The following is a 144179-nucleotide window of genomic DNA, read 5'->3' on the forward strand; positions in this document are numbered from 1 at the left end:
CCCGTATCTTGTCTCATCTCTTTCAGCGCGCTGTATCACGTCGAGCAACGCCGCACGCGCCATTCGCGAGGTCGCGGATGTGGAGACGACGTCGTCTCAGTTGGATCGCAGTGGAGGCTACAGGCCTCCGGATCAATCGTGTGCGCCATGAACGCGAGGCGGCGAAGCGCTCTTAGTGCACTCCATGGTTATCCAGGCTGACAAATAGAGGATCGAACGCGTCGTTTAAAAGGATCTCCGATCCTGCGATACCTATCGGTGAACCAGCCAGGACGTCGACAATTTACGAGGCTGTACGCGGATACGAGTCTCGAATGCGGTTTATCTTGACTGGAAGGGGATACGTCTTTTTATCCCCGAACTTGACGGTCGAGACAAGTCGGCCGTCTTTACTGCCTAGTGCCTGGGAGCATAGCTGAGCCATTCAACATCAACGAACGCGTACGTTACACGATGAATCTTTTCCCTCCTTCTTAATGTTTGAGGAAAAAAAAGAGGAGAGGGAAGTGCTAAGCTAATGGCATCTGGGTCGTCCTAGGGTGCCTCAATGTCCTTCTGTTTAGGGTGATGCTACCCTTTGTAGTACCCGATGCTGACAGCACGCGCTTACGGGTAAAATACAAAAAAATCGCCGAAAACAGAAGGTCGCCCATAGCACTGTCAGCGCCACAAACGCGTGCAGGGACACGCTCTTTCACGCGCTTCTGAAAAAAAAAAAAAAAAATAAATGTGTGGGACGAAATGGCCAGATGTCTCCACCCTAAGCAAAGCGCACATGAAGGCACCCTAGGTCGTCCATCGGAGGGCCAAAGGTTAATGTCGACCATTGGACAATCGACGCAGTGCACGAGACGGTTTGTAGTGTCTCGTGTTCTGCACGGGCAGAGCTTCGGCGAGGTTGTCGCACGCGCAGAAAGACTGAAATTCCCTTGATGCATTGCGGCAGGGTGGTGTAGCCAAACTGGCTGCTACCATGGGCCTATTAGATGAATGAAACACCAGCGTAAGCTTTCGTTAGAATGAGAGAACTTCAGAGGGAAACTTCGTTTCACCATAACTTTGCAAAGAGCGAACGCTAGGGTCGCTTCGGGACAATCGGAGCGACGGAGAGAAGTGAGGGACGTCTGTCTGCACGAGGAGAGCGCTCCAACGATACATTGTCACGCGAGTTTCTTTGCCGCACTGACCGGGTCACGGGGGTCATGACTTTCTCAGTTTGCAAAGTTAGGGCGAAACGGATCGTGGAACCAGCCATCTGAAGCTCGTTTGTGGACCTTTTTGTTTTGGGGGCAGAGGGACGACTTACGATGTCTAATGGGTCACGAGTAGATTTAAATATTTTCTTATAATTGAAGAGTAGGCTTTTCTACATAACATATCAAAACAAGTCGTCGTTTGCTTGTTTTTTTTTAGCTGCACTACCCCAGGCTAGAGTAAGCTTACCTCCAGCAGATGTTTTACAAAAAAACAAAAACAAAAATAAAATTGTCAGCAGTCTTCTTTATTGACTTGGCGTGAGAGCAGTCCTGGGGCTCTAAACTCGTCAAACACAAAGTTGGGGCCGAACTTCACGGAGCTCACCTATTGGACTATTACGACGATGACTTCGCAGTTTTTGTTGCCCGCGTCCAACCGTTGTGCTCCGCGAACTTTGGCCTCCAACTTTGTGTATTACGAGTTTAAAGCACCAGATATCTGAAGATAATTCTTGTTGGGATCGGATCGCGTGTCGTTGCGTTGTGGCGCGCATTCACGTGATAACGCGACAGGCTTCACACAGAGATATCAAGCGATGTTCGTCTCGCCATTCGATTCTAAGTATTGCTGTGGCATCTACAATGTGACAGCTTGAACAACGCACGGGGGGGGAGGGGGGGTATTAGTGATTATGTTCGTCATTCTAGCTTCGTAATTCGTTCTTGGGCGTTCATGTCGGCTAATGAAATAATAGCATTGGTTCCGGAGCAATAATAAGAGGTAGGAGACTTGCTATGCCCCGAGCTTTTATTTTTATAAATCTGAAAGTGACTATTAGCCCCGAGAAGTTCGCGTGGCGCCCCCTTACGGCAAACCGGGGTGACGTCACGGCGAGGAGAGAAATTTTCCCCGACTCGCCCCGCCCGCCCTGTAGAGGCTGTGACGACGCTAGCTGTCGGTGCGCTCGTTTATATTTAATCTTTTTTTGCGTGTTTTTCGTAGGAAGTGTAAATTTTTATATGTGCCTTTATTGAGGTATGGCCTGTAGCTACGGGCGAAACTTCAACCAACATTTCATGCATGGTTGACAGGGCAGGCAACACATGAATCACAGCTGGTATATGGAAATAAAGAAATATGGCCACAATTGCAGCAGCACCACTATAGATTTACATCTCGTACAATCAATGCTGCTGATGGTCTGAAAGAATTGGAAGGTTATGTATACTATTTTTTTTTTTTTGTATAGCTGTTTTTAAACAATATCGCCGAAGCAGAAAAGCTGCATGCTGCTCGAGCAACATGCTAAATACAGTCTGGGCCATGGGGAGAGAATCACAAGTAAGACAGCCCAAGTGCAGGAGCAAAGTAAAAAAAAAAAAGGAACATTTAATATATACAATGCTCGCATTTGACCTTCACTTGATTTGGATAGTATTTCAATGGACTACACAAGTGGTATCTGTGAACTTGTTTAAATCAACCCTCAAGTAATGTATAACAAACGTAAGCGAAGGTGTCTAGCTCGTTATTAGTCCCAGTTAAGCCCTAAAATTGAGATTTTACTTAAATCAAATTGTCCTGAAGCTAAAACACCAGAAGCTTTTCTCACGCAGACTGTCGCCCTTCACAGGTTCCACATTTTCTGCTACTAGTAATGCATCGATGCATCTAGTGATGCATCGATGCATCAAGTTGTAGTTCTACAACTGAACAGACGTTCGAATGCTTGCTTTTACTCCTGTTTTCCTCTGTAGTCAGAGAGTCCAGCTGTAGGGAGTTTGGAGGCTGAGGTAGCTTTTGGGGACCTGCAGCAGTGTCTCTTTTAATTGGAAATGAAAATTCAGACTAAACGGTGTATTTTCCCAATACCCAAGGCTGAAATAAAGAATGTCAGGAAAAAGTATAAACATTCTAAATTACGGCACTATTGCTGTACATATTTTGGGCAGTTTAATACATATCATACAGGCAACTGGGGGCAATTCGGCCGTCTTTGAATGCTACCATACAAACTAATTTCCAGTAATTGTGCGTCTTCTAAGAAATATGCCTGCATACGTGTATAAACTATGTAATTAATTCACGAAGAAGCTACATTTATGTAAAACAACCCTGTTCCACGAGCACTTCCAAGATCATCAGACGCAGGGCCTTTAAAACATTTACGAACCAGCGCATGCAGAGTGGCAGCTCAGAGTCGGGGTCGAGAGCTAATTTGCCGACCGATTAAAGGCCCATGATATAAATGCCACTTCAAATGCCTTGAAATCGGGATGCAAATATCGTCCTAAATCATGAACATGCAAGGAACAGAATTCCAGCGTCTCAAACACTTGCGCCACCGCTTCACCGACCCCTCGCAAGATTGCCTTGAGTCGTGAGGACGGACGGGGAGGTTCATCGGCGGAATTGACTCCACCGATAGCTTTCGGGATTTGTAACCCAATTTTAAAAATAAAAGGGACAAGCAGGTTTATAAGATGTACGGAAGCACGTCAATATCGGCCTAACTCAACGTCTTGTACACCGGGTAAACAAAGTCCAGCTCCTCGAAGAGCTTGCGGCACACAACGCCAAACCAGGAAACCGGTGCGAGATCGCCGAGCGGAGTCCTCTCCCTGACGTCACGGTACACCTCACCCAATCAGGGCGCGGCGACCGCAGCGACGCTTGTGTTCGCTCTCGTGGCTAATAGGGCGAGCAAGTGTTCCAAAACGCATATTTGGCGCATCGGAAAGAAAGGAGGAGCACGACAATCAAAGGCATAGAAAACGCATTGGAAATGCGTGATAACAGAGAAGCCAAGCGCGTGCTGCGTCATTGGTTGAGGTCGGGGGGGGGGGGGGGGGGGGGGCCAAAGCACGTAAACGCGTTTGGGGGATAAACAAACAATAGCCCCTGCTAGCGTCCCAACCATGGGGTAGGAAGCTTCTGAAGACGACATGACGCCACCAGAGGTTAGGCCAGAAGTGTGGAGATACGCGCCGCCAACGAAACTAAGAGAGGCTATTGGACGAAAAGGAGAGCTGACTGATCAGCTGTTTTGGTCACCTTTGGGGCCCCAGGGCATCGAGGGTGACCAAAACGGTTCTTGAGTGCAGACGAGAGGATGCGCGATCCTGCCTCGTCATTGCGTTCAAGAACAGGAGGACACCTGCCTCTTCATTGCAGTGATTGTCCATGCCAGCCCAACTTTCAAAATACCACGGTCGAGGTACTTTGCTAGAAGCGTATGCTATAAAGAAAGAGGGCACTGAACGCTGCGTCAGCCAGCCGTCAATTTTTCTGCATCAAAAAGAGATTGATTTTATTGACACGTGGTGATGGGTTATGCCATTGGGTACATCAGCGTTTTTTTTTTTTTTTTTATAGGGGTGGTTGTTTGCTTGAGCTTGGGTTGCCAAAGGCATGGTAGCGCTTTTTTGGACGAGGACAAAAGCCAACCAGCCCAGCATTCAGCTTTGATAAGTCTCATTTCTAGTACATCGGGCCCTTTTAAATGTTCACCCAAGACCAACACCAACTAGCCCAGCATTCAGCTTTAATGTTTGCTTGAGCTTTTTTTTTTTAAATAAATGTTCACTTGAGAGTAAGCATTCGTCCTGTTCGTCTTCTTTTTTTTTTCCCTGGGTATTCTAAGCGCTTTTACTTTCATGAGTCATAAACCAACTCGCCGGCTTCGCCACTATAGCTCCGTCTTTGCAAGCCCATCGTGTTTCCTTATGTGACCAGCACTAGAAAGGGTAAATGCTACACGAACAACAAAATTAGTGATTTGGCGAGGCCCTTCGGCAGTACTATTTAGCGTCTGGGAGGAGAGAAGCCGGTTTGCAAATATATTCCGAACATTCAAACAGATCTCAAACTTCTTTTTTTTTTTTTTTTGCGTTTACTTTTAGAATTGGCGGTTAAGTGTTTCATCGACGTTTCAAGTAGGTGTGGTGGGTTTTGTGCCTTCTTTTTATGAACCAGAGGTTCGCTCGGACGTCAAAGACTAGAGCGCCACCTGGTGACGTTTACAAGAATAACGATTTGGCAAAGAAAAGAGTCTATAAGAGGGCTAGACTTGTCCTTCCTTCATTACACAGAGTTCTACTTATTATGCTTACGGTTCTTGCTTTGCAATTCGCTTTTCGGCGGCTGCTTATCCGCAATATCAGTTACTGGGGAACAATAATAAGATGATGAGCACTCACCTCACCCTGTGCTTTTTTGAGCTGTGAGCGACTATTGGGTTCATATATACTCATCTTTACACAGGTTTTCCCCATCAGTTTCCTCTTGCAGACCATGCTCAGAAATGCCTGTTCTTTTCTTGTGTTATATAGCCATCTTTATCACAATACTAACGCACCTTTTGATTTTATGTGCGCATGGGAAGACGCGTTGATATTTCAGAGATTCGCTCTATTTGGGATCTCGGTGAAACGAAAATTCTTTTTTTGCAATCCTCCAGTAACTGGGAGACCATATTGTTTCCTTACCGTCTGAGGCTAACTTCTGATCGGTGACGTTCGCGATTGGGTTGGCAAATCACGACCAGGGCGACGCGTTTGGTCGCGCATGTCGCTATAATAGTGATTGGGAGAAAAGCAAACCACGTTCTCACATTCTCATGACACATCAACGCATCACTAAATACCTATTAGTTTCCCAAATGTAGCGATAGCAGTTGGAACCACATGGCAGATTGTCGAAACTTTCCGTCATTTAATTCAAAGGCTATAAACAATTCCCTAAAATATTGTTGGAGTAAATGTGAATTCCGTAGTCGGAAGCAGGCGCCATTCATTTCCACGCTCCCGCAGGACTTTTTAAATGATTTCATCCTTGGAAGATTTCCGAAAATCGCTTGTGATTTTAGAATCAGAATCAAATAATTGATATTTTTGAAACTTTGACATTGGCTACATGCATTTGGACGGCAACTAAGCGTTCAGAAACGCGTAATTCATATAGGAAGTGACGTAAGTAGTTTTTGTTTTTAAAAACACCTGATTTCTATCAAAGTGGCTCTGGGGCGAACCATTTGGATATACGTATTTAACTTAAAACGTTTTACGTCTCTTTTTTTTCAAGCTGCAGAAAATTTAAGAAACGAAGACCGTCCGCAACAAACCTATGAACTCACCCAATATGGTCACGAATGACAGACGATGAGGAAGGAGAAAAAGGAATGAAATAAAGAATTATTGGGGCCGAACTTGTGCCAGAAACAAGAAAAAGAAGAGTACACGAGAAATCAGCAGCGTGCGTCGACGGCGGAAGCAGCAAGCGACGATGTGTCGGCGTAACAGCAGGCTATCGCGCCGAATCAAGTGAATGATTCGGCGCAAAGGCGCATGGCTCTTCATCTACTATGCTGGTCATCTCGAATATTTGATCTAGCGATTTAGAATGTTGGGGAAACATCTAGGGCAGTACTCATTCTGGCCTCCTAATCTTTTATGGTCGGGGGAAGAGTATACGCGAATCTTTTAGATGAACGGAGAAGCTATCTTCTCAATCATGCACGCGGCAATATGACCAGACCAGTAAAATATTTGTTTATAAGGCAGGAGCAAGGAATTGGTTAGACGTTCCGCGCGTTCCTGTTGCTTAAGATGAGATCTGGCTTCTTTCACACCTGAAAGAACCGTACCCCCTAAATTGTCAAGCCATGATAAAACAATGTGTTACTGCGTGTTTTGCGTCTTGACGGAACGTTAATCCGCCATCGTGTTGGACAGTTTTGCAGCGCGTACCTTAGCACTGCTAGAAAAAAAAAACGGAGTTTGTAAAAGTCGCACGAAAAAACGCATTGACATAGTGGTTGGTGTAAAGTAGGTAAACTAACGCTTCTAAGGTAATTTAGAAGGCCCGAAAAAATCGGTTTGTCAGGCTATTGCGCTGCAATTTACTAAAGAGGTGCAAGCAGATGAAAAAAGTTTACAGTGAAAAAGAAAAAAAAAACTTACCTTGCTCAAAAAATGTTCTCTGCAATTTACACCGCCATTGCGCAGACGACACACGCGTAGGGAGAAGTGCTGCCGACATACGGCGTACGCCGCGTCGAGGGAGCGTCGGCCGGTTCAGTTTTTACAGCGGAGCCATTAAGGGTTAGTTTTCCCAGTTTCGTGTCCATAGACAAATAAATCTCGACACAACCCTCTGGACAGCTACCGCCGTGTGTGAGCGACGGCGGCAACTAGACAACCGGATTTCCGTTTGTCTGGTTGCCGCCGTCGCTCTTAGATGGCGGCGCATAGTACAGCTCCGCTGCTCTCCCTTTTTCACCAGAATGGAAAGGCTGAAAGTTTTTGTTTGTTTTTTTGCGAGATCGTCTGCTATTAGCTCAAGTCAGGCGTACGCCATGTGTCGGCAGCATTTTTTTCTAGGCGTGCATCGTCTGCGAAATGGCGGCGAACATTTCCCAGAAGTTTTTTTAACAGAGTAATTTTTTTCTTTGATTTTCCCTGTAAAATTAGACTGCCTGCTTCCACCTCCGTAGAAAATTGCAGCACGATAAGTTGAGATAATGATCTTTTCGTGCTGCCTAAAGTGCCTTAGAAGCGTTTGTTTTATATGCTGTAGGAGAACGAAATGGCGTGAAGCATGGTGTCAATAAAAAACATACTCTGCACTGTCGAGCTGAACTAGAGAATGTTTACAACTCTGACTAGGAAAGACTAAAACAGCCATTCATCCCATGCGTGCAAGTACGAGTAATATTGTCGCGAATTAAAACATAACCTTGACTAATAAAATTTAAAGTGAACATTTAATGCTGCGAACTTGTGCCGAGAAACATAAAGTAAGAAAGACATCCTTTGACGGCGACAGAAGGACGACTGCCATGCGAAGCCATGTGAAGCTGCTTTTGTAAGCGCGTGGATATCCAGCGAAGTTTACGAGCTCGAACAAACATCAAGATTCTCGAGTCATCTGGAACATTCCAGTTGTGGAAACAAAAGAAAGATAAAAAGGACAAGCGCTAGCCAGGATCAAACCCCTACCAGTGGTATGGGAGTCGAGCATGCTGTTGACTCAGCTATTCGCACGCGGCAATATGCCGGGAAATTAACTTTTGCAAGATTTAATGGCGCTTGCTCGCTTGTATGGGCTGATCGCTGGTTTCTTTTTGAACAATGTATATCTCCACAGTCTGCTATGAAGAAGAGTAATTTAGTTTTTCTTATTGTTTCAATGTACTATCTGACAATTGTCTCGATCGTGCTGGCATGGCTATGCAATGCTTTGAAAACGTGTTTTATGCTGGGCGGAGTTTCCATTTCTTTTTTTATTATTATAGACTGCACTAAAAAGGCAGAAAATGTAAAATTCTCCCTGTAATTCTGGGCTAAGTTCCAGTAGGCCCGAACGTACACTGCCGAGCCAGAGTAAGAACAGCAGCCGCTTGGTGACCTATGGAATCTTCTGCGGTTCTGCTTCTTGGAGTTATAGGGTTGCCAGTATGGTATGGCTATGAAGCCGGGAAAATTATATGGCATATCTGGCAGGCGCATGAAAGCAGCGCGTTTCGTCGGCTCAAGAATTGGGTGTTACTCACATGTTAGTTGGTTGTCGTCTGAAGATTAGACATCTTCAACACTTTTCTGCCACGAAAACTCGCAAGATTTTATGCGCATCTTGAAATTTATTCAAGGATATCTAGCTTTTTAACACGAAAAGGTGTTTTGATTTACACTAATAGAAAAAGACAACTCGGAACAATGTGTTGCGGTGGCTAGGTCAGCTGAGTTTATTGTACCCAGCACATACATGTATGGTCACGCAAAATGTTGAAAACAAAAGAACATTCTCTCTCTAGAATAGAATATGGCGTTGAGGGGACCTGAAGAAAGTCGCCCTCAAAATGAAAGTTAGTTCGTATTAAACACCAGTCAAACCTATGCACCTTCGACACCTTATGAACAGACATACATCAAGGCACTCTGGAGACAGATAACTGCCGCTTTGCAGCACTTCTAAGCCTTTCCAACATCACAGGTTGGTGGCGAAGAAAAATTAGTGAACGCAATAGCAGTTACGTTCAACTAACACACATTTCTTGACTAGCTCTCTGTTGCCTCGGAGTAGTACTGCGCGACACTGATTTATAACGAGAGACGAGAAAGGGAAACATCACCTGAGACATCGAACGTGAAATCAACAAAACGCGGATTATCTATCTACTTGTAACGTATCACTTACAAATACAAATTGCTATAATTGATCGATAACCAACTGTTTTGTGTAAACGTAGACTCACCTCTTATTGCTTGTAGACATGTGTTCAAGCAGTGATTTGTATGTCTTTCAGCTTGAAGGCTGCCGCTACTAAAGGGCTGGAGTTTTATCGACGCGAAATTGTCTTCAGTGACCATAGATTGTCGCACGCGTTTTCAGTGGGAGAACCAGACCAAATAAAAACATGTTTGAATGTATCACCATTTAGCTGTCATTGTGGTGCTATGAAGCAGTGGTTGTACTCGGAAAAGTTGAAAGAAAATCGCGATCTAATAATCGACGTTCAAGGAGGCGAAGACAATGGAGGCTGCATTGTCTTAACAGTGTTAAGGCTACCGGCCTGAGCTGCTTGCTCCTGTTGCGGAAAGAAGAGTGCAGCATAAGCTGTGAGCTCATTCGGGTAGCCTGCTCAGAAGTCATGTTAAGACAAAACACAAAGTAAGAGGCACAGAGGAGTCACGCTACCGCTCCGAAGTATTATTCGGGACACGAACCTGAAACTTGAGAAGCAATTCAATCAACTTTTCCACAGCTAGGCGTGACTTATAGCAAAGTGTGGCTTGTGAAACCAGTTGTTAAGGCCAGATTAATCACGAAGGTTCAATGCATAAAAACTCAGTAATGCGCGACATGTGCAGCAATAAATGCCAACGGAAGACCAGATATAGATTTTTTACGCCTTTACACAATTTTGGCTTTTACAATTTAGCATGGTGAAAGTGACATGATGCACGTGGCGTGCCAGAGTATTTTCTTCTCCAGAATACATCCGGTACTGCGTTTTTGTTTTCCTTCCACGACGCGCAGGGGTTATGAAAGACGATGTGTCTTTAAGAAACTATTAATTGGAATACGTTCGTGAGATGTTTCGAAGGTTCTTATCGACATTTTTAAAAACAATTGAAAAAAAACTAAAAATGTAAACCTGAAATTACTCGAAGCTCCGTCATCGTGATAGAGGGGTAAGGGGGCAGTGATTTTTTTTTTTTCAATAAAGAAAGCCTTGTACTTAACATGATTTTGTTGAATTTCGGGTAATGAGAGCTACACTTGCACGTGTCACTGCCTTTCCCGCGTTAAAATTCGGTTCTAAATATGACCTTTCTTATGTAAACACATAGTTAAGGGAGAGTAAAAAAAAATATCAGCGAATCTATATTGCGGTAAAAAAAGTAAGATCATAATGTAGAGAGAGAGAGGGACAAAAAATAATTTGATAGAATCGAAAAAAAAAAACAAAAAAAACATTACGCCTTTTGAGGACGAGTTGTTGCATGAACATTTTTTCCTCCTCATTTCTTTTTGTTTGACTGTTGATGGGACCGGTCTTTACAAAATCACTTCGGAAGACCACATTTCCTTTTCAACGAGATGACGTCGGTCGTGACCAGGACCTACGAAGACGCAAGTCTTGGCGGAAGACTGAAGAACGAAACAGGAGTGATGTGGAAGCAACAAGAAAATATGACCCTACGTTCGAACAAGTCGTTCAGGGGCGCTGCCAGGAATGTCATGGTTTCAAGGTTCACTTGAATATAGATCCCCACATGGCATGATCGAGCCAAGATCCCAATTCGTCCTGTTGCAAGTTTTGGCTTATTGGTACACGACGCTCGGCCGGGACCCACGATGACAGGTCCGTGTCAGGAAGGTCCTTGCACAGCATCAGCGGATTCCTGCGGAAAATACAACCTAATATGTTGGTACGCTCGAAGAATGTAACTACGCGTTTCTGGCAAACTTTCACTAACCAGAAAGAATTTCGTTATAATTTGAGTGTTATTTTGATTCTCTAGGATCAAGTCCATGAATGCGTGACAGGTAAGGTAATTAGACTGGCACTTCTGGGGAGTGGTATATGATATTTTGTTTACGTGCGGCAATTCGTTCCTGTGCCTAACTTCCAGATGTATTTTCAGATTGAGGCGCCAGGCGTTGCACACGTTGGAGACTGCCACTTCACACCAATTGTATGGTGGTGGTCCAGTCAACAGTGACTGGACCACCACAGTGTTCCGATGGGTGCATAAGGCAGGTGTCGAACAGTCCTCGTTTAATCGGGGCAGTGTATCATATTTTAGCGAGATAGCGTTAAGGGGTTCGTGTCGCCGAAAATTGGTCGTGTGGCAGAAAAGGCGTGGCGTGACGAAAAAATCCTGATTGTTCGATAGGGCCACGACGTCACAGCCTCGTGTGCTCGCACGGGAATTTCAAACAACCCAAAACGCTCACGGGAAATGTGACGTCACTCGTTGAATGGAAGTTTTGAGAAAAACATGACATGTAATGCGAAGTAAAAACCACCGCATGTAGCAAATGATTTCACTTTGCACAAAATTTAACTTTCCTTGAAAAATAAAAAAAATAAACATCTGAAGATTTTTAGGCGGGATTCGAACCCACGACCTTTTGGTTGCGAGCCAGACCAACACCACCTAGACAGAAGACTTCCGCATGGTCTCCTCTCTCTCTATGAAACATCATGAGGGTCGGATCGTGCTAACTCGGCTATTGGACCCGAGCCCGTCCTTCGACGCGCTGATTGGACAGGAGCCCCAGCCGAACACTGACACAACACTCGTGTCCAATCGCACGCTTCAATCGATCTGACTGTGATGACGCGTGCAGAGGCCTTCTGTCTAGGTGGTGTTGGCCAGACTAAAGTCCCTTGATACTTATTTTACAAGTAATGACAACCAATACAAAGGACAAAGCACATTCCGCTGGAAAAAAATGGCAGCATTCAGTTCAAACTTCTCCTGTACGCCGCCACTCGTTTCCTAAAAACTGAACCGTCATGCAGTTGGCGCTTTAAAGAATGTCGCTACTCGTAGGAAACTCTTATGTAGAGACCTTAGGCCAGACAAGCTCATGGCCACGTCCGCCGCACTTCCTGCTCCCTGGCAGGAAGAGCACGTGAACCGAATGAGAAGGCGATGCGAACGGGGCCCGATAACACTATCACGTTCCACTTTTAAAAAAGAAGCTTAAGCGTCCTCTAAGCTTTTATCAGAAAATCTAAGTTATAATGTCTACCAGACATGTTTATGAAAATTATTAAGAATTTCTTTTCGCCGTAAACACATTTGCACAGGGCTGTTACACAATCACCTATTATGATGAAGGCCTGCGAACAACCACATCTTCCTCCATGAAATGTCATCACATTCGAATGCCGTCAACTCAGCAATTTTACCCGCGAGAACGATGCGGACCGTCCCTCGACAAGTTCATCCGACGCGATGACCGGTCGACATCTGGACGCAGCTCCCGTCTCCAATTTGCGTCTTCTATCGATTTCAGTGAGATGGTGTCAAAATTGTAGTGCACATATTTTGATTACGGTATTCTATGATAGTGTTCGGTGTGGACCGGGAGGTGGGGCGTCATATATTCCGGAGAATCTATAGCTCTTCAGCCACTCATAAAGCGTTCCCAGCCCTTTCGACGAGGACGTCGGCCCACACAAATAAGATTGTGGGATTGGTTTATATGTGGTTAAAGTTAATACAGCGACTTTCTCGCTTGTAGTTGTTTCCCACTACCTCTTGCATCACCGCACGCTGAATGGACATCGGCGCGGTTCAGCAAAAACCTCCACCCTTGAAGCACTTCATCGCTTCCCCAGCATATTAGAACAGCCCCGGATATGCTAAATGGGTCAATGCATCGAGAAAACATTTAAGCAAGAATGTTTACGCGTGTCAAGAGTCCCCTTACAATCTTGATTAATAATGCATTATAGCTTAAACACTATCAGTTACACGGAAGGAAAACAATCCGTTTCGATATATATTCCGTATGCTTTCATAACCGGTCGTTCTTGCCTTAGTGCTTTTTATGAAAATTTTATTTCATTTTAACTTTGTTATTCTATCCGTTATATCCGTTTTTAAGAACGACGAATCCGTAAACTATGGTTATAGTCCTATAGGCAACCTAATATAACTTACACATACGGCTAAAAAAAAAATTGTTTTATCTGAGTGTGCACTTTTTGTTTCTGAGGTTTTGTAAACTTTTACGATCAAGTATCTGTTTCCACGACAGTCGCCTTCCCTTTGATTTTTTAACCCGGACAAACCTGGTTGACACAGTCGCACAATCTTACATATATTAGAAAATTCAAAATACAATTTCAAAAAGTCCTTCCCATTTTTTGAACCCGTGAGGACGAGTGAACCTTTGGAAATTCGCAAGTGTGATCCATCATTAATCCGCTTTGACAACTGCTGTCGCAAGACACTGCACCCGGAGTCGAATCGCCCACTTATAAATATCGGCTTATGAAAACTTAAATTTTTGGTGACAACGGTCATTTCTATGTTGTGGAAGCACTATATTATTTCAGAAACTATGACACATAATCTCTTGTTTGATTTTCACCAAACTATTTTATTTATGTTTTTGTTTTACCCCATTGTGCAGAAAATCACTTTAATTGAATCCTAGTGAAGCAAAGCTCTTGAAGTTCGTTCTGAAGGTATCTTCAGTGCCAGTGAAACACGGGAATTAAATTGGCTATCGACAAATATTCTTTCAGTGTGTCGCGGCCACTACTTGCTAGAAAGTACTCCAGATTTTGCTTTTGGGCGTCACGAATGCCAAAAACCTAGCCAAAGAACGGTTCATGGTAATATAATAATGTATTTCCCCAAAACCTCCGTTATTTTAGACCAAACCGGTACAAAGCCGACACCGGAACCGAACGCTTCGTATTGAACCCGAACCGGAACGAAACCTTAATCTGATGTGGCGGTTACCGGTTCAACGAAAGCGGTTCAGGGCCAATTGTGCAAATAATTGGTCTTAATGGGAAAAGTAGCGTGCTTATTTTTCTTACATAGCCAAGACTAATCTACATGCTGTCAGATATTTTTACATTTCGTTTTTATTGCAAATGTAATAAAAAAATGCATCATAATCAAAAGCAGAGACACAAAGAGACCGCGTGGTCAGCGAGCTCACTCAGTTCCCTCCTCTACTCAGGCATCTGGAGAGCTTCAACTTTACTTTGTTTCTCCGATTGACCCTGGCTGCGCGGTAGCGATGGCTGCGATCTCAAAGCACCGTTTGGCCGCTTGGCTTCGAAATGCCCAAGTGTCGGAGCGGATTGCGCCATTCTAGGCACGGAAGCCTACGCGTCTACGAATGTTTGACCGCAAGATTGACCGCAGTTGCAGGTGATGAGCCATTCAGCCAATCGAGCACCGAGAGTAGACCACGTGACCTTCCGCTTCAGTGCAGCGACACGAAGAAGGAAGGTAGGACCGCGCTGCATCGCCAGTATAGTTTGTAGGGTCAACTGTGGTCCATTTCAACGAAATCTATCTTTTTTTCAACGTGTTCAGAGTGTCACATTGCAGAAAAAATAAAATTAAAAGTATGGGCCGTCGGAGGCAACGTTATTCGGCGATGATTCGAGGCCGGGGGGAGGACGGGGGGGGGGGGGGGGGGGGGGGGGGGAGAGGGGGGGAGGGAGCGATAGCCTTTTTTTTATTGTTTTTGTAGGTTCGCCAGACTAGCAAGGCCAGCATGTCGCGTGTTCAACCATTTTCTCATTTTGTTCGAATTCCTCTTTCATCGTCTTCAACTGAGCATTCGAGAAACGTCGTTCGCTGTGGTGCAATAACCGGAACTTTGTTCGGTGGCTGACAGTTTCAAATGTGAGTACTGTTAAAAATATCACGGATTAAACGTTAACAATTCATGCTACGCAATTGGTTCTGAATCCCTCAGAACGGGACATTTGCAGAGAGCGTTGTTTTGCGGTAAAACGCCAAAGTGACAAGACAAAGCATCGCCACGAGATCTTTAGAACAGCGTTTTTCCGCCGTAACCCAAAGCGCTGTCAAGATGTGGTCACATTTTATTATACATACGCGCTCACGTGCCCGGTCATTGACAGATCGGCTCCTCTGGGTGATGTATACACGACTACAGCTTAGCGAGATTCGGTAAACTACCCCAACTTCGCACTGGACGTACCTGTTTCTGGGTCTTACAGCACATTTGTTTCCTTTCGTTCCCCTGTGAGCCACTCTGGGGCATAGCTGCGACATCTTACTGGATGTCGAAAACAGATAGCAGTTCTAAAAAAAAAGCACGTGTGTGCAGAGCAAAACAAACAAAAACATATGCAGGTCAAGTAATTCAGCTAGAGATGTTTTTATTGTTCACAAAATCACAGCCCAGCGTGCGATCTTCATAGCCCAGCACATGCGTGTTCGTCGCTTCGAAAAGCGAGAAAAGCACGCGCTATATACGTTTGCAAGAAAGGCTCCTGTGCGCTGCCATTTTGAGCGATGCTGGCGCCTCGTACCGTTTCCGCCATGCTGGGGTGCGCCAGGGGCACGTCATTGGGGTGCGCGATGACAAGATGGTGCCGTCTGCTGCATCGCCGATGGCTTACGTTAGCGGCACACTTACTGTCTCGGAACGCAGGAGGATCGAGGTATCCACACAGAATCGTAGCGTCACATATTGTAGGACGGGGCATCTTTCAGGGTTGGAGCTGACTTTATAACGATCGCAGGCTCTGTTCCTGCATGTTGTGGAAGCCAGAGCTGCCGCGAGCGCAGCCATCGTTGATGCAAAGGCCATGCGACTTTTGGCGCATTCTGTAGAGAGCACCTTGAGACTTTAGATCTCTTTTAAAATTTTCGATTTGTTACCGCTTTAGGCATTTTATTTAATTGTCCTTGCTATTTCGCTGTCAAAGACGACACGTGTACGTTTTATAATTATTTTTTTTTTAATTTCTTTCTGCGCTCAGTGGTGTACGCTTCGGCGAGAGACGCTTGGCAACACTGTACGACAACCAGCGAACGTCCTGGCTGGAAAGTAGGTCCGCCTCACCTTGGCGCGCGGTTCGAGGTTAAGCTGGGATCCCACTTGCAAAGGTGTATACGTAGGAACACTAAGATGGCACCGGCCACAAGCTGTTTTCTTAAAAGGTCTATTGGCGGCAAGATATTTTGGTGGCGCCCTCCTATGGCTACCTTTCGTGACGTCATTACCTTGTCAATAAGAAGTTCGATGATGTTTGTAAAGAGCATGGTGCAAGCTTGAAATCATATCACTTTCTAACTAATTGAAATCCTCACATTACTCTTATTTCTGTCGATGGGAGATCCTTTGCTGACGTCATAGTCAGCATTCGGCCTATCGGGGAAGGACGATAACAACGGCGCTGTCGATCGCTCACGTCACCAATAGACCCTCCCACAAACTACGCCTTCTTCTCGCAGATTTTGAAATACTGCACAGCTGCGTGTGTAAAAGACACCATAGAAATGAAAAGCCGATCGCTTATATATAGTGAGTGAGAAACCGTATTTATTAAAGGAATGGGATACATCACGATTTCTTGATAAAGTCATCCAATCGTGACGGGGGAAGGGGATCATGGGAAGGGTAGGGGGAGGAGGCTAAATGTTAACAGGCGATCCCCGTTCACTTACGAACAGTATTATACAAGTAGTAGCCTTGCCACATTAATGGTGTCTTTTGCGCACATCACATGTAGTGAAGGGTTTTCAGATCTGCCTGAAGAAGGAGTCGTTTTGGAATGGGTCTATTGCAAGTATCTCGTGCACACAAAAGGCTGGAGGAAGTGCTCTTTCAATATTCAAAGGTCGAGATAGGAACCGGTTCGAACCGGTTCGCACTTAATAAAACCGGTACCCGGAGTGATATTATACCCGTGCCACACGGGCAACTCAAATGTCATTTACAATGAATGATATTTGAACGATCGGCCAATCAGCGCGCGACACTCCGAGCGTGGGGCGTTCCACGCGCGACAGATCGCGAGCCGATTCGTTGATCACATGAATGTCATTCGTTGTAAATGGCATTCGAGTTGCCCGTGTGGCACGGGTATTATTTGCGCTACCCTAAACCGAAACCAAACCGGAACAAAATACAGTTCTACTGAACCCGAACCCGAACCGAACCGAACTAATTACCGGTTCGACACCCTGCTTTTGGGGGCATTAATGCAGAGAGCGCACATTAAAAAGAACAAACAAACAATTGGGAACACATGGAAGGCTCAAACATTTGGTAAAGTGTGTTGTGTGTTTGTTTATACAGACGGCAGTTGATCAGCCTCAATATGCATCTGGCGTCGCAGCTGTAGATCTTACGAGATTTCTTGTAAAAGCTTGGTCTGCTGGGCAAGTTGGTAGTGGACATTCATATTAAAAATAGCGCAAAAGAGACGGGACAAAAAGACGAAGAAGCACACAGGACAAACGCTAACTGGCAACAAGATTTCTTGCTGTTTGCTAAAATAAAAATGCATTGCCCAAAATTGTATTTCTTGTGAATTTTAGAGTGGCAACATTTGCGGTTGAGCGGGCGGATTAAGTTTAAGCAACAACCATGGTCTTCCTTTTTAAAAAGAACATTACCTTTATTTGCACATGCGAGACAATCTAAACACGTCATTAGAACTTTCCACGTGCATATGCCACAACCCCGTGTTCTAATGTGCGCATAAGAGAAAAAAAAAAATAAGCGGAGCCACTCAAACAAAAGGTTCGTACATTTGCTCGCCTTCAGAAATTGCAGGAAACTATTAACTGCAAAAGGCGACAGCATGACAGCCAATGACAAGGCAAAGAATAAAATTACATACTTGAAAAGTGTGCATTTTAATCCCTTTTCTGAGATGTAATAACCTTATCCTTTGCTTCGTCAATCACATGCATTATTTTATGGTTCTCAGGGATTGCTACCGGCTTGTCGTGCAGGAAGCTAAAGGACCAGGTTGTTATTTAATATTATTTATTTATTATTTATTTGATTAGTATTAAAAGGCGTATGGCAAATTGCTAGGCAGTTGTGTTCTCGCATCATAAGCGTTTATATAATTGTTTAGCAGCACGTCTTGCGGGTTCAGTCAGATGCCTACGTTCACGGCGATCTTCATCAGATAATTTAATGCGTGACATGTGTGCACTTCAAACAATAAACCTGGTGAACTTCAAAAACCTTCTAACCCACTCCTCCTCCCGCCATCGCCTCCTCGCAGACCTCTCCTCCTCACTCCACCCCTGGTCACGTGGCCTCCCTTTTAAGCAAACAGCCGCGAGTACCTCGCTCCCCCTCTCCCACCTGTCGACCAATTAGTGTCGAGCCTCGCGTCCACGCTTTTATCCAGGCTTCATTTTCCGGCTTCACGGAATGCCGAATACCTTGTCAAAGAACGTTTCAGGTTAATGTAATAATATAATGCCCCCCAAACTACAGCGCACTTTTGGGGGACATTGTAAAAGGTACACAATATAGAAAAAAAAAAAAAACAGAAATATATAAAACACTAAAAACATTAGGTAAAAAGTGCTGTGTGCATGTTTATACAGACGGAAGTTGGTCAGCCTCAATAGGCATCTGGTGTGTCAGCTGTAGATGAGCAATTTAGCTATCGCAGTACAGCCTGGGGTCTTTACATTGCACCATAAAGTAGTGGTACACGAACCCACGTCGGTACGATGTTCATCCCGATCGAAACGGGCAGGGGTAAAGATGCAACCCAAGATCCCTGAATTCTGCAGCTCGAGCATTCCCTCCAGGCGCCCCGAGCTGGTGAGCGCTGACCCACTCGACCACCGACCCCCGGAAACATTACGAGACGATCCGAAGTCAACAAGAAACCATTTTTTTTGTATAGTGTCATAAAAACATTTATGTGAAGAAAACGGCCACCGACTTTCCGTGTTACCTCCGTTGAGCTTTTTACGCGTCTACATAAAAAGAAAGCAGCGCAGTGCTATTGCAATCTCTGCTTGAACCGGCTGTGCCTCGAAAAACCTGAATCCTTTTAGATTCGGAATAGAGCTCCTGTTGTACAGTGTTCTAGCGATCTGACGATTGTCCCGATTCGACAGAGTCAGCGAGCGACGTCGCCACAGGCATGACCTTCAGGGATATTGTTGATGCAAGGGCAACGAACGCCTTGTCGTAAATCTAATGAGGATCTAAGACCAGACCCTTACTTTCCCGAGTAACGAAGGTGGCTGCAAGTTATTTTGCTTTTGTTATTTTATTTACTGCGATCGCCATCAGGAAAAAAATAACAGTGACACACAATTAGCTCCTGTTAACGAATCATATACAAGGCGTGTGGCCAACATGCAACAGGGACTACAAGGGTGTGATCAGCATCGCAAATTACTCGACTTTGACTGTCGAACCGTGAGAAAGATAAGCATGCCCGTGGATTATAACTTAATTGCGATGCCAGTAAGGCTACCTCTTTATCTCTAATATAGAATATTTTTATATGTTTTAAGTAAATTTTCACGATAACAACGAAGCTGTTGCTTTTATGTTAGAAGATATCACAGTTATTAGAAGGGGCGCAGTTTTACGCTAGATAAAAATCTGATTGGTAATTACTATTGGCCCGCATAGTTTTTTATACTATGAAACTAAGGCTGTCATCGACGCGAATATTTCTTGTCTATTGTCACTGACATCATGAGGAAAGGGAGGGCGTGGCTTTATGCTTCGGATTGGTTCTTCGGGATTGTTATCGGCCAATGCTGCAATCTCATAGGCTGCTGAGTGACAGTGAGATGCTCAGGTGTTTTATTAACAATTAAAGTGTTTTAAGACATTTCGAAGTGAAGAAGAAGAAGAAATTTCCGACCTTATGAACCACGAAGGAAGAGAGGTGTCTAGACACGGCCAGCCAAGGCTGCAAAACTTAGCTCGGGTTCTTCACGCATCTCCTGCAGGACCACTGTCGTTCGGGACTTTTGCGCGGGTACGGTCATGCCGCCGCGTGGTCTTGTAACCGTTCACGCAAATAAGAAAGGCTCCTGGATTAGCTCTCATGAGACCCTTGCGTGCAGCGCCATCTCACGGTGCTTGTCAGAAATGCGAGTGAACCCTCGCCATACAATTTCTTCGTGGCGAGGCGTCGCCCGTTCCGACCCATTTCTCTCTCTCTCTCTCTCTTCCACCGTGGTCTGAGCGGCACCGCCGCGGCACGGAACGAGAGCGGCGAAGGTTTGCGCGCATTCCTGACGAACCCCGCGAAGTGGTGCAACACGTCTGCGGTAGTACAGGGCCGATGAAAGCCACTTAAAGAACCATACATTCCTATTCGCTCCCAAGTTTACAAGGCCCTACAACCCGCGCGGCGCGCGTTGCCTACTACGAAGGCTCCTGAAACGAAAGTGGCCTTGCAGAAAGATGCGCGAAGCCCGAGCTATTTTCTGCCGCCTTGGCTAGCCTTGTTTAGATACCTTTCTTCTTCGACAGTGTTATGAACGCATCTTGCTTGCTTTCAAATCAAGATATTTCTAAAATTCTAGCAACTCGCTCCTACCTTTTTTTTTTTTTTTTTAAACTGTAATTGTTAGTGTTTTTTTGTTTTTTTTTTTCTGAAATCCGGCAACGCTTGCACGCAAAAACCCACGAGATCGTGGACAGAGACAGAGTGGTACTACCGCCGGGCAGCGGTGCAAGCACTCTCTCTTCATTGTCGTCACCCCTCGCACAACAACGATATCTATGGGAAGAGGCGCTAACCAACAGCGCCTATAAGACAAGGCCGCAGTTCTCCTCCGGTGACGCTTTCAGGCGTTGGCTGATGGTCACCGTGGTACTGTCTGGAAGTTAGCGAATCGCGCGTGCCTTTGCAGTCGTACGAAAGAGTTCTAGTGGACAAAAACGCGTCCAGTGAGCTAAAAGTCAATCTATAAACAACATTTCGGCTCGGAAACATATATTATCGCGCAGAAGGCGATGGAACGCATTGTGGTACGGCGATAAAAATTACTTCTAGCGTGGAAAAACCCTCGTACGAACGACGTAGGTTTGATAGTCAAAACGTGTTTTATTACATAAAATGCCAGTTATAAACAATTACTGAAATACCAAATAGGCTTAGAGGCACGCAGTACTATTACTTGGCAAGATTATTGTCATCGTGCATAATTTTAAAAAAAAGCAAGACAAATACGAGGACATCGTGACTTCTCGAGATAGGTAGGGGTGGTTTGTTTAAGCCGTAATATGGTGTTATTATCGCTGCAAATTGTGGACTTAGTTTATTACGACATTGACCCGAAACTGTAGCAGGAGGAAAATACATTTACAGTGGTTGAAAAAATTAAACGTGGACAAACACGTCCCGATCAGCTAAATGATTTCATTGAACCACCTTCTTTACATACAGATCCACTGCGCCACAGAAATTATAAATGGTAGGGATAAACTTCCGCCATCTCGCCTGCGCACTGTATGTACATTCGTAGACTTTGTGTCTACTGACAGTAGTATTCAGATGCGCACTCGGGTCTTGAGCTGTTCCAGTAGGAAAAAAAAAAACGTATTTCAACAGAACTCATGCTCTCTAAAGCAAATGGTGCCAAGAAGCGTAAAAATAAGTTGGTGCTGAGAAGATCAAAAATGTTTTCAGAAAATGTTCTACTAAATGATAAAGTCGGACACCAGATAAAAGTAGATACTAATAATAATAATTGGGGTTGTGTGGATATTTATACAGCCTGTTGTTGGCCAGCCATTTCAAAGTTGCGAGGAGTCACTCGCTGTAGATGAGCAATTTAGCCAGTGCAGTACAACCGCTAGCCTGGGGTACAGTAGTAGATTCTAAAAACTCCATTTCGCCGCAGCTGCGAAACTGCTTTAGGAGTTTTATTGTTCCTGACATCGTAAGAGCCTCGGGGGGGCTTTTTACCTTCAGGCTTCTTGCTTTATAGTTAGTTCTCGGGCGTTCTGATTGCTTAATTCCGCGCTCTGCCTGCCTACGGAACGATAATAGATTCTGCAAACTAGCCACACCCTGTGTTGGCATCTATATACGGAACACTGGAGAGGAGAGGGGGAACCTTCCTCCTCTCTCCATCGTTCCCTCTACTTCCTCCTCCCCGGCCTTCCTTTTCCTCGTCCTACCTTCTTGAGTTGCAACGGACTATAGACTCCTTGATTTCGAAATTATGTTCTAGTCATGCAACAAGAAACTTCCATTGAGAATATCTTGTTTCCCGGTTTATTTCTTGCTTACGTTTTCCTTTTTTTTTTTCATTTTGACCTCTAGAAGATTTTTATTTATAGTCGTCCGGAACCTCTTACCCTCCAAGCAGGCGCTCAATGCCACCCGTCGTGTTTTGGCTGCGCACGCTCACGAGACGTCGAAGGATTATCGAATGTAGAGAGTTTAACCTGGAGACTTCCACTTCAGTCTTAACCTATCACCGGCTAGAGCCGGGGTTGCCAAACCGTGGCTCCTCGCGGGCCCTGCTGGGGTTCCCAGCTCTATGGTAAGAACACCCCCCCCCCCTTCTCTCCCCCGGCAAGATCACATGGAATGAAATAGAGAATAGAAGACATCTTGCGTTTTGGCAGCCTTGTGCCACCATGGCTTCGCGCTCAGACACCTTTGTCGATAATCGGATAAACAAATGATTGCGAGGCACCCTTCTCAAGAATGTAGGCGGTGAAATCAAAACGGCACTTGACCCCGGTGGAGAATTACTTAGCTGAGCTTCTCAGAACTGCAAGAACGTCGTTCGAGATTAACCTCAAGGTGCGTGTTTACCGAATAAATACGGGCAATAAAGAAACATATAAAGCGTTCGCTTTATGAGCAGAATTCGCTGTGGCCCCCAGCTAAGATGAAATTAAAAAAAACTGTAGTGCCCCTCGTAATTGCGATTCTTTTTTTAAAATGGTTATTGTTTGTGGTAGTTTGCATGCATCCGTCTGGCCAGTTCTGGACTAAAACATTGAACACCCTGACAACGACACGACAGACGACGGTTTATGGCTTGGTCGGATTGGGTACGGCAGGCAACCCTAGGCCTGACGAGACTGAATGATTAGAAAAACTCTCTGTCGCGGCGTTTCTAATTAAATCTGGGTACTTGTTTTATTTTTTCCCAATCTATGCCTGCTTAGATTGGAAACGTTAATTAAGCCTATCTGGAGCCGTCAGTGGGCAGTCCTTTATCTTGACTTCTTTCCTTTTTGAAGCTGAATAAATCTGTAGAGCGGAGTCTACCACATCTAGCCAAAAATATTTATCGGTTTGACTATATTATTTAGATTCTACCTTTCTTATATATTATTATCGCGGGTTATTTCCGTATCCCTGTCGAACCAATGCCATCAATATGATTTTTTTTGCACAATTGGTTTACAATTTTATGAGTTGGCGAAATAACATATTATCCGGGGCTTGCTGGTTTTTTTCATCGTCAGTTTTTTTATATATTTTTTTAGATATGAAGGTTAGACCTTGTCATTCCCGCTAGATTACTAGGAACAAGATCCAATTAAAAGCTGAATTAGGCTATAACGCCCCCTTAGACTTTAAATTATAAACGTCTACTTTACATCAAGGACCTGTGGAGGGTCAGCGGTGGGAGTGGATGTTTTACGTCCCGTCGAAAACTGCAAGTTGTTTGACTCCAGAAGGCGTACAAAATAGGCATTGTATGATATACATTTCAATTGTCAATGTTAATATTGTCCTGACGTTTTTCTCTTTCAGAGTTTAACACTTCCAAGAGCGTTCCTGACAAAAAAAGTAATGTTTGTAATAAGTCGGACTGTTCAATTAATCGATTAATTGATGAATTGACGACTAATAGCGCAACCGCTCAAACTTGGAAATGTGGACCCTTTTGTGGTTTTGACGCAAGCACTACCTTCGTCAGGCCTGTATGTACTATTATTTTATATAGTCGTGAGGAACGTCCGGCGAAGTCAAATTAGGTCAACCTCCACTCCAATGGATCGTTATTAAACTCGCTGTTGTAATGCGTGTGCATTATAATTCTCGTTTTCACGAAAACCCGCCGGCATCAGTCCGCGCGTCCGTTTGTCAGCGCCATGCATTACGTCACGAGGAGAGCGGGGCGGTGAGAAGGTATCGAGTCGGCGGCGGGGAGAGAGGGAGAGGGGGACGCGTGCTGACGTCGCGCTTCCGACCAATACGAGCGTCGCACAGCTGGAGCGGAGCCATGGACGAGCAAGCGCCGCGTCGCTTTGGAATGCGGCTTAGCTCAGTTGCCGCTCCGGAGATGGATGTGCCTCTTTCCACGAGTGGATATGGCTGACCGTCTCCAAGAGCGACGACAGAAGAAAGCCGAGGTCACGCGTTCATTGAATTAGATCCGATGGAAATGCGTGATGAATCTCTTTGATCGTTGAATCAATTAGTATTGCCTTCAAAGGTGGGTACCTTGCTAACAATCTCTGCTCAGAAATATAGAACAAAACTTGTAAATGCAATAGAAGATTTGCAGATGAACTTCCTGCTGAAAACTATAGCTTTTGTGTTGGCATTGCGTTCGTTTTTTTATATATTCCTACAGCCTGCGGTGTGAGGAAAAATCAGAATAGCACAGCCAAACATTTTAATTATATTTGTTTAATTTTAATTAAAATTTTATATAGCATATATTTGATGCATTTTACTTAGTACTTTAGCCGGAACCTTAATGTTAGTAAAAAGGCGCGCACATTTCTTTCTGTCTTCTCAAATTCAACCATTAACCATTGCCTTTGACTTCGTGCTAAAACTAGCAAATAAAATAAAATTGCTTTATTAAAACCTACTCCTTCTGTGCCTTGTATAAAGCACCTCGGATGCGAATAAATGGATGGACCAAAGCGTTATTTACGTAATACTTTACACGGGACTCCTCCTATTTTATTCAATGATGCTCTTTTCGCCTGTTTTTGTCGAACAGTTTTAACGAGATAGACAAGCTATACAGAATTTTACGTGCGCGTAAAAGGCGTTCAGAATAAACTCATTGAAAAAGTCGGCAAAATAGTTCTCTATCTCGACTCACCGCGTGCCAGTCGGTATGTGCTTATTCGCCGATTTACAAAAGGAGCACAATCTGAAGATATGTTAACTGGCCGTGAAACAGGGATATTCAATCGGCTCTCGACCCAGTAATTTTCTTTCGGTGTGTCGCGATCATTACTGCTTTATGAAACTGCAGATTTGCTTGAAGCAGTCCAGATCATTCCGCTCAGTTTTGGTTGCGTTTGGTTCCTTTCAGCTCAGATATCTGTCATCCCGGCCGGTTCTGTTCGGGCAAGTCTGCTTCTGTTTCTTTCGATTAAGGTGGTTTGGTTCGATTCATGTTGATTGAGATCAGTTTAGTTTAAATCAAACTAGATGAAACCGATTCTTTGAATGCGAACTCAGAGGGAAGCGAAATAAATAGTGGGTAAGGACTTACGTCTGTTCGTCAGGTTGCAGGAAGACCTGTGGCTGAACCCAGAAGGTATCCGGATCGTCGGCATTGGCGCAAATCATCTTGGCCAGGCTGAACTTGGAAATTTCAGCCACTTGAGCTGCAAGAAGACAGTTCAGTTCAAACCGGGTCTTACTGACCGTGTTACTATAAAGCTCAAGATTGTGCCTACTCCCAGAAGCGCTCGGGGAGAGCGGATTATAAGCGGCTCTTTGCGCAGGCATTTGCGAGCGAACATATGCCTGCGCACGTGTTACGTTTTAGGCGAATATTTCTTTTTGTGTGCAGCACTCTTGAAAAAAAAAACGAAAAGAAATTCATTGGAGGATGATTTTTTTTCGACAGTTGAAAAATGGGTGCTTTTTTAATGTATGACTTGATGTGACGGCATTGCTTTTTTTTAATTTGCAAACAAAGAAATTTTTGCAATTATTTGGTTTTAAGGGATGATAAGATGTCACGCACGCTGCCACAATAAAGGCAGTTTTCACGGCCTCATCATTAGTTCAGGTGTATATTATCTCTAGGTCCCATTACATATTCGTTTGACAAACCATTGGAGATATGTGGTTAGTCACAGATCGAGGGACATATCTGCCGTTTAGTCGAAAAGAGCGGACAAACTGGAAGGCTGGTAATTATTAGGGTTGATATGGGAATAAATTTAGCGTGTACAGGGATCACTCACACAATGGGAAAAGGCCATGCAAGCCTTATTCTTTCCGCACCAAGCCCACTCCGAAACCTCTTATATTCAAGCCCATGGACTTCCTGATGCGTTGCTAACTGCGAGCTCTAATGCATATCTTTCCCATTAAGGTCGGCGCGTCTGACGTCTATCGTCTACGAATTAGTAGTGAGCGCGACAGCCACGCCGCAGTGCCACCATCGCTGAAAGCTACTAAGAGTTTCTTAAAGTTGACCGATAGAGCTCTTACTGTCAGTGAGCGCGTTCACGTTGTTTCCCGGTCCGTGGGTGTAGAAGAAACGGTCGGCGAACTTGAGGCTGCGGAACTGTCGACCCAGGATGCAGGCGAATGTGGGTCCCACCAGGGCACCAGGTCCGGCGGGGTACTCCATCAGTCCCGCCGCCCACAGGTCCACGTCGTCGGGGTGCCTGCGCGTTCGCGTCAATGGGAGTAACCGTGTTGTAGCACCGTCGCAAAAAACTTCCGAACAGATCGCACAAAAGCTGTCTCGCTGCTCAAACCTCCGTTTGAGCAGTGAGACAAAAGCTTTCCCGCTGTTCAAACTGCTCATAGACGCTAGGATAGGGCCAGCTGATATATCAAACAAAAGACACGGTGTTGGCTGTTCACGATAAAAAAATAATCTCTCGACATGCCTGAAGTATGTTGGAAGCATGTTTTCTTCAAACATTTCTGCAGATAGGTTTTGTTTTATGATTAATCTGACGCAACCGCCACAGAAGGAATACATGTTCCTGAGACAATGTCTGTAAACTGTCTTTTGTATGTTTTATTCGCAATGTGATGACGGCTTTACAGCGTTATCTGTTTGTGCTCCTTTCCGACAAAACTCGGCGTTGTTCAAACGCCCAAAACCCACGTCATCGCGGGGATAGAGGGAGACGATGAGAGGGAGAAAGTTGGAGCTCTCCGTCGCGCTTTCTCTCTCTGCCCCTCATCGTCGCTCCTCAAGCAACCACATCATCTCTGGCGTAGCCTCTCCCCCCTTTGCACACTGCGGGGTTCTTCAATGTTCTCCACGCGCCTACAAAGGGGCAAAGAGAATGCGCGGACGGCGGGCTGCCGACGACAGTGCTGAGGTGGGACCTCCACGACGACGTTTCCTTCGCTTCGGCAACCGCCAAATTTCAGAGGACACTCTCGGACAACTCCTTGAGGTAGTCGTGCGACCCGTGCGACCGGTTTCGGTTTCGGAGAGACCTGACATCCCACAATCAATGCACGTCTCCGTTCTTGTTCGATAGCTCCCCGGCGAAGACGTGTGCAGTTTAAAAAGTATGCGCGACATGCAGGTCTGCGTTACAAAAGGGCAAAAGCAAATCTCCTAAAGCACATCTTTAAAGAAACGCGGAAGCTAGCCCTGTCAATCGAAGCATATTCTGCATGGTCATTTGATATTTTTTCTTAACTTATCGCTCTAACATTATCTGCAGAGGCACCAGATGGTGCCGCATTTTGTGTCCCAAGTTTTTTAATATAAAGTTACCGAAATAAATGTTAGACAAATCAGAACAATTTTCTTTTCCCGGCCTAAGGTGTACGTTTTCAAAGGCCACACTTCTCGTTGGATAAACAACCAACAGATGGCGGCAGCGGTCTTCGCATTCGCTTCTCTCGCTCCAGCTACATCTTTCTGATGCTACCATCCATCTGTGATCCCCTTGTCCTCACCCCTCTTTTACTGGCGTCCTCCTGGATGCCCCCTTGACGCCCTCAACTAAAGGGTCAATCAAAAATTTTTCTTTCTCGCTCTTGCCGAGAGCGCACCATCTTTTTGTGTCAGAAAAGGGGTGCGGGCCTTTAGTGTCAGTTCTCAGTTTGTCATTTTGTCGTCCTTACAGTGAAGCACATTGTATAAACACAAATCCAAGAAAACAATAGTTTGTCGAGCTATTTTAGGCATGCTAACAAATTTTCTAGGCCACTTTCGCAAAATCTGCCTGGTGTTGCACCAATCAGACGCGTGTCGTTAGCGGACGGATTGCATAGGCAAAGAAAAAGCAGTCCTGTACTTTAGCTTCTTACTTAAGTTAGTCAATTCCATGACATTATACACAAAATGCAGCACCTCGGAACCTCCGCGGTAACCCGTAGCGCGATAAGTTAAGAAACCGAGTTATGCAGTTCGTTGAAATTATGAAATCGCCATCGGATCCGTGCTGTATAAAATGAAACGGCGGGTTGTCGTTTTCGAAACGTACTCTTCGAATAGCTACGCGACTGCGTTCTCGTGTAGCACCCAAAAAGCCCATAACTGCAATGAACTGAGGGAGCAAGGTGTAAAGTTAGGCGAGTCGCTGTTCTTATACTACTAGGGGGCTTGGTGAACGGCTCAAAATATGGATTAACACAAAAATTAGTGGTTCAAATAGGTGCGCGAATACCGATTGGCATCGAATAGCTCTGCGTCATTCCTAACTTTAGGACTCTTAAGAAAACCGGTTGACGTCGCCTTTCCTTCCACTATAAATGTTATAAATGGCGCAGTGCTATCCGAATCGAACCGATGTTCGCACACCCCTAGAACATCAAATAGTATAGCACGGCGTCATTCATGCCCTTCATAGTGAGTGAAACGCCCGACATACCGGCTCTGTTTACAGCGTTCAAGCTAGCAATGATGCTGCGCTATCCGATTCAATGCACTATTCACACACACATACGACAAGTAAAGTCGGCGGTGAGAAAACCGGTTATGACGTAGGCACATGAATAGCCATGCCCAGTGTCAAATCGCAGTCTTCATATTAGGCCTGAGAACATTTTCGGTTTAATAATTTTCCGAACCCCCTTTGTAGATCGCAATTATAAGCACTTGGTGCCCTTTTTGGAAAAGCCGACGCATGTGCGTTTTAGAAGTGTCGGTGGGCGGTGGTTACGTTTTTCGCACCACTAGTAATTCTGGAAAGAGCTGTCGGAAGCCCGAAGATCTTGCACTATAAAAAAGTACCTTTGTAGCTAGTTCTTCAGGAAGCGCGCGGGGGGCGACTAGCGATTTGTATCGATCGCATTCAGCAAGTGATAAACACCAAAATGTAGACCTCGGCTTCAGCATGGTGCCATGACAAACAAGGCAGCCTACCGTGTATTGCTGTGAGATTTTACCATCAAGGCTGTTGCGCTGAATAAAGCTGCTACACACAACTGGATCAAGAAATGCTTGTAACGCGGTTTCAAAGCCCCTGGAGGTATTCGTTATGCCAGAACTTCTGGTGTGAGTAGCCCTGCATGTGTTTTATATTGCTACCCCTGGCGTAATCTTTTTTGTGCTAAAATGTCAAGGCTTGCAGAGTTTTCGAAGTGTGGGAGCCTCGCACTGCTGCGAGAGCACGAAGCTTCATCATGCGTCTCCTTCGATCGGAATCTAGTGCGACGCGCTCGCACAAGTACGTTTGACAGCGTTAGACCCCTCGGGGATTTATGTTTGCCAAGAAAGAGTAGCATAACAAATGTATACGGATGGCGGGTCTTCGACATTCTCCGTCTATTTTACACCAACTCTCAGAATTGCACCGCCGTGCAGTACGGCCTGAACCCCATTTAAAACGGAAAACATCTTTTGACATTTTTTTTTGTAAGGTCTGCTATTATATTCTAACGTTTTGACGGATACTATTTCTATCCGGACTTTAATTTTTCCAACCTCAGACAACACCTGCAAAATACAGCCCATCTACGCATCTGCCAGTTGCTTTGGTAACTCTCCAATATCTTAGATAATAATAACAGTGAACGCTTAGACTACAGCAAAGTCGAAGCTCATAAATTTATAAATTTAAGTAAATACTCGATGAATATTAAAAATTTGTAAGCTAAGCAAATTTCTGGGGTTTACTTGCCAAAAGCAACTGGTATGCTCCTGCGGATAACTAAGGATTAATTTTGAATACCTGGGCATGTTCTGACGTGCAAGTTAAACCTCAGATACACGGTGCATTTTATGCACTATGCCTCCTTCAGACCGCGGGCAGATCGGCTGGGATTCGAACCCACCGATTTCTTTCGAATCTATTGAGGTGGTTAATATTTGAACTAGCAGGACTATATAGATAACCTATCTTTTAACAAATCTTTTTATACCGCTTTTCTAGAACTTTTTTGTATTCGTGAAGGTTTCGGTGATTTTAGTGAGTGTTACTACGATCACCCCCTTCAAAAGAGCGCGCCCACCTGTAGCTGGTACGACGCCGCCATTTCTCGACCTCGCACTTTGAACATGCTCTGGAGAGGAGTGCTAGGTCAGCGTTTGGCGTGTACTCGCATGCAAATCTTTTCGACGCCAGTTGGCGTTAGCGTTCGGCGTCAACAGGGATCCAGTGCCTGGCTTTGCGCAGGGAGCGATTCCTAAAACATGGCGGCCTACAGTGTTGCTTAATGAACTTTAGTAGAGGGTCTAGTTTCAGCATCCCGCCCCTCGTATAATATACTCTTTCCTTGGGCCTTCGTAAGAAACTATGGCTCATCGCCAAAGGTGAGACAATCAATAAGTGGTAGTAGATGCAAAATCGTCGTACTCCCAAAGGCTTCGCATGATCTCGATGTTCTCCGGCGGCACGTAGGGAGTCAGGTCCTCGAAGTTGGTCATGTGACGTCCGAGGCAGCGACGTAGCCAGTGGCCGTAGCCCGGTATGCCGTGGTCTCGGCCCCGCTGCACGTTGATCGAGGCCAGGTCCAGGCCCGCCTGGCTGCTCTGGTTCCGGTACAGGTGGGCGCGCACGGAGTCCGAGAGGGCCGAGCCAGCGGGCCGGCCCGGTTGCAGGCAGAGGCCGCGCATAAACCTCACCCACGTGCCCTGCGGTGAGCAACGAAACAGTCGTCGTCTGCGATCGACTCCTCGAGGCATAATAAATCGAATTTCTGAATTCGTCGGAACATCTTCCTCGCCTTTATAGTAACCCAGCCTTCTGGAATATCGAAAAGTGCAAATACGCAAAACACAACCTCAAGCTTGTGGGTAGGCGAAGGACGACGTTCTCACAAAAGAAGTATCAAGCCCATCTCAGTGCAAGCTCTGTTTGAGACGTACTGTGTGTGTGTCGTACTTTGTTTACCAGCACTCGGAAGGTTGTGTTTTATCAGTTTTTATCGGCTCGTTCGCTCCTTGACTTTTTGTGCAAATACATGTTGTCTTTGACGCAGTGATTCAGTGAACACGTGGGAATCAAAAATATTTGAACATGTAGAAAAACAAAAGTATTTCAGTCTATTTTAGTCTAAACTAAAATCGAGGAGTTATATAGACAAGGCTAAAAAAGCATTGTATCTTGTACGGAGTAACTTTAACAATAACTTCCGCAGCATGAAACAAACATTGTAGATTTCTTTCATCAGATAAATTCCTGAATACGCTTGTGCCATTTGGGATACCTCGCACATAAATTAAAGCGAATTAAATATCAAGCGAATACTTCTGATAACCAAATATACACACACCCCTTAAGCGAGTTGCACTGATATAATATACGAATTGTTCTGATTAGGTTTGTGCCATTCGGGATACCTCGCACATAAATTAGAGCGAATTCAAAATCAAGCGAACATTTCTGATAACCAGGTATAAACCCCTTAGCGAGTTGAACTGAAATGAAATACAAATAAGGTTAAATATTCTTGAACAAAGGACTAAGTCCTTAAGGTTGAAAGATTTGCCTAGTATTTATCACAGACATACGGGTATCAGAAGAAGCCCCCACATCCTGCCACCGTATTTTGTGCCTTTCTTCAAGGTTAGATGATTTAAAAAAATATTTAGAAAATGTCGTTATCACACAGACTGTTATTATGTTTCTTTTGTGCAAACAATCTGTGATTGGAATGAACTGCCGAAGAAGTCATCACTGTTGCCGATGACGACGGTTTTTACGATATAACAGGGAAGATTTTCATAGTGGGCCATACTATCTGCATACATGTTTTTTTTTTTCTATGTTTGCATAATGCCTTACAGAATAAATAAAAGGTACGAATGAAGTTGAACTACCACTAGTATTGCTAGACAGGAAATCACACGGCAATGAAACAAGAAATCATTCTCTAGGAGCTTAAAAAAATGTTAAGTTGGGCTAGTTGGTTGATGACTGGATAGAAGCGCCGAAGGACAGGGACATGGTGAAGGAGGTAACGACAACACGGAGCGCACTGGCAACTGTACGTAAGTTAGTGCGTTTCGAATAAACCTTGCGAGTGCGCTCCCTGTTGTCGTTACCTCTTACACGTTGTTCCTGTCCTTCGGCGCTTATATCTACTCTAGGAGCTTATTAATGCGAAAGTATTAACTGTTCCATGGAGCGCAGCCGGCGTTGTCTGTAACCTCGAAAAACGGCCCCCAAATTCCGGCTGAGCGAAAGGCCACTTCAATTTCGACTACTTGATTGGCTACATCGAATCGTAGCTTCGGCTGCGCTCGAAGCTAGAGTGAAGCTGAACATAGTATATCCCAATGCGTCCAAGTCAACTCGAGCTTATATTAAAAAAACAAAAACAAAAAAAACAGTAATCTTTGTTGTTCGTCTCGCCTAGTTTCGCAAGCTGATTAAGCCTGGAGCAAAAATAAGATGTTGGGAGACGCCCTCCCACGTGTCGTAATCTTGCGAGTGACCGCAGACTCACCGGTTGGTAAAAGTCCTGAACCTGGAAGAAGCGGTCCGAGAGCGAGAAGGGCACGACCCCTCCCCGGCAGTTGACCAGGCTGAAGTGGTCGATGAGTCCGTGGCCGAAGCGGTACGCGGCAGTCGTGAACTCCACCATGATGCGGGGGTCACGTTCGGGTTCGTACTGGCTTCGCGCCGGTTTGCCCGTAAGGGGGTCCAGCCTGGGTGCGAGGCCCGCGGCTGCCGTGTGCAGGGGGCCTAGCATCTGGGGGATGAACTCCGTGTAGATGATGTGCTGGTGCTGGGCGATCAGGACCCGCCTGCCAGATTGACGAGAAAGACATCTGAGAACGGAGCGAGCAGTGTATGCCCAGGTCGACGGATTACTACCCATTCTGATTACGCAGATTGTGTTTATGGCTACTCTTTGATAAAATGGGCGTCGCGAAATGCATGACGTAAGAGTTACACGCAAAGGACAAACGATACCCGATAAATTTAGAGGAAAGCGTTTCACCGTTATATTTTGTGGGGAAATTGAATTTGTGCGAATACACGAATGAACGTTTTGCTGCAAAGTTTAGTGAGGAATTTCTTTCTTCTAGATTTTGTGTGAATTTCTAGCTATAAATAAGATCATAAACGCCTATATCAGTTCAAAACACGCGGAACATTTTTTGACTGCTGACTTTATTCGTAGGATTGACAGATATATTGTTTTGTACAAATCATTACTTTCAAACGGTATCCGCTCAAAGACCTAATAACTCGACATCGAATGTGATCCCTTCTGGTTTTCAGGGCTCTATCTTTACTAAAAAAAAGAGGAAGAACTTGAATCGAATCGATTTCTAACATTTGGTCTTAAAACAATTCGTTGGAGATGAAATTTTTCTAGCTGCGCGAGAAACTGACAGTCAATAAGCAAAGGCACGCGCTCACGCGCATTTATCTGAACTGCAACGCCATCTGCTGTATAACTGTACGAAAGTTCAAATCGGAAACGTGCAGAGGCATTTCTTTCGTATTATTTATGATTGGTACATTGGCCGCAGTGTTTCTTATAAGAATAACAGGCCTTTACGACGATGTGGTTGTACTAGGCTGAGCTCGAGAAGACTTCAGCGTGATTTAGTGTTTTTGTATAAATGCGTTCATGCTCGCATTAACTGTTCAACTCTTACATCAGCCATCAATATATATGTACCACTTGACTTTTGAGCGTAAACCCCACTTTCTCGGTTTAACAAATTACCTTTCCAGTCCCATGAACCGCATCCAACATTTTTATAACACGTTCAGTACAACCAGCATCGACATTTTCAACTCAAATGTTCAAGTGTTAAGGCGTTTAATCGCTGATATTTAACTGCTACCTATTTTTTGTTCCCCCATAATAGGTATTATCTGTTTCCAGTGCTGTAGATTTGTTGTGTGTGCTCCGTTTGACTCTGTGCTTCATTACTTAGACTACTCGCCGTTCATGTGCACAAAAAAGACGAAATGAAATAAACAAATGAAATGAAAGTTTGGTCCGCTATATTTTCCGGAGAAATTGAATAGGCGTATTAATGTTGCTTTGAGGTGCAAGTCGGTTGACCTGATTTATGACCGTTTGACGTAATACATGTGAAGGTACTTGATCTATGATCAGTCAGCAGGGCGGTCACGACTTTTAATGAAGAAAATTAATGGCCTTTTGTTTAGGGCAATTGTTGACTGCTTCTGATTCAAATCTCTCATTTTGAACACTTTAGCGGTTGCCGTGGCATGCAGAACTGATTAAGCGTTTTGTAGACACTCACTCAACTCAGAAACAAGCTCCACGATTCGTGGCCAGAACAGGTGCGGTATTATGTTGTTACAAAGGCTAATAACTCATATCTCGCTTCTGAAGAAGCAGTGAAGAGAGAATATTTACTCTCGTACTATGTCCACAATATACGTGCAAGCGATGTCTGCTTGTTGTTTAGACGGTTAGATAACTGTTTAAGCTAACAAAATGTCAAATAGTTTGTACAGTATGGCTTTGATCTGCCTCAGGTCACGTCTGACGTTCCTGCTGTAGATAAGCAACATGGCTAGGGCAGTAAGATTGATACCTTGATGTCTTTAACATGCACCACGCAGTACTGATTGCACACCCACACGCAGGTACGATGCTCATCCAGATCAAAATGGGCACGGGCGGAGATCGAGCAGAATGACCCATGAGTTTCACAGAATTAATTATCGCTCCGATGCTCCAAGCTTCGAGTGTGAATAGCAGCCCCCCCATTGTGTCTAACACAGGCTGCGTTTACGTGGATGCGACCGTGGTGCATTAAATCTATATTTAACTTTTTTTATTCCTTTAGACGGGTAGAATGCAAAGAAGTAGGGAGGAAGAGTGCGTGTGATTGATTCAATACGCTGAGATCGCATTCATATCAATTCAAACAGTCACCATCCTATTCAGGAGCGAAACGTACAAAGCTACGTGGAAGCGAAAAAAAAATCTACACATCACCTGCGTGCAGCCAACGACAAGAACGCAAAAGAAAGTCCTCATCGAACATACGTGCACAACGACGCACGCCTAAACACCCAACACATGATGTGGGGACGCCAGGGGGTCGGACAAAACCAGGCAGCTATTAGAGGAAAAATTATCTCCCAAGACCGCCCATCAAAGTTGGAAGTCTGGATCCACCTATACTCGCATCCACCTCAAGCATCAAAGTAAAAAAAAAAAAAAAAAAAAAAGAACTGTCCGGTTCATTTTAGAATGCAGCTAATTTCTCAGTTCGCATGTTAAATTAAAGCATAGAGTTAGTACAATAAACGCTAGAGGCTCAGCTGGCGCTACTGTCTATGGGACTTCCGGTTGCAAATTGAAGCAGACAGCATGCAGTCTAGATTTGCAGCCTCCCTGTGTGTTCCTATGGGAAAACGAGCGTGAATTTTGTCTCTTCGCCGGAAAATAACATGAATAACTTTTGTCATTTCGGTTGTACCGGATAGTATGTACCTTTATTGATACTGTGAGAGTGCAATTGCTTTAGTTACAACATTTTTCTTTACTACTGAACGATGTTAAACTTCGCTCTATTTCAGGCCCAAACCTCTGTTGCAAGGAAGGTATGTAAAAACGAGCGACGATTCTAAGCAAAATAACGATCGAAAGGAATGTAGAGTGTGTTCAAAGTTCGCCAGCATTCCGTTGGTGCTTATATATTGCTAATATGCCTGTCCTCTCACTGTATGAAAATGACCCCGTCGTGCATCTTTACGAGTGGTTAAAAAAAACGTTCGAAACGTAAAGAATAAAGTACGTGGGCTACGAAAGGTGTGTTTTTTTATAATTTCCTATGTTGGGGCAGTTTTTATCGCGCACCTGTCGTCTGGCTTCCCCTTTTTTGCAAATATTTGGAGCGTGCGGGTGATTCGAACACAGAACAAGCATCTTCGGACATATTCATGAGCAGAAAGAATAAAACAGTACTTATTTATTGCAAATCGGACTATATTACGTGGCTTTCAAATTATTTTGATCGTCTGCAAGCACAAGGAGTTACTTATCCAGTGTTACTGCGTAGTTCTTGCCGTCCCTCTTGGTTTTCCCCATGTCGTTCGTTCGTTTGGCACGTATATCCCCCATGCTGGAAAGCGTCGACGCCGTGTTCGCGCTAACAGTGTCTGACAGTGCACATAAACACACGCACGAAGCGATTTTAACACCGTTTTTCATACCACAAATTTCAAATAAAAATATTGTAACTGACCAATTATTTCGTATGTGTGACTGAGAAATGTTCCAATGTGCCTGGTAAATACAAATTATTTGTGATGTTTGCTTTCATATTAGAGCGCAGAAAGAAAATACCCTCGCGTTTTCCCATAGAAATGCATTACCGGAAGTCAATTTCTGACTGCTTGCTGTCTGCTTCAAAATGCAACAGCACACTAGCGCCAGCTGAGCCTCTAGCGTTTATTGTAATAACTCTATGAATTAAGGTATATGCAGATGCTTCTTAGTTTAGAGTTGTGCCATTTTATCGAGACAAAGATGTTTCAAGCGCCAAAAGCATCGTAATACTTCCTTTCACAACCAGTTATTGCAAGAACTATTTCGAGCAGCGTATGAATACTGCGGAAAACCTCCCTTTTTGATGTCACAACGAGTATCGAGTTACAGAGTAAGCTACACGCTCAGAGTTTCAGCACTCCATTCTAAGATTATCTCGTGGGCGCCGCCATTTTGTTGCCTAGTCCAGAGCGGGCTGAATTGGCGATAGTCACCATTAAAAAAGGGCACAGCCTGAGTTTTAGATATGGTGTCAGGAAGCTTATGCGATATTGTTTTTTTTTTTTTTCGGTGGCGGTCTGTTTTAATATTTCTGGAGAACGAAGTAGTGGTTCTGGTATTTTCGGATAAGGCTTCAGGCGACCGACTGTAATGCGGAGCGCAGGTACGTCTCCTTCTTGCGCAGGAGTTGCAGCGACGTCAGAACACCGAACTCTGATTGGCTCTGGTTGGAAGAATAGTGGGTAGACCTTAATGCGGCTAGCTGTCTTGGGATCTGCCTACTATCCTCGAATCAGAGTTAATCAGAGCTCAGCATTCCGAGATCCTCGCAACCCCTGCGCAAGAGGCGGATCAATTCTCACACCGTATACTTTTAATCACCGTGATGGCTCAAATGTCACTGCTCTGAATCGTACGCTCATTTAGTGGGTTTAGACCCGTCCAGAAGGGTCTAACCGACACCGGAAGCGTATTCTTGACTCGCTTTCCAAACACGATCAAGGAGTGACCATCTAGCGCCTCATATAGGTCCTGGAGCAGCATCACCTCATCTTCGCCTCGTAGTCAGACCATTTAAATCGTGTACATATGGACCCAACGTCTTTCTTGTACCAGGGAAACAGACGAGTGGAAGAGCTCGTCTTTAGAAGCAAATAAAGACAATTTTAACTAAAAAATTGGGCCTTTTTTGAGTATCGAGCGCACTCTAAGGATTATCTGTGAACTACAAATGAAGTAACACCTTTTGGCGGGCTAGTTGGTTCATGATTTGTAGAAATAAGTGAAATGCGCAAAGGGCGAGGACGGAGGTAGAAACGAGTACGACTGCGCTCCGCGTGGCGTACTCGTTTCTACCTCTGTCCTCGTCCTTTGCGCAGTTCATTTATTTCTACAAATGAAGGACAGCTCAAAGTGCCTCCACGCGTCAGAATACATTGGCACCTTGCCGTTGCATCAGTTTTTATCACGTTTTATGCCCCATATTAGCCATGCTCAAAATAAAATATCGTTAAACACGAAAAAATATGCGCAACATAAGAGCTGCCAGTGGTACTTGAGCTGGACGAGCCCTCCGAAAATGGCGATAGCAGGAATGCAAGGGTCGGAAAAGTGACTTTACGTAAATGCAGATGCCTACTGGAAAAAAAAAAAAACTTCACTGTATCTCCAATGAGGGAACCTGCCTGGTCTCCTGGAAGATGGTCTCCTTGTCCCACCAGGGAAAGAGCCTGTTCAGCTCGGTGGCTATCCGGTTGTGCTGCTTGGCGTACAGGATCTGCAGGGAGGCGATGCCCGGCTGCTGGTTGACGCGGGTGTCGCCCGCCCGGAAACAGAACTGGCTCGTGGCCGGGTCACTGCACCCGTCGTCGTCCGGGTTCAGACTCGGCGGCAGGAGCCCCCCGGGCATGAGCAGGTACTCGGGGTGCGCGGGGTCCCGGAGGGTGCGCAGGACGTCGTCCGACGTACCATAGGTAATCGAGGCGTCGATGAAGGCCGAATTTTGGTTCACTATCCGCCGCTCATCTGCGACGGGAACGATTCCCGGTCATTGGCGCGGTCTTTAAGACGCGCTCACACTGCTGATACGTCATATATAAAAAAAAAGAGGCTGCAAATTTCGTTAGAGGAGTGTTTATTCCTTATGTGATGGTCCTCTCACATTGCTCGTAAAAGAACTGTCCGCAGACGTGTTCAAAGTTAGCACTCGTATGTCGAGAGGTTCTGGGGAGTTCTTACTACGCGTGAGGCACACCACCGACATCTTCTCACTAGGAACGCTCGATCGTCTGCTTGGCAAGCCTCTTTTAAATACAGTTTGTGGCGATGGCAAGGATCTCCCACTAATGTTTGCATTCCACAAATACGTAGAGTTGTTTAAAATAGATTAGAGGTGCTTAAAATCTAAAAACGAGGAAGTAGCTGATAAGAAAGTACTATACTTTGTTTCAGCTTAAATTCCGATGCAGCTGACGCTACGAGCTGATGGGACAAATTAGACAGCGCCAAAAGCGCACCATCACGGTGTCCGTCCTGGTTCTGTCGGAATTTTATCCTCCTTAAACCAGTCATAAGCAAAAAAAAGTGTCAGTGACTTGCGCTTTTGACGCTGCTTGATTAGTCGCATTTGCTCTTAGGGTCAGCTGCGACCGCACTTAATCTGAAACGAAGTATAGGAGCAAGGGCGATGCATTAAATATATGAACAGTAAAACAGAGTAATGACTTGGCGCAGGGCTTAGTTGGAACATTCTTTGTACTTCCCTGGAACCTTCATTGCGCTGGCTATTTTACTTGCGATGTGCAAACTCGGTGTATATTCTATTGCTACAGGTAATCTACATTTTTGGTAATGTGAAGCTGTACCAAGGCTGCCACTGTAAAACAATGTGCTTATGTGTTTCTATACAGTGTTGCTTTTTGCTGTGGCATCTTTATTTCTCATCGACTGCACCGTTAAATGTCGGAAAACGCTATTGCCGTTTTATTTGTTCTTGATACATTCGTTGTTCTCACTTAATTTGGCAGATATATACGAACCTGTGAAACTCCTATGAGGGAGCCTCCTCTTTGATAAGTGTTCATATGCAGCTCACGTCATGCTGTCGTCTTACGACTTTTTTTTCATTTCTTGCCTATATTTCTGAACTAATTGTCACCTTAAACGAAAACGATGCTCCATATGATTGCGTGAAATGTCATACGGTAGTGTGACGTCATTTCTTCTTGTTTTGGTTAAAACGTTACATTTCTGTGGTCATTCGTTTGGTCCTCTCTATGACGTTCTTTGAGCACCACTATAGTTACGTTTAGCTTTTACGGTTTTCGTGTGACTTTTCCGCACGTAGAAACATGAGAACTGCCGGTGACCAATTCGTGCAAAGTGTGCGTTGGTGACGGGGAATGACCCTTGCATGAATATGAAGCGAGGTGAAGCGACTACAACAATAAAAGAAAAACAGAAACTAAGGGGTTGTCATGAAGAGTGCCTACGCCGCAAGAGGAAATTAGACGTGTGTTTTCATTCACCACGAAGTTAATTTGCCGGCGTATGGCAACAGTGGCATGATCAAGCTGTACACGAGAACTTCGCACAGAGCAGAGCGACTGCTAGCCTGGGTTCTGTAACTTGCGCCGTGCAGTAATGGTAGTACCTGACTGTACGCTGCTGCGGTGCTCACATATACCGAGACATACAGTGGTTGGCGATTGAGCCCAGAACCCTTCGGTCCTGCAACGCGATCTCCCAATAAGAATCCCTCCGCATACCAGGCAGTGAAATACGTAAATGAGCAGCCGCAATTATTCGAATTTTTTTTTTCTGGCAGCTAAATTTAAAAGCTGGCACTCTATACGGTGATTATTTAAAGGAGAGTAGACGTAAAGGCTAGTTGCTTTTCAATCCACCTTCTGCCTCCCTCCAGTCATAGAAAACAAGAGTATCGTCGGCTCTTCGCGCCGAGTCTGGCGTTCGAGCGTAGACTCTATAGACCTTTTCATTTCAGTAGTTGCCTGACCGGCGGGTAGAGGGCGCTAGCGCACTCGCCGCCATTAGGTTGCTTCAATTTGGTCGGTTTCGGTTTCAACGTACACGCGGTTGTGATGCTGTTTCATGCCACTTTCGATTAATTTTGCGATATAAATTTATTTCTTGTGGCACACAGCGAATGAAACAATAGTATTGAGCCACTTGGCAGACCGCAATGTTGTTTCGAGCCTAAATTGCGATCTTTTTTTACGAACACGATGTGCGTCCGATTCCGTCCATCGTTAATTTCGGCCAGGTTCGGCGGTGAAACAACTCCGCTGACGCACAGGGAGGAGTACCATAGTCCACAGCCGTACCCGTGGACACTAATTTCCAGAAAAAAAAAAATAAAGAGCAGGACAAGCTCCGCCTGCAGCGTGCGTTCGTTGCCTGCCGCCGTGCTGTGGCTGTGTGTGCACCGAGCAGAACAAAAGGTAGATAGCTCGCGCTCAAGTCAAATATTGAACTATTCATCTTATATTGCAACAGACTATATTGCATGAGTGCTTAGTGAAAAAGCAGGTCGACAACATGATTAACAATCTGCTGTTTCACCAAGAACAGATGAACTGACAAGTTTACTGTTCGATGTTTGGTATTCGTACACCAACCTTTTCTAACTTCGAGACTGGAAACGTCTTTTATAATCAATAGAAAAGTTGCATATAATCACATAGATAATATAAAGAAAGTGATATTGTCTCGGCCTGTTTTAGTTAAAGAAATTAAGCGCTCGAGAAATATTTTGATAGACCAGCCTAGGCTGACTGGAAAATTTCGTTAACTAAAGTACTCATTAACAGAATTTCAAAATATTGACCTTATGAAATAAACTTTTTGTTATATAGACATTTGCTTCCGACGTTCTCAAGGTACGTTCTCAAGGTATGAGAATGGTGAGATAACTGAATGCAAGACTTCAAATAAAGTCTAATATTCATCTTCCGTAAAATTTGCCGAATGAGAGTGAAGAGCGCAAAGGAAATGTTTTCCGATAAGTTTTGCTGAAGTCAAATGCCAGGCGCCACCGAATGGACCTGTGTAGAAAGCTGTTCACTGATTTGAAACGGTACGCTGTGCACATTTTGACGTCGCCAGCTACTGGAAGTAACTCCCTATTCGCCGTCAACAACCGGCTGCACTCGGGTGATTTTCATGCAGAAGGATTCTTTTCGGCGTCATATTTTGTGAATCATAGGCACTATCAAGCTATCTGTGACAGTTTCTTACGCGACGAGTCAAAATATTTGTGTTGAAATGAATTAATTGAAACTGCATGATTATATTAAAAAATGACTAAAGCAGCTGAAAGACTATGGACATGAGACCAAGCACGATATACAATTCCGTGGAATTCCTAAATAAACCGATAAAGCGAATGCTTATATCGCAGACGCGATTAAGAACGTAAAACAGATATAGGTGTGATATATGCGAAGAAACAAGTTGCCTAATGTTGAGGAACCATTATTTCTAGCATAAAAAATAATTCAAACTAAACGTTTGTTCTCGCATCTTGTCCACAATATAATCAAAAGGAACTTTTTTCGATCTGTTGTAACGACAAAACACCATGCTTTCAGGAAAAACACGTGGCTAATTACGCTGAGTGTTTTTGTTTCCTTCATTGCCACCAATGAGCACTCATATATATAATTACATTGGGCTTCCTATTCCAAATGTTCCGCTTTTGTTAGTAACCAAACCTCAGTTCTCATAAGTTATTGGTATTTGAACCCTCGAGGCTCTCTTCAAGTCATATTTGTATTCAATGTGCGCAAGTGCTAACGCTAATTCCTGTTCCTATAAAGCCTTTTCACACGTATCCCGCACGCCGACGGTAAAAAATATTCCACACGTGTTACAAAATCAACTACAGAAGTTGCGCGCATAATGATGTAATGCAATTGCATAGTAAGTATAAGTATCGGACGACACTTTACGGAGTAAGGCAAGAGACGCGGTGAAAGGCGACGAAAAACACGAATTCAACGCAACCGCCAAGGCGCGGACGGGAGAGCGGAGCAACAAGTTGAAGCAACCTAATGGCGGCCGCATCACGTGATTCCAAGATGGCAGCGCCCATGCGGCGGAGGGTGAAAAGGTCTATACTCTGTGTCATACTTAGTATGCTACGCTGTCAAAGCTACTGGCACGAGCATGGGGCTTTATATTGTTGATAATTTGCACGAGTTCTCGCGTAAACAAAACCATACATGAAGGCACGCGCTCGCGCCAGTAGCTTTGACAGCTTTGCACGTTAAGTGTGAAACAGAGTATAGGGTCCGATTGCTCGAAGCCGGCTAACTTTAACCGCGGTTAAGAGTTCACCGCCCTTCCCTACTAGGTACCTACAAGTACCTAGCCAAGTTGACGAGGGCTGGATGAGCGACAGCTCCGTGTTTTATTATGGGGTGGTAGCTGGTGTCACATACAGGTTGTAGCGAATATACGTGGCTTCCGTGGAAATAGTTCCCAAAAAGGGGGGACCCAAAAACGCGAGCTACCGGTTTTCACGACGCAGCGCGGCATACATTCGAGCTTAAGAAACATTCTTTGTTGCTTGTGGTATAGGTATTGCGTCAGGTAAAACTAGATTAACCCTTGTTTGAAAAATTTCTAAATACTTGGCTGTCTGAATTGAAGACAAGACTCTTTGAAACTTCCTTTCAAGTTCGAAAGAGGATGACGAAGTTCAGTTCTAGAAACGATAAGAAAGAAGTGAGCAGTGAAAGGTGCGCGGTACACCGGCAGCATGGTTGGCCAGCATGTAAGAACTGTATATGGCACCATCATAAATTAAAAAAAAAAAAAACATGTTTATTCGGCTCCAGTGAAAATAGACCTATTGGTAAATTATCCAAGCATCGAGGAGAACGGTGGAAGTGTAATTCTACGATCCGCGCGCGCTGGCCTTCCACTTATGAAAGATTTGAAGTAAATAATCATTATAAATCTTTGACGAACGCGCGTGCACGGCAAAATTTGTTTTACACTTTTTGATTTAGAACAATTACTACTGCAGACGCCAGCACGTGCAACGCGTGTAACTACACTCGTAGCATGCACCTTGGTGCTTGGGAAATCTAGTAAATCGACTATTGGGACGCTGTCTCTTTCTGCGCGCTATCAATAGACCATTCCATTTAGCGCTCTCTGGGCGGCACCATTTTGTTCGACAGCAGCGCCCACTCCATACATCCGGGAAATTCAGTGGGTTCGGCGGGGTAAAGCGAGAGAGAGGGCACGCGCCCGACTCCGCTAGCAGACGACAAAACGGGAGGTTGCCATCCTCCATCTTTGGGCTGTATCGGCAGGCCGTACGGAACATCGAACTCTCGCTCGGGGCTGCCGTTGTGAAGTGGTTCGCGTTCTTAGAATAGTTATGGCCACTCCAAAATCAGCCTAGAGCTCTCTGTTGTTCTACTTCGGTAAATGATCAACTGACATATCTTTTTTCCGTTACTTAAATAGCATTTGAGTCAGCCGGCAGTACTACCCTCAACTACTGCGTGTATTGCGGCAAGAGCGCAGGTTTTTATTTATTATTTCAGACATCCACTCATGGTCGCTAAAGGCCTACACCAGTATGAACTTTGTATAGTAAAAAAGGTACAGCCGCAGGATTCACTTTTCGCCGGAGAGACCGGCCGGTCTGGCACAGTTTCCTCTAGTTTCTTTTATGTGCACGCAGTAACAGCGCAATTAGACTCAGTATTTTTATCTAGCGTAGTAATACACGATAACTGGCACACCAAAATCTGCGCATCTGCACTTGAAATTTCCAAAATGACGCGATTTTAAACAGAGTTTGTACGCCAGCCGGATGCTAGGTACTGCCCACTCGGCGGAGCAGACGACATCCGGGTGAGAGGGGGAGGGCATTTTTTTTCTATTTTTACCCTCTCTGCTATGACCCTAATGGAACGGTCTATACCCGGCCGATTGAGTCAAGGCAATCCCCTTTCCCAAGACGTTGCCATGCCGACAATTATCGCATTTATTTAGGGTTAGGAATGGCCAGAATCGAAAAACTATCTAAAAAATGTGGCGAGGTCATTGCTCATGCCTTGCGGTTTAAGTGAGGTAAGGCAAAGCGAAAGCCTCCTGCACAATTCATTGCTGACTAACGCGCCAGATATTACAGCTACAACGACATATTAGTTCCAAAGCGAGCGGCGCTCACTCACCTGGGCACAGCCATGTTTCCCTGCCGTCCTTACTCTGCCGGTCACGTGACCTAAAATTCCCCCTCGTAGGGAAATGCGGTTAACATTTAACCGCAGTTAGAGTTAACCAGCTTCGAGCAAACGGGCCCTGAAGAGGAGCATACGACTCGCTTGTGCACTATAATTGTAGAGAGACAAGGGGTGTAACCAGAGGCGCCTAGCCTTTTCGTTTTCCTCCAATCCTTCAAATATCAGTCAGAGCTCTGACACTACAGAGTGCTCTTACGTCCTCCTGTCCTTCCCTTCAATGTCGTAGAAACCGTTCTAATAAAGAGCTTCTAGCATCTTGGGAGTCTGTGCGTATAGAAATTTCAAGCATGGCGCCCCGACTGGCGCCTTATGAGAGCAATCACGTGCAGCTCCCGCGTGACCATAGCTTTGTCAAGCTTGAAATCGCACGAGCTTGTCCGCACCAGCAGAGACGTGGCGGTGACCTTGACAGTGACCTTGCTTGCAATCGTCTATGGCATGTGCTTCCCTCGCATTCCGAGGCAACAAACAGGCCGGGCTGCACAGTGGAACGGTGTGTTTAGAGGTTTTTGCGCCCAAAAACACACGATCCAATTTACAGTCTGACACTGTCCGGCGCGATTTACACACACCGGCCACAAATGTAAAGTATGGCGCTCGTTTCTTTTTTTTAAAGTGTTGCGAGCTACGTATTACTTACGGAATCCCGAGCAGTCCGTGCACGACGAGGTTCGCACCACGTTGAGGCAGTCGATGCCCAGGTCGGCAAAGAAGGGGTCGTTGAAGGGCAGGCGGATCGGAAAGCAGGCGGGAGACGCCCGCTCTCCGCAGCACATGAGCAGCGTGCCGTTGGCTGCAAGAGAAAGAGTCCCGCCAAATCACGGATACCGCCTATACTCGGTTTCACTTTGCCCGACCGCAGTTGACGTTGTAAGATCCGATGCAACCAATCGGGCAGCTCCATCAGTGAATAGACACACTCTAAAGAACGTCTGTGCGTCTACTTTCACGCACAACACCCGGAGAACCAATCAGCGCAACTCACGGAGGCAGCTCGGCGAATGACGATGCCGAAACATCTGTTTAGACCAAAAAACGCAGACTGAGTTGTGACATTAAGCAATGCAAGCGTGACGTTTCGCATTGCTTAATGTCACAACTCAGACTGCGTTTTTTGGTCTAAACATATGTTTTGGCATTGTCATTCGCTGAGCTGCCTAAGTAAGTTGCGGTGATTGGCTCTTTAAGTGATTTGCGTAAAGTAGACGCGCAAACTTTTTTAAGAGTGTATAGAATTTTGAAGACCCGCGTGCATTGGCCTCCTCCTCCGTGCAACGTCATCACAGTCGAATGGGGCCGACTCAGCAGTTTGACCCGATCCCGATGCCGAGAGTCCTTCGACGTGTTGATTGGACACGAGCCCCAACGGAGCTCTGGCGCAGCAATCGTGTTCAATTTATGTCTGCGCACAACCTCACAGCGATGACGTCGAAATTCTAGTGCACGGGCCCTAAATATTCTAGGTTGTGACGAAATCCCGCAGGTCCTCCATTGAAATTAGATCTCCTTGCCTTTTCCTGAATAAAAAAGAACGCACGGCTTCTTTCATTCACGGGTGAAGAACGTGGCGAACGTTTGGGGAGGGTAGGTTCGCCTGCTTCTTGCACAGGGGTTGGGACGATGTCAAAACGCCGAGCTCTTATTGGCTGAGGGAAGACAATAGTGGGTAGACCTCGAGGCATCTAGCATTGAGGTTTATACCCACTATTCTTTCAATCCGAGCCAATCAGAGCTCGGTCTCGTTCTGACGTCACCGCGATTCCTGCACAAGAAGCAGTCGACTTGCCCTCCGCATTGTTAGCTTGACACGCTGTTAAATGCTGCAATCATTGTGGGACTATGAATCAACACTACTACGGAGCCTGGGACGCGTCTTCGACTAGTGTTTTCAGCTTCACATCCCACCCATATATCAAAACCAGTCCTGAAGCGGCACCGATATACAGGGTGTCACGAAAGAAAATTTACGCGGTCTTTTTTACCGCAAAAATAAACTAGGCATCGCCCAACGCTCATTCTCTGCCCAAAGGTAGAGCTAGAGGTCACAACCAGATGCCAAAGTTTCAGCCCGATTCGATAACTTAATCTAAAGTTATAAATGATTTTCTGAAAGGTTCAATGGGAAAATGGCGGCCGACAGAGTTTTCAAACACATGGGGCTCTATGGCTCCATTTTCCCATTGAAATTTTCAGAAAATCACTTATAACTCTTGATTAAGTTATCAGATCGGGCTGAAACTTTGGCAACTGGTTGTGACCTCTAGGTCTATACCTTTGGGCGGGGAATGAGCGTTGGGCGATGCCTAGTTTATTTTTGCGGTGAAAAAGAGCGTGTAAATTTTCTTTTGTGACACCCTGTATGTCGTAAAGGCCAGCGTGTCATGTTGTCAGACGTCGCTATCCTGGCGGTTGGTGCTGTCCCTGCAAAAAAGTACGAGCGAACGCGTGTGTCACTGTCGTTAAGGAGTCCCAACTCCTGCTGCACCTTCCGTGGACTGTACAGCTGAAAAGCGACCTGCAGCAGACCAGGGTTCTGCCACATCCACCACCCCTGCTGTGACACCGCCAGGATCGCGGCCAGCGACATGACATTTGAATGACGTCATTAGGCGTAAATCTATAGGTCCGCTTTATCAGACACAAAAAACACACCCTTCGGAGACGCTCATTAAGCAACATAATACTACGTCCTACTACCAAACATGAAAGCGGTGAACGTTTTCGGACCCTGTTGATTCTCACCACCAAATTTGACAAAGAACCTTGACCGACCTGTCTTAAGTCGGCGCTTCAAATGAATCCCCCTGCTTTCTTTCGAGAAACGCGAACCGCGTCTTTTATAATGAAATGTGGAACATAATGAAATGTGGAACACAAATGTGGAACAACCGAATTGGAAAGGGCAGCTGAAAAGCTTTTCTCCGCTGCTGCGATGAAGCCGCAAGATCCGAAGTTTTATCGGTATAAAGTGTAGCGTGATGTGGTCATTTTAGTGTGGTAATTTTTTTTTTGTGTGTGTGTTCTCAGTTTGACATTCTAAAAGTACTATAACGACTTGCATTAGAAAATAGTTCTCGCACCGAGACGTAAACGTCGCCGATAATGAAAAGTTTTCATTCGTTGGTATGTGTGCTGTGGCTTTACGGGTCCTGATTTCTGGAGATGTAGTTCCAGTGACAAGAAACAAAGTGCATGATGATCACTAGCAAAGTCCCACCTCTAGAACTACAAAAGCGTCTGCCGTGTCGAAGGGAAAGGAAGGCTTAGCCAGTATTTCTCTCGTACACGCTATACCTTAATTGACTAATGAATGACTCGTGAACATGCGCTTTATAAGGCGGCGTTCTAAACCGCTAACGCCGCAGCTCGGCACCGGCAGTGGGCAAACTTTTCCACCAAATACACAAATACATTTTGATGTATTTCGGTTGGTTTTTCGTTTTAAAGCCGTGCTCACGATCCCAATACAACATGCGAAAGACAGCCTGCAGAGGCTGTCTGAGTCCTGAGTTTTCCTTGTATAACGGTCCTGCACATTGGTCATAAAAAAACGTCTACAGATATGTTATAAGCATACATTTGTATGCAGCAAACGTACTTCGGACGGGTTTACTACGGTTGATCGAATGTAATTTCATCGAAGCAAGTTTTAGAGAATAGGCACGTTTTATCGAAGCACAGTTTAGAGAAAGCAGAGCCTCAGTTTAGAGAAACGCCATTTATCGAAAAGGGGACGATTTTTAAAAAAAAGCTTTCCTACTTCTCGCGCGTATCACTGCTGCATGCCGCCCGCTGCGCTTCCGCCGCTTGGCGGCGGCAGTCTGCGGCGGCTTATTTCAAAAATGTTAACTCACCTGATTTACGCGTACACGCCGCTTCGCGGCGGCCTAATTCGCTAAAAGGAGGCTCATCACCATTTTCTCTAAACTGGGTTCTCTATAAAGGCATTCGATAAACCGGGGTCGGTAAAACGGTGTTCGCTAAAACGAGCTTCTCGAAACCGCGTGCCTCCGCTTCCGACACACCTGAGACCTGTCCGCCAATAATTATGTAATAACGTCCGCAGCGAACACCCTTCCTTTTGTAAGATGCATGAAGAGTGTGAATCCGGCTGTGGTTATGTACAAAACGGTCTCCATACATCCTCCAAGCGTTCAAACGTCTGAAGCGAACGTGCTTCGAACATACTTGACACACGTCTGACGTCACGTCGATTCGGCGCGCATGTTCGTCTGCTTCTTGCTCGGGGGTTGCGATGATGTCAGAACGCCGAGCTCTGATTGGCTGGTCAAAGAAAGTGAAAGCCGTTTACAACTCCCTGTAACGCCGAATGGACCTTTTTCCAGTAAGGAGTGCCCCATGACGGTTTCGCCGCCTACTACAAATGGAGGGCAACCGGACTCGCCTTCTCCCATAAGAACAGATTAGTGTCGCAAGAAAACAGTGCCCCCCAAAAATGGCGAAGGGGCGGTCAAGGTCAAGTGGAAAGGGTGTGCGCGTGCGCAGACGCTTACGGGAAAAAGGTCCATTAGAGCGTACTCTTGAGGAGGAGGAGGGAAGGCTACTGGGGGGTCACCTGACCTCGGGGGGGGGGGGGGGGGGGTGTCACGTGACCTCGGGAGGGGGGGTCACGTGATCCCCCCTACCCGAGGTCCTCCCGAGGTCCTACCGAAGGAACCCGAGATCCTCCCGAGGTCCTCCCGAGGTCCTCCCGAGGTCCTTGGGGAGGGGGCTCGTGGTCACGCCGATGCCGACGGCGACGGCGACGCCAACGCCGCTCAAGCTGGAAACGGTCGCCTAAGAGCTGCGCTCCAAGAAAAATCGTGGATAGACGCCAAGGCGTATAGCATCGGGGTCTACAAACTATCATTTCAATCAAAGCCAATCAGAGCTCGCCGTCCTTCTGACGTCATCGCAACCCTTGTGTAAGAAGCAGACGACTTGCTCTCCACTTTGCGAACACCGTTTGTATGCGGAGTGCAAGTCGTCTGCTTCTTGCGCAGGAGTTGAGGTGACGTCAGAACGACGCCGAGCTCTAAATGGCTTTGAACTGAAAGGATAGTCGGTAGACCTTAATGCTAGATGCCTTGAGGTCTACCCACTATTTGTTTCAATCAGCCCATAAGAGCTTGGCATTTTAAAATCTTCGCAACCCCTCTGCAAGAAGCAGACGAACTTGCGCTCCGGATTGTATGCTATATGAGCATGGTGACAGTGACTTCTTTACCTTGCCGACAGGCACGACGGATATTTTTATGGCAAATTCTTTTTGAAAACACACGAATACGGCTTCGCGCGAATATGACCCAAGTTCAACCGGTGACCAGTATCCTCACGTACGTCCTCTGGCGTCTGGGCTGAGCGACATGTCGTGGTCAATGAGTTGTCCGTAGGCCATGAACAGGTGAGTGTGCGTTCGTCGGTACCGAGGGTCCGGAGGCGACTGCCGGATGCCGATCGAGACCAGGCGGGGATTGGGAAGAGGGTTGCCGGAGATTCCGTGGGTCCTTGGCGCGTTGATGCCTGGAAAACGAAGCGAAGCAAGCTCACTTCACCTTGATGAAACTGAAATTTAAGTTTTTCTCCAAGGTAGTGAAAAGCGCTCTTCAAACTTATTAACGCCGTCACTCGGTTACCCAAATATTGTTCCGCTGCTGTCTGCTCAAAGCTAAACTGGTCACTGCAGCAGCTGCAATATCATCCCCGGGCTCAAGAAAAGGAAGTGCGCTCCTGAAGCCGCAGCGATTATACCTCAAAACTGGTTTACATATCGATATGTCTCCGCATTTTAGGGTAGACAGTAGTAGACTTGGGAGTAGGAAACAAAACAAAACGACTATGTCCAAGCAGACTAACAACCGATGTCTTGACGTCGGGTTTACCTTGTGTGATACCTTCAAATTTTTACGCCCATGTGAACATTCTGTAGAACCTATCGCGTTGTGATGACTAAAGATATATCGCCAGACCAAGAATTGTGGCAAGAAGTGGATTAGCTTTGTCGACGAGAAGGCTCGCATGGTGATCCTTTATTTCTGCCATCATTTGTTTTGTTCTCTCGCTGCTATTTTCTGTTCAAACTACCGATGAGATCAGTGGTAAGACGTACATAATTTCTATTCTGTACTATGCTTGCGCTGACTTGTACAGCATATTGTCACATAACATATAACACGCTTTTCTAATAAATTTTTCTGTCTACTTTGGTAAAAATAATTGATAAAAATTCAACCCCCCTCCCCCCTCCCCCCCAAAAAATAATGCTTTATTATTAAATTTAGACATCTTTCAAACCTTACAGAGATAATATGCTTAGTCTATAGAAGGAATTTTTGGTGGAATAAAACAGTCGCACCGCTAAATTGAAGGTTGAAAGCGTTCTGTCGTAGGACTCCCGAGAAAAACGCGTCTCTCCACACATGTGAGGGAACGCGCGAAAGCTGAGAAGGATAGGTCACGTGGACGATGAAGTCGAATTCGCTCGATATAACTTTCTATATTAAACATTTATTCATTCATTCATTCAATGAAGCTCCACCGCCGCAGACGCCATGTCCTTTTTGAAGGAAGGATACTCGTTCGTGCAACAGGGGGTTGATTTCCGACGGCTGCAGAAATAGTAAGAAAGCTGTCGCCACGACTACAATCACTAACAGCACAAGGAACGCGGGGCGTGGCTTATCATGCTGACTATCCTTGCTTTTTGATTGGTTGTTCGGAATACTTATCGCCTGATTAGGCAATCTGATTGGCTATGGACCGATAATGAGATGCGCGGGACATGCCACGCCCCGCATTTCTTGAGCTGTCAGTCACTATAGTAGACGACGCCAGAATTCGGTGCCCCAGCGCCATTGGGTAATTTAATGCTTTAGACCTCATATTATGAATTAAACTAAAATCGCGGAATTCAAAAAAAAAAAATCAAAAGAAGCGTTTTTCGTATCAGTCTTGTTAAATTATGAGGCGCTAGAGAAAACCAGCCTCCTCCGTTAAGTTCTTATTTCGAACTGTTTTTGTTCGCGTTCCGCCCATTGAAAAGCAAATGCGGAAAGCGCCTCAGCAAGCACCTTGTATCGCTGCGCCGCGGTGTTCTTCCGCAGCAAAAATGCCACCTGCTGTCATCGCCGTCACCATAGCAACAAACGCCGAATAACCTTTTCGGACGGCGCCGCGTGTATCACTAGGGAGCCTGTTAGGCCACCCCCCGCCTGCGTTCACGCCGCTTGGCGGCGATAGTCTGTGTCCTGGCTGCTTATTACAAATTATTCAACTTAGGCTAGCAGATGGCGCTCGGAAAATCGGCAGTCGTTGTCATGGTGGCGGCGATGAAAGCAGACGGCCTTTATGCTGAGGACGAAAACTGCGGCGCAGCGATACGAGGTGCGTGCCGAGGCCCTTCCCGCGTGCTTTTTAATGTGCGGAACGCGAACAACAGGAGTTAGAAATAAGGACATAACGTTGAGGGCTGGTTTTCTCCAGCACCTCATAATTTGACGAGCCTTACACGAGAAGCCTGTGTTTAAACAAAAATTTAAAAAAGTTTTTTTTTTTTTAAATTTTTTATAGTAACCTGGGTCTAAAAGTATCAAAGTGCCCGCCATTGAACCCTAGGTGCAAGGAGCAGAACTTGATCGTCGTCCGCTCTTGGGCGGGTCTCCGTCGATGCGAAATCCGCTGCATTCTGTCCCAGCAAGAAAGCGTACACGCGAGCGAAAAAGGACGCGCGGACAACAAACCCAGCTATGAAACGCGAACCTTTCGCTACAAGAACGAACATCGGTACAATGGGAAGGCCTTGTGAGTCTGACTGTTCGTGCTCTCTCACCTTTCGCTCGACCGGATAAACGGCGGCACGCGGTTTGTTTTCGAAAGCGAGAGTCCGCGAACTGGCACGCAAACGCAACGCCGCCCGCGTTCTTGTTTTTCGTTTTTTTCCCCACCATTTTAGAATGCGATCACGAAACGGACCAGCCAGACTTTCTCCACGCTGCCGTGACCACGTCGGGAATGGCCGGGCGGCGTCAAATCCTTCTCTTATTATAAGGAACGTTCTGCCTCGCGGAAGCGCCACCGGACCGTGAGATCGTGGAGTGAAAAACGCCCCGAGGGAAACCGTGAGCCTCCCGCCAACGGGTCCACGAGGATAGAGACGTCGGCGGTGTGCGGTCCTCGTTGGCGTAGTGTATAAGTTCTCGTTCTTAGCGCGCGCGCGCTAGTTTCTCCATTATATTTAGCAGTCCCGCCTCATTTCCTGGCTTGTATAGATAATATTTTGTTTTTGTTCCTTCCACTGAGTTTTACGGAGTACACAGAGCCGCCTCGGGAGGTATAATTAAGGGCGTAGTGCATTTAATTCCGAGTCAGAAGAGAATGGGCTCAACAATTTTCAGATTCCGCAGTTTACACAGAATAGAAAAGCTGCTTGTTTTTCTGTCTGTTTTTTGTTTGTTTTAACAATTTTTTTATACACTTAAAACAGCTGAAAAAGCTACACTTATGGGGCTGGTGCGAGAGAGGAATTCGGGCATGCGAATATAATATGGGTGCTGATCATCCTAATAAGTCAGATAATGATTTTGAACCACGGTTAAAAGTGCTAAAAAAAACGAACACAAGAGAGAAGACAAACACGGGCGCTCACTGGTCTTCTCTCTCGTGTTCGTCGTTTTAGCGCTTTTAACCATGGTTCAAAACGTTCATTTGCAACTTGCCAAACCACAAGTACATTCAAAGTCAGACAATGAACGAAAGTTTGTTCATTAACTTTTTAGAGCGCAGTCCTTAGGCGCCCGTTTCCGGCTTGAGCGGCGTCGCCGTCGCCGTCAGCGTAACCGCGCGGTGCATTACGGGTAAATTTCCCAAAAGAACCCGAGGTTCTCCCGATTGAACCTCGAGTTCCTTCGGGAGGACCTCGGGAGAACTTCGGGTTCCTTCTCGAAGACCTCGGGAGGACTTCGGGTTCCTTTGGGAGGACCTCGGAAGGACCTCGGTATCCTTCGGGAGGACCTCGGGAGGACCTCGGGTTTCTTTAGGAGGACCTCGGGAAAAACTCGGGTTCCTTGGGGAAGACCTCGGGAGGACCTCGGGTACCTTCGGTGACCTCGGGGAAAGGAGTCATGTGCCCCCCCCCCCCCCCGAGGCCACGTGACCCCCTCCCCGACGTCACATGATCCCCCCAAGGTCACGTGGCCCCCCCTCCTCCCGAGGTCATGTGACCCCCCTCCCTCCGAGGTCACGTGACCCCCCCCGAGGTCAGGTGCCACCTGAGTTTCCGTGTCGCACTGCTTAAATGACATTTACACTAAAGGTCCTTTGGCGTTAAGGTCCTTTTAGGGGCCCGTCTGGAAGGGGTATGCGCTAAGATATTTTGAAGAGGTGGCCGAGGATGATGTGTTCTGTGTATCATAATTTCAAAGATTAAGCTTATCTAGATAAGGAGTAGAAATAAAGAGCGCCAATCTGATACCTAGGGCGGCCGTCCGCTAAAAGAACATCTCTGAACGGTCAACAGTCGACAGATGGAAGCAGGTAAAAGCGAGGGTGCCGAAAATTGTCTCCGATATGAAAACCAGTCTTCCAATGAAATGTGGAACGGGCGTTTTGAGTGTAACGTGTGATTTGTTTATTTTACGTCTAACATACATTGAATGAGCGCATAACAAACAAGGCAGATTTCCTGTAAGGTTATGCTGGGTACATCAACAGCTCCCGCCATCTGTTGGGTGTTGCGCCAATCAGGCTCACTTCGTCATGGCCTCCGAGATTCGCAGCCCCAGCGCGCGAAAATCTCGGAGGCCATGCTGTCGTCATAAGACAGATGCCGTGGGTAGCGAACTCAAAATCTTAGTTTCTGGTACTTGTACTCAGGTGCGGTCAGTGGCGGTCCCAGACATGGCTTTTGGGGGGAGGGGAGGGGAGGGGGGGGGGGGGTATTACAGATATTGGTTCTTCACCAAAGTGGAAATTCTGAAAGTTGTTCGTTCATCTAAATTGTGTTCTTCCGTTAATTTTTAAGATAAACGAACCCATTTTTTCTTTCTGCCAACAATCGAACATGAAAAGTTTCGATTCGCAATATTTTGCGCATGACAAGGCTTTTGAATCTAAATTTATACGATGTATGTCGTGTGAGGTTGTGCGGCTAAACCCCAGTCATTTTCCTTTAAAATGGTTCCATGTTATATAAAGCGGCGGAATGACAAAGAACAAAACTGGCTCGGACCAACGGGCTTTCCTCGAAGATGCGCCTGGTGTCCGGTGTCATCCGCTCGCTAACTAAAGCGGGGGCCATCTGGAAGCGGGCGACCGTTTGTGTGAATTAGGACCGGGACCCGAGACCGGCTTCGCCTCACCACAGCGACCCTTCCGCGGCTACCCGGACCCTACGTGCGACAGAACGGGACCTTCTTAACGTATTCCTGGAAAACTTCTATTACTTCCACTTCCATTACTTCCACGCGCTTGTCCTTCTTGTCTTTTATGCGCGGCGTGAAAGTGGGTCCCTACAAACTCATTTGCCACTTGCTCTGGTTCTGTTGTCGCTTGCTTCGCTTTTAGAAGTTTGTTTTGCTTTTGCTTGTCGCTTGCTTCGCTTTTAGAAGTTTGCTTTGGGTTTGTTTGCGGTTGCCTCGTTTTGAGAGATTTCCTTTGGTCTTTGCCCGCAGATTGAGTTAAGGCTCGTTCACATTCTTGCGACCGAGTAAGACCGAGAGAGACCAGACTGGGTTTTAAGCCTCTTACGACGTCTTAGAACTGGATGCGCTGCTACGGAGCTGGTAATAAGACGTCGAAAAGGCTTAAAAACCAGTCTTGTCTCTCTCAGTTTTACTCGGTTGCAAGAGTGTGAACGTACCTTTGGTCTGGAACTAGGAGCGGGGAGAGACGGACTTCTCAGCCACTCCCTCCTAACCCACACTCCGGCAACAAGTGAGCCGATATCTGGCACCGTATTATTTCTGAAGCCTTGCTTGATTGATAGTCCTGAATTTTCTATTAAATTAGTTTTCATCTTTACAACCTTCTCTGCGCTTTGGTGGTATGCCAGCCAAGTCACAGGTGTGAGCGGAATTGCTGTACGTCCGGAAGCTTTTCAACGAGCGACGCCCGGCAGCGACGAAACATCCATCGACGACAGAGCAACGAAGCAAAGAACCTTTACTTGCCGCATGTCTGCAAGAATGTATAAAATGTGAAATAAAAAAAAGGGTCGAAGAGCGACCATCGCGATAAGTTAATATGAGATAGGGCAAGACAAGTTATTATTTAAATTTCCGGATAAGTCTAGGGTGTGTTGTGCGATTCTTTTGTACTCTTTATATATGATGTTGGCTTTGAACGTAGTTCTTTCGCGTTGTGTGCAATTTAAGATTGTGCTTGATGAAATAAAACGTAATTAGTTTGGAATTTCGCTTCTATTGTTTACTAGTCTGATTGCCTTACTACAATTAAGAGTATTGATTCGTCCTGTTCCAGAAAATGTCAACACAGATGAAGACCTATAAAAACGAGGGCTAATTCATCTCATAAGTAAAATAAGGGTCAAATAAACACTGTCAAAGTCATTTAAAATCTTCAGATATATCTGGGGCGTACTGGAATTATCGACAGTATTTTGTGGAGGTTCGTGACAAAGAGAACGATGGTCAATTTATTTTTAATTTCAACCAAAGTGATTTGATGTCTGAAACGCAATCAACTGTGGTGTCTGTGTTCTGAGGGAGGTTAGTCAACCCCAATGGGGGCGTGCGGTGTTTAAGCTGTAGATAAGAAATATAAGAAGTGCAGTATCACTGCTAGCCCCCAGTCTCCGAAATGTAACTATGAGTGTGATTAGCAATTCAGATTTAAGCCTCCCGCGTCTGGTAGGTCAATAATTATTTACGCTTGCTCCGCGTTGCGCTCACACCCTCTTTTCCACCTCAAGCACAGTGTAGCTGAACAATCGCTCATTGGACGTCCTTCTAATATGGAACACAAACGACACTGTCAGCAAACCGAAGATGGAGAAGAAATGTTGCGATAGCAACCACGCCGCGAAGGCATGCGAGGAGCACAAAAAAAAAAAAAAGAAAGAAAGAAAGAAGAACTTTGTGTCTCCTAAGGACCTCGTATGTGGGTATCACTCGCCCTGCTTTCCTTATTTCGGTCGCGTTCTTGTTATCTTTCTGCTATGTTTTTGTTTCTTTTCTGCAGCGTGCGTTCCACCGCCCCTCGTTGGCATTCGGCGCTTCATTTCACAGTCAGCGAACGCGATCGGTTCGTGTGAGGAAGCCGACTATAAACTGCGCGGGCCGTCAGAAAATAATCTGGGTCAAGCGATGCAGAACCATTAAAACGTGTCTCAGGTTCCTGGTTAGAAGGGCTATATTCAGATTTCTTTCTTTTTTTAGGAAGCGTTACGAGGACCGTTCAATAGAGTGTTTACTTAAGTATGAAAGAAAGCACTATAAAAAGTGACTGAGCTAACTAAGCATTCCAGTTCTACCACAAGTTCAAAATTTTGTAATTAATTTTTTTTGCAGTTTGTGATAAGTTAAAAATTTAGTAGGTGCACCGCCCACAGCGCGTGCTTTCTGCCTTTGATAGCACTTTGGCGCACGTAGAGGCAAGGCCCGTTGGAAGGCAACAAGCTCACGCTAAAGGCAAAGCGCCCACTCCACGTGCTTGTAAGTAAGTTATTGTTTTATATGCATGTTTAGACAGCAGTAAATTAGTCAACCTCTATGGGCGACTAGGTTGCCTTCATGTGCGTTCTGCTTAGGGTGATGATATCTGGCCATTTTGTTTCGAACGTGTATTGTTCTTTTTTGTTCTGAGGCGCGTGAAAGAGAGTGTCCTTGCACACGCTCTTGGCGCTGACTGTGCTACGGCGACATTCTTGTTTTCGTCGATTTCTTTGTATTTTCTCTGTGATCGCGTGCTGTCGGCATCGGGTATTACAAAGGGTGGCATCACCCTACACAGAAAGTCATTGAGGCACCCTATGGGCGACTTGTCTCTCAGTTGTAGATATAAAAGGTAGCCAGTGCAGTGCGACCGCTGGCCTGTTAACGCGCGAACCGCGGTAGTGATAATCGACCACGCAGATAAGATGCTCATCCAGATCGAAACGGGCAGATCACGATTGAACAAACGGTGGGCCTATGAGAATCAACGAACTGTCAACTTCGACTGTGTTGATTTAAGGACGCGATCACTCGTAGCGTTTACTGTGCGTTTTTATATATAATAGGGACGCTTAGCAAACCGTTACTTTGTTCCGCGTACCGCACTAGCTTTGAAACATGCTTTTAAACGCTCGCCTGGGTGATACCGTGACCGCAAAGCGCGCGCGCTTTAAAGCATGTTTCAAAGGCTCCGGTAGTGCGGTACAGGGAACACGGTAAAGAATTGCTAAATGTCCGCACTATTGAACTTGAAGTGGCAGCTAATGATACGCAGCCAGAATCGCGACTGGTGGCGCCACGGCGAGGCAAATTCTGGTGATGTCGTCACGCACTGGCAGCAGGGCACCACTAAAACATATCGGCGCTAATGGTGCATCCTCAAATTTGATTGATAGAAATTTGAAACCATGCCTTCATTATATTAACGTGTTAGGAGCATGTACCTGTCAACTTGTAACCGGAGTATGTCTTGTCACTTCATGACGACGACATCGCAACGTCCCTGAACCCTACGCATCTGGGACGGGAACTTTGTGGATTCCTGGAAAGTGTCTTCGTTACGAACCCAGATAAATTTGTTAGTCTAGCTTGATGAGGACCAGACACAGGATTCGAAGTTTGCACTCCTGCCCAACGTGACCCCCAAGGTTCCGATATTGTGCTGTGTATTACTTCCGTAAACTTCTTAATTCGAAAGTTTTATTTCACCAATGTGTTTTATCAACCTACTTTTATGAGAACACCGTTGCAGAGAACCGTCACACCGAACCGTCATGAAGTTCCACCATGATGAACAGGGACGAAAGGCTCTGGTGTCCCGTCTTACCATGAAGTCAGTATGAAGTCGCCGTGACACAATGACGTCATCATTACGTCTCCGTGACGTCACAGGGCACTATGACGTCATGGTGACGTCGTGATGACGTCATAATGGCGCCATTATGAAGTAATACGACGTTATGATGACGTCGTCATGGACGTCGCGTGACTTTACAATAACGTCCGGGGACGCCATGCCGCCATGACATCATCATGACACCAAGAGGTCGCGTCATGTTAGGGTCTCGTGAGGCCTCAAGCTCAAGTGACCCTGTGACGCCAAGTGGCACCATCACGTCACGTTACATCGTGACGTCCGTTTACACCATAAAGGTGTGTAACCTTAGTGATGTGACGTCATGAAGTAACAACAGAGTTTGTGCCCAGATAATTCACAAAACACAATCTGTGCTTTCCGGTCCTTATCAAACTGAACAAGCTACTCTAATGTTTTACTTTATTAAACAATAGTAACCCGCACGAACATCTGCGTATTTTTTGTGTAATCTGCCAGCGAGATCACGGGTGCGAACAGAAGTACTGGACGTCCGGTAACTCCACAGAAAGCGACGCCCGGCAACCTCATCAAAACATCCTCGTAGAAGAACGAGGACATTGTATTTGTATGACCAGTTTTTTTAACTTGCTTTTCTTGCGGAGCAAGACCATTAACTCCGAAGCAGAAGTACAGGTCAGTGACCACAGCTATGTCGCATGCCTACCAGACTGGCATCTATAAGAAAAATAATTCGGATCATGGAAGTCCAACTGCTGAAAAGTTTCTGAATATGTGACCAGACAGAAAATATGTGCTAGAGGAAAGTCCCAGTGGGCCGCGCCTTAATAGTGATGGATGCGCAGACCCGATTTGCCTCAGGACAAGGCGCCTCGCCCTGTAGCCTTGACTTTCGCGACTGTTGCGCGCCCAAAATGGGTGCACCAGCGTTTTGTCTCGTGCACATAATAGGTCTGGGCACGTGAAAAAAGACAGCAAGTCATTCCTTTCACGGCCGATTAAGCCCCGAGGCCGTCCTTCTAATTACAACCTAGTTAGACCTCCGCTGAACTAGGAAAACCAAGACGGGCCCGCTTTTCGGCGGTGGGTTTCTGGAATGAAGCATCGGAGCAGAAAGTGCGTCCAATGTTTCGGGTGCCTGCATACACTCTAAAAAAAAGTCTGTGCGTCTACTTTGACGCACAACACTTGGAGAGCCAATCAGCACAACTTAGGGAGGCAGCTCAGCGAATGACGATGCCGAAACATATGTTAGACCAAAAAACGCAGTCCGAGTTGTGACATTAAGCAATGCAAGCGTGACGTTTTGCACTGCTTAATGTCAAAACTCAGACTGCGTTTTTTGGTCTGAACATATGTTTCGGCATTGTCCTTCGCTGAGCTGCCTCCGCAAGTTGTGCTGATTGGCTCTCCGACTGTTGTGCGTGAAAGTAGACGCACAGCCTTTTTAGAGTGGCTCTCTCTGCGATCGACTCATCGCGTTTTATGCGATGCGAGTTGGTGATTGGCTGCTGCCGATAAACTCAAGATCGTCGCTGTTGCCAAAGTGGCATCCTTTATTTACTCGGTGACTAATTGTGATGACCTTGAAAAACGAAAATGAGCGGCCCGTGTGTCGGTTCGTTCGTGGGGCGAAGGTGGCCGTTCTACCGACGCTCAGATTAAGGTGGAGATGTTGCAGATTGTTTAGTGACTGCTAGCATTACGAGCCAACTTTGAGATTACCGTGACCAAGGAAAGCGTCACCGTCACTGTAGCCGGGATGCAGAGAGAACAGCGGCTTGTTATCTTATCCTTATGCTCTGTCGTATACGAAACTGGATAAGAATTTAACGAAGAAGCCTGATGATTGGTTCTTGGTCATTCTTATTGGCTGACGCCGCAATCGTATCGGCTGTGAAGCGCTGTAATAAGATGATCGGAACTCGTCGCAACCCTGCGAACCTTTTAAGCCGGGGCCACATTGCTCATAGACCATACAAGAGACAGGCTGCAAACATCGAGTCACCGCAATAACCGTGGTTCCAATGCCGCGTGTTGCATGTGGCATTCGAACCACGGTTATTGCGGTGACTCGTGTCTGCCAAACTGTCTTTTGTATGATGTTTAAACAGTGTGACCCCCCTGCTTACGGTGTTCGTGACTAGGATACCCGTGACTATTTTCTCTACAATATCCATGTGATATTCTTATGAAACTTGTCCAGAGTTTTTGTTACGATGCCATACTTACGACGTGAGAAGCTTCCGTAGTACCGCGTGAAACTTACACTCGTATCCAAAGGCTGCGACGAGGTGTGCGAGCACGTCTATACGAGTAGTTTTGTTTTTCTTTTTAATGTTGTTTCGCAAATGCTGTTTCATTGCCCATTTTGTCTAGCAGTTAGTATTTTGAAGTGTCCACGAACAATGGCTCTCGCTTGTTTTGTCTTGTCGGGACTGAGCAGTTGGGCGCTTCGTTCCACAATAGTCGCCTGCCAGCTTAAAAAAAAAAAAAAAAAAAAAAAAACTCCGGGTGGAGAGAGTCGAGCAATGAATTACGGCTCCGTAGGCAGCGACTTACACTGATGCACCAGTTAATAAGAACGGCGAAGAACAAGTCACGAGGTCAGAAGCGTGATTATTACGGGCCATGCCACACGTATCTTAAGTTCGTGTCTCTAGAGGAACCAGCATCACGGCAACGTAGCTTTCTAGTGATCCAAGAAATTCTCTACCCCAGTACCCATTCTTCTTAGGTATATTCTTCTAGTACCAACTTGTGACCCTCAGACGCAATGAAATATTTCTGTCAAGGTGTTTTCCACGGGACCATTGTTTATTGCCTGCAACTCTAATGACTCCGGACTAGCCTCAACGGCTATGGGTCCAAACAGTTTTTGCGTATATTGAAAACAAATTTAGTAATAAAGCAATGAATGAATGAATGAATAAGTAAATGAATGAATGAATGAATGAATGAATGAATGAATGAATGAACGAATGAATGAACATCTCAAATGTTCCTTAGAACTAACATGCTAACATCACTGATATTATTTTGTTTAAACACGTTATTACTAATATGTGCACTTTGTGGTTAATATTTTAGAGCTCTCTCCCCCCTTCAATGTACTTATCTTGAGGGTATTTGAAATAAACAAAAGATAATTAAATAAATGAGGAAATAGACTACTCGGATCTAACGTCGATCTGAAAGTGTATCGAGTATGCGAGCCTGTCACAGTGACGACGATATACCAATGACTATGGCCCCCTGGAAACCAGACGACTATGTTCGGTAACAAAGTAAGAATGCACTGAATTCTCCACTCCAGCACTCGCTTCCTGTCTTCGATAGCACTTTGTCGTATCTGTAGTGAAAGCCCGGCGGAGCACATCGACTGCTTTCAGGAGGCGTAGCTTCCACTGCATTTTAGCCTACCGCCGCCTATAGTATGTTGTCGCGATGTCGTAGTTTGTCAGTGGGATTGTATATACCCTTTTTTGTGACGGCCGCCACGTTGAATTTTTACGCAGCTGAGTTGGGGCAAAATATAGCAAATCACATTAATTGTGGAAGGCACTAGATTTCGAAGGGGTTCGTGCCAATAGTTCTACTTTTTCCCCCTGGCTTTACTTTTTTTTATTGTAATTATGCTTCAGCTATTTACATTTTGGTTTCTTCCTCAACTCAACTACGTCATACTTCAACGGGGCCACCGTGACACGAAAACAATCCATGAGCCTCAACTTGTTTGTGGAAATGTTAGCAGGGGCCTTCTCTTGATGATATATTTAGCAAAATCGTCTTGCATACAGGTACTTCGTGTTAACGCGTCTTCTCTCAACACAGGGGCTAAACCATTGCGTGGAATGTTAGCATGTGACTGTCTCTCAATGAAATCCAGATGATTTTGTCTCACAGATGCTAAAAAACAAGTCGTTCCACACACAGGCTGAATGTTATTATTCGAAAAGTTCCACTTCATAGGTCCAATATGCTGCGAACAAACGATGCATATTTCTCAGCTGCTCTTCATCCCGCGCCACGGCAGAATAGTGACTTTTGTGCCACGTGCTAAGCGAACGTGATGCCGGGAGATGTTCGTCGGTTGTGACCACTCTGTGGAGTCTCAGGGGCCAACGGCCCGTAATCAAAAGAAAAAAAAAAAAAGAAGAAAAAAATGTAAACAAAATGCCTCTTACACAGGTAAACGCTAGGAGCCCGAGGCTGAAGTCTCTTTTTGGCGAAAAAAGAGCGTTACAAAACAAGCTCATCTCACGTGCCCACCATACGACAGACAAACATACAAAACTAAGCGAATGCCTCGCAGAGAAACATTTAGGACATCCTGACGTCAGTCCTCTTTTGATCGGTTTTGTGCCGTCAGTGCCCGCAAAAGTACATATTTCTGGGTAGTAAAAAAGCGACGAAGAACTAGATAGTGCTACGCGTATGCTCGAAAAGACCCTAAAGCGCGTGCATTGAGAAAACAAAAGCATAAAAACAATCACGCGGTAGAATGGCCAAGATGTGATCACTCCACATCAAGGATTTCGCGTGACAGCACTTTAAGGCATACTTCAAAGTCCACGCAATCGAGTTCCAACTCACTCAAGAAAGAACAAATCCGCCGCCCAGCCAAAAATAGACGTGCGAACGGGTTGCATCGCGAGCACTGGTCCAATGAACGAGCGCTCGTGCATAAAGAGCGGCAAAAGTTACGCCGCTCTTGTCCTTGACCGTATGGCCTTGGCCTTCACGGCATCGCGCATTTGCACTATACTCCGCTCACCCTTAACCTGAGAGCGCGCCTGAGAGCTACGCGCTTACCTGACCAATAAACTGCTTCCATTTACCCCGCCCAACCCTACTTTCTCCGTAACTGTACCAGCGGGAATGTGATCACGTGGTGAAATGTAGAGGTATGGCTGGTCCAACTATAGCACAAAGCTTCCACCGCACTTTCATCTTGGGCAGGAACCAGGTACGGGGCTGGCGTGCCAGCAAGCGGGCGGAGCGCATCTGAGGCGTGCCCGCTGATTAATTGTTCTTTAAGAAGATCTCAATCTGCCACCGTCCTTTTTTTTATGTCTGCGTTTGTGTTAGCCTTTAAGGATAACTTGCGCGCGATCTTGGGAGGGTGCAGGCATTGTCGCTCCCAGTGGACGAGATAATTCTGCGTCTGATCTAGTTTGCTATGTGGCCAACGGGTATGAAGCGCGGGCTAATAGATCCGCGCAAGGCGTGTTCATTTACGGCGCATTCGACACCTTGAAGAAGCTGTACCTTCTTCGAGTTGTATCAGATAAGGAGATTTAGAAGATGGGAAAACAAGCTCTGAGCTCTTGGTGGAAGGATACTGGCTAGACGGCTAGCGGCCTCCACTGAATACACAAAAAGAATAAAACATACGAAGGACGAACACAGACACACACAGTTCTTTAAAAGAACTGTGTGTGTCTGTGTTCGTCCTTCATGTGTTTTATTCTTTCTGTGTATTCTGTAGTTTTCAACGCGCTGTGCTACGTGTACTGCCTCCACTCTTCGAACGCGTTCGAACGCCGGACGCTGCGCGATAAGCAAACGACGCTCTTTTTCGCTTTGATTGGAGAGAGACAGTCGGTGTAAGACAAATACGGATAGACTTTCCTCTACCCACTAATCCTTCCACTCTGAGATTGGCGCTCTGACGTCCTCGCACGTTTTCATCTAATCCTGTCTCTTATTTTCTTACCGCCTAATCTTTCAAGCTCTACGATCGATACTCGATTCTCCTATTTTGCTCCTCTCTTTGATGTTGCTTAACACAATCGATGCCGATTCGCTCGTGATGTAAAGGATCTGCCATGAAAGCTTAAAGTTGACTGGTCATAAGCGCTGCGTCAACACTCAGCCGAGCGCGGTTGTTCATTCACGGCGGCTTCTGCGCAAGGACCGGCATATTGACGTCGTGGTTCGAGAAATGGGACTAAAAGAAAAGGCGCTAAATTGACGCCATGGCGTGCCATGGCATCAGATTTGCGAGGGTCAGACGTCAAACTCCATCATAAGAGCTGGAAACCAAGACGCGTTTCTACTTCCAGTTGAGGCGGCGTCAGGGCGAAGCAGATGTTGGCGTCTCAGACTTTAGTTGCCTGCTACGTTTCTGGTTTCAGCTTTTAGAATTTTCAACTAATCATACTACTTGTTTCGTGATACTTGTCACTTGTTAAGAATACGTCAGGTAGGTGCCTTAACAGTAAAGACAAGAATCTTCCTAGCTTGTAACTTACTAAATTACATCTTTATAAATAAAAAGATACTATAAAACTAAAATAACAATCTCAATTTCTTGTTTATTTTATATATTGCGGTGTAAATATGATTTTAGTGGTCAGGAACCAATTTTCGTCATGAAAAAAAATAGAACGTTGCAAATTATTTTGTGCTTCTCTTTCGTGCAATACCACGCGTTGTGCACAATTGTTCGGAAAATATTATTTTGTGAATTTATATTTGGAAATAATACTATAATAATTTGTGAAATATTTGTATAGATCTGGCCGTCACTTTTGAACAGTTTTGTTGTCATGCGTTATACTGCCATGTGTTAAGGTATGTATTGCCCGTTGCCATGTGTCATGTTATACGGGGTGTTTTTGCGGAAGTTTTCAGAAATCCCTAAAAATACGATCTTCGAAATAAAGAGAAACGCTTTGCGGAAACAAACTACAACCCTTGGCAACCGGCGAAGACTGCAAAAAAAAAAAAAAAAATCTAATTAGAAAATTAATTAACTAAATATTACAAATTATTTTTTGAATTCGTTTAAATAATACATACGGTACACTTAGAAACTTGGTAAGAATCATTGAAAACTCGTAAATACACTTTTATTTTTTAGATAGATATAAGGCGAGAGGGCAACATTTTACGGCGTTCCGTAAAAACGCTAAATTTTGACGCGTTTCTAGATTCGGGTTTCTTAAAAAGCGTATATCCACGCCCACGGTCCTGCTCCCCAATGGCCGAGACGCGCAACACACACTCTAAAAAATGTCTGTAAGTCTACTTTCACGCACACCACTCGGAGAGCCATTCACAGCAACTTACGGAGCCAACTCAGCGAATGACGATGCCGGAACATATGTTTAGACCAAAAAACTCAGTCTGAGTTGTGACATTAAGCAATGCAAGCGTGACGTTTTGTATTGCTTAATGTCACAACTCAGACTGCGTTTTTTGGTCTAAACATATGTTTCGGCATCGTCATTCGCTGAGCTGCCTCCGTAAGTTGCGGTGATTGGCTCTTCGAGTGTTCTGCGTGAAAGTAGACTTACAGACATTTTTTAGAGTGCACGTGTGCTATTTTTTTCTTGCTTACTCTCGCCCCCAGCCACCTGGTAGGCATACGCGGTAAGGGCGACGAAAAAATAAGAAAACGTTTCAAACTGCAAATAGTACGAAAATAACGGGCTCACAAAATGAAAATGGGTGACGGTTACGCTTATATCCTGAATGTATCCTATTGGCTAGCAGACTGCAAAATAATGCTTTCGCCCATACCGGAAGCGACGATATTTCAAGATGGCGACGCCCTTGTGAAATAGGTCTATACTTCCTTCTGCCTTACGAAGGGAGGCAAGGCGGATGGCTTTGCGCCGCGACCACCGGGTGGCAGGACCGCGGGCACAAAGATCCGCTCCAATAAAAGACCGAAACCTACAGCTGCGTCCACACTGACCTTTTTTTTTCAGAACGCCGTAGAATGCTGCCATTGCCTTAGATCTTTAAAAAAAAGAGTTGATTAAGTGGTTCTCGACGGTGCTTAGAAAGATTCTCAGTTGAACCATATGTTGTATTCACAAATTAAAAAAAAAAAAGTAAATCTTAGTTACTTCTCTCGCTAATTAGTATGTTTTTGCAATCCTTGACACCGTCGGTCGAAGGTTTCCGCAAAATATTTAGATATCTTTTTTTTTTTTAATTTCTGAAGAGAATATTTTTTGGGATTGCTGGAAAGCTTTCTCAGAAACACACCCTGTATATTGCTCGTTGCCACGTGTTATACGTTATAGATTTAGTTACCCCTAACTGGGTTTCTTATTGCCGTTCAATATTGTGTCCTGGAAAGTGAATATTCTCTGACAACTCAAGATTTGCTATTGCAAAGCACACTGCCGCGTTTTTCGTTTTTACATTAATACAAACATGAAAAAAAAAACAAGAAGAAAAAACTCAGCAGTTTATAATTTTATTTCTTAACCGTGATTTTATTTTCCGAACAAGACCCAAGGCTCTGCCCGCACTCCGACTGCAGCAGACGCTAAACTTCGTTGTAACCAATCAAGCACAGCGATTGTTTTTTCTTTTTATTTAAGGGACTAATAAGAGTTAAAAAAAAAGAAAAAAAGGAAAAAGAAAAGCGCCATGATAATACATTTTTGATGCTATACTGAATAATAGGCACTATGCACTTTAAAAAAAGTCTGTGCGTCTACTTTAACGCACAACACTCGAGAGCCAATCACCGCAACTCACGGAGGCAGCTCAGCGAATGACGATGCCGACACATCTGTTTAGACCGAAAAGCGCAGTCTGAGTTGTGACATTAAGCAATGCAAAACGTCACGCTTGCATCGCTTAATCTCACAACTCAGTCTGCGTTTTTTGGTCTAAACAGATGTTTCGGCATCGTCATTCGCTGAGCTGCCTCCGTGAGTTGCGGTGATTGGCTCTCGAGTGTTGTGCGGGAAAGTAAACGCACAGACTTTTTTTAGACTGGGGGCCCGAATCTGGACACTTGGCGAAAGAGTCGGCGGGAAATTCGGCGGCCGTGATTGGCCGACGCCGCGGTTGACTTTAGCGCCGGCCAATCATAGCGGCCGGATTTCTTGTCGACGTTTTTCGCCAAGTGTACAGCAGCAAAGTCGGCGAGATTTCTTGACGGCCGCGATTGGCCAATCGCGGCGATCAGAAATCTCGCCGACATTCGGGCGAAATGTCCGGCTTGGGGCACCAGATCAGGGCCCCAGTTCGACCGGAGTTCCGACCTCGACGCGGAGTATCGTAAGCAATTGATGAGCAGGTTACAATCAGTGTTGTAGGCGTTACCGAAAAAAAAGTAACGAAATCCGTTACTCGTTACTTGCAAATGAAAGGGAAGCGTTACCGACCTACGTTGCCTCAAAATAAAAGGAATGCGTTAACGTTTGTAATGAAAAGTAGCGCACGTTACTTTTGCGTTACTTTTTGATGAATTAACACGTTTTACTTTTTTGATGGTACAGGTGTGCATGAGTCCAAATTTGAAACAACGATATGATCATGCAGAAACTGAACATAATTAATTTATCTTTTTTACGATTTCACCTAAATATTCGAAAGAAAAAAAAAAACGCAGAAAAGAAATGTTCTCACAGTTTGGCGCCTAAAAACCCGAAAAGGTATATAAGTGTAATTTTTTTTAAGTCTTGGGAAGAAGAAGAAATGAGTTGCGTAACTGACTACGTTACCGTCCCTTGAAATAGCTAACGTAACTACGTTACCCGCCACTGCTTTCAAAAAGTAATGAGTGCGTTACTACGTTATCGAAAGAAGTAACGCGTTACCGTACCGCCGTTACTTCTAACGTGTGTCCGCCAACACTGGTACTAATGTGCTATAGCTTGTTGTACGCTGAAAACAATTTTCACGACCGAGAACAGTAGAAGTCGCAGACGTCATAAAACACACAAACAAAAAATCTGACAGCGCAGGTTTCCCGGCAACAAAGTGAGGAACTAGACCGAACCAAAAAGCGACACTTTTTAATGCAAAAGCATGAACTGGTCCCATTGAAAGAACCGACCTGAACAGCTTTTGAAGCCGGACCAAACGGCACCTAAACTCCCCTGTCCGAATGGAGCGAAGCCTGTCGTCTGTAGCACACAAATCTGATGTTTTCCGTCAGTCTGTCCGGGAACAACGGCAGGTCTCGAAGCGAAACGCATCGCACTCGTGTGCCGGTCTCTAAGCCACGACTGCCCACGGCGGCCCGCACTTTGTCGGCCTTGCCTCCGTCGCGATCGCGTCTGATGGCGGACTTCCACGTGTCTGCTCGCACATAAATAACTGCACTCGATACTAAACCGCAGAAGGCGAGAGCGGTGGGGGGTTGTCGCGACTGTCAGATCCGAATGCGGAGCACCAAATGCCATCGCACGGACGCTCGTCCTACCGGTTCTTCTTATGAACGGCCCAGTCTTAGCGGCGCTTAGAGGAGCGCGGTCATGACTGGCGTATCAGGATGTGTATTCTCGAGCAACCCGGGAGAAAGTAAGTCGTGCGTTGCGGGTGGTTGCAACACGTTTTCACTCTTCGTCACGGCGTTCTTCGGTCGTCGTCGTGATCGAGTGGGATACCGACGAGAACATTGCCAAGGTCCTTGCGGTTCGATACATTTAACAAATCCGCCGAGATTTATTTGTTGGGATTTAGGTTATATGTGACACTTCGGCATTGAATACATTTTTTGTTGGAAACGTTGAATAACTGTTGATAGGCGCAGAACTCAATTGATTTGACCTTTTTTTTAACGAAAATAAAACACTGTGACTTGTCTTTGTAGAATAAATAAAATTGCAGAGTCTTTTAGTGTGCTAAGTAATTATGTTTTATTATTTTGGAATCAGCGAACTCTTGTTAGTTACTGGATAGAATAATACAGATAAAACATTCGAAATACATTTTTGCGTTAATGCTGATTTATGGTGCCCTCACAAATCAGATAAGATTCGGAAGAAAAAATTAGATTACCTCATTGGAAACACTTTTACAGAGTTCATTAACCAGTTCGAAAATGCCGAGTCACGGGGATGTGGAAGCATGCGCGAGATCTGATAATTCATAATTGAGCTGCTGCTTATTTTCTGAACGCACTGCACCAAATCGGCAAAAAATGTCAGCGAACACAAGGCGACTATTGTAATAAAAAGTGAAATGGGCAATAAAAAAAAAATCAACTTACGTTTGGCTGCGCTACACACACACCACAGCCATTTCTGATATCAGTCCTCAAGGGACGCCCTAGCTAGTCGGTGAAAATTTCAGCTTACTGTCGAACGGGCTAATAGTTTCGAACGTCGCCAAGATCGCGCCTTAAGCCAACGGGTTAACAACTCATCCATTCACTATGTCGTTATGTACCTCGACTCAAACTTGTACGCAACGCCTTAAGGGGTGTTAACACGAGGGAGAAATCGCGGGGATTTTTCCCCGGCACGCGCGCATCACGAGACGAAAACGCGAGGCTTTTGCACATCGCAAAGCCTGACGTTTTCGTCGCGGGATGCGCGTGCCGTGGAGAAATCCCCGGGATTTCTCCCTCGTGTGAATACCCCTTTACGATACTTCGTTCTTGGAGGGTCGGCTGCGTCTTTACTTCAGGACCGACGACCAGTTCGCACTTTCTACTTTTCCTCTCTTCCTCCTCTCCCCCATTCTACCCTGACCGCCGTTGCCTCTTTCCTCCTCTCCCATGGTGAGGAGGATCTTCTGCCTTGCAGAATCTCGAGTCTGGTCGTCGGCCTTTAAGGTGAAACAAACTGTATAGTAGCAGGTTACACGATTGCGCTGGCTTTTTTTTTGGTAACAGAGTAACTACTCAGTTACTTTTCCAGAAAAGGAAGGAGTAACATATTTTTGGTTATTCTTTGATGAGTAAGGAGTAACCACATTTATTTATCTCTGGGGGAAAGGCGTACCACACAAGTTACCAAACCTGTCTCTCACCCCAGCTTGCGCCGGTGGCTTTCAAAGCAAAAAAAGCGCGAGATAGGGAATTAACAAAATGCGAACAAAATATGTCAGTGTATCCACGGTTATAGTTGAAGATATTTATTGAATTTTGTACCGGTGACTGGTAGCCTCGACGCCTCCTCCCGAATAGGCCTTCAATAAATAAACGTAACGTGGTTCGTTCGGTTAATCCCATGTTACATCCTTGCTTCGCCTTTGTGAACTGGTCCGGTCAAGCTCTGCTTCGACGAGAAAATGCCACGTTTGGCAGCGGTCAAACCTAAGTGAAAAGGAGGATTCCCGGCGAACTCCGGTAAGTTGCGACAGTTTGACCCAGAAATTTTGGGGAAGATTGCGCAATCACAACGACGAAGTTTTCTCTGTTCTAACGGCCCAGGGGTCAAATCTCTCTCTCTCTCTAGTGATGTAGGACGTGTATCATTCCCATTTTACGGGGCGACTGGCATTGGCAAAGTTTGTCTCTGCACTCGGGCAACGCGCGGAAAAACAGAAGTGAACCACACTGAGGGTACTTTACCACTGACCAGTGCACTGCGTATAAAGCTTGCGGAATTGGTGTTCAACGCGAAATCACCAAGAAAGGACACTCTCCCATTCATTACAAAGAGAAAAAAAAAAAGACGCCTGGACTTGGGATACACCCCTTGACTTGCTAGAGAGCATAAATATAGTTGAGTGACTTGCTAGAGAGCATAAATATAGTTGAGTAAGAAACCAGATTGTGCAAAGTGAGTGCTCATGGCTTTCTTAGTTGTTTTTTTTACGCACTTTTATAACAGATGCTTCCAAGAACCGACACATTGCTGGCTACAAAATTCAGTATGCTCACAATTGAATTAAAAACGAGGAATTATTAACGATATATAATACTGGTAGGCGCGGCTACTGCTTTAGAAAACCGAGACATTACAGTATTAATAATAATGATAATAATGATGATGATGATGATGATGATGATGTTTATTTTATGTGCCCCAAAACAACCAGGAGGGTATTCACATTGACGCTCACTTGAATATGAAACGAAGAAACATAACATATGCACAACATCAAACGTACAAATTAGCGTAGATACAAATGGTGGGCGCGCTTCACACAAAACGTACTACAGTTTCAGCTTTCAACTATACTCTCCGAGTCCCGGCGAAAAAACTGAGGCATCCGTGAAGATACGCTAATTATTAAATAATTTATTTTTTATCAATTTATCTAATTTAATTTCGCAATGAATTATTTTTATACTATTCATTTATTTATTCATTCATTCACTTATAATTACAATTATATACTGGTATTCATTTTTGCTCACGAAAGCCGCGGCGCATCGGCAATGCCAGTCGGCCGTACCACGAAGACCTGCCGCGCCGAGTGCACAACATCGGTCAAATTGCTCATACATCATACAAAGGACAGTCTGCAGCCATTGTCTGAGGCATCCCTTGTATGACACGGCCATGTCATATTGGTTATACAGGAGCTGTCTGCATACATGTTGGAAACATACTTATGTAGGAAGCAAAAAGGCTTCAGACATATGTGCGGCGTGCCCGCAGACTAACTATATTGCATTGCCTGCAGTGAACGTCGTGTTCTTTTATGGTGTATGAACAGTGTAACTGCGACTTAATGATGATGCAGTAGTGGTACATAGATAAAGAACGAAATGGTGATGATGGTCTAAGTGGTGCTTGTGCGAGTAATACGAAAGTAACGGGTCAAATTCGGGCTGAAGTACTAAATTTTTTTATCTCGTTAACTAGTAACGTATACTTAGTTCCGTTTTCAGGAACTCACTTCTCACGGTATTTAGCTTCTCTTTTGTAGCGTGCACACGCATGTCCCGACTCACCGTTACTGTAGACAGGCTCCGACATGCGTGCGTGACAGGTAAGCGCCTTGCCCCAGGACGGCCGTGCCAGGTTGTTGCAGGAGCCGTCTAGGGAGCGGTACGGCTGACCGTGGTCGCAGGTGTCCGGGTAGAGCCGGAGGCAGAGGTCCCGCCACATGGCCACGGGCTCGAGCTGGGTCAGGTCCAGCTGGGCCACAGCCGTCTGGACGTCCTTCAGGGAAGCCTGGTACCTGCCACCGAAAATGGCGTAAAAGGTGACGCCGAGGCATAACGGGTTCCATATACATGGCTCGCGCATGACCACGTTGCGCCATGCTGGTGGCCTTGACCTACTTGTCCTTGCCGACAAAAACCAATACGGTGGTGCGAGAAATCCACTGCAAATGGCACGTGCTCATCAGCGACGCCATCCTAATAGCAGCTGATTTGACGTCAGTAAGAGCCATGTACACGTCACATTAATATCTGTTGATATGGATATTAAATTTTTGTTCAGGAGAGCCGAGGTGCCGCAGCAAGGCAAGTCGCCCATGCCACGGAGGCTGGAGGTTTGGGCGGTATGTACTAATCAACAGGCTAGCGTGCGATCTCCATAGCACAGAGCGCACGTTTTCGTCCCTTTGAAAAGAGAGCGTAACGTACGCACCAACGCTGATAATGGATTCGGCTTGTAACTCAACATTGAAACGGTCTAATGTCGATGACAGATTGAAGACAGCAGGCCGTCGCTTTCACACACCCAGCCTCGACCATGGGCCCTCCACCCTGCGAATTGGCTGCACGTGCACTCTCGGCGCTCACGAAACGCCGAATCGTGATCATCATCACCACCACCACCACCATCACTACCACCATTACCACCACCACCACCACCACCACCATTACCACCACCACCACCACCACCACCATCTTCACCATCCTCATAATCATTGTTATTATTATTATTAATATCATTATTCCCCGTCATCGTCATTCTCAAGTCATGGCCAATGTTTGCGGAGTTTATTCAGCTCCTATGCCAACTGATGGCAGATGCATGAAGTGCAACGATTGTTTACGACACTATCATTTGGGGAAAAATGCTCTGGCGTTGCTGACGGCACTTTTAAGGCTATGAGCACTGCCAAGCAGGAGAAATGGCAATGCCCTGCACGCCGGGACGGGTCCTCAAATCCGAGTCCTACTTTAAACTGTGACACCCAGACCCCTTAAACCGAGTGCACCGCATTCGGAGCGCAGCTGTGAACGCTTAATGAGAGATTTGATTTTCTGCTCTCTTGGAGAGTCTCCGTTCATGATCTCCAAGACCTGCACCCCAAAATCGATGCCCTATTACCAATGAAACTCGTGGTCGACGCCTTGCGCGACTGTGTGACTAAAATAAAAGGATCTGTGCCCTTTGTTTCGACCCAGTATGATTCACTCGTCAACTCGGCAGAAGCTCAAGACCAAGCGGTCAAGGAACTCCAAGCAGAAAATAAATCCTTGTAATCAAATCAATAATATCCAACCACGCGCTTCAAAATCAGCAACTGAAAGCCACCCAGAACAACCAAGCGCTTAAAATTTAACTGAAGGCCGCACAAAACTCCACCGATCAGTCCAATTGTTCATCTTTCCTGGAAATTCGTGGTATTAACTTTTTTCTCCAAGGAGAATCTCAATGGCATCCTCCCAGACTTTGCAGGTCAATTGAACATTTAAAGCTTTCAGCAAGCTTATGTGGAGGGTGCTCACTGCCTGCTGCAAGGCACGATGCCATTCTCTCAGTTTTGGTTTCTTTTTTTTTTTCGGTTCCTCTCAAAGAACACTGGATGGCCTGTCGCGGCCGCTTGAGATCTCTCTTTCATAAAGAATCTCAACTTAAAATTCACTTTTAACGACCAACTCACAGGTGTCAACAAGAAACTCTTCTGGATGGCGCGAACCAAAATAAAATACAAGAGATACAAATTCGTGTGGGCACGACATGGTCAGATTTTCGCTAAGAATAATGTTTATTCTGCTTTGCTCCGCATCCCCAACGCTGATATTTTGGAACAAAATGTATAGGCTTGTATGGTCACTTACTTTCAGTTTAATGACTTTCACTCATACTCCCAAAGCTTCCAGCCTAGTCACTATACCTCATTTATTTTATTTCATATTAATATAAAAAAGACTCCGTGCTTCCAACAGCACATGCATTTGTTGTTACCGAAAAGAATCTTCGCAACGAAGAAGTTGATATTTTTTTAATTCTCCGGGTTTAGCAGCTCCTTCTGCACCCGTGATAACAAACGTGGGTGTGGTATTGCGGTATTCTTTAAACCTTTATTATTTAACTCTAAGATAACAGCTTTATTCTCTTCTTGTGAGTCAATAGCACTGTGTATATTTAACTTCGCGTATGGCATCTACTTACTTACTATTTATCGCTCATCTTCTGAAAGCATTCAGGAATTTCTCAACGAGTTACAATATTCTTTATAATTTCTTCCGTTAAATGCAACCTTTTGTCTGACAGGTGACATAAAAATTGACCTAATGAAGCCCTCGAAATCACTATGCCTGCGACTACCTTACTTCGCTATCAAAATACGGAGTCGAAGCCACCATTCCCACTCCTATAAGGAAAGAATTCATAAGCAATAAACTTTTCAGTTCTTCAACTGACCACATAAACTTAAGGAACCCAACCACAACAACAAGCTGGGCAATTATAACCCAAAAAATATCAGACCATTACTTCGTGACATGTCACTCACAATTTCCTGGCTCGACGTTTGTTGACACTAGTACTAACATCCGCCGTATTGAGAAAGTTGACCAACGTACTTTCGACAAATGCATAACCAATTACGACTGGGCCACTTTTCAAGTCTGGATTTCTCCTTCCCAAATGGACCATTCACTTGTTCAACTCCTGGCACAGTTTCTGACACCTCAGAAAATGTATATACTTAAAGCAGCGGAAAGCAAACATACGCTAGTTAAATAATGACATACTGCCTCCGCTTAAATCTAAAGCGTTAGCCTTGAAGCGTTGCCGCCGCTCACCACGAAACCAAATCTTACAAGCGAAATTTAGGGCCATCCGCAACAAAGTAAATGCCCTTATTCGCTCGGCGAAGTGATTTTATTTTCAAGAACAGTTCTTCGAATATTAAGGGAACTCAGCCAAAACTTGGGCATTGAATAATGTACTGTTAGGCGTTTCTCCGCGTTCACATGGCAGCTTATATGACGATGTCTGGGGACACAATTCACTCGCATCTGCCAACCTATTCAATCAGTATTTTATGTCCTTCTAAGGTAAAGCAACGAACAGCCCCAATTCCTTCTCTCTTTCTTACTGCAATTAGGCTTCAGCTTTGCTTCCTTCGATGACTATAGAAGATCTGGAATCTATAGTAATGAGCCTCAAACCCAACCAATCCCCAGGATTTGACGGCATATGACTGAAGGACATCCGTAGAAGCATCTGTTATATTCAAAACACACTTCTCCTTCTGTTCAATACCATAAACGATTATGGTATCATACCTGACAAGTTAAAACTCACTGTTGTAGAGCCTCTGCTCAAAGTAGTCCACCGAAACAGTGTCGGAAAACTATCGCTCTATATCTATTTTATCTTTGCCTTGTCCAGATATTAGAAAAATTCATATATAATACAATATATTTGTTTATTAACAAACATGACACTATGTCTCCGAATCAACATGGATCGATTGATGGTCGAGACACGCAGTAACTTCTTGACGCACTATCCGAGGACCTGAACTTTGTTTTTGACAATAACCTGTTTACTTGTGCTTGTTTTTCTAGCCGTTCCGAAAGAATTCGATACAGATAGTCATTCAATTCTACTTCAAAAGCTTTCATCTATTGGCTTCGGCGGCCCATTTTCTGCACTATTAAATACTTTCTTACTTGACCGCTCTCAGTCAATCAATGATGTACAGCTGCCGCGGAAAAAGGTTAGCACAAGTGAGAGACGACCGGAGCGGCAAAATCGCGACACGGGCTTTAGGATGGGCTGCTCGACCACCCCCGCGTTGAGACATGGAACGTGACTGGAACTCCTGCTATCGGTGAGCTCGGGAACAATAGCGCCGCGTGTCGCGATTCTGCCGCTCCGGTCGTCTCTCACTTGTCCTAATCTTTTTTTGCTGCAGCTGCACATAGTACCAAAGTTTATTTACAAGCTGGCGTTCCTAAAGGTTCTATCCTCTCCCCACTTCCTGTCAACATCTACTTTAATGTTATATATACTGCTCTTTCGAATTGTATTTTCTAGCAATACGCTCACGACACTCTTTTATTGACACGCCAACTTTCCTCCCCGATAGCTCTGGGGATACTTCAGCGCTGTTCTAAGAAACTGATAGACTAGTTTATCCAAAAATCGATTCCTCTAAATATAACTAAAGCAAAGCTTCTTCGCTTTCACAATCCTCCAAAAGTCGTTTCTTTAAATATTCCTCTTTACCCCCGCACGTCCCACTGTTCCCCGTGTTATTGTAATGGAGCCCCATATTCCGACACTGTCAAATATCTCGAAATACATTTTGATTCTGACCTATCATAGAATTCCCATCTCTCTAAAGTGCGTGCTAAGTTACGAAGTGTTTCCTGTTTGCTTATTATACCAAAGCATTCGTGCCTTTCGTTCTACGCAAGCGCGTTGCTTATTCATTAGCCTATTTCCATTTGCAATATGGCAAAGGTATTTTTGGTAAATGCTCCAAACTATGGCAAAAGGAAATCAGCAGGGCCTTGAAATGAATATTGACAAGCGTGGTGTACAACCGCGGTTCTTCGGATTTAGATCTTTTTCTAACGCTATCAATGCCCACTTTTCAATCCGTTTTTCTGGAGACAGTTGTGCTCAATTACAACTGGAATGACGATTTTAAGCCTCTTCGCCACATCTCACGAAACTTTCGAGAGGCTTCAAGGCTCTGGCGTTTGTGGAGAATAACATAGAGGAACAAAACCGGACGACACGGAGAAACGTGTCGTCCGGTTTTGTTCCTCTATGTTATTCTCCACAAACACAGTAACTTAACCAGCACGCTCCATTTCCACGAGTCTTCAAGGCTCCTCACTCTGATATGTTATACTCGCTACGTCCGAAAATATGCGTTCGTACTACCTCCCGCAGATGTTTAACCTATTGCCACCGAGCTTTTCAGAGATCACTTCCAAAAAGAAACATAAAAAGGCATTCCGCACTCTTTCCGTCGATGAAGAAGCCTCGTGATATATAATTTTCTTGTTTCGTCATAATTGGTGTTGCTTCCTCACACGAATCTCATTTCGAGTCAACATCGTTTGTATAGAGTAATGCGGAAATGCCTGTGTGCTTGTGTGTGCGCGTACGTGCGTCTGTGTGCATGAGTATGACATCTTCTATCATCAAGTTCTGCTGCTGTGCGACTGGAATTTCTATGCTATACCTCTTTTCTCCCCTCTACTAAAAAATACCTTACATTTTTGTTGTGTATTTTTTACGTGACTTTCACAATAACTTTCTGACTGAAATTTTTGCGTAAACTTTCACGACTGAAGAGACCATGTGGTGTATTTCTGCTTTATTTTATTATATTACAAAACTCCCTTATATACTACCACTGCTACTTAGGTCCAGTCCTACAAGCCCTTGTTTGCTTTGAATCTTCGACGAACCTGCCTAGTGTCGTTTTGAATACATCCTGCGTAAATGAAATCATTATTATTATTATTGCTTTCATTATTATTGTTGTTGTTATTGTTATTGATGTTGTTGCAGAATTTATGGCAGATGATGGGAGTGTGTCGAGCAACAAGCACCGAGGTTGCGAAATTACTGGGGATATAGAGATAAGATGTTTCACCGTCATTAATAAAACGATAGCAGAAGTTTATTTGAAAAATACCGTTTTTCTTCTGTGTTTAGCTTGATGTAAGGCACGCTGACGCATGTTGCTTCGTTTTCTTCAATGACAATAGTTTTAAACATCTCTCGCGCATACTAATGCCCCTGTATAAAAAAGGTAGCGACATCTTCTCCCTCCTCCTTTGACGCGCACATATTTTATCTTTATGTTCTACTTTTTACACCCGCGCGTCAACTGCAGCGCCGCCTGAATCGGCCCAAGTTAGCAGACGGCCTTCCTATACTTGAGTGAGAGCGCAGTCAGAGGCTGAAAGACACGCAGATACATACACACAGGCTTAAAGCGAACTGTCACGGCCTACCAGCCTTGAAGGATGGGCTCAAAAGAAAGCCGACGAAAGCCGTGACGTTGTACAGTCGGCGTTATTTGATTGGCAACATGAGCTTATAGCATGCACTACACTCCGACAGCATAGGCATTCCATCTCCCTCCTCCTCTGACGAGCACACCTTTCATCTTTATATTTTGCTTTTTTTACACCCGTGCGTCGACGGTAGCGCCGCCTGGTTTGGCCCAAGATAGCAGGCGGAAGGGGCTTTAGCGCATACATGCTTTTGTTTCTTGTAAGTGTGGTGATGCTGCTGAATGTTGCACTGCATTTTGAGATACCGCCATGATCCTTTATTTGACCTGCTTTAGTTTCCTTGACAGATGCTGCATGCACTCTTGTCCTATAATTTCAGCACTTTACAGTTTGACGAGTGTAACATTCCTACACTTGACAAAATTCAGAAGTATTGAGTGTAAACATTGCATGACGCCAAAGAAACTTGTTTCTTGAAATACTGTTTTTAAATCGGGCATAAACACCCAAGATTACACTAGGACTTGAGACACGCAACACCATTTTTACTTAATTGTGCTAAATATCCTTTCATGTCATATAACACCTAAGACTGTGGTAGAAGAAATTGGAAACTTTTTAGTAGAAGGAACAGACAGACACCAGAGTCTCAGGTGTTATATGACATGATTAGTTATCGCCAGCTCGCCTGCACATTCACCGTGTTTTCACTGAATATCTAATGTAATACAAAACACAAACTGTTTTAGCGTTCCGAATGCGCAATATTTGGAATATGTACCAAATCGAAATAACCCACGCAATCCAGGTGATAAGGTATCATATGGCGTCAATCGTTTCATGAGAAACAACTTTTTTTTTTTAATTCATCTCGACATTTTACTTAAACGACGTAGCCCTGAAAATATGTGTGTACATTAAAAGAATATCAGTTTTTTCTTTATTTCACGTTTCAAATTGTCTGGACCTATCAATTTTTTTTACGATCCTGTTTCCCCTTTGTTAAAGCATTGGGGTGGGCCCTGTCAAGCCACCAATGCGTTAGCTTTTTTTTTCTAATGAACGCTTGTCGTGCCCATGTGCATACATAAGGAAAAACATTATATATTTATTTTTGTTCTTACATAATATTCAGTTAAATTATCGATCAATTAAGTTACAGTACGGTGCTTAAAAAGCGCCTTCGACTTTTGTTTCGTTAAGCGTCATATTCTACCCATGAATCGAAAGGGGTGCCGAAGTGGTAACAAATGACGGCATAAACGCCGGAGTGTCATGCTATCGGATGTCGCGACTCTGACGGTTAAATGCAAAAGTTAAAAAAAAAGAAAAAAATACGAGAGATTGTGGGGGCCGTTGTCATCAAGACATCTCATTTCCTGACTGTCGAAGCCTCCCTGGAATGTCAAACTGGAGAGCGACTCGCAGCAGAACGCGAGCCTGCCACATGAATCACCGCTACTCTAACACCGCCAGGATGGCGGCGGGCGTCAACATGGAACTTCAGTGACGTCATCAGTTCGGAAATTGAGAGATCACACTTTTTAGGACGCGGAAAACACACTGTCGGGGACGCGTTCCAAGCCCCAATATTTGCGGTGCCTCTCACCATTGCATGAGGAGCAGGAGGGCCCTCTCGAAGCTGCGCTGCGCCCGGTCCAGTTTCCGAGCGTCCGGGTGGGCTCGCCGATTCCTCTGGTGCCGAAAGGCCGGGGAGAACTTGGGCTGGTCGTCCGGGAAAACTGCATCAATCAAAATGCACGAATGTCAGAATGCACACCTCACCGGCACCTCATTTTGGCTAAATGAATGCACAAACAGGGCACAGCAAATGCCGTCGAGGTGGAAACGTCTCTGAAAAAAATTGTGGAAATTGCGGAGCGCGCGTAAGTTTTCAGTTTGGACATCAGCCGAGCAAATAGTGTGGCTTTCCACCTCATTTCCTGGCTGTCGTCTCTTTTCCTTTGTTGTTTTCGGGACATTGGGGATCGACAACAACAGCAGAGGCATGACAGCCATCAGAGGGTGTGAGTGGCTCTCCGGACTCTCCTGATCTGCACGGTCTAAGCATCTGTCCAAGGCATCAAGCGGAGGAAAGCTTTCCCCCGGCTCGAAAAAGGAAGAGAAGAGGAGGGAAAACGCGGCCAAAAGTGGACCGGAACCGGAGGAAAAACTCCACTTCCGGTACAGCAGATGCTGTGACTGCACAAAACGCGTCCTGCCTACACAGCCCTCAACCCGTCTTGGTCCCTCCGTGCGCTCGAGGTACATGTGGGTCCCATTTCACGTTTTATGTGAGAAACGCGGTACACGAGAAGGTGTAAAATAGCACAATTCAGGAAAGTGGAGGCTACTTAAAACCCCCCTGATTACTGGAACATTTTACAATCCCTGACAGAAACATTCTATTAGAACTCTCTTGTTTTCACGCTTCTGTTTTTGTGACTAGTTATTCGGAGCTGTTAGTGGCTATTGCTTCAACTTTATTGGAGACTGGTAAGTTTCAAATATTATCATGCTCGACAGTCGTCACTTTCTGCGTTCTTTAACTGTCAGAGGGTATAGTATTGATCTAGCACTGCTGAATGAACAAAACACCAACACAGTTTTATTGGTCGGTGATTTAGTCAGAGTGAGTTTTTTTTTTCTTCACAACCCCAGCAATACACATCAGCATAGTTAGTTCACCAACATGTAGATTTTTGTTTTGTTTCTGGCTTTGGATTAAGAAGGCGCGTGCTAGGCTTGGCTTGAAGCCGCCGTTGAATGTTTCTGTTGTACTGAGAATGGCATGAGACAAACTTCGACAGTTAACAAATAATCACAATAGTTACTCTTTCATGTCTCTTGTAATTTAATATTTCCTTTATTGCTACCTGTATGAAGTAATCACAAGAGTAATTCGATTGAATTTCACGGTACTGCAACTTCTAGTAATTGTTAGTTAAAATATTTATCTAAATTGCTTTCTCCAAAAGTGAACACACTTTTGCACTAATTTCTCTGACTATGTAATTGACATTTTGATAACGATGGAGCAAGACATGTTTTTACGGCATTGCTGATAACGCGATTTGGATTGTTTATTTGTCGCATTTCCGCTATTTTGAGAGCCGCCAAACTATACTGAATAACCTATACTGGCTGTGGTAAGTCAGAGTAAAAATAAAATGACATCCGGAAAAAGAAAACAAATATCGCTGACTCTAGCAAGTCAATCTGAGTTAGAATTAATAATGAGTATTAAAAGGCAAGTAATTCATTTTAAACACATGAGTAAATAAAATAGCTTCTTGTCGAGATAAATTAAAGTCATTCAGTATTTCCTTCATCAATACCAAGCAGAACTAAGCGAGTGGTAAAGCCGGCGAAGCAAATTCAGATTTACCCGTTCTTACTCAAGGCTCAAAGTATTAAAACCAAAGGCAGGAGCCAGAGTAGAGTAATGATATTGTCATAACGTAATCGATATGGAAAGAACGGAGCGTCTACATCATTACTGACCTCGTGATGATATCGTCCAAACTATTTACAGGCGGCGTTTAGCAATGCATGAAGATCAGATAACGTTCTAACTTAAAATTTGAAATCTCTTCTGGTTTACCTAGGTCACCAAACGGCATGCTCGGTGTTCTGGAGAAGGTATTGCACGGTACTCAGAACGAATGATTTGCTAGCTTCCTTTCTGTGAATCCCAGCATTTGAACCTTTGCGTATTTTTAGATGATAACGGTCACGCGAATTGCTTTCAGAATGAATCATAGGGTGATGAATAATTGAAGAGAAACGAGTAGGGAGACAGGAGATGCGTTTCTCACAAGGAATCTCGATTTACAAGTACATGCCCTATTTGTGTCTTGGGTTCAGTGTGTTTTTTATTGATTTATGACAAACTTATGTGAATAATTGTTTGTCTATTAAAAGAAGAACTAAATCTTATGTTGTTGTGTGCATCTCGATGTGGGACACTGATAAACTGCCTAGCAACTTGGGCAGCTCAGGGACCCTGGGCTCAACCTCCACCCCTGCCCGTTTCGATCTGGTGGAACAATGTACCGCTGTGCAGTCGTGTATCACAACGGTGCGGTGCACCTTAACAGTGGTATCACACTGGCTATATTACTCATTATGAGCGTGAACCAGTGTTGCAATACTTTAGCGCAGTGGTTCTCAACCATCGATGTCTCTAGACCCCTTGTGGATCGGCGGAGCTGATGGAGGTCTGCGTGCGTGATGAAGGGAGGGGACAGGTAAAGGTTAAATATAATAATAATTTAATAAATGAGTATTAGTAAGGACTAGCGTGGAGTAGACTTCTCTTATTGATATAAACACGAGAAAACTCGCCAGAAAACTAAAACATTTCCTCTCGATCTGAAAACACAAAACAAAAAAACACAACTTTTATTGCTCGACTTTACTGATGAGGTAGGGCTTCGCGGACCCCTAGAATGCTTCCGCGGACCCCCATTTGAGAACGCCTGCTCTAGCGAACACCCTTTACGTTATCTAAACATCCAACCTCTAATTAGCTTGCTTGTGTTTAATGCTGTATTCGTTAAGCTTGGCACAGCAAACAAACACTTCTGAACGTTTGCTTTCCGCAGAACACTCCAAAATAGAAGCACAGCGATCTGCCAAGCCACTGCTGTCTAATATATGAAACTAATCCTTTCGCTGAAGAATATATTACCCGTGTGTGAGAATTATTGAGGGAATAAAAGAAATTCAAAGACACAGTCACACTTCAGGAAATATGACATGCTTACAATAGACCCGGATACTACATTAAAAAATCTGCGAAGGATAGATAAAATGAATTTTACCGCTTACTAACAAAAAGCTTGAGCCCAAACGCGTTTACAGACCAAAAGCGAAAGGTGCCGGCTATAACAGAGAACTATGACCGGAAAAACTTCAACCTTTTGAGTGACTTCTCATATTAGAAAAGGCATAGTCATGGGCGTGATAAACGTTTTGTAGTTCTCAATGAATGCAGAAGGTTTCTGGCTGGTATTGGAATTGTATTTTTATGTGAATAGTGAAATGCACAGCCACCGTATCCATTTTATGTAGCCTATTCCGAGAAAATATGATTTTATTGAACGTTTATATGGAATTTGTTCTTTGCTATCTAAAGATTAAAGATATGATTTTATTTTAGTCGGTTTCAAAGTAATACCGTATCGTAACCATATTCTGACGGTTCTTGAGCTTAGTCTCTTATCATGTACGATATTCATTGTTGATTTTCATTTGAGTATTTGTAATAAATACTATTAATAATTACTAAAGCTGATTTATGTTATTTTAGCAAATAGCTTTGCTGTTTCTCTACTCTCTCTCTTTTTTTCTTTGGTTTGCTCTGTATAATTGATTTTGTAGTAATTTCCTGTAATTACCTCGATCTCTTCAACTTGAGGGAAGTCTCTGTCAAGCACCCCCTACCTAATGAATCCGCAAAGCAGATAAAGTAAACAAAACACTAATAGAGTGAACAGCAAGACAATAAGTTATCAGAAAAAAAATAAAGCCGACACTATGGCGACCGTTAGGATGGCTTATAGGATAATACCAGTTTTATTGTCACATAGCGTACGTATTCAGTTACAAAAAGTTCTGCGGTCACAACAGTCTCAGATGCGCCTTCGTGCATCGCGGAGTTGAGGCGGCCCTTTGTCTGCTCTTCGGAGAGGCGGAAAAACTTTCAGTAATGCTGACACCAATTTTCGAATGCTTTGTAGAATCCGCTTTGAAATTAAAAAGGGCGTGCGGTGTCGAGCTCCAGTGCTCCCGCAAGCAGAGTGGCTGGGAGGGGGAACGCCACCTTGCCACTAGGCCCGCTACTATTGTATTGTAATGTAACTCGACCTTCCAATTCGCTAAGTCAATTACAGGAAGGTTTCAAGGTTACCACACCGAGCATAAAAGGTTGAGTATGCATGCAGGCATTTCTGAGTCTACGTCTCCTCCAACTATGCGTAAATAAAAAGCGTGTCAAATTTAATAAAATGATGCTCCTCGTCTATTTTCTTCCAGTACACTATTTGAAACCATGTGAACTACTCCTAGTTGTTGGGGTGCAATCGCACTTGCTGCTTTGACAAACAAAAAAGTTTAACGTGCTATTGCCTCTATATTGCAAGCCTTCAGTGGAAATAGTCTAGTCACTTTATGACGGCCCTACCGTCAAGGCCCTACCCTACCTTGCACTCAAGGGCAATCTGGAGGGCAATACTGTCCCCTAATAACTGCTGTAGACTAACGAGAATGCGTGTTTTCCTCAAGGAGTGTTCGTTGTTTCAAGGCAGGTTAACCCTGCTCTTGGGAAAGCACATCATTGGATATTTTCGCCGTTCAAGAGTACTATTTAATTACAGCTCACAGGCAAATCCCACTGCCCTTGAGGGGCGTACAATCGACAGGCCGTATCCAAAGATCGAATGATTCATCTGAATAACACTCAAGCTACGAGCGTGCTTCTTTTTGTGTTCTTCTTGGCTGGTCAAGGATGTTCGAGGCATCACTCAGGCACACATAAAAACTGGCCTTGACTTCGCAAGTCACAGTGTTTTGAACTCTCAAGGCCCCAAATGTCCATGCTAAACTAGATATAGTGAACTTTTTTTTTTTTTTTTGTTCTGTTGTCTTCATCGGTCTGGCAGCGCCGTTGGCAGCCCGACGGGAATGAACGGTTTGTTTGTCGAACGATTTCGCGCCTCTGGCGAAACGTCAAGTCTGAGGCGGCACATCACACCGGAGGAGACCATTGAGCCCGAAGAAACGACGGGCTGAGAATATCGGAAAGGTACAAGGCCATGCGATGGAACAACCTGCCTCCTACGAAGCAAAATGCTAAAAATAGCCACGTGCCGCGGGATCAATATCGTCCTGCCTGTGACGTCATTCTTAAGATGGTTCAGTGCCCTGCCTAGAGCGAGCAGCCTTCAACTGGTCACTGTTATCGAATTTTATGCCAGATGTGTTTGTTGTTTTATTTGATGTTCTTTCTTTCATCAAACTTCTGCCTAAGAAACTAAACTGAAACTTGATCTGCCTTGACCCTTGTTGCTCTCTTTTCTTGCTCTCCATCTGACTAGTTCTGCGTTCTGTTAAGATGTTAAAAACATTGCCGACTCGTAAAACGACATCGAGAGGTGTGAGCTTTTCTTTGAAATATGGCTGGATTCTAATTGTGCATAATAGCTTGGTCGAACACATGTGATGTGAGGGGTTAGCAATTATAGCAAAAGTTGACATATTCTATCCTCGGAATAAGCGTGGCGATGTGGGTTAGTTGGTTCATACTGACGAAAAGGCAGGCACAGTAAACGGGGACTAAATGAAGTGCAAACAGCGCTTGTCCTGTTTGCGCTTCCTTTAGTCCCCGTTTACTTTGCGCTGTTTGCCTTTTCGTCTCTATCGTTGGAGTTTTGATAAAATTATTCACCGGAGGGAGTGTTTTATACTTACCGGTGCGAGTCGCTGTGCAAGAATGTTTGTGGAAATGCCCCTCCGATAAATTTTATTACCAACATACTTTAATAATACAACATTTTGTTAAGAGGTTTTTTTCTTCAAGTGTGGGAAAGAATCTTTATGAAGTGCTTTGTTATTGAAATTTTTATCGGTATTAAATTTTTTCCGGATATCTATATTTTTATAAACAACAGTTGTTTTACAAACAACAACAACAAATAGCTGGAAGGTGCGCGCGTATACCCAGCAACGGAAAATCGCAGGAACTTCAGGCTGCTCGAAAACGGCTTTAAAATATTTTCTAAAAATGAGAGCACGTACTGATCATAAATCGCAAATATGATTATATTGACAGCTTGTTTGCGATGTCTCTACGATTCATATTAATACGATTCATATTAATATTAATAACGCCCTTCTCGTTTTAACCTTTCGCGTTTCGACCCTTTCTTATTTATACCCGTCTCATTTGACCCCATTCTCATTTGAACCCTTCTCGTCTAAACCCATTCGCAAAACGCCCTTCGCGTTTTAACCTTTAGCGTTTCGACCCTTTCTCATTTGAACCCGTTGTCATTTCAACACCGTAGTGAGGTATAGAAAGAACGAAAAACAATTAAAAGATGAAGGTTGAAGATGAAGCTAAGCGGCGCCATCTCTTGCATAGCACATGAAACAATGTTCCTTATGCCTGCGTGCCACCCCGAGTCTGTTGACTTAGCTACGTGGTCACATGGTGACGTGGTTTCAAAAGTGCTAGCGCAGATTCGGTACTTCATTTCTCTTCTGTCGCTGTGTGTCGTTAAGATGTCGTCGTGTGGAGCGGATAGATCATTGTGCTAGTCGTGTGTTATTGCTTGGAATGGCCAATTCGGGTGGTAATTTTTCCTGGAAAAAAAGTTTTCCCATATCTTCGGGAAGGGCGTTCGCGTGGTCAAAGGCTGGCGGGTGCAAGCTTTTCGGGTTGCGCTTCTCAGGCGTGTACCGGCAATTTACCAGCAGAAGTTTTCCCGAGCTCCAAGAGGTCGGGCAGCTTGTCTGCCAGACTGTATCCGGTATCGTCACATCCGAATCGGGATAGGGAACCAAACGAAACAATGCTCGCTGAGGCGGCAAATAGCGGTTTCGAGTGGCAAACGAAGCCATCGAGACAGGCGCCCTTTTGTGCTCTGAGACAAGATAGAAAAAACAACGAAGAGAAAGATAATTTATGTTTCAAAGAAAGTCAACATTTTTGGAAGAATTTATCCAGCCTGAGCAAGGTATGTTTGCTCTGAGACACGGGCTGCACCATACATCACTTTATTTTACAACTCTGTAATAACAAGTTATTACACCGCTGAAAAAAAAGTATGCATAGTGATGCAGTTTGAAACTTGAACACGCATTACAATTTCAAGGAGGTTGGGTACAATGAGAAGACTGAGGATTTCAAAAAAGGTACTAGAGAGTTTTAGTAGATCGTTCCGATAGCCCCGATAACGATACTATGCCTGCGCAAGGGAGGCGGTGGCGGAGTATCGGGTATCGTTATCGGAGTCATGGGAACGATCTAATAAAACTCTCTACTAACAGTAAACAGAACATGGAAAGCGACGCTGGCGAGCCTCCGTGGCAACAGTTAATCGAAAATCCAAACGAAGTTTATTGAAATTTGACGCGCGTGCGGGCAGCACCACACTGATTTATACATCTGCCCTTTCAATGATTTTATATTTTAATATTCTGTCAGCTGTACGGACTGTGGGAATGCCAATATTTTGAAAAGTTTTGTGAAGCCGCTTCTGTTTCGAGTCGTAATTTATGTTATTGGCCTATGCAGCGTGCTCATGGTACCATAGAATGATCGAAGAAGTTAACAGAGCTCACTCGAGACCCAGTCAAATAAAAACGCCAGTTCATTGTGCTTTGTATTCGGGTGGAGAGGGTTACGTGATGCGCCGCTGGCGCGTTTTTGGTCGCCGGTGCCACAGGCAAGGGCTCGAAGGCAATTAATTACCCGAATTCGCCATAGATACCGCAGAAAGATTGCGAGATCATGATGTTGGATTAATTTGGGTTCAAAATGAGAGAGGTTAAAATGAGAAAAGTCTATCTGACAATGGTCAAAACCAGAAAGTATGTTTTGAGAAAATTTGAAGTGAGAAAGGTTAAAATGAGGAAAGTCGTTTTGAGAAGGGTCAAAACCCTAAAGTTTGTTTTGAGAACGGTTTAAATGAGAAAGGGAGAGACGCGAAAGTTGTTTTGCGCTGGGTTGAAATGAGAAGGTAAAAACGAGAAGGTAGAAGTGCGAACGGGTTCAAATGAGAACCACCCTTAAAAAGACAGAAGAAGCCAAGCTAGTGTCACACTTCGCCTTTTTTGGCTAGAGTCTTGGCCAAACTTTGTGAAACATGTGCCAATGCTAGGCTTCTTGTAGTTTGGCTGTCATCTGCCATCTTTCAGCCTAAACCGCCAAACAAGTACCAGAGTTCGATTTCACGTCCGGTTGTTCAGTTTTCATGTAGCAACTTTGGGCCTAAACTTGCCAAACAAAGGCCAGATTTAGGCTTCTCTGCTGATTCTTTGGTATACGAGGCATCTTTGGCTCAAGACTGGCACTTCGCTAATGATGTGGCGAGCCAGAGAAGGGCAATAGACACGCCCAAAATTGTACGCTGTTACTTACGCCGTAGAGTAAAACCGTATTATCTTGATGGATGAGTGACTGGATGGATGTTAATGGCTATATATACCCTTTGTAACTGGCGGTAGTTCGTGCCACCTAGCCTTGTTAATGGCTATATATACCCTTTGTAACTGGCGGTAGTTTGTGCCACCTAGCCTATGTCTAAAAAGACAAACATATGATTACACCCGCCCTTCAGGCCAATTTTCTCCCGCTATCACCAGGCAGTGCGGGGTATCACCAGGATGGCCTTTGGCGGATCGGGCAAGGAAAACTAAAAACATTACCCCCGCCTCTTTCCCCCAAGAGGGGGTCGCCCATTTTCCTCTGGTCAAACGTTGTCGGCGTTACCCCAGCACCGGACCCACAGGAGAACAGGGTTGAGAGTTTGGGCCGGAGCCACGCAGGAGGACGTACCAATTTTTCTCTGTCCCACCTGTCCCCAGCTGTGCTAGTTAGTTCTGCATCATTCAATTTTCCCTAGAGAACGTCCACTAATCTCCGAATCGCCTCTTCATGACCGTAATCCTGTTCCCTTCTGTCCTTCCATCGTCGCCGGCAAAACCCAAGGCCTCGGCCAAATCTGTTACCCTTTCAAGGAGGACAGGGTGAAACCCCGTGCACTTCAATACCAGGTGCTCTAGTGTCTCGCTCTCATTATGGCAGGCAGCACATAAGCCGAAATTTAGCCCTATACGTCGTCGTCCTCAAAAGTCCCGTTCTTCCCTTAAACAATAAAGAGCTTCGTAGTGAACTATCAAACACATTTTCCTTTGTTATGTCCTGTGTTTTTTCCCTGTACGTTGCTAGAGCTGATTTTTTTTTTTTGTATTCTTACCTTCCACAATTTTCTTTCTGCATCTTTCGCTTCCCTTTCCGCTGAAGTAGTCTGCACATCACCATCACTAGTGTGTAGGTATTTAAACGTAAGCTTTCGGGTTCGGTTTGTACATTTTGTGTTCAAACGTTTCATGTATATATACTTGAATAGCTTCCGTGCCCACCGCATATCATCCATTTTTTTCAACCTCTGTAAAAATTTTAACTTACTAATTGCTTCCATGCTCTCAAAAGACCACCAGCCATGTCCCCCTGTACACCCACATTTGGTGTCTTCCCATGTCTTCCCAGTGCCAACCTCTGCCTACGCCTCTTTGTCCAATTTCTAATACTGATTGGATTTCTGATTTTATGCACAGCAACCCACTGCCAAAAGACAATCCTGGTACTATCACTTCTTTCGATATACCTCTGACCACTTCAAATATATTATAGTTCCATAGTGCCTTGAGCTTCATAATAGATTAATTTCTTTTCCCTTTTCTAATTATATTCTCCTCATGTTCCTCTATACATTTACTTCCTTCATTTAGTCAGACTCCCGGATACTTGCATTTTTCTACATGGTCTATTACAATGTATTGTACCCTCGGGGTTCCCTTTGTTGTCGTTAAGCACCGTTACTCCAGACTTGTCACTACTAAAACTCATTCCCAAGGTGTTCCCTTCCTATCCACATATTCCAGCTAGTTCCGGTGGAGTATCCTGCTTTTCTGTCATAAGTACTATGTCGTCCGCATACATCAGTTTTGGTATTACATGTACTACGTTCCTACCTCCTTCCATATATCTCACATCAAAGCCTAAGTTGCTCTGCTCTATTTTTCTTTTTCTGATTTCATTAAGATATAAAATGAGGAGTAGAGGTAACAGTACACAGCCCTGCCTGAGCGCTCTTCTTATTACTGCGAGTTGTGTAGCTTCTGCTTCCCATGTTATAACTACATTATTGTCTGTGTACACCTGCTGAAGAAACCAAATTTGCATCCAAGTTATACTCCTTCAGCCGAACCCAGAGTTTTTCATGGCTTCATTATCGTGTGCTCTCTTGATGTCCAAATAAGCTTATTATAAAGAAGTTTCTTTCTTCATTGCAATTCTATACATTTTGTGATGACGAATAAGCTATCTTCCAGTCTCCTATCTCTTCGGAATCAGTTTTGAAGCTCACCCAGTATTTGCATATTTCTTCCCCATTGTTCTATTCCCCGCTTTACTATCTGCATAAATAATCTGTATAGAACTCAAGTTACCGTTATTGGGCGATATGACGTAATGTTGGCTTTGTTTCCTCTGCTTTTATATATTAGCCTCATTTTACTTTGTTTCCAATGATTGAGTAGTTCTCTTTTATAATTATTTGATTAATCACGTGCCGTAACTTCAATTCACTTGTCTTTCTTAGTGTCTTAATGAGCTCCATGTGTGTGCCGTCTGGCCCAGTCGCTGTACCTGCAGGAACCTTACTTTCTGCCTTATCCCATTCTAGCTAGGCCCCCAGGGCTGCCAACCTTGTGATAGGGTTGGCGCTCCCCTGCCGTGCTACTTGGGATGTTGCTCACCCACTTTTAAACTTGAGGCATGCTGATCTGCATAACGCTCATAGCATTCAAAAAGAGACTCCGGCAAAAACGAAAAAAAAAAACGCGATTGTTTTTATTAGTAGTCCCTTGGCACGTAGCTATCCTTCCGAATATCAATTGCAAATGTTGAATTAAATGTTCGGCACTGCGGGCGGTGTCAGTTGAAATTTACGACGAACCTTCATTGTCGAGCCATTTCTTGGCTGACCTCGCGCTCAATACATTTTATTGAAATTAGGAGACCCTAGATATATATGCTGGATTTGAGGTGAGCATTATTAATTGCTGTTAAAACTGGAAGATGCATTTGCTACCTTCGCTTGATTTAGTCGCGGTTGTGTATACTCATTGAGTTACACTTCAATTTGAATATTCCTATTGTACCCGCTCGTGGCCGTGCATATCCGATTAGTTCTAGATCTTTTCAGTTTTCAACGATGTTCGCAGTTCGTATTAGTCATTTATAGATTCACGTTTTTTCCATACGCATTGTTTGCCCATTTCTGGATGTTTCTTCGAAAAAAAAACATTTTGTCTCTAATTTTTAGTTGAGCTATTTTCTAGCTGTACATGATTAGGGAAAGAAATCTGCTTCATTGTGTTTTATTGTCCGTACGTTTTGCATGAAACATTTTTCCGGTCAACGATAAAGTAAAATATGCTTTTTCAAACAAGTGGTGTTGCGAATTGCATCTTGAAATTTATTTTAAAGTTCCTTCGCTAAAGTGAAAAAATTAATGACAGATCCTTCAATGTACCGCCTCCACTTTTCTTTACTAAATCATTTTGTAAATATCGGGTAAATATTTAGGGAGTTGTACCACTTCAAAATGTATCGTAAGATTTCATTGCACATCGTTGTCGACGCTCACCTTAAACTACGGGACATGATACGCGTCGTTATTTTACTATTATATTATTTATTTTATTTAAAATACTTCCAGGGCTTGAGTGCATTACTGACAGGATGGCGGTTTGAAATTTGCAGGGAACAATAATATAACGTTGCCAAATGGCGTCCTTGAAGTTCGTAGCGTCCGACATGGCGACGATGGATGCTGGAAGGTGGTTCTAGTCAAGGCTGGTTTTTGGAATAAGGAACTCTTGATTCCTTCATTTTGCTTTGCAAAGTTTGTCAGCTTTTGTTATTTTCTCTTTAGGATATTCAGGATTAAGGATCGTCCTTGACGGTTTTAACATTGGTGGAAGTTTTTGAAGCGGCTGACGTGTCCGATTAAAAACATCTGGTGCGTCGAATTTCCCGCCGAGCACTTGAAAGTAATAACTGATGCAGTCTACGAAGGGCGCTTGGCAAACGATGAAGCTGAAATTTCTTTTAGATCTAAAGTAACAGAATGTGCTGTGGCACACTGAGCACGACGTTTCCTGTGTTGACGTCATGGCACCTGCCACAGCGCAACAAGTATTTTTAGCTCTGAACGTATTTTCAGTCTCATAATTCTCCGAGATCCTTTGGTGAATTCCAATAACTGGCTCTTACAAACGCTTTGTCAGAAAGTAGGCGCACTGAAATATTTATAGTGCAGCTGAAAGCAGCAGACGCTCGATGAGCTCAACGTTTTTTGGTGAGCAAATGACCGGAAAATGAAATATTTTGTAAGCATCGGCTAAGGACGCGGCGACGATGACGATGCTCAGGTCGAGGCATCTGTATACACCGTTGAATCTACGACATTTTCAGGATCCAGTCAACCTGATCTACTTCCTCGGTGACCTTTGCGGTATAATTTTTCGCCTTGTTTAGGTAACATCCATCGAGATTAATTTCAAGACGCCGTAGCCTAAGGGATGTAAATACAAACCCGCTTAAATTCTGCCCATCGATTAGAAGAAACATGCGTCAGGAGGAGAAACTCCCTGAATTATTCAGCAACCTAAGAAGACGCAAGCATTAGCACCACACATAACCAGTGATCCAGATGAGTCCTCCGAACTTCACTGTTGGAACATAAGCCCAGTTACAAAGAGAAAGAGAGAGAGACAATGAATGAAACATCTGAACCAGAGGACCATCTGAAAGGCTGCGCACAATATACCCTGGAGTGAAACAACCAGCAATATTGTCAGCCCTTTGTCTTCCTTTAAGTGCAATCTTAGTTTTGACTTGTACTATTTGAGCGTGTTGGTGTATTTTAAACATTTACTTTGCAGTTATATTTGTGTATTTCATTAAATTTATAAGAAAACAAATGGTAATTTATATTTTAAATGATTATGCAACCAGAGGTCAATTGCGACTTTCTTCTACGCCGTAGATTAAAGCTCCTTGCTAGTGCACTGCGACTGCTAGCCTAAAGGTCTTTAACGGACATCGCACAGTAGTGACACTTGGTCTCACGTCGGTGCGATGATGATCCATATTGTTTGAATTCAAAATTCCTGACTTGTACAGCACGAGATTTTACAATACCCGTGCTTTAAATTACCGTGCGTTCATTGATTTTGATTAATATTTCATCTATTAAGTGCTTGATTCTTTAGATATATAAAACGATATACGTATAGCTAACCCGACTGCTTTTTCCTTTCATCTGGCGCTCAGTATACGAATTAAATCAAATATTATTATAAAGCTAATATTAACTTCAGTGGATAGAAAATCATGTGTCATAAATATAAAAGAAAAATTAATAATTGATTAAAAAAATAATGAACAAAAAGGAAAATTACATATTTCAGGCTGGCGGATTTATGTTGTTCAAGCCTTAATGCAAAGGAGTACTGCCCAGTGTAAGACGAAAACGTAGAAATAATGAGAAAATGGCGAGTGATACATGTCCCCATGATAAAATTTGACCAACCAAAGTTGCAATAAACAAAACAGATGTAAGTCTGAACTCAAACGAGCCCCAAATAAATACAGATAAATATCACTCGCCTCTTGCTTTTGGCGGCGAACTAGGCGTGAGGAGGATACGTTCCTTGCGCGCCGATATCAGCACCGGGCCCCCGCTCGACGGCGATCTCGTTAAGCTTCCTCGAGCACCGCTTTTCGTGTATTGCTTCAAATTCGTCTCGAGATATCGTTTGTCGCCATTTTCCCAATATATACTATATATTTGTTTTGAAATCTATATTTTTGGTAATTTCACGAAGTGTATAGCTTTAGATCTTGTGTGTGAGGCGATTAAATACAAAAAAAAAGAAAATCAAAAATCGACAACTGCAACGAAGACATCAGGCCTTCAGAAAGGGTTTTATCTACCCGTATGACATAAGGAGATTCCGTAGGTGAAGCAATACACTTAAACGAAAAAAAAAGGTTGTTCTGTGACTCTACAAAACGCATGAGTTCGCTTTCCTACAGAACACCAAGACTGTCACTGCTACCTTTACAACCATTACTAACCACTAGTTTCCTGTTGTTTGTGTACTTCTTGTGTTGTACCTGTACTTTTAGTTATTTTTTGTTATTATTCCCTGCTATCCTCTGTTGTGAATTTCTGCACTAGGGGCAAAACTTAAAATAAATAATTAAATAAATAAATAAGTGAGCCTGACAATTCACTTGCCCAAAACCATGGGCACGTCTAATTGTTCAAATCTTATCGTTTTCTGAACTTTAAAAATCGCTGGGATCGTTTTATTGTTTGCCGTGATTACCTGTTTCTGTGCTCTGTAGAAAAATTAACTCACCGAGTTTTTTTTAAATTTTTATTGTAGGCATACGACGTGAAAAAGGGCAAGTCCTGTCGGTCTGTTTAGGCAATTTTTGTTTTGTGTCCCAGGCGAGCCACTTTTGTACCAAGGAAACTCAGTTTCTGTGGTGGCTTCAAATGCTCTAGTCAAGCGTTATAAATAGACAAGAGAAAAATTACATACAATTAAGGAAATACTACCTCGTACAGCGTCACATGTTTCAGAAAGTAATCGGACGAATGTCTCATAGCCTTATTAGCATGCAGAACAATACATTGTAATAAAAAATAATAGGGAAAGTTTAGCATTGGATCAATCGGTCAATAAATAAAATTTCAATCGGTTTTCCCGACTACATTGCGCTAACCTCTTACATTCTATGTTGGTTGTGCAGAAAAAATTCGGAGGGCGCTTAAGCTTCGCCTTTAAGCGTTGAATGCGATAGCGTTATCGGGCCCCGTTCGCATCGCCTTCTCATTCGCTTGTCATACTCTTCCTGCTATACTTCGTCTCACCCTACGATGGACTAAAGGCAAAAGCTACGGACCGCCAGATCCGATCACAAGCCACTTAGAAATTGTGCGGTATTTCGCTTCGATGCACGTATTGTTGCCCGCGTCTCGGATCACTGATGAAGGGGCGGGTGGATTGTGGTTCAAATCGAATAGCAGTGAGTGACTCAAGAATTTCACATCGCAAAGAAAGTTACGATATATAGGGTCTTTGCAGCATCGAAGCTATAGAAATGATGCCGCACTTTTGGATTTGAGCATTATTCGTCTACCCCTAATCAATGTTAAGCGTGCCATAGTGTAGCGTGGAACGTGATTGGACCTCGCGGCCCGTGGCTTTGGCCTTTAGTCCATCGTAGGATGAGACAAAGTATAGTGAGCGGGAAGTGTGGCGGACATGTCCTAGTCAGTAGCGTGCTTGACTCGCAACCGAAGGGTCGTGGGTTCGCATCCCGCCTACAATCCTTCGAATTTGCTCTTTAGGCAAATGAATTACTCTATAAAGTGAAATCATGTGAGACACGCGGCGACCATTAATTCGCATCACATGGTATGTTTTTTAATAACTTTCATTCAACGATTGATGTCACGTTTCAAGTGGAGGTTGTGGGTTGTTTGAAATTCCCGCGCGGTGTCGTGTGGCCATGTTGTCATGACCCTATCGACCAATCCGGATGTTCCCGTCACAACTTCACCGACGGCGGCTTTTCTGCGACACCAGCTTCTCAACGCTGTCGCGTCAAAAAGACAAAACAATATCTAAATAATTTCCAGCTCAAATATTGACGGAAAGTCCAATTCTTCACTTGGTTTGAACGTCGGCACCCAAAGTCTAGGAATAATTATATTAAAAATCTATTTTGTGCTGAATCTCGCGACGTCAGTGCCGTGAGCGGGACCTTGTGTCACAGTATTAAATTTCTGTTTTCGATACAAAATTTGATTTTGGTCCTGGTTAGCATCAGCGAGTAAGAATCCTCGACGAATAGCTACTTAAAAAATGTGAAGGACACATTTACTACTGCATTTTTAGCAATATTTATACATGCTGCTTTGTCTAGCAATGCCATGGCGAAGAGATTTTTCTCCTCGATTATTTTCAACGTTAAATGTTTATAGCCTCGGTTTTCAGGTTAAGTGAAGCCACAAAAAGCGTAACTGCGAGTTAGTGTAGTTAGTGGAGTTAGTACCACTGACTCCACTAGCTTTAACTAGCACTAAGGGAAAATAATTCTAACTCTAACAAACTCTAACTTTATAACTCTGGCTAACGCTAACTAACTCTAACTAACTCTAGCTCTAACTAACTCGAATTTTCTCTAACTAATACTAACTTCACTAACTTCACTAAACACTAGGTTTAGTGCTAAAGGATTAGCATCACTATAGCTTAGCCAAGAACGTTTCACATTGCAACACAATAGAGGATCAATTTGCGATAATGTGTTTCTTATTTAATTTTTATATATCTTAAAATTAGACACATAGTTGCCTTTGAGAGTCAGCGCTGTGGATTTGTCTTTCTTTTTATGGCCCACCCTTCGCGCTTTTTTAATTCTCTTTTCCTCGTGGCTTCAGCATCCCCTGAACACCAGGTTTATCAGCACACGTCCCGCGGCTTGCGTGCACGTCTGCCGAACGGGCAGGCAAAGTTTCCTCCTTCGTTACCGTGATTCCCCTAATAGTCGTTGACGATGCCTCGCCCGTCTGGATAACAGCACGAGCGGCCCGGCATAAATTGGGCATCTCGCTTGCTCCGCGACTGCTCCAAATCTAGTCCTCGCGGAGGTGCCTCGCCCATCCGCCTGAACTGCGCTACTGCGAGCACCTCCTCCCCGCGTAACCAAGTAAGAGGATGCTCGAACCGACCTCGAAAAATAAAAATGAACCGCAGCGGTGTTGCTACTTTTTTTTTCTCACTCGCAATGTCTCCTATTCTCTGATTCTGTTCACTTCGCGGTCTCTGAGCGCGTTCCTTCCCGGAAAGCTAGACTCCGTTTCACGTGGAGATGGAGGACACGCGACCTGGTCGTACTTGCAGCGAGATGTTTAGCACAGTTCGTGGGCAGAGGCTCTCAGACGCCCCTGCGTGCGCGGTCTTACCCTTCTTCTAGTCTTAAAGAGTCTTTGTCAACAGGTTTCACGGATGCTCTCTGTCAAACATAAAAGTTTGTTACTTTCATCTTCATCCGTTCAGACACCGAATGCCCTCAGATGAACTCGTAACATCTTCGCGCTGTGCGGCGTTCCAAGTCAATGCGTTTCCGTACTGAACATAGTAGGTAGCTTTCGGGGGAATCGTGGAACTAACCATAACATTTTGCATTTGCGGATCCGTGGAACTCGACCAATTTTTCTCCTGCAGTTTCCCCGATATCACGTTCTTAGAGTTGTTCAGTAACCCATCGTGAAAATACGAGCGCAGGCGTTTTAACTTATAAGCAAACTGATATTAAAGCAAACTGATATTAAAGCAAACTGATATTACTCTTAAAATAATTCTAATATAATTGTATTATTACCAGTTCTCTAAGGGCATTAGGGTACTTCTTGTCCTTTAGTTGGTGCTGGCTACTGCTGCGTCTGCAGGTTGTGACTGGTGTTCCTCAGCGACAGAAACAAATTACATACGTTCGGAAAATACAATCTCACAGACCCCCGACTATCCACTGCACCACACACGCTTTAAACTCCTCTGATTGGCCTCTTTTTCACAGATGAACCAATCAAAAACAGGATCTATATCCTTACAGTCTCGGTGTCAAACTAGCCATACGTATTCCTGCCTGTGAAACTGCAAAATAATTTGCTCTCGCTAGTGCTGTCCTCTTATCGGATAATCTGATTAGATAAAGACCAGTCTTAACGTCTCGAGCTAATCACGGGTCAGTAGACACGCAGAAACTTCTCCATGGGCACACCTTAAAAAAAAAAAAAAAGAAATACGCACGTTTACGTTTAAGGAAAACATGCACGTAGCTAGCCACTGCAAAAACCGAAATGTGTTTCCTCTAAATGACAAGGCAACACATACTTAATCTTAGGTCTGTAAAACGCGATCTCCGCTGGGACAATGGCACGACGTGTCACTCGCATATTAAAGTCTGCGCCTACCCTCACATCTTTTAGGTCAATCATATTGTTGGCTACGCAATTTGCTTGGATCGTCCCTCGAGGCGCAGGGTCGATTTCCTGCGTATTACACGGAAATTGAGTCCGGAGCATTTTCTTTAGAGTTTACACGAAACGGCAATACGCCACTTGGCACAGTTCGAATTACGGCACCTGGTGCACATCTCCGACGTGGGTGTTTATCGTCATATACGGAGAGCGAGTCATCTGCTTCAATCGGTCAGTAAGAGCTCGGCGCTGTGACATTATCGTAACCCCTGTGCAAGAAGCAGACGAACTTGCCCTACTCATTCCGCGCATGCGTCGAAAGTGGATCCCGAAGAGGAAACAAATGACGTCACAAAGGCCGGAGCGTCACGCTGTCGGAGGTTGCGATCCTGGCGGAATGATCCCGACTCAAACATGGTGATTTTAAATCGTACATTGATCCATAAAGCAGCTTCACTTCACCGACGGAGAATAAGAGAGAGATAAGACAACGAGGAGTTTTAGAATAGAGTGACCAAAAGCGGTTGCCAGAACAAAAACAAATGGCGTCATCGCCATTCATTATCCCAAAGCGTGGTTTGGGTTCGGCGCACGCCCAAAAGCGGCGACGCTATTTTTTTTTGACAAACGCGAAGGTTTTCGCTACGCTACTCAAAAAATCGTTATGTCACAATAACCGGAATGTGATACTAAGCTAAGTTACTATAAGCGACTTCCCCGTTGTTGTGGCAGCCTTCGGTCCAGTTTACGGTGAAGCGAAGCGTAGATGGTATACAACATCGAGGAACGCGGAGAAGCGTACCACGCCCTGCATTGGGGTTGGCCGTTCCCCCCTGTTTTTTGGCCGGACTCACCCCAACCCACTGCGAACAACAACAATAGGTACAACAGCAATAAGAACAATAGTCGTCCTCCTTTTTTGTTTATTTTCGCGTTCTCCTCGCGTTTTAAAGCAAGAACCGCCAAAACGGAGAGCTCCATTTCGGGTTATTAAACCATGGAAACAGCGAAAAAAGAAAACAAAAAAACATTATTTTTGTGGGGCTGTCGGTCCGTTTCACTTGGTAAACCTGTTCGAAGGACGAGCGAGAAACGTGCACGCACGCGGCGAAATAATAAATGGGTGTGCAGCCAAGGTTCTGACGAAACGGGACGGACCGGAAAGTGGTGCCGCGAATGACCGTTCGCGGTTCAGATGCGCGCTATCTGTTGTTGTCGTTATGATTGTTGGTATAGAAAGGGAGAGAGAGAGAGCGGTCGTGAGGGAAGTATGCCAATGTCAACAAAATTTTTCACGGTCACTGACAGGCTCGAGACTGCGCCGGCGTGTTCGCTGGCCCCTCCGTAGAGCGGGTGTACGGCTCTCGACGGTCGGTAATTGTGTAGCGCGAACTGACAGCCCCTTTGAGCTGCCTCGTCAGTGGAAAACGATAAGTGTCGCCGGCATGATCGGAGTGTAACCGTAGCGGGCGACGGTTGTGGGTTACTAGCGGGTATAAGTTAAGTTAGAGTTAAGGGAGCGACATATGAGAATTTCCGCATCGCTTAGCTTTTGAATGGGACTGCGAATTCCATCTCCCTCTCCTCATTTAAACGAAGATAAAGAAGGTACATTAATTCGAGAGAAATAAAAACTGCCTTATTTTATTTGGAACTATTATTCATATTTAACAACCTTTTTTTAAGTTATACAACAGTAACAAAAAAGCGATAATACAATTCTTTAAAAAATATATTTTTTTGAAGTTAAGTCACTTGAAATTTTCCTGTAGAAAATGCATTGTAATTCGATTTTTTCACCAAAGTCTAGGATGTATTAAAGAAAGGTGGAACCAAAAGCAAAACAAAAAAAAATATTAAATCGTCCAAGATATAAGTCGCGCTCTTGTCACAGAAAGCGATTCATAACATCTGAAGCAGAAGCAATCTTTTATAATGGAAGAATGTGTTGCATAAAATAAAATGGCGGGTTCTTTGCACATGTAAATCATGTGGTACTTGAATGCCCACGCAAGGAATAAAAAGTTGCGAGTGAGGATCGGTTGATTAACAAATCCAAGCCGCAGCTTCGAAATCATGCATATGGAAATAAAGTTTTCCCAGTGTTCCCCATTAATGCGGAGTGAAATCTAAAAAAAAATGGAAATGTTAATGACAGAGAAATCCGCGTTTTTATGCCATCTTGAATTCAGTGCCTCCAAAGACTACAATGTGATGACGCTGGTAGATGAAGCAAATAGTCTCTCTAGATACCGGAATCCAAACAAGCATGCACTTTTTTATTCTTCCTGTAGAATAACGAAGAACGAGAAAGGACAATAACAATAACAAAAAAAGTAGGTTATTCTTCCCAGATACTTCTCGCTAGCTCTCCTGTGTGGTGGAGAGCTATATTTAATTTCGTAAAAACCTTCGCATGACCTTGGCAAGATATGACTGATCACACAATCACAGACTAGTAAAAAAGAAAAGGTCAAATTGGTCAGACGAATGTTTAAACGACCTAGAGTTCGCCTGATTTGAATCGTGGAAACTTTCCAGGTAGCGCAGCTCTTAGGGTTGGAATTTTTTTTTTTCTGGGAATTTGGGGTTTTAAATTGTCCGAAGAAGCCTCGGCAGAGCGAAACGTTAACTTCTTTTGCCAGCCTAGGTATCCTAGCCTTAATTCGCAAACCAGGTACCAAAGTTAGGCTTCACTGCTCGTAGGTTAACTGTCGTCTGGTATCTTTGGGCCTAAACCACCAGATTTGGGCATCACATCTATTTCCCTTTTTTTTCGGTTCACACATGTAGGTAGAAAGCTTCTGGAGGTAATATGACGCCACCAGAAGTGGGGCACCCGAGGGTGACCAAAACAGCCGTGGTGTTTCTCATCGTTACGGGCACGTCTTTCCGCGCTTCTGGTCTGACCTCGGTTGGCGCAATGTTGCTTCCAGATTCTTCCTACCTCCATGGGTTTACATGTGGCAACTTTGGACCTAAATTGACAAACAAGTCACAGATTTAGGCTCCACGGTTGCTCTCAGCTGCATACGTGGCATTTTCGGCTCGAGTCTGGCACCTTGCCAATTATGTAATGAGCAAGGGAAACGCTATAGAGATGCCAACGAAGTGATCCTACATTAACTAACGCTTTGGAGCAGATTCGTGCTAGGCCTCAAGTTAGTCCCCCTATAGGAGAGTCAAGCTTGTGCCAAGCTAGGCGATTTTCTGGTGTGCTAACTGGATTGGGTGTTCGCAGTAGAAGAGAAAGTGAACCATTGCAAATATTCGGCGGATTCACAACAGTGCAACTCCGTTATATAGGTTGAAAACCGGTTTCGCAAAAAAAAAATGTTATTTCACGAGGTAGAGTCCGCAGGATGCATCTGGCTTTATGTGATGCAATCGGGTAATATTCTTCTGCCGAAGCCTCTATCCAAAGCCAAACAGGAATCTTGGTATTTTTCATGTTAAAAATTATTTGATCGTTTTTATTAGTATGCTGTTTTGAATTTGATAGGAAAAAATGGAATGAATAAGTTTCGCAGCATAGCTTGGTTCTTCCCACAAGTGCAAATGATGTCCCATCGTTGCAGTTGTGGTTGTAGTTTTCGTGGCAGGGCGTATGATGTAAGGCGTCCGTCGTCGGTGTTGCCAAATGCTTAAAGATTTCCCGCTGTTGTTGTGCTCTCAATATTCAATCCTCGGTTTCCCACGTGGGAAGCTGGAGCATTACCACAAAGTAACGCCACATCATTTTGTTATTGGTTGCCACGAACAGGTCACTTTTCCACGTAATAAAAAGCTAGAAACATCAACCAACTTGATTGACGTCAGCATTCTAGAAGTATTTCAGTGTGGCCAACTTCTCAAGAACTGGAACACATACGGGGCAGCTGCTTGTAGAGCGTTATAAATTAATAAATAAATAAATAAATAAATGTTTATTTCTCCATCACATTCATGATGGAAGGAGACAGAGGAAAAAAGCTGCGCAAATGCAGCTTGACGAGTCCTCGGCCCCCTCCCTACAATCAGCAGCAGCGGCAACTCACAAAAAACAAAAAGTAAAAAAAAAAAAAATACAAGCTCAGTTTTCCGAATCATCTCAATGACATGCAGAATGTAGCAAGTTTAACTCTAACAGTTCAATAAAAAGTCATGATTATCGCATCAAAAACATACATATTCAGAGATATCCAGAGCATGATTAAGCACTGTTATATAAGTTATGATAAATTATGAGCTTATGGCGAACAGACATAATAACTATACACACGTCAGGGCACTAGAACATTGCTCGATCGAAGTCATCAAATTACACGCTTAAAAAAGGATTGGATTTTTTTCGGTGTTGATATTAGGGGTTCCATATTTTGAGTTTTCAGATAATTAAGTAGGTTGGGTAATATATTCGATAACATCTGCTCACCGTAAGTAGTTCTACAATTTGGCACTTTCCAGTTGTCTGTGTTGCGAGTTGAATATATTAGGTATCTCCTCGTAAGAAACGCTAGGTTGACAAGATGACATATATTGTTCATGACTTCGGACTTGTACCTTAGACATAAACGGTAATTATATAAACTATACACATTCAATATATTCAAACTTTCGAAAAGAGATCTGCTAGGGTGATCATATGAAACATTACTTATAATCCGTGCTATCTTTTTCTGGAGCACAAGTATCTTATTTAAATTTACATTGGTAGTATTTCCCCAGACAAGATGACAGTAGTGCACATGCGAGAGAAATAAAGAGTTGTAGATGATTAATTTAACACTTGCTGGTAGAATGGAGCGATGACGGCATAATATGCCAACGACCCGTGACAACTTTATCAAAATGTGATTTACATGGTCATCCCACGTCATTCGTTCCGTGAATATAATACCAAGCGTTTTGAAGCGAGTCAAAACCTCAATTTTGGTCGTATCCAACACGATATCTCTTGGGATAGAGGCATTTTTATTTTTTGGTTGAAACAAAACAGCCTTGGTTTTGTTCATGTTTATTTTTAGCGCGTTAGAGTTACTCCAGCTACCCAGCTTATGTAGAGTTTGATTAGCTCTATTTGCTAGCTCAAGACAGCAATCTCCTTTAAAAAATAGACTTGTATCGTCAGCGTAAATCACAAATTGCTGAAGGAATTATACAATTCCTTCAGCAAGCACATATCAAAGGTATGCCACAGCTTAGAACGAACCAACTTCATAAACTGCATTTGCGAAGAACACACGTGTGTATGTGTAAAGCCCCTCAATCCTAAGAAAAGTGGGGCCATTCATTGCTGCGGATATGCTCGAGACACGTGCCGCGCGTCACTTCTGGGAAGAACATGGCGTCTGAAATCTAGCTCAGTGCTGCGTTGTGCCGCCATGATCTTTACGTTCCACGTGCCTCGTGCATAGACGCGCCTTACGCTACTTTTGAAACACGAAGGGGCTTTATGTATGGGTCTCGTGCAGCACCTGCTAGATGTCCATCATCATCATCGTAAACTTCATTAATCGATAAAGTGAAAGGACCTTGCGCTCTCTGGTCGGTGTCACAGTTCCTTTGACGTCGGGATAAAAAAAATATGTGTCATTCTTATTTGTTTTTAAATTTAATCGGAGTTAATTATTGAAATTAAAAGCTTCGGCTAGCTGGCGCAAGACGCCGCCTGAGTAAAAGCGTTCAGCCGTATAAAAATTTCTAATACCATCAAGCAGACAAGGTCTGGGCATTAGGACAACGTTTAGTGGAGCCCCGACCGACCCGCCCCAAGCGGCAAACACGCTGAAGCGCTACTACACCGTGAGCGCTACCAGAGTCGCCGCAAAATGGCAGACACGTCCGTTTTTGGGCGACGCCACATTCTAGCGTCGGGCTTGATGTGGGACACTGAAAGACACGCTCGCGTCGACGCTGACGTGTCTCATCTTTTGACCCAGGAAGAACAATCAGGTGCAAGCACGTGAGAACGAAACCACGAGACTTCGCCGTCAAGATCCCACGATGCGTCTACGCGACCCCCCCCCCCCCCCCCCCCCCCGATGTATGCATATATATATATATATATATATATATATATATATATATATATATATGGGTGGTTTCATCTCAAATCGTGCAGGCAAAAAGGGTCGAATTTTTAATTTCGATGAAAAAAATATATGTTATGCCGCCGTTTCTAAAACCGCAGTCGACACAAACCGCAAGTTCGTCGGATTTTTTCTTCTCGACTTATGAATTTTTAAAGAGGCCGCGGCGAAAAGCAGTGTTTTTCACACCCGTCGTGGGTCGGATGTTTCGCTTGATCTCCCGCCATGGATTTTCAGTCCACATTATATTATCTTTTTTGAAGCACTCTGTGAACACATTTAAAAGGCTCCAATACCATGAAATAATTTTAGGCCTTTTGCTTTTTTTCTGTAAAAATGTCAAAAACGCCTCCTCGGTCAATTGTTGACGAACTTTGACAATTAATTACTGGCGATCTACTTGGGTTACACCGATATTTTTTATGTCCACAGAGAGCCCAAAACACGCTCTTTCTATTTATTATAAAATGCCTTGGCTGTATAAAATATCCTTTGCGGTACGTTTACGTTAATATTATGCAAAAACCAAAAAGTACCATTTTTGAAATTGATTTTCTCAAAAAACCCATTTTTTATTTTTTTTATTTTTTGTTCAAATGTAGATATGATAGTTCTCTACACGAAAATTAAGCCTAGAAAGTGTATATTTTGTTTGCATGTTTTATATTTAGGCCTCAATATCGGAAAAAGACGTCTTTGTTTTGCAAGACCTAAGTCAGACATAGCGACCCATGCGTCTCTATGAATTGTGAAAAAGTTTTCTTGAATTCTCTTCTGCACTTTGTAATCAATTATAAACGGATTTTGTGATATTGAATATTTATGTATGTTTTGATAAGAGCGGGAACCATGAGATACATATCTAACCAAATCAGCAGGCCTAGTAGACTTTCAATAACCAAAAGGCACAGACGTTGTATTGTTTCGATTTATAAACCTTTCAAAGTAAACTAGCACGACTAGCTATTTGCTGTCATATTACTAAGACAAAGAAAGTCACCACATCGTCGATATATTATATACAATTCTTTACGAAACCAAACACTGGGGCTTGTTCACCGCACATCGCACAGGTCACCAGGGAATGTCCTTTCACTTCCGTAATACACAAAAGTGGTGACACAGAAACGGTCCGAAACACACAGAGAGTGTGTCCTGGAGAGGGGTAGGAAATAAAAATAAATAAATAGGAATTAAATTGCCCAACTCCGATCTTAACGAAAATTGCGTTAAAAAAAAAATAAAGTATTTAGGTTCGAGCGGTGGCAAGGCGATAGGTCCACGCCTGGTGGAGAGTCAGACAAAGAAGTCGACGGCACGTAAAGGTAAAACAAAACAAAAAATCAATAATTTAATAAAGACGGGAAAACTCGGCCCCACATAGCAAGAACATAAACCAACTCCCCCGGGGATTCCCTAAACGGGACGCAACCAAATGCGTGCGAACACGCTCTCTACATCACCGCCAGGCCGCTCCGCCATGATGAAATAAACCCAACAACTGAACAGTGCTAACAAACAGTTAATAAGAAAACATTAAAAAAAAAAAAAAAAAAAAGTTCAGAAAAAATCGCACCCGAGAAACAAAGTTCAGCGGGGCGAAGAAACACACACGAGTCGGTCCCACGACATTGAAGTCTGGCAGGATGACGGCGTCCACATGATGCTCGAATCTGTTCCTCCCTCTATTACGCACATCCACGACGGCTGTGCGGAACAGTGGCTGTACGAAAGAAAGTGAAGAATAGATTCCAGCAAGCGATGCGCGAGAAGGTAACCGAGACTATGCTTCAAGCTTCACATCGGGAGAGGAGCTTTCGAGGTAGTTTCTGCAGTTACTCAAACTTTCTCTTTCCCCTTCCCTTTTTCAAAAGAACACGTCAGCCGGCGCTAACGTTTCATCTCGGGTGAAGCCCACTCTTCACAAACGGTTATAGTTGACAAGGAGGCTGACTTCGACCCAACTAGTCTCCGGGCAGAATACAAACACAAGCATATTTACCAACACGCTCGTTTTAATATCAGTCTCCGGGCTTTGCTGTTTCCAAAAGAGATAACCCTTTATAAGGACAGAACGAGCGGGTTGGTGGGGATAATTAAACTTAAACACTCCCTTCTCGTTTTCTTCCTCAAGTTTAATAGATAACCCTTCGGTGCTATCGGATCTCCCCGGAGAGAGAGAGAGAGAGAGCACGGCCGTTTCAAGGTAAGGATAGGGCGCTCGAAGCTAGGGCAAACAGGCGGTATCGTTTCACGCATGCACGGATGGCTGGTTTCAAATTTCCCCACATCCCTAAAGAAACCGGCCCATCTTCGTGTGTGCGTCTGCGGGATTTCTGTCCCGCGCCGCCGGTTTTAGCGCGCACGCGGCGCTGTTTTGGCTGGCACAACAGTTGTTGACCGTCGACATTGTAAGGCCGTGGTGTCCTCATCCTTTCAGGCAACGATTCCTTTGCTTTCCCTTGTGCAATACTCTGACAGACTCCTCCTGGGTGGCTGTCACTGTTCGCCGCGTCAACGAAACAATCGTACCATTTCACTCCTCGTGACACAGGGTGCGCTGCTCGCTTTACTGTCACGGGCCGTCCCATCTAACACAACGAGAGCGAAAGGTCGTGGTCATCTGCTGGCTCCGAAAGGGCGGGACGTTCATGCAGGCCAATGAGGGCCCCGAATCAATAAGACGTCTGCCGACTCCTACACGTTAAAAATTTACGACACCTGCTGGTCTGTTATGAAGTGTTGCTTTCTCTTTTTGGAACTCCTCCGATGTAGCTTGCCGCCTATAATAAAATTTAAATAATCAATAAATATATCAGGGTGGAAATACTGTATTTCAGTTTTATGTGGGAACGTTGAAAAAAAGAAAAAACTATTTCCAAGCTTGTGAAGACGCGCAATTCGCAACTCCATTTCGAGCCGTAAAAACACGTTTGTGTACGATATTGATGCTTAAATGTAGAACATACAAACAAAATATACACTTTCTAGGCTTGATTTTCGTGTAGAGAACTATCATATCTACATTTGAACAAAAAATAAAAAAAATAAAAAATGGGTTTTTTGAGAAAATCAATTTCAAAAATGGTACTTTTTGGTTTTTGCATAATATTAACGTAAATGTACCGCAAAGGATATCTTATACAGCCAAGGCATTTTATAATAAATAAAAAGAGCGTGTTTTGGGCTCTCCGTGGACATAAAAAATATCGGTGTAACCCAAGTAGATCGCCAGTAATTAATTGTCAAAGTTTGTCAACAATTGACCGAGGAGGCGTTTTTGACATTTTTACAGAAAAAAAGCAAAAGGCCTAAAATTATTTCATGGTATTGGAGCCTTTTAAATATATCCACAGAGTGCTTCAAAAAAGATAATATAATGTGGACTGAAAATCCATGGCGGGAGATCAAGCGAAACATCCGACCCACGACGGGTGTGAAAAACACTGCTTTTCGTCGCGGCCTCTTTAAAAATTCATAAGTCGAGAAGAAAAAATCCGACGAACTTGCGGTTTGTGTCGACTGCGGTTTTAGAAACGGCGGCATAACATATATTTTTTTCATCGAAATTAAAAATTCGACGCTTTTTGCCTGCACGATTTGAGATGAAACCACCCATAATATATATATATATATATATATATATATATATATATATATATATACGGTAGATTTCTCGGATGGTGTTTTCCTCTAATGACATCGACATTAGTAGCTCATTCTAACTACTGAAAAAAAAAACAAAAAAAAAAACGCTTGAACATTTGCGATCCAAACTACAACCTGATCTTCCATACCGTGTTTCACCGGCAGTGCAAAGGCCTTCGCAGCAAACTTTGTTCCAAGAATCGGCGAACTAGCGCTCGCAAAGTGGCAGGCGCAGGATCGAGATCGCGAGTTGATACGCTGAATCTTTAAAAGAGTTCGTTCAGATAGCTGAAGGCCAATCAGTTTTACAAAATAGTGGCATTCCACTCTCCCGTTTTGGGCTACAATCTTCGGTAGCCCTTGCTGTGGGGTTTCCAGCTCAAAATAAATTTACCGCAATCTGGCGCATGCTCATTGCGGAAAAGCGCCGTGTAACCCAGATTTCGGTTCCACGTCAAAGGACACCCAGCTGGTCGAAATTGATCCGAAGTCCTCCGCCGAAATGTGCCGATTCCCTTCGTTGATTTTTCCCTCTGGAAAAACACCTTCGAGTTTGACTTTCAGTACAAGTAAATTTCAAGTGAATGTTTGACCCATCCTCGCGACGAGTGTGCAGCCAGCCGTTTCGGGGTTCATAATTTAAACGGCGAACGGCTGATTACCGCGACAGGAAGGCTGAAAGCAGGGCAAAAGAAATGCTACCCGCCCAGAGGGGGATCGGTGGCCGAGTGGGCTAGCGCGCACTTTAGCGCACACCAGCTCGGAGCACGTGGAGCGAAAGCTCGCGCTGCAGAGCCCAGGGATCCTGGATTCAATCCCCACCCCTGCCCGTTTAGATCTAGATGGGCATCGTACCGGCGTGCGGTTGTTTACCACTACTGCTTGGTGCACGTTAAAGACCCCAGGGCCCCTATGTTGCGCTTTTTGAACTCCCACGGCGACTAGGGAGAAGGAAGTAACGTCAACAACGCAGCAAGCGTAGGTTGGGTGTTGATTGGTGAGAGTCGCTGATGACGAATTTCCGCAGAAGAAAACAAAACTCAATTTTTCTTTCTTTTCTTCTGCGGAAATTCTTAATTAGCGACTCTCACCAATCAACATCCAATATGCGCTTCCTGCGTTGTTGACGTCACTTCCTTCTCCCTAGTTGCCGTGGGAGTCCAAAAAGCGCAACATAGGGCCCCAGGCTAGCATTCGTACTGCACTGGCTAAATTGCTTATCTACAGCGAGCATACCACGGTAAACCTCACTCATGAGGGCCCTCACTCACCCTCACTCACCCTCATCTTCACAGGTGAGGTGAGGGTGAGTGAGTTTCTGAACCAGGAAAATTCATGAGTGAGGGCCGTGAGGGCTGTGAGGGCGGTGAGGGCCGTGAGGGCTGTGAGGGCGGTGAGGGCCGTGAGGGCGGTGAGGGCCGTGAGGGCGGTGAGGGCCGTGAGGGCGGTGAGGGCCGTGAGGGCGGTAAGGGGTATGAGGGCCATGAGTGCGTGAGGGGCGTGACGGCGGTGAGTGGCGTGAGGGCCATGAGCGCGTGAGTGGTGTGAAGGCGGTGAGTGCGTGAGGGGTGTGAGGGCCATGAGTGCGTGAGGGCAGTGAGTGGAATGAGAGGCGTGAGGGCCGTGAGAGCCGTGAGGGCGGTGAGTGCATGAGGTGGTGTGAGGGCCATGAGTGCGTGAGGGCGGTGAGTGCGTGTTGCGTGAGGCCCCCTTCAGATCGAGCATCTTTCTCAGCAATTTTTGGTGTTAATGACGGGTTGTTCTCTAGCTTTCCCTAGATCGACACGAATTCCTGAGATCGGGGCCGGCTCGAAATAAGCAAGCAACTTGGAGCAATTCGAATACGTTTGAAGCGGCTGCATCCGATCAGAGACGCAAAATTTTCACGTGATACCTCGTGCCGGTGATGATGACACCGAAAGACTTGGTTCTGGTTTGAAATCGATCAATTTTTGGAAATAAACTGTTTCAGAAAGGTGCATTAGTATTCTTAACGAGATTTAAATGCATAAAAACACGTTCATAACGCGTAATTGTGTCTAAATAGTGCAAGAAAAATTAAATTTTATGATGACGATGGCAAATTGCAGCACTTGGTTGCTGCGTGTGATCGCGGGCGGCCCGTGTTGCTGGTGTTGCGACGTAAAGTTTCTGGGCGAAATTGCCCCATCTGAAGCTGGCCTGAGTGGCGTGAGGGCCATCAGTGCGTGAGGGGCGTGAGGGGTGTGAGGGCCACAAGGGTGGTGAGTGGCGTGAGGGCGGTTAGGGCGGTGAGTGGCGTGAGGGCCGTGAGGGCGGTGAGTGGCGTGAGGGCTATGAATGCGTGAGGGCCGTGAGGGCGGTGAGGGCCGTGAGGGCCGTGAGGGCGGTGAGGGGGGTGAGGGCCGTGAGGCCGGTGAGTGGCGTGAGGGCGGTGAGTTTCGTGAGGGCCATGAGTGAGTGAGGGGCGTGAGGGCCGTGAGGGCGGTGAGGGGCGTGAGGGCCGTGAGGGCGGTAAGTGCGTGAGGGCCGTGAGGTTCAGTGAGGGTGAGTGAAGGGCTGAAGGTGAGTGTGACTGTGAGGGTGAGGGTGAGTGAGGGGCTGAAGGTGAGTGTAGCTGTGAGGGTGAGGGTGAGTGAAGGGCTTAGGTGAGTGTGGCTGTGAGGGTGAGGGTGAGTGAGGGCGACCTAAAATGCCGACCTCTGACAGCGAGTCACTCGTCTCAACTTTCAAATGGCTGACCAACTACACGCTGTATAAATATCCACACAACCCAAATTAATATTACCCATCCAGAGCAATGCACAAATGAGTCAAAGTCGGCCGGGAAACAGTGCGACTGGTGTGAAAGATGATAAACTATGAATTGATACCCCATGAATCGACTGGACCTAAGCGTTGCCTCGTGAGCACTGCATCGTCGTGGCTTGTGCTGTGGGTCATTTCGACGTTTCAGCGCTAAACCCAGAGTTTTGTGGATACCCATGGAACGTTAACGCAGAGCGTGGCAAATACTGAGCATGAAATTATCGCTAGAGCTGATGATGATGACGATGACGCTGGAGCAGCAAAGTTGCGCCATATACCGACAAGGACGCAAAAGAACAATTTCCGATGCAAGAAGCGCGAAGACATCAAAATCAAATCAAATATTTTTATTTGTCCACAAACTGTGTATGTCTGACAAGAACTTCAGAGAAAGCAAAGTTGTAAACACTTACGTAACACCGTAAAGCAAAACACAGCGACAGCTGAGGCTTGACGTCGGAGCAGCTAATTAAGTTGTCATTTCAGAGCAGATGGACCGAATGAACGGTGAAGATGCGAGCGCGCACTATGGAGTCCGCATGGGCGTTTCGTATTAAACCGGGTAACACACAGGGCGAAAAGTCCATAGCGTTTTGGATACAATGAGGGTGTAATAAGCAGAGAGCATTCCTGCTGTCTGCGTGAGGGCGGAGCGTGTTTTCGTATACGTGAGTTCGGTACAAAACGTCACGCGTGCTAAACGTAAAGCGCCGAATGAACACCGACAAGTAAGTAGACAACACGAAGGGCACTCTCAAATGAAGGTTCATTGGAACAAACACGCACTATTAATACTATCTTTCTAGCTATTCGTTTAGAGAATAGAACTCTATCTGTCAGGTGCATCGATGGGGCACTAAAGCAGTTGATTTCCCCTTGCTTTCCGATATAGAATGCGTCGTAAAATTCTAAGGCTGTTTAATTTGCGCATCTCCCGTAAATTGTTCTTTGTGCTATGCTGCGTCGCATGGGCGCCAAATACCAGTGCGCTGCCGGATTGCCATTCCTGGTCTGTTTCATTGATCACGCATGTTATCTTGCTACCCAGCGTGAGCATGCATGTTATCTTGCTTTCTTGTTATTTTGTTATCAGCGGCCCGTGGAATGTTTTGGCGGAGTGCCGATAATGACACTCGTCGAGATGGAGCACGACAGACGGCGCGAAACCGGGGATGTGTCCGACTAAGAGGTGTCGCTGTAATATCGCTGTAAAAAGCTGCGTTTTAAGTAGCAGCGCGCAAGATTACTCACACACAGAAAACCAGTCTTGTACGCGCCACTGAAAGAAATTTGACCAATCAGAATTAGGATTTTAATTAGAAAATGTAACTGATTATGGTAATCAATTACTGCACCACAAAAGTAATTTAAAAATTACCAGAAAGTAATTGATTACTTTTCATGTTACTTGTTCTAACTTTTCATAACGAAATCAACAATGCATACATATATGTACAAAGTGGTTACATTTTGTTCATTTTTGTCGATCACTCCTTGTTAAGCTATTGCTAGTAGAATTCGTCACTTCAATCAGTAATAGAATTAGACATAAAAGAAAGAACGAGAGAAGGATAAATAAACAGCCATACACTGGACTAGTAGAAACATCGTTCTAGTAAACAAATCGTAGATAAGATAACCTTCTGCTCTGGCGAACTCTTTCGAGATGGAATTGAGGGGGAAGGGGGGGGGGGGGGGGGGGGGGGTCTTTGCTGTAGCTAGATGAGGTCATCGCAGAACGCCGCAAACCCGGATTGTAACGAACGGTACGCAGAAAACGAGGCACTCTGGACAGCTCGACAATCAAACGTCGGTGAGCGCATCGACAATCTAATCCTGGTATCTTGGCTTTTTTGTCTGCTATTTAGGAGTAAAAAAAGTGCCGTTCGTTGATGCAACAAAAACGAGAAACGCACGGGGAAACAAAGCGATTTTTTACGTAGAAGAACTCAACTCTACAATTTTAGATCTTTCGAAAACACATAGTTGATTACGGAAATATAGTAATTGAAATACAGCGAATGTTGCCGTAGAGAGTAATTAAACGGTAAAAAGTTACAATGAAATTTAAATCACTACAAGTGATCAGTTACTTGTACCTCGTTACGTACAAGTCTGCTCAGAACACAAGCGCACCGGCCAAAAGGTACCTCTCACGTCGCGCTGACTATCAACTCCTGGTTTGTATTTTTTTCTTCTTCTTTTCCACCGATAAGATAAGGCGTAAAGGAAGGGGACAAAAGTACAAAACCAGAGTTGATAGCGCGATATGAGGGGTCCCTTTTTGCCGGTGTGCGTGTGTTCTGAGTGTGTGAGTTATCTCGCGCGCTGTCACCTCCAAGTCATGAATATCCAACTCGCTCGAGCTTTCCGTCTTTGGAAGCTGCGTGTTTGTAGCTTGACCGTTTTGAACTATTACCACACGCTCTAAACTCCTTAAGCTACCGGTGACAACAGATAACCCTAGCCGCTTAGCAAAGTTTCATTCCACTACCCTTAGGTCACGTAAACTCACCATTAAAAAGCATATCCGATAAAAAAAAGAAGTTTTTTTCAATATTTAGAGGGTTTCAAATGTCCAATTAAATCGAGCTTCGAATCTAAAGAAAAGAGTAGAAGGGAACAGTTTCCTTTTACAGAAGGCGTTCACGTAACACATCTGCAAACATCATTATTCTTGTCACCTTCAATTTGGAAACTTTTACTGGTACTACCACTGTCATGACGTAATCGGGATTAACCTTCCTCCACATGGTAATCAATTTAGACTCGGCTCCGAACGTTAGTAACGCCTAGGGTGGGTCCGCTCATACCCCGATGTCGAAAGAGCAGACCACCGAGTAATGACGGAACGTGGCATTTGGTGACTACGCCCGCGATTTCGGAGGCCAACCGAGACTTGCCACGACGAGTGTTCCCGAGCGTTATCTTTGCTTTCCGTAGGAAACAAACCAGAGCACCGTAACTAGGTTGCAAACGTGACGACGGAATTGTCAGCTGTAAGTCCGTGGATTGGAAATCCAGTTCGCCGGTGGGTCAAACTTCGCCCACAGCCCTCGGGTAAATGAAAAGGGTTAACTTTTCCCGTTAGCTCAGAGTGTTATTGTTCGAAAAAACAAAACAAAAAACAATAGACCGGTCGGGTGCCGCTTTTATGTGTTGCAGCGCTCAGGAAAAATCTGTAAAAGTAGAGTGCGGTGAGTGCACGGCTCGCCGAGTACTCAGCGAAAAAGTAGACCTTGTTACCTCATGCCGTATTTATACTAGCAGAGTTAGCCGAGCCACAAAATTGTGTGCGCAAGCATGTCCTTATTCTTATATTTTTTCAGGCATTCGGATTAAGTTATATGTACTGCTATGACGTGCCTCCCGCCGGCACTTCGTGTTCATTGTTAGTGGCTTTCGATTTGTGGACGTGTTGAAAGACAATGTGAATAGTTAAATACGCATTCGTAAGCATGAACGTTCCTTTAGGCGTATCAGCGAGTGTACGTAATGGAACCAGTTTTGAAGCATCAAACGCGCAAGTCACTGGACACTTTCTGTTTACGATAGGTTCAGCGATGATAGAACACGTACGGGAACACGAAGTACACCATGACGGTGCTCTTTTTACGCTGCCTCTGTAGCCCAATCAGCTCGTAGCTCTCGGCCGAGTCTCCACTTCAGGTAAAACGAAGTACAGCTGCTTTAATCTAAAAGGATTGCACATATTTATTTTCTTTTGATCTTGCACTGTAATGAGCGTATATGGTAAGTGGCAGCTTAAGAAACCCGTGGTTTATTATGTTCACCCTTCTTGCTTCGAGTGATTTGGGAATGGTATCGGCTCCTGTCGCATTTTTTATGAGCTGCGGTGTTATAATAATTGCTTAGGACTCGTCACGACCCACGTGAACACAATTCATGCTGGCTCTGTTCTTATTTAAAAACGAGTTTGATGAAGTAGGTGGCACCGGCCACGTCAATTGCCAACATCTCTTTTTTTTTATATTAAAGTAAGAGAACAGAGAGGGCCGAGAAACTTCCGCTGTCAAAAACCTTATAGTCCTTAATATTTTTACCTAGAGGCACTGCTGTAACAAGCACTGTAAAAATGAGACGCGTTTTTATTTTTTTAGTCTAGACTGCTTCTGCTTATGGTCGCTTATGCGTACTGACAAACAAATAACCGACTTGAAATTCTTAGGTGTATGATTCAACGACAAGCTGTCATGAACAAAACAAACACGACATAATTAAAAAAAAAACCCTCTAGAGAAATAGGAATATTATATAAAATGGAGGATATCTTGCCCACCTGGATAAAGATTCATTTATACTATACACTCTTTTACCAAAAGTTTGCAACTGTTTTATATTCTGGGGGACAACTTATAAAACAAACTATAATGGGCTTTTTGTTTACAAAAGCGTATGTTGCGAATTATAGCAACACGAGCTACAATGAAAACGCCGAAATAATACTTTAATGTTTTAATATTTTATCACTCGCTACATTATCAAACTATAAACTTGAACAGCTTATTCATACAAATATATTAAATAAATAACTTTCTCTTAACTCCTTCAAATTCAACAGGATATAACTTCAGGACAAGGCCAGGATACAAATTATCACGAATTACAACAACTTATGGCAATAAAGCGATCAACTTCCAATTCACCCGGCTTTTAAACACCACAGGCTGCAATGCAGCATTTTCTGGTACAAGCAGTACTTCTATTAAAGCAATGCTACGCTCCTTTTTAATGAGTAATGAGTTAGAGATTCTGTAAGTGCGTTTTAAACTTCATGTTTTAGTGTTAATATGGGATGTAATAACTTCTATTTTATGTGAAGTTGAATTATGTCCCTCTGCAAGTATTGATGTGTGCGCGGTCTGTTCTTTTCTCCTTCCTTTTTTTCTGTATTTTTTATGTGTTTCAGTGTGTGCATGTTCGCTGCTCGACCTGCCTCATGTCGGCCGTGGTACCTCGTCGGGGGTCTCGTTCGCCCTTTGTAACATGGACCGTTCTAATGAGAGCAATCTCGTCTTGAAAAGAAATAAAATAATTAATTTGTTTTTATTTAGTGGTTTATAAGAAGATATTGGCGCTCAGGCTGCGAGAAACGACCGGACGACTTTTGGTAGATATCTTTCACAGAGGAAATACCAAGGGTGTTTCTTTCGTGAAGCGTCTTGAGCGCGTGCTGATAACTTCGTCAGTTTTGAGTTTTGTGACTGCCGTTTCATCGAAAAATACACTTTGCATTGTGCGATTTTGAGAATGAGATGTAACATTTTTGCATTAAACACAGTATCTTCTCGGATTCTCCGATCAACGGTTATGAGTTTTAGGCTCCATCATGCACTGCACCTTTATTTGCCTACTGCAGTGATGCAATATTTTCTTGTACAACGAAAGAGATACGTCTGCAAACACAAATTTACGTCTGCAAACACAAATTAAACCGAGCATTTCATAGATCACTTAAAACCTATAGTATACAGTCCACATCAAAGCCATTTCCTCTCTGGAAGCAAATACATTTATCAAATAAAATGTGTGTTTTTCTTTTACACTTTGTTTTATTGACTGGCCGCTTATGGTCCCCGAACAAGGTGCAAGATCCCCGAACCAGGATGTCTGCCAGGAGCTCCCCAGAAACACCAGATTAAAGACGGTGTAAAGCATAGTATTTCCCACGTTGTTGAACTTCTCGCATTTAACACATTAGTTGGACATGAGGTGCTGCAACGCCCGTCGTCGCAGACTATAACTGCTCGAATATACGAATTTGCGAACCAAGTTGGGGATAGGTTTCCTTTTCTTATCTGCTTACGAACGTTTATGCAAGACTGAACAAAATTACCTTTTAGCTAATTCAACAGTAGGGCCTCGATTCATCCCAGAGATGGGCACCATTACATGACGATGCTTTATTACCCAGCTTTTACCACTCCTTGTCAGTGAAGTGTTTTAAAAAAATGATGAATAGTCAGCCAGGAATATCATTCAAAATATTATGAATGACAATAAATATAGCCATAAAGTAACGGGCACGCTACAAAATTAAAATAATGATGACCTTCCGGTTTACGAAGCATAACTCGGCTGCTTGAAGATAATTTTTCACATTTATGTTAATGCGCTTAGGAGAATGATAAGTTATAACTTATAACTTATTTAAAAAAAAAATTAAATCGACTACGGTGAATAGTGACACTAATATGAAAACTAATATTCCTATATTTATTTTACCACGTTCATTTCATTAATGTGTACATGGTTTATAAAGAAGGACGGCGGGTCCCGCAGAACACGGGGAAAGAGTATCGTTGCGATCTAAAGAGGTCAGCAAATAACGAAGTCGAGAAAAAGTGCGGTGCCAACGGATTCATGCATTGGAAAGCCAATCACTGTGATCGAAGCTAGTACCACGGCGAACTTCCTGTGCGAAAATAATTATCGAAAAATTAGGTCTGTGTTGGGACAATGTGCCTGGCCTTACAAATTCTTACGGCATGTTCAGTGTCCAATCAAACTTTTCCTCGAGGGGCGATATTTCTATATTCTGGCCCTTTCGTTTGCTGATTTTTTTCCTCCGTCACAGTAAAGGTCTACTCTCCAATAGAAATTCACAACATTTTTTTAAGAGCCACTGATTATGTGGACATTATTCTGAGCATGTGAAACGCCATGCTCTGTCTCAAGGCGCGCACGGAATTTTGCGCGGAAAAGACATCGCTGTGTCAGCATTCGCTAGTCCGCTTTCAGTCAGACGCGGTGATTGGATCTCGGCATGCCGTGCGGGAAAGCTGACGTGCGCTTCTTGCTTATACCTTAAGAAGCAGTCCACGTCAGGATCGAACAAATAGGCTATACGAGAGAGAGTCATCGTTGGGGGGGGGGGGGGGGGGGGCATATTTTGTATGCGAACCGCAACGGATATGGCATTTGTAGCCCCGAGCTTAAGGGGGCATATCATTCCGCATTTATTCGAGCGATATTGTTTCGAGAAACGTAGCCAAGAAATCTTATCTCGCGAGTTTGGCTCCCGCAGCACGAATAAGGGTGGTGTCAGTTCAGATCGCCGTACTGGTATTGTGAACACGCTTCCCCGAGATAACGTAACATGAAAATCCTCTTTATGGGATGAAAACGGTATCGCTTCCCGATCATTTTTATTACTTAGAAAGGTAATAAAATGGCTCGTAAAATGATCCCGGTCGTAAAGTATTGGCGAAACGTGCGTAAAATGACTCAAGATGCGACTAATTTGCGACAAATTAGGTCGCTTGTAATGCAGGCCGTGAACGCTCGCAGTAAGTTATGAGGAAACGCAATCTGGCATGCGGAAAACCGACAGTATAGTGAGTGTTAAGCATCTACGGAAGACATTTTATTAGCATATGCTTCTGCCATTATTCCAAGCTAGTTTCTGTCTCGGCTCCCTGCGTTCCTTCTCTATGAAGAGAAGAACCCTTTCAGTGCACGTTCTCTGTTTTCTTCAAGGTCATCCGTTTATGTCCTGCGTGACAGTTCTTTTCCAATGTATATGGAAGAGTGTGTATCAGCTACGGGAAATTTTGGTCCAGGTAAATCCCGAACATGAAGGCGGAATTTTTTTTCTTATCTTTTTATGAATAAAAAATTGAGAGTCGTGGTTGCAAAAAGTGGCCACACTTCTAATGCTTTTGTATTTTCTAACTGGCATCATATCTTTGGCATTGAGCAATGATAATCCCTCAACTTCTTTAGTACACTGATCTCTCCTCATTCGTATGAAGCGATATGAGAAAACCGGCTGGACTATTCAAACTCCACTTCTACACTTTAAAAAATTCCGTGCGTCTACTTTTCCGCACAACACTCGGAGAGCCAATCAGCGCAAATTACGGAGGCAGCTCAGCGAATGACGATGCCGAAACAGATGTATAGACCAAAAAAAAACAAAAAAAAACGCCGTTTGAATTGTGTCATTAAGCAATCCAAGCGTGACGTTTTGCATTGCTTAATCTCACAACTCAGTCTGCGTTTTTTGTCTAAACATATGTTTCGGCATCGTCATTCGCTGAGCTGCCTCCGTAATTTGCGCTGATTGGCTCTCCGAGTGTTGCGCGGGAAAGTAGACGCACACAATTTTTTTTTAATGTGTGGGGAAGAAAATCATATCAATGTGTAAAATGAACATGATATTCATATAAGATCAATAGGAACTAATAGACGTTTATAATTAACTGCATGTAATTCTCATGTGTTCATTAACAAAATTATATATCAACTTTTTATTTTTTTGATTATTTAGTGCAGGAAGAAACTTGGAGAGAGGTGAAGATGGCGGACGGTCAAAACAGCGACCTCTTGGTGGAATGATTAATCTGTAGACGCAAAGCTAGCTGTCCTTGTTTTTATTTACTCTTCGAAGGCGTTCGAACGCTGAACCGCAGCTTCCAGCGTTCGGCGTTCGCGTTATAACACGTTCGAACAGTGTGTAAAAGCTTGGCCCTCTATACCCACTAATCATTCAAAACAGAACTCACCCTCTGGAGTCCTCGCGCGGTCTCGTATCCTCTTCTTTAGTTTCTACTCTACAGAGATATACAGGTTGATTGAAACTAGGCATGTGTATTGCGCGAATGGCAATACATTTTCATTTTTCAAAAGGGTAGTTTACATGTTCTCTTAAGAATCGCGCCACCTTGCGTCATGGCTGAAACCCTATTATCTCGCACACTCGTACAACTAACTATAATTGCTTTGAAGGTGATCTGTAACCACGTCAGGAGCTTTGTTTTCTTAACACAACACAATCGCGGGTCTTAAACAGTGTTTAAAAATAAAGAAGGTAGTGAATGAACGAGGAATTGGACAATCTTAATGACTTTTGGACTCTTGACAACGCTTCGGCAAGCCAGAAGTAGACTATCAAGCCTTAAAACGTAGATATTTCAACCTCTTCGAATTTTTTATCTTTTATGACCGATGGTTGAATGTAAAAGGTATGAATAGAGTACAGAATTGTATTGGAAATATAAACATGTTACAATCTTCAAACTAGTATTTGCGTATAGGTATCCGCGTGTAATATATCCCAACCTTTTATGTTTTTCCGTCATATATTGTGCCAGGTGCAACGTACACCTTGTACATACTACGAAACTGTTAACGCGAACAAGGAATCGCCCTTTTTTTCGGAATGTTTTTTTTATAATTAGAAAAAATGTCATCAAAAATACTCCTCTGGTACATGCGAAAAAGCGCCGACATCGTAAACGCGCCAACAAAATCGCGCAGGCTACGGATATTTTTAGGTGTTCACAAAAGCCGACTTGGATACATAAAGTTATTACAGTAAACGCTAGAGGCTCAGCTGGCGCTAGTGTGTACGAGACTTCCGGTTACAAATTGAAGCAGACAGCATGCAATCTACATTCCCAGCCTCCCTGTGTATTCCTATGGGAAAATTCGCGTGAATTGCGTCTCTTCGCTGGAAAATAACATGAATAACTGTTGTCATTTCGGTTGTACCGGATAATATGCACCTCTATTGGTATTGTGAAAGTGTAATTGCTTTAGTTGCAGCATTTTTCTTTACTACTGAATAATGTTAAACTTCGCTCTATTCGAGGCTCAAAACTCTGTTTCAAGGAAGGTATGTGAAAACAAGCGACGATTCTAAGCAAACTAACGATCGAAAAGAATATAAAGTGTAGTAAGGTACGTTGTTGGGCTAGTTGGTTCATCTTAGTAAAACATATAAAATAGCGCAACAGAAACAAGGACAAGAAGTAACAAGGACAAGGACAAGAAGCGCCTGTCCTGTTTACTTCTTGTCCTTGTTTCTGTTGCGCTATTTTATATGTTTTACTAATATAAAGTGTGTTCAAGGTTCGCTAGCATTTCGGTGGTGCTTATCTATTGCTAATATGCCCTTCCGGTCATTTCATGAAAATGACTCCGTCGTGCATCTTTACGATCGGTTAAAGAAACATTCGAACGCAAAAAATAAAGCACGTGAGCTACGCAAGGTGTGTCTTTTTATTATTTCCTGTGTCAGGCAGTTTTTATCGGGCACCTGCTTTCTGGCTCCCCCTATATGCAAAGATTTGGAGCGTGCGGGTGATGATTTGAACCCAGAACAAGCATATTCGCACATATTCATGAGCAGAAAGAAGAAAGCAGTACTTATTTATTGCAAATCTGACTATATCGTGGCTTTCAATTTATTTTGATCGTCTGCTTGCACAAAGAGTTACTTAGCCAGCGTTACTGCGTAGTTCTTGCCGCCTCTCTTGGTTTTCCACATGTCCTTCGTTCGTTTGGCACGTATATCTCCCATGCTGGAAAGCGTCGACGCCGTGTTCGCGCTTACAGTGTCTGGCAGTGCACATAAATACACGTACGAAGCGGTTTTAACAAAGTTTTTCATGCCACGAATTTCAAATAAAAATGCTGTAACTGACCCTTTATGTCGTCTGCGTGGCTGAGAAATGTTCCAATGTGCCTAGTACATACAAATTATTTGTGATATTTTCTCTTATATCCGAGCGCAGAGCGAAAATGCACCCACTTTTTCCCATAGAAATGCATTGCCGGAAGCCAATTTCTGACTGCTTGCTGTCTGCTTCAAAATGCAACAGCACACTAGCTCTACCTGAGCCTCTAGCGTTTATTGTAACAACTCTATGCTTGGATATAGCAAAAATACACTAAATTTTCAAAGCAAATCAATCATTTTAATTTAAAGTTCTCAGGCCAGATTTCAAGGAACAAGAAATACCCTCACGGAAATATTTTCATCCTCTTCCCAATGCCTTCTCATCCTGCATAACAAGAATATTTGAGCATAGTAGATATGTATCAGAGGAATTCGTTGTATGATTTTCGTTCACACTAAAACGAATGATGTCACACAACGAACCGAAATCGTTTTTCCTTATTGCGAACACGCTTCATCCCGAAGAAGTGCCAAAATTGTTAGACAGGTATGAAGTTACCTGGATGCCTCAAAACGCAGGCCCCCAACTCGAAATTTTATTACCTCGTAAAATAAGAGATCCGCTCCCGTGGTGACAGCAAAAAGGAGGCTGAAACGTGCTCGAAATTACTTACGACTCAGCCGATGTGCGAGTATATGACTAATTTGCGATGCCATCCATAGAAGCTTGCCGTTACGAAACAAGGAAACGGAAGCTTGCAAATGCGGCACAGCAAGAACACAGTTGCTTCTCTCGTTACGCAACTGTCATGCAGATGTTGACGCACGTCTTTGGTGAGGGTAACTCGGTGAAAGCGTAAGACTAAATTGAGAAGAAAAGGCAAGGCTCAAAAGCGTTACGAGCGATAGCGAGTTTTATTATTGCGTATTCAAGCACACGCAAGCGCTCTGCGTTTCCGTTAGCGTTGCTTGGTTCACCCTGAGACTGCGCGGAGTCCCCAAAAACTGCGTCTTAGATTGGCGAGAGGTGACGACTCGCATGCGTATAGTGGAAGTGGAGCGCGTAACACTACCGCCAAAGCAAACGCACAGCACTCGCGCTTGTTCCTATATTCAAGACTAAAGCCTCTCCACTATCTACGCTAGGGTTTCCTCGCGGAGGAGTCCTTACTCGCATTGGGTGTCGTAAGCAATCGTTGTGATCGTAGAGACAACCAATGGCGTTCCGGATCAAGCTGCATATTGTTGCAAGCGTGTAGGAAGAAGACGAGATTCCAGAAGTTACGCAAAAAACGGTGAACAAGTTGGGATTGTCGCTGCTGCAACCACCGATACCTGTCCCCATTCATCGGTGCAGGCTACGGAGGGGTGCGCGACATTAATTTTGAGGATGAAAATATGTTTATATCTGTAAAAGCGGTATGGGCTGTGACTCTGGACATGACATATCAGCGTTCTGTCTCAGGGCGCAAACTGATTTTTTTTTCTTTTTTCTTTTTTTTTTTTAGTGATAAGGTCATTTTTTGTTTCGTCATCCGTCAATTTCTTTTCATAGATTGCAGCGATTTGTTCGCACAAGTGCTTTGCAGTAAAGCAGATGCTGCAGATTTTAAGAGTGGATATTTTGTCGTCGGAAGCAGTGGCGTGTGTTTCGCAACATTAACCATTGCACACAAATTTACCAAAACCCGAAACGTATATTCTTTGTATGAAGACTTTTTTTAATGAAGTTAGTATGTCCTTCTGGCCGAGTAATTAAATGATCTGTACGATCCGCGTTAATGTACATTTCACGAGTCGTTTTTTTTTAAATAGATTTGTTTGAAAGAAATTCGGACACTGTGCATATTTGGCAACAATGCACGATTAAAATATTCCAATTCCGCTCGAATCGAGCACCGTCCTCTGCCTCTCATGCGCGAAATCTGCCATTCGCGTGTGAACGTTTCCCACACTAATCTTGTCATCCCACGTGCCCTTGCTTTGTGAACATTTTTATTTTGTACAGTTTTCCTTCGTGACTGACATTGAGGACGGAAGCCCAGTAATTACGAAAACACAATGGTGTTTATCCTCGCGTACCTCGTGAACAGATTAGCGTAAGGGGACCCCCTACTAGAAAGGTTAATGGACTACTCAGTGGCCTCCCGACCGTGTGTAATTAATCTATTAGTCAAAATCCACCTGTAGGACAATAGCCACCTCAGTGACGCATTATTGTGTCAAGGCTGGTTGCGAACTAAATTGTTCGTGTTATGGCGCAATCTCGTGATGCACGAAACGGAAGGTACGTGTGTAGAGAGCGAAATTTCGAGTAAGTTAGAACTGGTCCTGTCGGTCTCTGCTCAAATTAAACTTCAACTTATCCTTGAACGTGGATGCGTTGATTTGTATTCTTGTAGGTGATACTCAGTGGGCGCCATAGTTGATCTCGTTAATTAAGCTTCAACCTGCCTCTCATCTTTCGATTAATCCTTGAACGTCAATGCCGCAGTTTGCGTCTTCGTAGGTGGCATTCACTAAGGATCCTGGGAAAGTAGCGTCATTGCCTTCCCTGCCTGCTCGCAGGACACAAACAGATATTAACGTACAGACGACCTAAACCTCTCAAGGCGATTGGCTGATCGGTCTTTCTTGCCATGACAATCGTCATATTTGTCCTTTGAGATCTTAAAATCTTTACAAGGGTAGTTCTGAACCAACCGCACCAAGATCGGTAGGGTACGGCATCGTATTGAAAGAACGTTTCTCGCAGATATAAGGGAAATGAACTAAACTTATCGATTATGCTCGCTTCCACAGATCTCTTGAACCGACATTGTCTTCCTCGCGTGTTTCATGACAGAAAATTTAGTTTTCAATGCCGAAGCCCTGACGCCACTTCGGGTGCCGGTGCGAAAATGTGGGCAATAGTTTCGCCAGTGTCTAGAAAGAAAAAAAAAATTCGGTGTACACAAAAAGTGTCTTCGACCTGTCACCGTGAATCTGTATCGGTTCCCCATGAATGGAGAGAATCAAGGCGAATCTGCTCATACCATGGACGAAACGGTGAACGGGAAGCTTGGCGCTGCATACGGAGGCTCTATATTCCCAGGCGCTACTTTCTGAGTGGCGTTCGCATTCGCTGGACGCCATAGTTTATTAAGCTCTCCAAAGAGCATGCTCGGTGAAAATGCTCCCATTTATTGTCTGCCAAGAACTGCGGCTCTGATGGTTAAATTAACGTTAAGAAAGCTAGAGCCACTACTTAAGCTATACCTCAGGGTAACGACACTCCAGCCATCTTTGCTCTTAAACACATGGTTGCCAGTTGCCTGAAGACTTATTTGAAATTGCAGGAGCGCTTTTGTGGAATGTGTTCGAGTCAGAGCAAAACGATATCGCTTGAACTTCCTTAGACCGTATCTAAAAGTAAGGAAGTCGGATTTTCTGATAGTGACTATCGTCAATTGCTCCCGCTCTGCCCCCGAGCTCCAAGATGGCAGCGCTCGCAAGAACTCGGTACTCTAAGCACACATTAATTATTTAGTGGCTCCAATAAAAGCGTTTTGAACGCGTTGTGAAAGCTAGCCGCCAGTATGCGTCCGGCAGCAATGGTCTCAAAATTTGCTGCCTCATCACAGCTGTGTGTGTGGGGATCGTATTGGCAACGAGCCCCACCGAATTTTGCCTTTTCCAACATGGCGGTTTTTGTTTCTAAAATAGTATTAAATTATCTACCCTATGGCTCGCACTAATGATCAACTAAGTTCAAATGCGCCCTATGCCCACATGTCACGTCGTCTATTAATGTTCACGTTCCAATGAGAAACTTGCGAGTTTCTCCTACTTTCTTCGTTATTAAAGTCATCGTAATTAGCCCAATGACACACCTTAAACACTTTTACAACATCATGAGTGCAGCGGACATCGACTTTTTTAACTGAATTTTTCATTTTTTAATTGACTAGATTTTAATTTCATTTACTTGTGCATCTATACCGAGGCATGAGCTGCTTATGAGCACAAAAAAGTAACGAGTGAATGAATGAATGAATGAATCATTTAAACGAATGAACAAATTCAGTAATAAATATGTTTTATTTTTTTCTACAGCAACATAAATTACTAATGCGGTTTCGCAAAGAATATCCGGGTGTGTTTTATGTGGCGTAGGCGTGACGTTGCGTCACGATGTTATGTGACGTCTTGTGGTCACGTGGTGGCAATCGAAATAATTTTCCGATATATTTCGCAGAAACGTTTTCGCGCTAGATTTACCGGGAATTTTCTCCCACTAAACTGTATTCGTTAAATTTAGCGGGTAAATACGTATAGTCTGTGTGCACCTCAGCGTGGAGCGCCTCAGCGGCTTTCGCCAGAGTTCATTTCAAGGACACAGAAAGGCAGCAGCATTTTTTAATGTTACGTAGCAGAAGGAATTCTACTATGGCGTGCTGCTGAAGCAACATATTTTTATTTATAAAAACTGCAGATCCCAACGGGCGCCAAGCTGGAGAAAGTACACCAGTACAGAAAGCAACCTACATTCGTTTTTGACGTTGTTAATAAAAAGTATATTTCAATACTTTACAATACAGGTTTAATCCCAACGCTGTCACACGGAAGGTTCAAGATCATTTTTTAGGATATAATAGAAATACAAGAGAGGTTTCTCCGTACCTCGTCACGGTGGGCTCTTGCGTTCTTCATGAAAGAGTAGTCGTAACCGTTCTGGTTATACGCGAAAAGACACTTACTTAAACCCAGTCCGCACCACAATCTCTTTCTTACTCACTGGAAAAAATTTTACAACACAAAATCTATAAAAAGAAAAATTTCCGCGTCTCGAGATTCTCGTCGCTGCTCAGTTAGCAATCTAATAAAGGCACGAGAGACATTTAGAATTTTAGTGACAATCAGATAGAAAGGCGACAGCATAAGGTTTATTTACTTCCCGTATAAAACTAAATGCTTTCAGGACACAGCATCAGAGAACACATCTAACTTTTCCAGGGCGCTTGTGTGCCTTAAGAAGTATTTCGTGCTCCTGGATTGAAAAAAAAAAAAAGGAAAATTTTCAACGCTTTTGTCAGTGTCGGACGGCTTAAAAACGACATTGTTAGGCTGGCGGCGATGATGTTAAGAACGTGAGATCACAAATTCATGCTATAAGAACAGCCGCAAACCCAGCACGAAGTCCACAATGCTATCACAACAAGCTATGCCCATTAAAACTTTGCTTTGGGCTAGTTGGTCCATGGTAGGTATAAGGTTTAAAAGCGCAAACAGACAGGGACAATATTGTCCCTGTCTGTTTGCGCTTTTAAAGCTATGCCCAGTCGCACAGCAGCTTCTAATGACTACATGAATCCAGTCCCAAGAAAAACAAATGGCTTATATATCTCAAATCTTGGGCAACACCCCTGGTGAGCGAAATATAATATGTTTAGGTCGAGTTCCGGTTGTGCGATCCCAAGTTCACGCCCCTTGATACAAATTTATATATATATATGTATATATAAAAACGCAATTAAAAATAGTGACGGAAGATGACATAGCGTCTTGTTAGGATGCTGAAGTCGCGAGCTCCAACTATGGAGTGGTAATTCACGCTAGAGGTTCAGGCTAGCGCCAGTGTCTACGCAACTTCCGGTTTCAAATCTTATGCAGAAAACAATTAGTCTACTCATTTTGGTGCACTTGTGCATTCCTCTGGAAAACATGCGTCTGAGTTTTTTTTTTCCCCGGTGGATAACAAAGGTCACTTTCGTTACTTCGGACGTAGCGATTCGCATATAGCTTTATTACTATTATAAAAGTGTAACTGCCTTAGTTGCAAATATTTTGTGTGATGGGCGACGTCTAACTTCGTCATATTTCAGCTTCAAACCCAAATTACAGAGCAGGCGCGACAAGACAAGCGACGAATCTAGGCAAAAAGAACAAATGAAAGGAGTTTGGGATTTGTTCAACTGTGCGCCAGCATTCGACGGCGCTAATATTGATTGTCTGCGAGATCTATGTCACCTCATGAAAACGAAGTGACATAATTTTGCGAAGAAATAAAGAACGGGTTGGTGAAAATACAAGAATCAACGCAAGATTAAAAGCACTCAGGGATAAGGACAGACAGCACAGTTATTTCAACTAGCGTCAGTAAATGTTCGTTGCTAGTTCAAAAAACTGCGCTGTCTGTCCTTGTCCCTAAGTGTTTTTACTCTTTCTTTAATTCTTGTAATCTTGCCAATTTACGTGCGGTTCGAAACGGGCCAGATAGTATGACTAGGTAAACTGCAAAGGATGTTTATAATTTTATTAGTTCAAATACCGGTTCGTTTTTATCTGGCGCTAAGCGTTTTCCGGTTTTCCTATATTTTGAAAGGATCCGAGCATGTGAACCTGCTTTGAAGAATAGAACGAAACTACCTTCACATTTACACATGAGCAGAAATATTAAAATGAAACTTCTTTGTTTCAAATTGCACTAATTACTAGGATTTCAGTTTATATATTGTGCACCTACATATGCAGGTATTTACTGATTCAGCGTTACAGCAAAGCTCTTGCCGTCTTCTTCTTCATTTAGCACATTCTCGTCCTTCAGGTCGCTTTCCTCAATATAATTAACTCCGTTTAGGTTTACGTGTTGATGTTTATTCGTAATTCGCAACGTCTGTTAAGAGCCTTCTACGTAAATGCATCTATGAAGGAATTTTGGGACTGCGTACGGTTTCACGAATTTAAAAGAAAAACACCGTAACTGTCAAATATTTGCCCCTACGTAATTAAGAAATATTCTAGTTTTCTTTTATTAGTCATTTCTAATATAGGCTGCTCTGTTGAAGTAGAGGGAGAAAACGCAATAACTTTTTCCCCATTGAAAAGGGAAGTCAATTTTAGAGACTAGTTGCTGTCTGCTTTAATAGGCAACAGTACGCCAGCCCTAGATAAACTTCTGGTTTTTATTTTAATAACTTTGTGATAGGGCTGTTCCTTTGTTGATTTCAAAGACTTGTTTCGAATTCTTTCATCCGCTTTTCAAGCGCACGTGGACAGGCATGAACAAGACGCTGACAGACACTCGTGTGTGGTTCGTTCGTGATGACACGCTAGGACGCCGCTCAATGTCAGCAATGAAATGGCCGCGTCTATACTCCGTGTATTCATAACCTGACAGTGTGGTGGGAGCTACGCTGCCGCCGAACAATCAACGGCCACCCCCTGCCATCGTCTGACCTAGCTCTTCGCGCGTGTCACGTGACAAAACGTGGTCACGTGACAAAACGTATATAGACGTATTGCTGGTGCATCCAGGGCGTGCATTCCACCGCATTGTCAGGTTAGCGGAGAACAGAGCATGGCAAACGCTCGAGGAGGCTATACACCGCCTCTTTTGTGGTCTCGTCTTGCGGACGCGGCACCACCCTCTTGCCGAGTAGAGAAACCGGCCTATTTTGTGGACAGGTGCGCTCTAGCACTCAGGCGGTTTGTAGATTGCATTGTTGTAACATCACAAAAGATCATCTCGAGCGTTGACATTTCAGCTAGTTGGTAGACCGTATAGTAAAGCGAAGAACGCATAAAATGCCGAAAAAAAAGAGAAAAGAAGAGGATACTGTCTAGACAGTGAACGTTGAAGACTCTAAATGCAAAAGGCGAGCGCGTGGTGGTAATTTTCGGGTCGTGCGAACCCTCATAATATGTGTGTATTTCATCGTACTTTTTCGGTTTAGCGATTGGAGTATTTATGTTATAATGTTATCGCAAATAAAGTATCAATTGTTAGTGAGCGCTGGGGTGTGATCGTCTTCTCCTCTTTGGTTATGTTTTATGTACTGTCTTCTTCTTACTTTGATTGTTTTGTTTCTTGGGGGGAAAGGGCGAACCTTCGCAGCCTGGTCACTACTGGTCGATCGGCGTCACGTGGATTATGAACCGCGTTTACAACACGACCTGCGAGGAGGTAGCAAAAGCGTTAATTCTCTGCTAACGTGTCCGCCTTTCCACCTGCTTTTCTCCTCGCCAGGCCCCGAGGCCTCTCATGGGCACTTGTGACCGATCCCCGCCGGAGGCGTCCGCCGTTGAATTGCAATTGCCCCACATGGTTTCAGAAGGACCCTCTATTCAATGTGGACTCGCTAGTCGACTTTTGAAAAGTAGAAGCACTTAGCGGCGAGATCAGGAGGGGGATCGGTGGCCGAGTGGGCTAGCTAGCACAAGCTCGGAGCAGGTGGAGCGAAAGCTCTTGCTGCAGAACCCAGGGATCCTGGGCTTAATCCCCACCCCTACCCGTTTCGATCTGAATGAGCGTCGTACCGGCGTGCAGTCGTATGTCACTTACTGCGTGGTGCACGTTAAAGACCCCGGGCTAGCGGTTGTACTGCACTGGCTAAATTTCTCATCTACAGCTGCGACACCAGACGTCCACCGAGGCAGACTAACTTCCGGCTGTATAAACATACACACAACGATTTGCTTTACTAGATGAGAAAGCTGTGGTGGCAGGGTAGCTTGCCAGCTTTCTCGAGCGAATCGGAAAATCACAGCACCTGGCGGTCTAAAGACGAAGCCTGAAAGTAGGTTGAAAAAGCACCTGATTAAAATCTGCAAACCGCACAACAGTTTGAGAAGCGCGGGGAGCGGCCTAGTATGTTACATGTTTCTCGTTTATTCAATTGAACACGATTCCAATATAAACGCTGACCAAGCACAAGTTTTCAATGAGTATTTCTCGCTCGAACGAGCTACATAATCTAAAGAATAGAGTCCACAGATTTTCTGTCTGTTGAACACCGAGCTCTGCAGCAAAAATGCTCGACAAAACATCCCCTCTAAGAACGGACCCGGAGACACCGGACACGGAAAAGGAACAGGACAACAACGTATCAAACAATTCTGAAAATTTATTTTCAAGCCAAGCCTCTTTATAGACAGGACCCTATGCCGTCATCGGCATAGGGTCCTGAACCTCAAAACACGTGACGGCCAGAAAAAAAAAAATAAGAAAAAAAAACTTGGTTTGCGTATAAGTTGTCAGCTGTGTTTCAGACGTTCTTGATTTGTCCTTTTTTGTTTCCCACGTCTGTCTTTTTTGTATTTTTTTCTTATTATGCATTATTAGTTGCCCGCGTGATACATACAGTGCCTGGAAAGGGTACTGGAATGGTGTGTTTACCGTCTCGTTTCACCCATGAACCGAAAGTGTTCCCGAAGTATGAACAAACTGTGTTACTGCAGCCGGCACATGGGGCTGTCGGAAGCCTAGACCCAGGGTTTTAGAAATACGAGAGAAAAATGCGAGCGAACGCGAGGTTCAATACCGTCAGGACGTCCTTGCTGGCGTCATTCCAGGCAGACGCCTGTTCTGCTGCAGAGCGACCTGCAGTAGAACAGGCGTCTGCCGCATTCACCTCTGCTACTGCGTCACCGCCACGATCGGCGACAAGCGATTGCATGACACTTTAATGACTTCATCGTGCGGAAATCAAGAGACCGCTTTTAAGGTCGCGGTAGACACACCAGTCGGAGAGCCGCTCCAGGCATCCACACTTACAGCTGCGATACCTACGCGAATAGCGGAGATGAAACAACTGCCCCAAGGAAACACGGGTGATGTTTCTGACTGCGCGGTCGTTTCCGGCGTTTCCCAAAAAGGAATCGCGAATGCGCCAGATCTGGAGTACGTCCGCCCGCTGCGCCTGCAGGAATAGCGTTTTCTGAGAAGAAAGCCGCCAAGGCTTTCTTCTTCCGTGCCGGCATTACATTGACGACTTACAAAACGTCTCTCACTTGTTTCCGGAGGCCCTCCTGCTCTCCGGGTTTTTCCGGAAGTCGTAAAAAGAAGCGTTCCGCTAGAGCAGAAGCTTCGCAACTTTAATGAACGATAATCTGGTCCAATGAGGTGCGCGACATGCTGTCACCCAGGAAACACTCTTTTGCTTCCTACATTATCAAAAAAGGCCCTTTGACAGCAAGAACACGTGTACCGACAGCAGATGGCGGAATGGCTTCCGCTTTACTTCTTCCGGTCACGTGACACGCCTTCGCGAGGCTTTCTATTGGTTGGCGACGGAGCGATTCCATCGACCATAGCCTCCTTCCTCACCCACATTGCTACGTAATTCTAATTTGGTGAAATCCGGTCCGAGTGCCGCTGCGAAAGCGCGACTGCGATTTTAATCTTGCAACCTGTTTGCATCTGTTTCTAGCACCAATGAATCTCTAAAATTTCTTCCTTGCAGTTTTATTTAAACAACTGAAACAGCCTACCATACTTAATAGTTACTATATCTGATATTTGAAAATTTTAGGAACCACCGTTATCTTTTATGGCTTAAAGCAAAATGTAAGGTAAAAAAAAAAAGAAGAAACTTGGAACTTCTTTGAACTATGTGCCAAAGCAATACAGTGCCTTTATGTTCCCCTTCATGAAAGCCCTTCGTGGGCACTTAAGGAACAAATAGATGAGAGTAAACGAAATCAATGAACACAAATCGTACCGATATGAACGAGCTCCGGACGTGGGCTACCGGGTGTAGACTGCTTCGCCACTGTTGAGTTTCTTCGTACCTCTTACAGATAACCGCGTCGCTTTTGAAAAACGTGCTTTTAAACAAATCCGGTTCGAGGGAACTGAAACTCACTATTTTTCCGGGGGGACATTTTCCAGCTCGTTATGTTCTTGGACTCGCCATTATGAATGTGCCAATCGCATCTCGCGGTTAATGGTAGTCAATATGTATTATTTCTCGTACATTGACGTTCGCTTAAGCTCGCAATTTATCACTCTGTCGAAGCAGCGAGCGTGTATTAATAATACCTAAGAACATAAACATACCTAAAACAGGCAAGCGTTTTTCCTTTTGTTCTGCAACAAAATTTTGCTTTTCTCAAACAAAAAAGTGAGCCAGACAAGGGAAAACACGGCTCAGCACTGTCTTCACTATTCTCATTCGACGGCGCCCTTTATGACGATGAATTTGGACCGTATTGGAATGTAAGTTTTAAAACTCAAATCCAGAAAAAAATATATATATATATTTTTAGTGTGAGAAGGGTGTTTATAAGAAAATGTGAGTAGTTGATGGCGAGCGCAGATCCAAAGTCGCTTACGTGAACGAGATTAATTGCGATGACTCGTCACCGAACTGTAACGGTGGCCATTTCAAAGTGGGTCTGAACTTCTTGTCCTCAATATGGCAAGAGGGCTGCCAAGTACAACGAAACGAAAACAAAGAAGAGGAATTCAATATTCTCGAATGCATTCAGTGACTCTAGGCACATTATAAAGTCAATGGTCTTTACAAATAAATATTGCACCGCTTTCTGCACGTGGATGACGGTTCCCAAGGTCGTCCATCTCCACGAAATGATGCATCTCTGTAGGACGGCTCACTGTCTTTATGACGTCTACGCGTGCAATCTCTACTAAAATCGCGGCAAACAAATGCGCTCTAAATTAAAACTTCCAACCACTACGTTTCGAGAAATAAGTTGGGGAGGAATATTGAAATCTTTCATCTTTGTTCCGTTAAATGTCGAGCGCATATATATAGGTGGGACCTGACAACTTCGGCTGGTTGATTGTGTTCAAAGAGTCTGCACAGTGGTAGGCTTAAAGCGTCGAGTACAAAATGCGTTAGTCAACAGTTACTCCACTGACTCGGAAAACTTTATCGGGTGTTTGGAAACCAAAACTTGCTGCAAATACGAATACGTTGATAAGAAGCCAAAACAAGTAAATTGTATTGTCTGAGCTCAATGTTTCTAGGCATAGTAATGAAACCCCAAAACTAATTGTTCTTGTTTGGTGTTAGCCTGCTCTTAGTTATTTAGCTTAGTTATTAGCGGTTTACTACTTAAAGAAATGAGGAGTCTGATTGAAATCCCAGCGCAGTACCGTGCATTAATCGAGGTTTCGCAGTTGCATGGTGCCCACACGACAATTAATTTGTATACGCGAAATGGCAGAAACCTCAGCCGTCATTCAATCCTCCCAAATTTAAACTAAATGTGTCCCACACTTTGCCTTAAACCTATCGAAGTGGCGTTTTCTCTATGCAAGTTCCGCAATTGCGTAAATACGCACTAACGAAAAAAGAAAAATCCATAGCTAAATTACGTGGAAACTGCAAAAAAAAAAAAAAAACGGGTTCTGAGAAACAACGTGTACACTTTCGTCGCATATACGTGCATACCTGCCAGATGCAACCCGTAAACGGCCCAACTCGGTCACAAAATATATTGGAATTAGACGATTACTCAATCATAGTTACAGTTCGGCCTTGCACGGCAGGGTGCGCGATTTGGCTGGGCTCCACCGCTGCCACGAGCGCGCATATAATTTATCGCGGTCGATGGTTTCCGATGCATGTACCACGCTATAGGTAGAGCAGCTCAAAGTCGCACCGCTGGCCTACAGGGAGCGTTTCTGTATTCATCGCCGCGCAATGAAGTCATCGAGACGATTAAGTGCAAATTTATACGGCAGGTTAACGGTGATTTTTGTAATCGTTAACGCGATCTCCGACCTTTTTACAACGCGTTATCGCCGTTCGTGTTTGCTTGGATTAGGCCTTACGCAAGCAGATTAGTTTGCTGCTTCGGTGAAAAGAAGAGGGCAGTGAACTGAACCTGACAGGTAGTAAACGAGCCTGACAAAATGGTGCTTCAATTTGGTTTAAAAAAAAGTTTCATAGAAATTATTTTCCCTCAAGGCCACCCCTATATCACCAAAGGAAAAGGAAACTATATATTTATAAAAAAACTAATCCATCGCTTCACTTTAGCTAAATTGTTGGCAATATACATACCGCTTTATATAGATACCACATTTCTCACTTTTCTTATTATCATTTAGTAGATTTTTTTTAATTATTAGTTGTTTGATGATATAATTACTGACAATTTAAGAAACGCTTTTTTCTTCGGAAATTTTTTTTTACGATGTTTTTATTAGGTATATTGGAATCTCAGAGGCTCCGGGTCGAAACTAAGCTGTTAGGGATTCGCCGTGCCCTGCGTTTTGCTTGAGATGTCGGTGACTACAGTACAGGGCGTTCCTGAGAAAAGAGAATCACGTTTCTCGGTCCGCGCAAAGAAACAATGCATCGCAGAAATCTGAAACATCGTGAGAATGTGACTAACCGTTGGCATAGAACGCGAAAGTTTGCGAACACACAACGTTCTTTGGATCGCAAGATAATTGAGAACGGCGAAGTTTCTCCATGAGCAGACATCCACCTAAGCCTAATATCGTCAAAACAAAACATAAAAATTACATTGTGCGCACCTTTAACATTTATTTCAGTAAAAAAAAAAAAAAACACTTGTTAGTAAGAAAGAATGCAGCATTCTCTTACTTGCTGACATGTGTTTTTTTTGTTTTTTTTTACGGATATAAATGCCACATACGTCCAGAATGTGAGTTCTTGTCTTGGCAATATTATACTCAGTTTTCGATCTTTCGCGTTTTATATTCTACAAGCCGCTGGTTCACATTCTGACGGAGATTGAACTTTCCGTGGTGCATAGCTAATTTACGCGGTCCAAGAAACACGTTTTTTTTTTTTCTCCGGAACGCCCTGTCCATTGCGTTATTGGGCCCACTTCCTATCCATGCTAATAGGACAACACTTTTGGCTATTTACTGCTTGGGTTGCGCCGTTGCGTGTTCGGAACGAACTGTCTTAGAGCATGAGCCACATTCAAAACAAAATGTGTGTGTGTCTGTGTGTTTGTGTCGACGAGCTTGGGAGAAGGGTATAAAACCGTTGTATAAAATCAATTTTGTTAGCTGAGTTTGAGACTTTTGTGTGCCACCTTTCTCCCGTCGCTTCTAATTCTTATACCTTCAGTTTTCCTTCCCAATTTCAGTGTTTCAACATCATGATTAATACGCACCAGCTCGCCAGCACGTTGGACATTTTTTCATATATTTCCGAGCTCTGTTCGGGCATAAAAAGAAATTTAAATGAGCCACTAAACTGAGTTCAATGAAACTTTGCACAAGGGTGTCTTTCAGTTGTGCATATATTGCACTCAAAATATGTGAGGGTCGATTTCTAAGAAAAAATATAAAACGTCAAGTTTTTTTGTTGTTGTTTTTGCAGGAAGAAACAAGCAACCAGTCGGGTTTACGCTGCTATGTACCTATCACACCCGCTAGTGAAAAATATGTAAGCTTCTTAGAGATGAACTTCCTAAAGCAGGTACAGTAGATCCGAGCGTGTGTGGTGCTATACGTAGGTAGCAACGTCATCCATACGGTTTATTTTCTTCTTCATTCGCTGCATGGGAAATACGTGTTTTTTTGATCGTTTTTTTTTCTTGGGTTTTTATTTAAACCGTACACTCACCAAATTGGCCTATGATAAATACAGAACCTAAATACATCTTCGTGAAAAGTTTTATTACACTGCGTTCAATGACTTGTGTATACGACATATTTACGCCAGAATTTCGCTTGAGAACACTGTGTAAAAGGCGTCTGTTATAACGATCGGAAACGCAATTAACTTATCTTACAACATAATATCACATCTACGTGTTTTCTCCACTGTACATATATTTCAACGCCTGGTTGACGACGTGATCGAGCAACACCACAGGTCATTTTCAGCTCAGAACTATACGAGGAAAGATTCAGCAGTGTGAGTAATCCAACTATTTACTCCTATCGGCGGCGAAACCACGAATCCGTGAATGCTGGTAGCTGTTGTGGCATAGCCAGGGTCCGAGCGCACTACCACAGAAATGATTTATTTTTCTTGTTTTCTTTTTTTTTTCGCGAGTATATGTTTAATCGAAGCAGATTGCAAAAAAGTAAGTGAGCATCAGAGATAACTCGAACAAATTATTTTGTTTATCCTCTGAATTTTATAGGGTAGGGGTGCGCGAATAGGGAAAATTTCAGCTTGAATCACATTCAAAACCGAGTAGTTCCCAGGAGTTGACATAAATTAGAATGTCGATACGAATATCTAATACCCCTTTTTTCTTCTTTGTCATTCAGAAGACCTGAAGAAAAAAAAACGCTTTGACTAAACAAAAACGCGCATGTGCTAATTTTTCCGCAAACACTCTCAACGAAGATTGGCTGGCACGAAAAAAAAAGCACATATATGATTGACGAGCTTTCCAAGAAAAACCTTGAGTCAAAACTGAAGAATGTATCCACTTATTAACAAGTTGATTGAGGAGGTCGTTAGATACAAGCGTCGGCAGCGTGGTGCATAGATAGACAGAGACGGCTGAAGTGCTTGAATCAAGCGACGTCCCGCACCACTTAGCCGCAGCTCCTCGCTTGGAACCGCTGAAGCCACGAGGTAGCGGGCGTGATTGCAAGGCGGATAAAATTATTATTATTATCCGTGGTTTGGTATTTTATAGTCATACCGACGCAACGAGTGGTTTCTAGTGCAAAGTGGTGATGTTAGGTAGCACAAGGTGCTTGAATTGCATGGTTGTGAATTTTTGTGGTGTGTGGTTTGTGAGGGATGTATGTGTTTTCGTGGAGCGCGTCGAAGGAGCTAGAGCAATGCTATTTCGTTTGGGGAATACAACGAGCAAGCTACTTTTTATCTAAGTGGTTAGTCAGTCAAGTCTTCTTAATTCAGGCTCAATTTGTATCCAGCCGAAGCCTGCGAGGTGTGAATAAACCCGGATTTTGGCCATCAGCATTTGATTGGACGAATTATTTGAGAACTCGAATACTAGGCGTTTGAAAACCGAATTGAATTATTCGGGCAATCACTAATCGACTCGAATAGTATTCGCACACCGCTGCTTTATGGCGATTGGGTATATAATCCATAACACAAACATTCGAAATTAAGTGCTCATGAAGACACGGGCGCCGCTATTTTGCTTTAAAAAGTGCCTTACTGTGCACGCGCGTGGGCTTCGTCCGCACTGTCCGCATTTCTGAGATGGAGTATAGATAAGCATATACAGTGCCATTAAACAAACCTGGTTAGTCATAAACTGCTGCCCAGACATGGGTGAATAAAAGGTCCGAACTCTTAAAACAGTAATTATAAATGAGTAGAGAGAATGCAGTGTTAGTCAATTCACAGCTATTTAAATAAAAACAGCATGTAGACCCGTTGGTTGACACTTTTTAATTCGTCCAACATGAGCGGAATAAATATTATATACATATGATACACAATATTGTATATTGTCGGTGAACTACACTCGTGACTTTATCTGCGCATTAGAAATTAACGTAAAAGAGCTGAGATACCATTTAAAAAAGTGTTTTCTATCAAAGACTAGCTATAGGCAACATGTACTGTCTTAACCACACTTTGCGGAAAGACGGGAGCCTGTAGGAACAGGCTCAGCCAGAGTATTCTAACGACCCGGTTTGCAACTATTGCCGCAGCAATGTGGACGCGCTACAGTTGCGCGCCGGAACGTTAAAGTACGCTGATAGCACCCGAAGCGACGCGCTCCCGTGTTCCCGCTAACGGTAACTAAGATGGTACTTCGAATGCCGCCAAACTGCCATAATAAAATTTATTTAAAAAACAAAAACAAAAATTATTCGCCGCCAATATAGTGAGCAACTCGTGTTTCTGATTTCCATAACTTAAAAACACATCATTTGAATATAGCCGAGCCGATTCGGCATGGTCTTGAGACTCGAGAGGAGATGCAACTGCACTTGGACAGCCGGTGTCTATTACGACCCCACATGTTCCGTTTACCTACGTCCATTGAGAGTCTGGGTTACCAATGTTACGTTGTCTCGGAATGCGTAGCCGATTGCTCCCTTCAATGCTCAAAATACAGTGATTAGTGCTTTCTTTGTTTATGTGAGAGGTATTCGTTTGCACCGCGTTTCTTGGGCGTGAAGGAAAACTTCGCAGCACTTTCCCGGTGGTGAGGTTCCCCTGCGGTCTCCCGTTTCAGCTCAGTGACAGGCGTTTAATAATAGTAAATAATAATAATAGTAAAAACAATTTGATTGGTTGATTCCTTCAAACACGTCATATCGGGCCCCTATACCTCTGAAGGTTTCCAGCGGGACGTAAAGGAAAAAAATGTAGGAGGGAGGAAAAAAAGACACACACTGCTGGCCCCTCAATATTTTATGAAGGAAAAAAACAAAACTAAACAGGGGTATGTCTAGATATACCGAACTTGGATAGCTCACATGCATGAACCCCGCGACGATGAACCGCTAGAGCTCGGACGGAAGGTTGCAATACCGCGCGAACGGTTGTTGAAATTCGCCGCGTGGAGTACGGCCGAGCACTGGAACGGCTTCGCAGGCGTTCGATGGGCAAAGGACTTGCGACGACAAAGCAGCATCTTGCATCTTCAGCAAGCTAACGGGGCTCGGGAGTCCCTCCCACATATTTCAGCAGCGCTCGCGCGGTCGGCCAGAACGAGGCGCAGTCTGCTCTCGCGTCGCGATTGCCACGTCATTGCTCAGCTTACACTGATGACATTTGCCCTGACATTCAAACAGCTCTCTCGAGACTGCTTGCAGGTCAAACAGGAGTGCCCGTGCTGTCGCTCTGTCCTTCAGTATCAAACGGGCTCACCGCGTAACGGGAGAACCGTTCGAATAAACCGGTGCAGTTTGACGGTCACCGGTCATTAGCATGTGCGAATTGGTCACTCGTTTAAACAAATGCGCGACCCGCTTGCCCAAACGAGTGATCCGCCGGACCAAACCCGTTACCCGTTTTCCCAAAGTAGTGGCCCGCTTGCTCAAACGAGTGACCCGTTCGCCCAAGCGGGTGACCGGTATGGCTCAAACGGGTGACTCGTTTGACCAACGGGAGATTGGTATGGCTAAACTGTTACCGGTATAAATTCGTTCACTTTCATACAAATGCCAAATGTTTTTTTTTTTTTTTAAGTAGGAATGTTAACTACAAGGGAACCCTCGCATCATGTCTCCAACAGGAGAAATGTTTTTTACAAAATTGCTGGTTTGAAAGTTGTTTGTAGTTGCAGTGGCTCTAATCCAATAAAAGGCAAAACGAAAAACTCGTTTTCAAAACAGCATAAAAATCTCTTTTAAAAATCCGAATTAATCAGAAAAGTTACGCTTAATTTTCAAGAAACGAACGATCACTCTGCTTCTTATGTAATCTAGTAATGTAATTTATTTACTTTTTAACCAGTAGTAAGATAGTCTAATCGATTACTTTTTTTGGAGTAACGTTTATGGAACTAGATCTTGGTTCAAAAATATACGAAAGAGTCAGACGAAGAGGACGGACCTCTTCGTTTGTCTCTTTCGTATATTTTTGAATTTATTACCAACGCGCTCAATCCAAGTTTAGATCTTCGTCTCTGAAGGTATGTTCAGACCTAAAAATAAATGTGCGCTGGGACACGGAGCATGACAATTGACCACGCCTAGTATCACAGCGCAGAATGCCTTTTCTAGGTCCAATCATATTCTCATTGTCGTCAGTCACCATGCTCTCTCTGTACCTGGGAGTGATTGGCCCTCCCACGTGCTTTGCTGCTGAAGTAGACCCATTTAATATTTCAAGTGTGCAGGAACACTAACATAAGGTCCATAGACGACAGAGCTGTTGGTACATTGAAGGTAAGCCTCATGCGGAGCCTCAGAACAAGAACATATTCGACTATTTCCTAACTTTTTCATTGGTTTTCTTGCTGGTTCAATGTCGGGGGGGGGGGGGGGGGGGGGGGGGGGGGGGGCTAGTTCCACCACCATACGAATCTTTCTAGAGAAATTATTTATCCGACTAAAACTTCTTCCCAGCGTTTTTATGCATGATCTTAGTTCCCATTTAAAAAGCTAGAATATGCTTGAAAAGCTGCAAAAGTATTATGAGAATAATGAATGTCACGCGAGCGAAGGAAAGAGTACTTCGAGCATAATGCTATTGGAAACGAAGTCATATAAGATTTTTCTAATGAGCATATATTAAATTACATAAATTTTATAAGACAGATATAAGCACTTATACGTCTTTAGTGTTCTCATAAGTTCCAATTAGTTCATTAAACACATTCACATTTTTTTACTAAGTCACACACACATACTTAAGACCGTTGTCTCCGGTTTGAAAAATGCGTGATTAAAATCAGCTCGCTACTTAGCTAACTTTGAGTACAAAAGATGTCTTTTTTTTTTGTCTCTCTCTTTTTTTTTTTTTTCATAAAGCCGACACACATTGTCGGAAATGAGATTGAAGCTGGCTTATCCATATTTTCTGACCCGTATAAAAACAAATTTTCACATGTAATTTTTACCAATATATTGTTGTTTAATTAAGGCTTGCAGAAAGAGGCCCCGACCATTTAGTTCTCCATCACTCAGGCGAGTAAAGTGTGTGCTCTATAAAGCCATCAGAGCCTATAGCTGTTGAGAACGCAATGAAGGGAGGCAAGATTACGAAGGGTATAACGAGACGCCTAATGCTTCCGTACTTCCTGGGCCAGCGACAACAGACGGTGCAAAATAAACAGAAGAGAAATGCACATTTTAAAGCGCAATATTCTTTAAAATCCTGAAATGTGTGTCGTTAAAAGTAAAATTCAAAAATATTGCGTCAATCAACAACGGGAACAGCTTAATTGCCTATAACTTTTTATTCGCAGAAAAAAAGCAAAAACAAAGTGCTTACAAAAAAAAGAAAAAAAAAACTGTGCTCATTTACACTGGATATGTAAAAGACTTGTTAGCTATCTTTCCAGTTCGTGAAATAAAATAAATTCAGCCTATTCCCTCGGCTCAAACTCCAAAATAACATGAATAAAAAGAAATGCTACACGAAGAAGGTTTTTGATAAACATAAAAAAAAATTTTTTTTTTGAAGGTGGCATAAAAAAATCTTTTCAAAGTCACAAATAGATAAATAAGGAGATCCGAAAAGGGAAATGAAACCTAAAGCTGTAACAACATGCGCAATCAAGTTAACGACTCAACAAATAGGTCTAAAACTACAAGCTAAAATTATCAACTTATGTTGAAGATAATCGATACTTTATTGAGTTGATGAGTCAAACACTACGTCTAAAACAATACCCACACAAAAAAAGAAAGTGTTAGTGAGTGAAACAATACGCGTTAAATGACAAAATAAGTTAATAAAAGTAAACGAATGCAATACTAACGTGGTGTGTATAACAATTCTGACGCCCAACACAGACGACTAACAAAGTGTGCAAACTATCTTTTCAGGTTGTAAATAACGGTCCTCCTAATGACTTTGTGATCAAAGCAATGCACTTAAAACCATATAACAAATAAATTAGATTAGTCGAATGTCGATAATAAAGAGTGCCTATTTTGATTTTTGTTACGCAGAGATTAATCGATACAAAACCCTAAAGCATTTACTTACTCGAAAACGGCCTGGACATATTGTACTCCGTAATGGACACATCGAAGGCCTCTTGCACCTGATCCAGGGTGAGCAGCAGCGGCCCGGACTGCCCGTAGTAGTCGTAGTATTGGCCCACCGCCGAACCCGCCAGGCCGACGAGCCACACCACCGGGAGCACATCGGAGAGCCGCATCCTCGTCGCCTCACTGCCCAAAGCTCACTCGCGCGGCGTTTATCCCCACGCGCTCCTCGCGCACGCCGACAGAGCGAACCAGCGACGATGACGACAAAAAACCGAGAGTTGGATTCCCTCTCACTCGCGCTCTCAACTGGGAAAGCACAAAAGAAAACCCCCTTCCCGGAGCACTGGGAGGAATGGGCGCAGCAGTCGGTCTCCGGAGAGCGGCGGTCAGCCGATCCACACGGCAGCGACGGCGGGAACAGCAGCGCCAAGCTGCCCAGGGGCCATTACGAGAGAATAACGGGCGAGAACGAAGCCTGCCGATCTGTCGCGATAAAAAAGGGGGAACCGGACTGCACCGCGTGTGCGCGGCGAAACGGAGGAGGAGGGAGAACACGGGTGGGGGGGCAACACCGCACCACCGACGCCGTCCACGACTAGAGCCACACCGAGAAGCCTCGTATCAGAAGGGGGGCTGGGCAACGCGACAGCGGCTGGGAACGGTGACACTCACAGCGTCACCAAAGTCCGGCCGCCGGGATTCGTGGCAAACTGATTGCGAGAAGCTGCGCTGGAGGTTGCGCGGACCACCACACCAGCTCCGGTCGCCTCTGTGAGGCTGAAACGGTATTGACAGCCGCGAAGCTCAAACCGCCAGTTAGCGGGTGTCTTTTTGAAGCTCTGTAAATGGAGGAATCTCAGCGTTCAAGGAGATTTTAACCACCTGACCAACCTCGCGATATTTGGGGCCTGCTTCAGAACCGTAGACGTGGGTACTGAAGAGCGACACTGCTAGTCCCTTTTCCTCGGGCTCAAACTACTCTCAATGCCAGGTCCTCAGACACTTCCCATTAATGGAGCGTTTCGTTTTTTTCACAGACGCGAGCAACGAAATTCTGCAAGCAGATGAAAAGAGTCAGAACCGTAAACGTGGGCCCTGAAAAGCGACAGTGTTACTCCTTCCCCGGACCAAGCGTCTTTGCCTGTACTGATCCTCGAATACTTCTGCTCCGTGGGAGCGTCCAGTGCTGTCAGCAGGCAGCGGTGATGAAATCCTCCAGATGCGAAGGCGTCCAACTGCGGCGGAAGTCACAATAGAGTCCAACCCGTTGAAAAGCCTCGGACGACGAGTCACTGCTTTCGCACCAATTCACAGCACGCACAATCGGTTTGTCCGCAGCAGAAACGCGACTAGTAGTGGCTGCTGGGTGGGCGCATTGCGGCTTTGCACGTAGGCGGACGGGGGCCGGTGTCGTATGCCAGCGGTCGGGCCACTGTCGACGGCTGCCCTCGAAGTAGAGCGCGGAGGACCGAATGATCCGATCTTGCAGCGTCGCGCGAGTGTTGTACTCATTCGGGTTTATCCCTTATAGAGCCGCTCTTTTTCGGCGAGTCACAGAATTAGACGGCGGAGGCAACGGGTTGAGGGGAAATACGTTCTCGGGGGCTACACTCGGCGTGTTGATGTTGTCCAGAACGGTCAGGCCCGCCGTGAAATCGCTCGAACAACAAAAGGTTTCGGTTAGGTTCATTGTCCGAGCACGTACTAACGCGCGAGAAGAGGAGGAAAGTTTTATCAGAATAGAAGAAAAAGAAGAGGACGAAAAAGAGGCTTGACGATGCTTGTTCCTCAAGCTGCTCCCGCGCGCGAGCTTTCAAGAGAAACGCTTCCTGTACCACACCGTGGAATCCTCGCGGGCGTTTTGCCGGTCCGGTGCTGTTAGCCAGGCGCGAAAGTAGGGGGGACCTCCCAAAAAGACGCATAAACAACAACAAAAAGTTGATTTATTTTTCGTTTCCCATGCCTGCGCACGTTTAATTGTTTGTTTGTTTTGTTTTTGCCGCTTGAAATTGCAATTAAGTTGGGGCAAATACGAGGTCGCACTCCCTCTACCTCTCGTGTTCGGGCGTGATTACAAGAGTGGACCAATTACCGGCCAGCTGACGTCATGGCCGAACCAATTGGAGCGACTCTAAAACAACACCGGCTCCCG

The 144179-nt window shown here is 44.3% G+C and overlaps 2 protein-coding genes across 2 annotated transcripts; both read right to left on the minus strand.

Moving 5' to 3' along the window:
• Positions 1-10724: 10724 nt before the first annotated feature.
• Positions 10725-33299, minus strand: LOC120847699 (chorion peroxidase). Its single transcript, XM_040219561.3, has 5 exons — positions 33005-33299; positions 30910-31187; positions 26624-26802; positions 25671-25785; positions 10725-11105 (listed from the first exon to the last, which is right to left on the minus strand). The coding sequence occupies exons 1-5, from the start codon at positions 33248-33250 to the stop codon at positions 10955-10957; spliced, it is 969 nt and encodes a 322-aa protein (XP_040075495.3). The 5' UTR covers positions 33251-33299; the 3' UTR covers positions 10725-10954.
• A 5130-nt stretch (positions 33300-38429) lies between these two features.
• Positions 38430-80637, minus strand: LOC121833578 (chorion peroxidase-like). The gene is made up of 5 exons (XM_042286984.1): positions 80511-80637; positions 72674-72903; positions 50398-50580; positions 45698-45850; positions 38430-38797 (listed from the first exon to the last, which is right to left on the minus strand). The coding sequence occupies exons 1-5, from the start codon at positions 80516-80518 to the stop codon at positions 38430-38432; spliced, it is 942 nt and encodes a 313-aa protein (XP_042142918.1). The 5' UTR covers positions 80519-80637.
• Positions 80638-144179: the final 63542 nt, after the last annotated feature.

Source organism: Ixodes scapularis, unplaced genomic scaffold, assembly GCF_016920785.2.
Source record: "Ixodes scapularis isolate PalLabHiFi unplaced genomic scaffold, ASM1692078v2 PGA_scaffold8__174_contigs__length_109621045, whole genome shotgun sequence".
NCBI lineage: Eukaryota > Metazoa > Arthropoda > Arachnida > Ixodida > Ixodidae > Ixodes > Ixodes scapularis.

Coding starts and splice junctions, on each gene's coding strand:
- LOC121833578 (XM_042286984.1), bottom strand. Junction 50,581..72,673: donor GGAGCCTGTCTACAGTAACG/GTGAGTCGGGAC, acceptor TTCGTTTTCCAG/GCATCAACGCGCCAAGGACC. Junction 45,851..50,397: donor CAGCCCAGACGCCAGAGGAC/GTACGTGAGGAT, acceptor TTTCTCTTGCAG/CCAACGGCACGCTGCTCATG.
- LOC120847699 (XM_040219561.3), bottom strand. CDS start 33,250: ATGCTAGGCCCCCTGCACACGGCAGCCGCGGGCCTCGCACCCAGGCTG. Junction 31,188..33,004: donor TTCAGGACTTTTACCAACCG/GTGAGTCTGCGG, acceptor TGCTCACCGCAG/GGCACGTGGGTGAGGTTTAT. Junction 26,803..30,909: donor ATCATGCGAAGCCTTTGGGA/GTACGACGATTT, acceptor GCGAACGCGCAG/GCACCCCGACGACGTGGACC.